The sequence below is a fragment of the Scyliorhinus torazame genome, chromosome 14 (assembly GCF_047496885.1).
Source record: "Scyliorhinus torazame isolate Kashiwa2021f chromosome 14, sScyTor2.1, whole genome shotgun sequence".
NCBI lineage: Eukaryota > Metazoa > Chordata > Chondrichthyes > Carcharhiniformes > Scyliorhinidae > Scyliorhinus > Scyliorhinus torazame.
The window spans coordinates 120,781,637-120,886,338 of record NC_092720.1 but is presented as its reverse complement, the minus strand read 5'-3'; the positions used below and the strand labels follow the sequence as shown (position 1 = coordinate 120,886,338).

Here is a 104,702-nt window from a genome sequence, read left to right as displayed (position 1 = left end):
TTGGTCCATATAGGTACCAATGAGATAGGTAGAACGAGGAAAGAGGATCTGCATTGAGAGTTTGAGAAGCTAGGCGCTAAATTAAACAACAGAACCTCCAAGGTTTCAATCTCTGGATTATTACCTGAGCCGCGTGCAAATTGGCATTGCGTACTTAAAATTAGAGAGATGAATACGTGGCTCAAGGACTGGTGTAGGAGAAGTAGCTTTTGGTTTGTGAGTCACTGGCATCAGTACTGGGGAAAGTGGGGCTGTACCTTAAGATGGCACCCATCTTAATTGTGCTGGGACCAGTGTTCTTGCAAACCACATAACTAGGAAAGTAGAGAGGGCTTTAAACAAAATAAAGGGGGGATCGTTCTGGAGAGGGAATGTCTAGACTTACAAAGCACAAGGGTGTGGCAGCATTACAAGGCAGCTATTTAGGTAATGGTACCCAGAGTGAAAGAGGAAGGGACAGAGTGCACAAACATTTTTTTTAAAAGCAGCAAATTGGATCAAAAGGGGAAAAATTGGTAAAAATGCAAAATTAATGGCTCTTTACTTAAGTGCATGTAGTATTTGGCACAAAAGAAATGAATTTACGGCATGAATTCAGGTTAATAGGTATGATCTCATAACCATTACAGAGACGTGGTTACAAGGAGATCAAAACTGTAAACTAAATATTCTGGGGTATGTGACTTTTCGTAAGGACAGGCAGGAAGAAAAGGTGGTGGGGTAGCTTTGTTGGTGTGAGTTGGATTAAGTGCGATAGCAAGAAACGACCTTGGATTGGAAAATGCAGAATCCATATGGGCGGAGATGAGAAATAGCAAATGAAAGACTCTGGTGGGAGTGGTCTATAGGCCCCCTAACAGTAGCTGTATTGCAGAATAGATAATAAATCAGCAGATAATGAGGACATGTAAAAAAGGCAGTACATTATTCATGGGTGACTTTAATCTTCATGTGGATTGGAAAAATCAAAAGGTGGCCATGAGGAAGAATTCATGGAGCATTTGGGACAGTTTCCTGGAACAATATGTTGTGGATCCAACCAGGGATGAGGCTATTTTATATCTGTTTAATGAGGCAGATTTAGTAAACAATCTCAGAGTAAAAGATCACCTAGGAAATTGTGACCATAACATGGTAGAATTTAGCATTCAGTTTGAGTATGTGAAACTTGGGTCAGAAGCAACTGTGCTAAACTTAAATAAGGGCAATTACAAAGGAACGAGGGCAGAGCTGGCTGGTGTGGACTAGGAAAGGAGTTTAACAGAAACGGCAGTTGGTTAGCAATGGCAGACATTTATGAAAATAATGAATGACTTACAACAAGCCATATTCCAGTGAGGAAGAAGGATTCTAGAAAGGGCATGAATCATCCATGGTTAACCAAGATAGTTAAAGATATTATTAACTGAAAGAAACAAATACAATGTGGCAAAGATTAGTGGTGAGCTAGAAGATTGGGGAAGTTTTAAAAAACAACAAAACATGACCGAAAAAAGAGGGAGAAGATAAACCATGAGGGTAAACTAGCAGGTAATATAAAATTGGACAGTAAGAACTTCTTTAAATATATAAACAGAAGAGAGATACCAAGGTGAACATAGGCCCGATAGAGAATGAGACTGGGAAAATAATAACGGGGAACCAAGAAATGGAAGAGGCATTAAAAATATACTTTGTATCAATCTCCACGTTTGAAGACATTAATGTCATTCCAAAAATACCAAACAATCAGGGAACAAGAGGAGGGAGGAGGAAATAAATACAATAACTATCATTAGCAAAAACCTACTCAGGGAAACAAATGGGGCTAAAGGTTGAACCTGATTGTTTGCATCCTAGGATATTAAAGGAAGTAGCTACAGAGAAAGCAGATGCACTGGCGGTAGTTTTCCAAGAATCCTTCCAAGAATTCCAAGAGTATTGGAAAACTGCCAATGCATCACCTTTATTCAAAAAGGGAGGGAGACAAAAAAAACCAGTTAGCTATATGTTAACATCTGTCATTGGGAAATGTTAGGTCCATTATAAAGTATCTAATAGCAGAGAATTTAGCAATACATAATATAATCAAGCAGAGTCAGCAGGCCTCATGAAGGGAAAATCATGCCTAACACATTTATTAGAATTCTTTATCAGCCTTTAGCTCCATTAGTTTCCTTAGTACATTTTCACTAATAATGGTTATTGTATTTATCGGATTGGACATGCTTAATGGGCCCCTTAGTGTCCAAAGAGGTGCAGGTTAGCTAGGGTTACAGGGTTAGGGCGGGAGAGTGGGCCTCAGTAGAGTGCTTTTTCGGAATGTCGATACATTGTAGGAATTCTGTGGATTCTATGGTAGCGGTCGTGGGTTTAGCAGGTGAATATTCTATTGCCAGTGTATTATGGCACCACAATATCAAGTGCTAAGTGCAATCATGTGAAGAATTATACATTTTAATGTTTCAATCAGAATACATTGCTTTCAACATACATCAATTTTGCCATGTAGAGGAGAAACCCTATTTGTAGTATGGGAGAGTACATTTATAATGTTAAGACGACAACCAGGTGAAAATGGATATGACAGGGTCTGACTGCCTGTTTTTTAAGGAAAGAATGAGTTCCAGATCATAGTAATCAATTACCATAAGAAATAATACACGTGATGCATTTCAGTATAAGTCACCTTGTTTTTCAGCATGGTACATTGTCACCTAATTAATGTAATTTATACAGATCTCACATTTACAGAGCTTGATCTCCAAATCAATTTAATGCAATTTTAGGCACATTAGAATGATCACTTTCTGCTTCAGATCAATTAGCTTAGCAGAGAGTCCATTTGGACACATAATCAATTAATCGATGAATGTATCCAGTCTAGGTAATTGGTCACTTTTGTATAAACACCAAATGTTTGGAAGCGACCACAACCTTCCCCCCAACTGACCAGCCCTAGCAGAAACCATGTGCCGTTGATTAAAGTAACCATAGGTCCACCACTGTCTCCTTTACAGGCATCTTTTCCAGAACTTGGGTTTCCTGCGCAGATCATGTTGCTTGTGATTTTACCTCCTAGAGTGTCCTTGCACAGCTTGTAGGGGGTCAATTTGATCTGGATGAACAATAGGGTGCTAGGTCGGATGCGATCATCGTTTTCATCCATAGCACCCCATCCTGTGACCAACACATTTTTACCTGGAACAAGCAGCTTTACCTCTGCCATCGCTTTGGTGGGCAGACACACTGGTAGAATGTAGTCACTGAACCTGGCAGCTGCTGATAGCCGGAGGAGAGCAATATCGCTGTCCATCTTTTCTCGACTGAAGTTAGGGTGGATATACTTATTTTCTATAAGAATAATGTCCTCAGTTTCTTCATCTATTGTTCGGTTATGCTCACCTGAAAAGCAGATAAGCATCAGGTCAAATACCTTGTACTAGACGAGCAATGTATATCAGTGATGGACTGCTGTCTTCTTTAGGGATTGTAGCAGCACATAGAAAAGAACAAGTACTTTACTGATGGGACAAAGTTTCTCTCCAGTCCCGCTTTTGGTGCAGTGCTCCGAGCAGAACTGTGTGGTCTGATTTGTATAACCTGGGTGCATCCTGTCACCAACAACCAAGCAGCAGGATCCATTGTTCCAAGTGGAGGCGAGCAAATAGCAAGCTACAAGGCCAGAAAGTCTTCTGAGGTCGGGAGTGGAGGTTTGGGATAGGGTGGTGGTAAATACCTGTGTGGTAAACCATGTTATTGTGTTTATTGCATTATATTCACTGTGCTGTATTGTACATGCCTGGGCTTGTCTAGGCTGGCTCTGCCTGTGGCTCCTCTCCTCGTGGCTTCTGTATAAAAGTGGCAAGTCTCCGCCTCCAGACCCAGTTCGGGTCCAGAGGCAGGAGGCTTGCTGTTGAGTGTATTAAAGCCTCAGTTACGTTTATCACTTGTCGTCTATTATTAGTGGTGTATCAACCTGGATTGATCATGTGCATCTTTGCTTCTCTGGAATGCTCCGAGGACACACACAGACCACAGACCACACTAACCCACTGACAGTTTTCATGGAGCCTCCCTTCCATTAAACACCCAGTGAAGTCAGAAGAAAGTAGGAGGTCAGGAATGTACTACTCTAAACTCATTGCACTTTTTTAATGCTAGGCACAGATTCAGTGACATCGATCCAGGGATATGAGGGAATCCCAGGGCAGCATTGAGGGGTGGCAGCCGAACTCAAAAGGTCTCTGCCCCAATTTCCTCTTTACTGCACCAAGAAACTGAATGTTGCCAGATCATAATGGCAAGGAAAATGAACTTAGACCCCCTACCAGGCCAGCCAGGAAATCCCAGAGCAATGTTGTGAGGTTACGGACTATGGCCACCTCTGCACTCAGTCAGGAGAGGCAAATAACTCCAGGATATAGGAATTGTGAGCTTTACCCAATGAGAACCGCAATCAAATATGCATTTAAAGGCCATATTTAAAATTCAGGAAATTCCCATGTGATCAGGCAAAATTTGGAAACTGAATCAAAGAAAGAAATATCAAGAGGGGTGACCAAAAAGGTAAGTTTTTAAAAATATAATTTTAGAGTATCCAATTCATTGTTTCCAATTGAGGGACAATTTAGCGAGGCCAATCCACCTACCCTGCACATTTTTGGGTTGTGGGGGTGAAACCCACACAAACAAGGGGAGAATGTGCAAACCCCACGATGCCGCCCGACGCTGGTCCGCCAATTTTCCGGCGACTGGAGAATCGGTGCCAATGGCGCCGACGTGGTCACCATGGCGCCGGTTGGGGGTCGCTCAACACGGGCACCCCGGCGATTCTCCCCGCACGGTGGGCCGAGTGCCTGCCGATTTCAGCCGAGTCCCGCCGGCGTCGTTCTCATGTGGGTCCTACCCGGCAGGACCTCGGCGTTCTGGCTACGGAGGGCGGCCTGGTGGGGGGGGGAGGGGGGATCCAACTCCGGGGGGGGGGGGGGGGGGGGGCTCCACGGTGGCTTGGCCCGCGATCAGGGCCTACAGATTGGCGGGCAGGCTGGTTCCATGGGGGGCCTATGTTTTTCTGCGCCGGACCCCTGTAGGCCTCCGCCATGTTGCGTCGGGGTCAGCGTAGAGAAGGCCACTTGCATGCGCAGTCTTGCACTGCCCATGGCCTCATGCGTGGCTCCGGCATTTACGATGGCATCAACACTCTGCCGCTAGATTGGCGAATCCCGCCCATGATCATCAATAATGGGATGGGGGAAAAGTGAGTAATGTCTAAGACGCCAGCATGTGTGGGTGGATAAACTTTGGATGAGTTGTGGGGCTGGAGGAGGCTACATCTACAGGGAGTTGTGGTGATGTGCATCAATGCAAATACATGTCGGCTAGCTAGACACTAGAGGGAGCACCAGAGACATCACACACACACACACAACCAATAGATCAGTTAGATAGGACACGACCAATGGACATTCACGATACACACAAAGGTGAAACAACCACAGGAGGGCATTACACCAACCCATACATAAAGGACACCACACACACGATCTGCCTCTTTCCAGTGGAGACAGTCAGTGAGTAGAGACACAGGGTTGATTCAATATTACACCCACCACGTGGATTGCAGCAGCTGGTTAGTCAGTCTGGGTAGCTATAGTAGGATTAGCAGTAGTGTCGAACTCGAGTAATAGAAGTGTAAATAGTTTAATAAACGTGTTGAAGTTATCTCCACGTCTGAACCTTCTTTTGTCAAGTGCACCACAAGGAAGCTGCTTATGTTACACCTAGAACATAACAAATCAGGAGTCACCATGAGGGACATAAAACAAGAGGATGATAATTTTATGAGGGATTAGAAACCTGAAGTAAAGCTAAATCATCAAGGGCAAGGCTGTTGGGTGCATGGGATTTGGTACCTGAAAAACAACAGGCCACTGAGTTTCGGATGAGCTGAAGTTTATAAAGCGCAGAGAGCTGCAGGCTGGGTATGAGGATATTCAAGACTGGAGGCAGCAAAGGTTTAGATAAGGATTTCATCATCAGATGGGTTTAGGCCGGGGCGGAGATGATTGATGTTAAAGATAGAGGTTGCCTCTGAGACGGAGAGAGAAAACTATGAGAAGCTCAACACAGGGTCAAAAAAGGACACTGTATTCTCCCCGTGTCTGCGTGGGTTTTACCCCAACAACCCAAAGATGTGCTGGTGAGGTGAATTGGCCATGCTAAATTGCCCCTTAACTGGAAAAATTAAAAAAATAAGAAATAATTGGATACACTGAATTTATTGTAAAAAAGGACACCGAGGTTGCTAACATCCAGGTTCAATTTGAGGTATAGTCAGGGAGGACAGGGAATCAGGAAGGATGGAATGAAGAGTGTAACTGTTGGCTTTAATCTTCCCAATGTTTAACCAAAAGAAATTGCTATTTATCCAAGACAAGCATTCTGCAGCCCAGAGGCAGCAGAGCAGATGGAAAGGTAGACTGGCGGCGTGATTGAACAGTGGTTAGCAGTGTTGCTTCACAGCGCCAGGGTCCCAAGTTTGATTTCTGGCTTGGGTCACTGTCTGTGCGGAGTCTGCATGTTCTCCCTGTGTCTGCGTGGGTTTCCTCCGGGTGCTCCGGTTTCCTCCCACAAGTCCCGAAAGACTTGCTGTTATGTGAATCGGACATTGTGAATTCCCCCTCTGTGTACCCAAACAGGCGCCGGAATGTAGCGACTAGGGGCTTTTCACAGTAACTTCATTGCAGTGTTAATGTAGCCTACTTGTGACAATAAAGATTATTATATATTATATAGAACTGGGTGTCACAAGGGTATGTGGGGAATCTTCATATCCTGTCCTTCGATGATGTTGCCAAAGGTAAATGTGCAGTTGAGGAAGAGGAGCTGGGGCACCATCCGTGTGGAAGAACAGCAAGGGCAATTCCACAATACTGGACAACTGAAAGATGTTGAACATCTCGAAGTGTGAGTTTCACCGAGTGAGCAGTGCATCGTATTTCAGAGCGTTGGCAATTGGAGGAGCTAGATCCAATATAATGGACAATTTTACGTACCAAGTTTAACTTTAAATCGTTCTCCTTCAAGTACACAATGGGCAGCAGTCAGCACCCAAAACCGATGAATGAGTACTCCTCCGCAGATGAAGATTCCCTCTGCATTCATAAGAAGGACCTGTTGGCAACAGGCACAGTGGCCTTATGAATATTAAACACAACCCCCAAACACAATTAAGGATCATTCAAGAAATTCAACAACTGAAAAGTTCTTCCTCTGGCGTCTAATAAAAGCAGCTCCCTCTGCCCCTGACACTCCCACTAAAAAGCAGTCCCCGCCCCTCCCCAACCCCCCCTGTCTACCCCAGAGCCAAGTAAAAGCACCACCCTACCTTGAGCCCAGCAGTTACAAGATTGAAGATGCACTCATCATCGAGTTCCATTGTCCTGAGGAACATAGCTTGTATCAGAGGTTGACTTTTGCTCTGTTGCTGACTGATTATTGATTGGAAAAGGAGGGAGATGGTGTTGCTGGTTGTATTGTCACATATGTCCCATTTGCACCCATTTTCAGACACAGAAAGAGCATCAGTGAATTATGATTTTCCTAATTTGGTCTGTGGGAGCATCCTTGCCTCGCAATCAAAATATTGTGGATTCAAGCCCCTCTCCAAACACTGATATTCCCATTGCACTTCCGAGGGAGTGCTGTACCATCAGAGGTGCAGTCTTTTGGATGTTAAACCGAGGCCTCACCTGCTTTCTCAGAATCACAGAAGTGAGAGTGGCTGAAGACAAAGAAGACTGAAAATGAGTACCGAAGACAAAAAGATATGAAATTATTTTGTGACACGGAATCCTATAATTTGTTTAAATAGAAATTTAGAGTACCCAATTATTTTTTTCCAATTAAGGGGCAATTTAGCATGGCCAGTCCACCTACCCTGCACATCTTTGGTTTGTGGGGGTGAGACCCATGCAGACACGAGGAGAATGTGCAAACTCCAAATGGGTGGAAATCCTGTAATTATAGCACAATTTATGATCTGTAGCAAATGCTTCCAGGCCACTACAAATGGGTGGAATTTTGAGGCCTCAAGTTTTCCCTTCTATCACTGTCAAGACTGTGGACCAAGTTACCCTCAGCATTTTAGCATTCAATGCAGTTCGTGCATCTAATACAGAATGAAGTTCACTCAGAATGTGGCTTTGCTGGGTTGTGTACATGTGAAATGAAGTAAAGGACGATGGCAGTGCTTTGCAGACTGTTTTCCAATTTTAACTCAGCACCACCTTCTTGAGGACAATTAGGGGTGGGTAACAACGGAATCAGTTCCAGCTTTTTAAAAAGCAGGCTGGAAACTCAAAAAACTGCCCAAAGGTCGGAATCAACGCGGAGAAACTAATAGCTCAATTTCTTTTTAAAAGCCAGTCTTAAGAATCAAATGGTGGATTGCCAAAACCCCAATGTCAGAAAATTGACATTTGACAGTATTGTACTGAAAACAGGCTGAGACGATACACATAGGCCAGGAACAGAAACTGTCGCATGAGGCGAAAGAGAAAATGCTGGAAAATCTCAGCAGGTCTGGCAGCATCTGTAGGGAGAGAAAAGAGCTAACGTTTCGAGTCCAATGACTCTTTGTCAAAGCTAACAGAAAGTGGGAAATATTTATACTGTGGAGTGAGAATGAAAGATGAGCCATAGCCACAGAAACCCAGGGAAACCGGGTGCTAATAGCCACAGAAACCACGGGGAAAGAGTGCTAATGGCAGTCCCCAGAGAGAACAAATGGTGTGAAAGGCTCATGAGGCACTGGCTGGAATTGATACTGGCCATCTGTAAGAGCACTCAAGTCAACGCATAAACTTGTTATCGCTATATGGACTTTGTGATTACCCACTCACATTTACACAAAAGAACAAGACCATCACATGAGTATGTTACAAACTTCCAGGCACAGGTGATCAACTTTGCAGCAGGGTGAAGAACAGACAAAAGAAGCCATCCGCCTCTATAATGAGCTGATGGCTGGTCAGACGAGGGTATTTCAGAGGACAATGGGTCTTAATTGAATCACCGTGGATAAACAGGAGTTTCCTGTTCGGGTCTGGATGGGGGCAGTTGTGGGTGAATACCTTTGACTCAATGCTAGTAAACCAGCATAAAGAAAGGAACAACAGAACAGATCTTCAGTGATAACCTGCGAGCCCCCCAGGCACAACCATCGCAAGAAAGGACCCTGGATTTCGAACCCAGAGACGGCATACACATCAAGTGATCGTAGCCTGCCAGCCCCCTTTACTAAGTGTGGGTAAAATCCAAAACTCAGCTGTGAGTCTGAGTCATATTTTGTTGAGTAATAGAATTGTGAATAAAACAGATTGTCAGACATGACCTCCCCTTGACGAAGCCGTGCTGACTCAGTCCTATTTTATCACGCACTTCCAAGTACTCCACGATTTCATCTTTAATAATGGACTCTAAAATCTTACCAATGACCGAAGTCAGGCTTACTGGCCTATAATTTCCCTTCTTCTGCCTCCCTCCCTTCGTAAACACCGGTGTTACATTAGCCACTTTCCAGTCCTCTGGGACCCTTCCTGCCTCCAGTGATTCCTGAAAGATCATGACCAATGCCTCCACAATCTCCTCAGCTACCTCTTTTAGAACCCTAGGGTGTAGTCCATCCAGTCAAGGTGATTTATCCACCTTCAGACCTTTCAGTTTCCCCAGAACCTTCTCCTTTGTGATGGTCACTACACTCACCTCCGCCCCCTGGTTCTCTTGGAGCTCTGGCATCCCACTGGTGTCTTCCACTGTGAAGACTGATGTAAAGTAACTCTTGAGTTCCTCTGCCATTTCTTTGTTTCCTATTATTACTTTTCCAGCCACATTTTCCAGTGGTCCAATGTCTTTTTTTGCCTCTCTCTTACCTTTTATATATTGAAAAAAACTCTTCTGATCTTCCTTTATATTACTAGCTAGCTTGCACTCATATTTCATCTTCTCCCCCATTATTGCTTTTTTAGTTGTCCTCTGCTCGCTTTTAAAAAAAATGTATTTTATTACAAACATGTATCCAAGCAGGTTACAGCAAATAAACACCCTGGGAAACATACTTCCCAACAATCAACTATACAGTCTGTACAAATTTTCCCCCTTTCTCCAACTGCAGGAAGTCGTACAGGTCAGCCAACCATGCCGCTACCCCCGGTGGCGATGCCGAACGCCACTCCAGCAAAATTCATCGCCGTGCAATCAGAGAGGTGAAGACCACAAGATCGGCCTTCCTCCTACCCATGAGCTCCGGCTTCTCTGAAACCCCAAATATTGCCACCAAAGGGTCCGGGTTCACCTCCTCCTCCACTACCCTGGCAAGACCGGAACACTCCCGCCCAGAATCCTCCCAATTTTTCACAACCCCAAAACATGTTCGCGTGATTCACTGGCCCCCACCCACACCTCTCACACTCACCAGCTACCCCCTGAAAGAACCCACTCATTCTCGCCTGAGTCATATGCACCCTGTGCACCACCTTAAACTGTATCAGGCTCATCCTTGCACAAGAGGAGGTGCCGTTTACCCTTCGCAGTGCCTCACTCCATACGCCCCAATTGATCTCCCCTCCCCACTCCGCTTCCCATTTCTCCTTGATCTTCACCACCCGCTTACCTCCCTACTCCCCCAGCCACTTGTATATAACCCCAATTCTTCCCTCCGCTTCCACATCTGGAAGCAGCAGTCACTCCAGCAGGGTGTATCCCAGCAACCTAGGGAACCCCGTCGAGACCTTTCGCTCAAAGTCAGCAACGTGCAGATACCTGAACCCACTCCCCCTCGGCAGCTCTACCCTCTCCCTTAGCTCCTCCAGACTGGCGAACCCTTCCTCCAAATACAAATCCCTCACCTTGACCAGCCCCACTTCCCTCCACCTCCTGTATACACTATCCATCCCCCCGGCTCAAACCCATGATTCTTGGACAGCGGCATTAGCACCGATATTGCTTGCATCCTAAAATGCCTACTCAGCTGATTCCATATCTTCACCGTGGACTGCACCACTGGGCTCCCTGAATACCTACTCGGAGCCATTGGCAACGCTCTCGTCACCATAGCCCTCAAACTAGACCCCTTACAAGATTCCTCCTCCATCCTAACCCACTCCACCGGCGCAACTTGTCTACATTCGCCACCCAATAATAATGAAGCAAGTTCGGCTATGCCAAACCCCCTGCTGCCTCTGTAGCAGGGTCCTCCCCACCCTCGGCACCTTCCCTGCCCATACAAAGTCCGAGATGATCGTGTCCACTTTCCGAAAAAAGGCCTTTGGTATAAAGATCGGGAGAGCTTGAAAGGATAACAAGAACCTCGCAGAATATTCATTTTCACCAGTTGGACCCTCCTGCCAATGTTAAGTGCAGTGTATCCCACCTCCTAAGATCCTCCCTGGCCTCCTCCACCAGCTTTGTTAAGCTCCATCTATGGAGCCCCGTTCATTCCCTCACTACCTGAATCCCCAAATGCCTAAAACTATGCCTCGTTACCGTAAATGGGATCCCCCCTAAATGAACCCGCTGTCCCAGCTCATTCACCAGGAATACCTCGCTTTTCCCAACATTCAGTTTGTACCCCGAGAATGCTCCAAACCTCTCCAGTCGGTCCATAATCCTTCCCATTATCGCCAATGGATCGGAAACACACAGCAAAGAGGTCATTGGCATACAGCGACACCTGATGCTCCCTCTGTCACCTCATAAACCCCCACCACTCCGCCGACCCCCCGAGAGCCAATGCCAATGGCTCTATGGCCAGCACAAACAGCAACAGTGACAGTGGGCACCCCTGCCTCGTACCCCTGTGCAAGTCAAAGCTTTGTGAACTCAAATCATTTGTCCTCACCCTCGCTCTTGGTGCCACATACAGCAACTGCACCCATGCCACAAATCTTGGCCCAAACCCAAACCTTCCCAAAACTTCAAATGAGTACAGCCACTGCACCCGATCAAATGCCTTCTCCGCGTCCACGGACACCACCACCTCCACTACTAGAGCCCCGGACGGATTCATCACCACATTTAACAGCTGTCTTATATTACTTGCGAGCTGCCTGCCCTTCATGAAGCCTGTTTGATCTTCCGCAACCACTCCCGGGACACAGTCCTCCATCCTCCCCGCCAACAACTTAGTCAATACTTTCACATCCGTGTTCAATAGTGATATGGGCCTATATGACTCACATTCCACCAGACCCTTCCCTTTTTGGGGGATTAGTATGATTACTGCCTGCTTCATCGTCTACGGCAACTCCCCCTTCTCCAGTGCTTCATTAAACGCCCCCAACAGATGGGGTGCCAGGTCCGTCGCAAATTCCTTATAAAGTTCCGCTGGGTACCCATCAGGCCCAGGGGCCTTCCCCGACTTCATACACCTGATACTATCCAGCACCTTCCTCAGCCCCAGGGGCTCCTCGAACGCCTGCCTCTTTGCTTCCTCCACCTTGGGAAATTTCAGCTCATCCAGAAACCGCCCCACGTCCCCCTCCTCTCCCCCCGGGTCCGCCTCGTAAAGTCCCTGGTAGTAATCCCTAAATGCCTCATTTATCTTCCCTGGCTCCAACACCACATCCCCAGCCCCAGTCCGTATCTTCAATATTTCCCTGGTGCGCCAGCATGTGTCTCATCTTCTCCCCATACTCATATTACACTCCTTCTTGCCCTCCGCTCGCTTTTAAAGGCTTCCCAATCCTCTGGCTTCCCATTAATTCTTGTCACTTTGTATACTTTTTCTTTTGCTTTTATGCTGTCCGTGACTTCCCTCATCAGCCATGGATGCCTTGTCCTCCCCTTAGCCTTGTCCTCCCCTTAGCATCCTCCTTGGGATGAATTTCTGTTGTGCCTCCCGAATAACCCCTCAAAACTCCAGCCATTGCTGTTCCACTGTCTTGCCTGCTAGGCTCCTTTTCCAATCACTCTGGCCAGCTCCTCCCTCATGTCTTTGTAGTTACCCTTATTTTATTTATAATACCGTTACATCTGATTGCAGCTTCTCCCTCTCAAACTGCAGGGTAAATTCTATCATATTGTGCTCACTGCTCCCTAAGGGTTCCTTCTCCTTAAGTTTCCTAATCAAGTCTACCTCATTACACATTACCAAATTTAGAATTGCCTGTTCCCTAATAGGCTCTGTCACAAGCTGCTCCAAAAAACATCTCTTAGACATTCCACAAATTCCTTTTCTTGGTATCCACCACCAACCTGATTTTCCCAGTCCACCTGCATATTGTCGTCCCCCGTGATTATTGTAATATTGCCTTTTCTATCTCCTGATTTATTTTCTGCCCCACATCCTGACCACTGCTAGGGGGCCTGTACATAACTCCCCATCAGGGTCTTTGTGATTCCTCATGCCTTCTGATCCTATATCACTCCTTGCTATCAATTTAACTTCATTCCTTACTAACAATTCAACCCCGCCCCCTTTGCCCATCTGCTGTCCTTTCGATAGGACACGTATCCTTGGATATTTAGATCCCAGCCCTGCTCCCCTTGCAGCTACGTCTCTGTGATGTCCACAAAATCGTACTGGCCAGTTTCAATGTGCGCAACAAGCTCATTTACCTTGATCCGTATACTGCGCGCATTTAGGTACAACACCCTCAATCCTGCATTGACCACCTCCCTTCTCACACTTGTCACCTTTTTTGCTCTGCCTGTGGGTGATGTTGTTCTCTTATTTTGGTTCTCTATTTCCCCTTCAGTTATTACACCTTCTAATCTAACATTTTGATTCCCACCCCCCCTGCCATACTAGTTTAAATCCTCCCGAGGGACCAACAACTGACAACTGAGGAACTAAACTGCAAACCTTCCTCCAGCCTGTAAAACATCCATTAACCACTACACTCTGTTACCTGTCACCCAGGCAATTTCATATTCATGTTGCTACTTTCCCTTTTGTTCCCCATGAGTTCTAATTTGGTTTGTTGTTTGGCACCGTATCAAATACCTTTTGGAAGTCCATGTAGTTCACATCGGCATTGCTCTCATTAACCCTCTCCAATACCTCATCAAAAACTTTTATTTAGTTACTTTCACAAGGTATTCCCTCAGTAAATCCAGTCCCCATAAAAGATCTCAAGGCACTATCCTGAAAAAGAGAAGGGAAGTTCTGCACAGAGCCCTGGTCAAAATTTATTCCCCAACGAACATTACTAGAAAAAAGTTATCTGCATTTTCGCATTATTGCTCATGTGACCTTTCTTTGTGCCACTGGGGTGGGTTGTATGATGTGAGGGAAATCTACTTTGACTGATTAGAGTCAGCGACCAGTGAAGTTGAAAAATAACCCATTGTTCCACAGGGTACTGGAAGAGAGAAGGAAGGAAATAAAGTATGAAGAGATGAGTGAGCAGTCTGCAATCTTCAGGCAGTTCGGGTATGATGAGAAACAACTACTCCTATGGCAACGGCATGCCATGCTCATCAACTCCAGCTTCCTGTCACAATACTCTTGATCCAGGTGTCTCCAACTGCAGTGGCATCAGTTCCTTTACAATACTGACTGCCTCCCTCTAGCTCAGCTGAGTCACTGAGAGAAAAAGTCTGCCTGGGTTGCTGTCAGCGCCTTGTATATCCTCGACACTTCCCAAAGTGCTTCACAGTTCATTATTTTGGATGTGAATAACTGCTGAAATCTAATTAGATTGCACACAGAAAGGTCGGGCGAACAGCAATAAGGTGGATGACCCATCAATCTGCATTTGGTGATACTGGATGAGGGACAAAGGTAGGCCAGGGGGAAATGATTTGCTTTTCTATAAAGAAAAACATCAGGAATCTTTACGTCCACCTGAACCGACGGATGGAGCCTCAGATTGACATCACATCCAAAAATCGGTTCCTCCCCCCCTAGTACTAAGTTAAAGCACCAGCTCAAATACTGGAATTGCCTGATCCTTTGCAACTCCAGAGGTGATAGAACAAAACACTGAGCCAACACTGAAGAGGAATGCAATTTGAAAATGAATGTCAGATCACCGACGAGGCAAAATCAATGTTTTGTACTAAGTGCTTTTTCCACAGGAATGGTGACCCATGAAAGCAAATTCAGCTAAAATTTAAATAAAATAGAAGTCATAGCATTTACTCGCTGAGTCTACCAGGGTCACTGCAGGAATTATATCTTACTTGCCATGGGCTGCCTCCTTTTGGCATTACCCTTCCTCTTGTGATTCGAGGGTCCAGCAGAAATTCAAAATCATCTATTGCCACTCCCTTTCCAAGATGGGGTTTAGTGTTCCTTAACTTGCGAATCCCTTTGAGCATCCCACAAGCAAATTCACCTGTAACGTACAAAGCAATACTCAGCAATGTGACACGGATGTGAACAGATATGGCAGACAATGGGTTTAGCCATTCACTGTCCGATTTGGGTGGATCACTGACACAACAACCAGTCACAGCCCTTAATTACGTACGGACAAATTGAACATTTAATAAGACATTTGTTTTTTGAGAAAATTATATACAAGCAAAAGCTGGCTGAGACTGCAAAGTAACCACTTTCTAGAAGTCCTATGTGGATTATATGCAGACCTGGGAGAGACAATGCAATGTCATGCCTATTTTCAGACAGAGACATGTCAAAGGAGAAAATTCAATGCAAACTGACCTGTAATCTCCTGTGGAGATAATAGACGCTGATTACCATCTCAACAGAGACCATCTCTCCTGAATTGTATCCAAAGCTGTGGACATGATGAGAGTTTATAGAAAGTAGTTTCTGGGCAAAAGTCATGTATGTGTTTTTCCCCCTCCAGGAATACACAAGAAAAGTTAAAAAGTAACTGTAACCCTGGTCACCGTGTGATAGTTGGGTGTTCAAGTTCTACTGTGTTAGTGTGTGCTGTGAAGATCACAGCTGAGCAATACTGACAAGGTACCCCTGTACTGGCAAGTAAAGTCTCCCTCTCTGACTGCAGGAAGCAACCAAGTCATGAAAGAAACAGTCGAAAAGGAAGCAGGACAACCTCTTTCAGCTAACCTGCAGAATCAAGAGTCTCCAAACCAGCTGCTTAACTGCTGAAGTCAGTGCTAATGGAATCTCTCAACTTAACGGCCGCAACAGTTACTATCTACTTTCCAGGGGCAAGCCAAAGATTAAATTGTATATAATTTTTAAACCTTTATTTTGGAATTGCTTCTCCTTTCTAATCTATGTGTATGTGTGTTGCATTTTATTACTTTCTTCTTGTGTTTCAGTAACTAATCAACTTATTCTTTAATTCAAGACAACCTGGGCAAATTGGCTCCTTTTAAAACATAAATACATTTGGACTGGGAAAGTATATCTGCAAGGGGGAAGATCATTTTTAAATTAACCTTGTTGTGACCAGCTGAGTGATTGAATAAAGGGGAGGCAGTTCATTTCTCCTCACCCAGAATCATAACAAAATGAGGGACCTGGCCCAGGCAAAGATCGCAACACCAGGTAAAGCACTGCTGTGTCCTATTCTCATTGTTAAAAATGCTCACTATTCTTCATTGTCATTATGACGGAGACCAGAGTGATGCATCAGGGAGGGAGAAAGGTTCCTTGATACTTTTGACCCAGAAGGCAGAATCTAACCTTTTAGGTTAGATACTTCAAAGTTGGTCCAGGGACAGGAGAGTGTGACCTTGAGTGAGGCAGGTACAGGGATCCAGAAGGTAACACTGGAACAGCCTCAGTCCTTTCAAGTGTCCAACGGTATAATGAAGTTATTGTAGCCTATGTAGATGGGATAGCAGAAAGAATGAGAAAATTGACCATAGCAGTGTTCAATCGATTTGGGTGGGGGCAGGGGGTTGTGGGGGGGGGGGGGGGGAGAGAACAACTTTCAATTAGGGGGGGAAATGGAATATAGAATTAGGAGACAGTATAGTTAGAGGGATAGACACTGCACTCTGCAGCCAATAGTATGAGTCATGAAAGCTGTATTGCCTGCCAGGGTAAAGGATTTCTCCAGGGAGCTGGAGAGGAACATGAAATGGGAGGGGAAAGGTCCAGTTGTTGTGGTCCATGTAGGTGCCAGCATGATAGTTAGGACTAAGAAATAGCTTCTGCTTGGTGATAATGAACAGCTAGGGGCTAAATGACAAAAAATAAAAAACATGAGGAATGTATTTTGAGTTACTACATGTGTTTTGATCCCTGTTAATGTTATAACTGGATGGGATGATCCCAGAATGGAACCCTGGCTCAAAAGACTAACTTTAAAAAAATAAAATGTGGAGGAAAAGAGTCACGGGGCCACTTAATTAGTTTTAACAACGAAAAAACATTTATTGAACATGAAACAATTGGATTATAATACTATATTCCTTCACCCCCGCCCCTTAGCTCAACAAATACACACAGATTTAAAGATTGACATGGATTAAAAAGTACTCCATAAGCTGTAATAGTCTCATTGACACAAAAAGTCCCTTTTAAGCACACAAGAATGACTGTGGTCAAATACGCACTATGTTCCGAATTCAAATTAATGTCTGTGATTCCTCCTCAGAATCCTACCATATGATTGTTACATGAGAGTTTCCAAACTCCACTGCCAAAACCCTTTTAAAATCTTCGCTTATAAGAGCACTTTCCCTTGGCAGTTTGCATTATGAAATCCAGTCCAGGTTTTACAAATGGCACTTTCAAATAAAGTTTCTACTTCCCTTTTAAAAGCAAATCCAATCTAGGATTTTAAACCTTTGGAATTTATCTGTCTTAACTGCTGTGCAAACTGCTCACAATTGCTTTCACTCTCGATTCCCAGGCTGTATTAAAATGGTATCAGATGTTTGATTTAACTTTAAAGGCTGCTGGTTACTGCAATTGGTTCTTTAACTCAGAATACTTTGCTTACACTTCCTTGAATTCACCTGAACAATATCTTGTTCTCTGTTAACTTCATTCATCTTAACCATTCTTTCTGCTCCAACTTCTGGTTATCTGGACTGTGACCTGTACTTTAGGAAGCTTGTCTCTTTGCAGCTCCTGTCCTGTCCAGTTTTTCTTCTGACATAGTTGAGAGATAGTCACTCCGAGGTCCTGCCTCCAATTACAAACAAATTAACTGAACTAAAACTTAAATTTTCTCCATTTTACAAGGCCCCAATTGCCAAGCAACACCCACATGCTTATGCCTTTTATTTATTCTTGACACCATGGTACCGTCATATGAGGAGAGATTGCTTAGGTTAGGATTGCTCTCGCTGGAGTTCAGAAGAACGAAGCTGGATCTCATAGAGACTTATTAAATTCTAACATTACTAGACAGGGTAGATGCAGGGAAGATTTTCCCGATGGTGTGTGTGTCCAGAACCAGAGGTCACAGTTCGAGGATTCAGGGTAAACCATTTTGGACGGAGATGAGGAGACATTTCTTCACCCAAAGAGCGGTGAGCCTGTGGAATTCATTACCACGGGAAGTAGTTGATGCTAAAACATTGAATATATTCAAGAGGCGGCTAGATATAGCACTTGGGGTGAATGGGATCAAAGGTTATGTGGAGAAAGCGGGATTAGGCTATTGAGTTGGATGATCAGCCATGATCGTGATAAATGGCGGAGCAAGCTCGAAGAGCCAAAAGGCCTCCTCCTGCTCCTAGCTTCTATGTATGTATGGGAGCCATGGCAGATCAACTCCCTGACCATATTCTGCTGTTAGAGAATTTTACCGATGGTGAGAAGGATTGGCTTCTGACTATAAAGAGGCAGGATGCCAATTTGATTATGCAGAGAGGACCATTTTAACCATCTGATTTTCCGACAGTGGATCAATCCCTCGCTGCAAGGTGAGGCCACCAACTACATGTTTTCTAGATGATGACATAGGCCAGGATGGGAGCTCCCGCTACCCCACCGATTTCCTCAGAGGGAGTTTACCTCCATCACTTGAGCATTTATATTTCATTTTCTTCCCCCCGCCCACCCTGAAGCCTCCTGAAAGTAACAGTACTGACAGTGGCCACTGCTGCTGGTGGTGCTGCTGAGTTGCCAGCGCTGTGAGTGGGCCAGTAGCTCTCAGCGGTGGGCTGTCATCCAGATCAGGACAGGAGCCTTGTCAGCAGAAACTTGATCGCCTACCGCCTTTAAAATCAGGAGCAAGAGATCGCGCTGACCACCCACGTGTATTGCTGACACGCATTTCTGGCCAATGTTGCGACCCCGGAGGATTTACAAAGAGACGTAGATGGGTTATGTAGCCATCTGGGATGGCCACGTCCCGGTTACAAAATGGACACCCGCAAAGAATGCAGGGAAAATTGGACAATAATAAGAAACAAGCAGGTGCAAGCTCTGTCTGTTGATTAGAACCCTAAACTCTCAGACAGGACAGAAACTGCCAAGCAATCTACATACTAATAAGCCATCTCCGGGGACAAAAGGGAAACATTTAGATACACAATGTTAAGGCAGACTCCCAGGCGCCAGAGGAGACTAAGACAAAGCAGACCAACGGTCAGCTAGGACACGCCCAGCGATCAGGGAACCACCCCCTATTGGAGGAAGATCGATACGACTGATTGGGAAAGACCCAATTAGTTGAGGCCAAGTTCAAGGCCCGCCCAAAAGCGCGCAAAGCCCTTTTTAGTATAAAAGGTATTCACCAAGGGAGAATCTTCCTTCTTTGGCTTTGGCTCTCAGCAAAGAGAGAGACCAGCCTAGCAGCTGCATCAGACCAAGTAAGTTCCAAGTCAACGCACGTTACAAGATAGATTCTCCTAGTTGCTATCCTGTAAACAGCTCAACCCAGCAGCCTCAGAACCGAGCAACGGCCATTGTTCCTCTGACTGAGTGGGCACCCGAAGCTAAGTATAGGCTTTAGTAATAGTGGTAGTTTAGTTTGTAGAGTTTATGCATGAGTAAGCTTTGACTGTGTGTAAATAAATGAGCATTGCTTTTGAACTTACTAACTGGTGTATCGAGTCATTGATCAGTATTCGGTTCTGAACCTTGCGGCAGTGTCAAAAGATACCTGGCGACTCTTGAGCAAACGTAATTAAACAGAGTCAAATTAAGAGCCAACCAAAGAGAGCAACATTTACTGGCGACTCTGGTGGGACTCGACTTAGAAGTGGCATAACCACTCCGAGAGAACCCAAATTTGAATTGAGAATCCAATTGGAAACAGAAAAACCACAAGCATAAGAACAGTACTGATCAAGCCTCTGAGATTCGGAAATGTGTTAATGCATGCGTACTAACAGGGATATAAGGTAAACCTGAGAGATTTTGTTGCGAAAAACAGTCGGGAGTTTTGTCGGCCGGAAATTAGCGTAAGCCGTACCCGTGTTTACATCACCACTTTATACCCCTGTTCCAAATTCAGTAGAGAACCAAGACAGAGACAATGGCAATGAAGGCAATGGAACGCCTTATGAACCCCCAGGAATTCGAGGTCGCAGCGACCAGTGGAGTCGGACAGTGTCCCGTTTGGGAAGATGAGATCAGAAAATATCTCAAAGGGAAAGGATGGCCCCTATGGAGTGAATTCTGCAATAATGAGGAAACAGGACCCGGGAGTATAGGACATACTTGGTCGGTGAACCTGTCAGAGATCCACAAGAAGAGCTTAGGGAAAGCTCGCAAGCCGATGGCAATCCTGTTTGGCACAATTGCGAGGCACACAGAAGGTCGTTAGGACGCTCCGTAGAGAGATAGAGGAGAGAGACAGAACCAGTGAGGTAGACGTGAGTGAGGTAGAGAAGGCGAATCGAGATTTAAAAGAGCAGTTAGCAGCGAGGGACAGAGAAGTGGATGATGCCAAGCGGGCACATCAGTCTTGTTTCGTGCATTTGAACAGTTTTCAGACGCAATATTATAAGGCCGACCAGGACACGCAACGTGCGGTCTTGGTAAGACAAGAGACAGAACAGCAAGTCGAGAAATTACAGAAACAGTGAGGACGCTCCGTAGAGAGATTGAGGAGAGAGACAAGAATAGTGAAGGAGATGTGAGTGGATATGAGAACGAGAACAAGGAACTGAGAGAGCAGTTAGCGGCGAGGGACAAGGAGATGGCTGATGCCAAGCGAGCACACCAATCTTGTCTCGCCCATTTGAGCAGCTTTCAGTCCCAATATGACAAAGCCTACCAAAACACGCAACGCGCGTGTTGGTAAGAGAGGAAATGGAACAACAAGTTGAGCAGTTACAGAAACAGTGTAATGATTTAAAAGCAGCCCTACGAGCACTCCATACTTCCACGACAGAACAAAGGCAGAGCTCCGTAGATCATGCAAAGTGCCGGAAGCAAATTGCAGAATTGCAATCCCTGCTTTCCGTTCAAAACGGATTTCAAAGTACATTTGGACCCCAATTAGATCAAGAAAATGGCCCCGATTGGCAGGAATTGAACGAGACTGCCCATAGACACGTACATGGAACATGTACGCAGGCGGAACCCCAGAAAAGGAGAGCGCCCCAACCCCCAACCGAACAGGCAGAACACACCCCCATGAACCCTGTAACCACACACCGCAGGGCCGCAGGAGAAGGAGAAGCAGATTTCCTTTACACAACCCCGTTAACCATAACCCAATTACGGGACGCATGTGGAAAAATTACACCGTTCCTTCCCACTTCAGACCCCCACCAATTTTTCGCGAAAGTCAAATAACAGGCAACCATGTACAGCCTGGACAAAAAGGAACAAATGAAGCTCACAGTTTTAAGCCTCGACCCTTCAGTCGTAGCAGCGCTTCCCGACCCACAGATTGTAGGAGGAGGCACACTCCAAGAGATGCACACAGCGATCCTTGACGCGATCGGCTTTAACCGAGGAGACCCCGTAGAAGGCCTAAATAAGTGTAGGCAAAAGAAGACAGAGCACCCCACAGCGTTGGCTGGACGTTTGTGGATTCACTTCCCCGCAGTTTTCGGAGAGTTAGCCCGCGCCCATTTGTCTCCCGATAATATGGCCAAATGGACCTGAATTCTAGTCTCCCATGCCACAGAAGCAGGACGAAAAGCTTGTGCAAATTATGACCCCCTCAGAAGGGGCCCACAATGAAAAATGGGTTTTGAAGAGACCGGAAGTGGCAGGCAAAGTTCGGGGACATCCCGTAGAATTTCTTTGGGACACAGGAGCGTCCCGCACCACACTCAATTCATCCACGATGTTTCAGCGAGACACGTGGCCCACAACAGACACCATCACACTCAGTCGTTTTACAGGCCATTTACAACAGGGACACATCACAGCCCCTGTAGCGATTCAGACAGGGAACATCGCAACCAAGCACCCCGTAGTTTTAGTTGATCTGCCCCACACAGCAGAACATATCCTTGGGATCGATTTCATGAGCTCCCATAACCTTTCTTTTGACCCAGTTAACAAGTGTGTCTGGAAAATGGCAAAGGCAGCACGAGCCCCCGCCAAGCTCACGTGGGACAGTACATAAACAGGATTAGCTCAGTAGGAGACTTCTGGTTCGACCCTTGAGCCTTTGTGCAGACAAACAGTTTAGGGCAGTCCTGCAGGAACAAAAAGCAGCATTTGAACAGCACAAGCATGACTGTGGCAATTTGACTGGCTTTGTGAACATTACAGGTCCCAACCCTAAACCCCAGAAGCAGTACGGATTTCCCCAGGAAGCAGAGGGAGAAATCTCCAAAGTGATAGAGAGTGTGTTGAATCAAGGCATACTCAGATCAGTAGCCTTCACAAACAACGCACCAATTTGGCCCTTCAGGAAACCGGATGGATTATGGCGACTGACCATTGATTACCAGGAACTGAACAAAGTAACCCCAGCAGCAGCCCCCACTGTAGCCACAGGTCCCGCGACCATGCTCAAACAGGGACTCCAGTCAAACTTTTTTTTCGGTTTTGAACATTAGTAATGGCTTTTGGTCCATTCCAATGGCTAAAGCGTGCCAGTACAAATTCGCCTTTACATTCCAAGGGCAACAATACACTTGGACGTGCCTTCCACAAGGCTTCCACAACTCCCCCTCCATTTTCCACCGACAGCTGGCAAATGGTTTAGCAAAATTTTACCACCCCGATTGTCTGGTCCAGTACGTAGATGACTTGTTACTACAGACAGACACAAAGGGAGAGCACATTATGCTTCTTGCCGAACTCCTAGCACTCCTAAAAGAAATTGGTGAAAAAGTCAACCCCAAGAAGGCCCAGGTTCTGAAAGAAAAAGTGATTTACTTGGGAACAGTGATCACTCATGGTAAACGCGAGATCGAGCACAAGAGAATTGACTCGATCGTCAAATTGCCCCTTCCCAACAATGTCTCAGCTCTCCGGTCATTTTTAGGATGGTTTGCTACTGCCAAAACCATATTGACAGTTTCGCCACTAAAGCAGCGCCCCTATCCAAACTTCTCAAGAAGTAGGCACCTTGGGAATGGCTTCCACAGCATACAGATGCCGTGGACGCTTTAAAAAGAGCACTCAGCACATTCCCCGTATGCTCTCGAAGTAGCAAGCATGGACCGACCCCTTTCGGCCGTACTCCTCCAGGAACGCCATGACCAATTACGTCCCGTAGCATACGCCTCACGCGTGTTAGACCCTGTGGAGCAAGGATTTTCTGCCTGTAAAAGGCACCTGTTCGCAGTTTTGTGGGCAGTACAATACTTCGCCTACATTACAGGACTCAACCCCATCACCACCCTCACAGAACACACCCCGATGCAGCTATTGTTAGACGGTCGACTTAAAGATGACACAGTCAGCCAAATCTGCGCAGCCCGTTGGACCCTTCTTTTACAGGGACGGGACATCACAGTAAAGAGAACCAAAACCCACACCTTCCTTGCCGATAATTTCTAGTATGCAGGCACCACTCATGAATGTGAGATCATCACCACGAAACAGAACACAGGCCTATTTATTCCCAAAACACCCCCCAGGAAAACAGGTAGTACACCCCAGAGACCCCAGCCCACAGACACGTGCACACCCCTGAGGATTTATGTGGATGGCTCCGCCACAGTGTTAAATGGAGAGAGAATTACCGGTTGTAGAGGACGCGCAGGTACGCGCCCGAGATGACATTTCCTTAAAGTTGCCAGGACGCTTTGGCAGCGGAGCTGGCAGCGATTGCATACATTGTAGACCACCCAGACTCGTTTCCGACCCCAGCAGACATCTACTCAGACAGCTTGTATGTCTGTAATAGCTTGAGAGTTCCTACCATTTTGGGAAACAAGAGGATTTGTTTCCGCGGACGGTAAACCCCTACCCTCAGCCCCATTACTCCGCCATATCTTAGAGACAGCGAAGGATAGGAAATACGGAATAATTAAGGTTCGCAATCATCACCGTTCTTCCCCCTGGTAACGCTAAAGCAGACGCCCTAGCGAAGGCAGGCTCCAGGCATGGTTATTTTTGGAACCCCCCCGAAAGCACTGCAGTTCAGGTCTCACAGACCAACATTCAGGATCTAGCGAAGGCACAGAACGAAGACGAGAAACTCAGGGAAGTTTTAAAGGGAACCGTCCCAGCCCCGTACGACAAGTTTAAAAACTCAATAACCACACACGACGGTGTGATTTTAAAGGGTGGCATTTATATAGTTCCGCCAGGACAGGCCCAGATCATTTGTCAGTTCCATGACAATCATGGACACCAAGGTATTGAACCCACCCTAGACCGCTCTGCTGGTGGCCTGATTTAAAAATCGATGTCACACACTACGTAGAGAATTGCTTAATCTGTGCCCAGAACAATCCGGACAGATATGCTAAAAAGGCTCAACTTTGTCATACCCGCCCCGTTAATGGACCGGACAAATCTCCAGATAGATTATATAGGACCCCTACCCCCATGCAGAAATGGTTACATGTATGTGTTGGTGGTCATCGACACCTTCACAAAATGGGTGGGAGCATTTCCATCACGAACTAATACGGCCAAGACAACGGCTAAAATATTAACACACCACACCTTTACAAGATGGGGCCTCCCACGCAGTATAGAGTCCGATCAAGGCTCCCATTTCACAGGACGTGTAATGAAAAACGTCCTCACGATTTTCGGCATTAGACAAAAGTTCCATATCACATACCATCCCCAGTCAAGTGGTATTGTAGAACGAATGAATAGGACGTAAAAAGCCACCCTCAAGGAAATAAAAATGAAATGAAATGAAAATCGCTGATTGTCACAAGTAGGCTTCAATAAAGTTACTGTGAAAAGCCCCTAGCCGCCACATTCCAGCGCTTGTTCGGGGAGGCTGGTACGGGAATTGAAACGTGCTGCTGGCCTGCCTTGGTCTGCTTTAAAAGCCAGCGATTTAGCCCAGTGTGCTAAACCAGCCCCTGCTAAACCAACCCTCCTCATCAAGTACATCCATGGTACCTTTTCTTGAAAATGGTACAGCAAAATAACAGCACTTGGGTTTCAGTTCTCCCATTTGCTTTAATGTTTTTAAGAAACACGGTATCCACATCCACAGGTTACACCCCCCACACCCTCATGACCGGACGCCCCATGAAAGGCACTGAGTATTTATTAGAACTGGATTTGGCCAGCTCCGCAGTTACAGCCCTCACGCATGAAAATGCGGTTACTCAACTGGTACAGAACATAAAGGCAGCCCAACCCGCCGCAGCTGTGAGACTTGAAACCAGGAAGAAACAGAGCAAGGCTTGTTTCAACAAAACAGTACACGCCACTGAGTTTACAGTAGGGCAACAAGTTATGCTTTCCCTTTACAACCCCAGTTCATTCCTCTCCTCAAAATTTTCCGGACCATACTCCATTTCGGACAAAGTCAGCCCCTCAGTATACAAAATAACCTATCCCAATGGTAAGTCTGCGTGGTTTCATATAAACCAGTTCAAGGCTTACGGCTCGCAGAATAACCACACACACCACATCCTGCTCACCGCAGCAGACGATCACGCCCCGCCCACAGATGACGTATTCCTACCCTCCAACAACCACTCCAGCCCGCCCTCAGACACAACTTCAACTCTGCCCCCAGAGGCAAGACTCCGCCTCTCCCTCCCATCAACTGACAGCGACAGTGATAGTGATCACGTTGACGATAGCCACAGCACACAACGTTACGACTATACCCCTGTACCAGGCCCCACTCCCAGTGAATTTGAGCATGATTCTACTGACCCATTTGAGATCACTTATATCAAAGCCCCTGCCCCAGACCCACCGCCCAACGATTACGGATTGAAGCATAGTAGCTCCAAACTCGACACACGATTCTGGCACCGAGGCAATTCGTTCAGGCTCATCCGGAATGATGAGATGGACCCCAATTTGCCCAAAGCAGCTTTAGGACGGTTACTACAGTCAAGAGTTTGGCAGCCGGGAGACGATGATGACTTAGAGTCTGACTCCCACCAAATGAATCCCTTTGCGACCCTGTTCGCTATTGAGCAGTGAGGTGTCCAGATGATGGAAAAAAAAAGGAACCGATGGAGAGATACGGTGTCCTTTCTGATGGAACCTGCACCATGTTTGTTGAATGTTTGTTCATTAGTGTTAACGTTAAGTGTTGTTCGTAAAGTCAAAAGTTTTCACGGCCCCACCTCACAACTAGTTTTCCCCCAGAAACTTGTTAATGCAACAAGTTTGTCCCCAGACAATAGTTCAGAGGAACTAGTTTGTCGACAGAACACGACTCATGGTTGCTCTCCTAATTCGAGAGGCAGCCCCCCACGACGACCACATTCTTACCCATTCTTGCTGGTTGCTCAGGCAGTGGAGAAACGGCATTGGGCCCCGCCCTGCCTGAGGACGCCCCCTCTGGTCAGCTTCGCTCGGGTAGAGCACATACGGCATTGATCACCGTCCTACCCGGGGATTCCACCCATTTCTTACCCGCCGCGGCCCATACGCACCCCATTTTGGCTCGTTACTTTTGAAATTCTTTTGTTTGGTTTTGGCAACCCTTAAGTTGCTTCCCTCTGCTACTTACATACTCAAACACTGGGATGGTAAATCACACAGGCTGCGAGACGGCTCGCAGTATGGCAGTATTTTTCTTAGATGTCTTGTCCAAATATTTGGTTAAAAGCAAAATGAGGGAGTCACAGATGATGACCAATTATAAAGGGAAATTGGCAATAAAGGACAGACAGACAGACATACGAGATCTTAAGCAAGATAATAACAGAAATTATGCTTGTGCTCACAGAACTCCGGAACCTCAGGAACCCCAAAGAAAGACAACGAAGAAGACCGACAAAGATGAAGACAGCCTTCGTGTTCACATGGATCTTAGCGGATCCCTTCAGTTGTGTGCGGACGCTACCCCCCTGACCCCTACTACACAAACTGTAAATTATTCCCACCCCTGCAATACATGGAACCCCGAGATAACTAGCCCAGTGACAGCTAGCAATACCCCGACCTGGTGTGATAAGATTATCACCTGGTACTCACTCTCATATGTAGTCGAAGCACTCTTAGTGCCGGTGATACTTTGCAGTGTCGTGCAAACGTTTAGAGTTAGGAAATGGCGAAAGAGAGCATATTGCTCTCGCACCCTGGTATACAGATTTAGGTTCCCCATTTTCGGATTTCACCAGACCCCCGAACCCATTGGGACGGATTAAAGAGCATCCATTCTTCTTGATGAATTCTGTGGAATAAAGAGATGTAAACCTCGGTGTCTGACTGCCAGGCCAGAGAAATTTGTGTGCTGCTGCTTTGTACAGTTTAAGATGTATAGATTATTTTTGGATTGTTTGTATTTTTGGATTGTTTGAATGAGGATAGCTTATTGAGAATAGTTAGAGGTTCCAGTTTTTTATTTTTCTATAACGCATGTATTAATGTTATAGTGCCCCGTAGAGTTTTATGATAATGAATGTATTTAAAATGGTTTAGGTAAAATTGTGTTGCATAGGATAGGACAGTGTAGAGCCTAAGTCTGGGTGCCCCGGTGGTCAGAGGATGAGGCCGATGAAGTAGTGTGATCCTTCACGCTTCGCGTTGAGGATCACAAGGAGCGAGTGTAGCCATCTGGGATGGCCACGTCCCAGTTACAAAATGGACACCCGCAAAGAATACAGGGAAAATTGGACAATAATAAGAAACAAGCAGGTGCAAGCTCTGTCTGTTGATTAGAACCTTAAACTCTCAGATAGGACAGAAACTGCCAAGCAATCTACATACTAATGAGCCATCTCTAGGGACAAAAGGGAAACATTTAGATGCACAATGTTAAGGCAGACTCCCCGGCGCCAGAGGAGACTAAGACAAAGCAGACCAACAGTCACCTAGGACACGCCCAGCGATCAGAGAACCACCCCTCTATTGGAGGAAGATCGATACGACTGATTGGGAAAGACCCAATTAGTTGAGGCCAAGTTCAAGGCCCGCCCAAAAGCGCGCAAAGCCCTTTTTAGTATAAAAGGTATCCCCCAAGGGAGAATCTTCCTTCTTTGGCTTTGGCTCTCAGTGAAGAGAGAGACCAGCCTCGCAGCTGCATCAGGCCAAGTAAGTTCCAAGTCAACGCACGTTACGAGATAGACGCTCCTAGTTGCTATCCTGTAAACAGCTCAACCCAGTAGCCTCAGAACCGAGCAACGGCCATTGTTCCTCTGACTGACTGGGCACCCGAAGCAAAGTATAGGCTTTAGTAATAGTGGTAGTTTAGTTTGTAGAGTTAATGCATGAGTAAGATTTGACTGTGTGTAAATAAATGAGCATTGCTTTTGAACTTACTAACTGGTCTATCGAGTCATTGATCAGTATTCAGTTCTGAACCTTGTGGCAGTGTCAAAAGATACCTGGCGACTCTTGAGCAAACGTAAGCGATATTGGTGGGCAAACGAGTGAGTTTCCAGATGGAAAATGTGGTGGCAGACCAGGGGGGTTGGTGCACTGGAAGGGAGGCTGTTGGTGCTAGTTAGCATATATAACTGTGACGATGCTGGGTTTGTGAAGAAAATGGTCGCTGCCATTACGGATTTGGATACCGGGGATGGACTGGCATACAGTGTTGGACCCAAAGGTGGATAGGTCCCGACCACACTCACTGCCCCATTCTATCTATGGGAAGGGTGATACGGCAGCTGAGGCAAGTGAGGGGGGACGTTTATGAGTTTGGAGATAAGGCCAGCCATTTGCTGGTGGGCCAGCTCCATTGGCAGGCGACAGTGAGGGAGATTGTACGGATTAGAGATGGGACGGGCAGACTGGTAATGGCATTGGAGCAGGTGTTTAAGGCGTTTGAAGACTTTTATAGGGATTTGTATAAGTGGAGCGGCAGGAGCATTTGTCAGATATGAGGGACTTGTAGAGACTGGAGTGTCCAGAGGTAGGGAGGAGGAGCGGGCGGGACTGGAGGAATCAATGGGGGGTGAAAGAAGTGCAGGCAGGATAGGGATGATGCGGTCGGGTAAGGCAACAGGGCCGGATGGGGTCCCGGTTGAATTTTATTAAAACATTTAAGTATCTGTTGGCACCGCTGATGGTAGAAATATTTGAGGTTGCGACGGTTAGGGGTGTATTGCCGGAGACAATGTGGCAGGTATCCATCACACAATTATTAAAAAAGAGAAGGATCCGATAGTGTGGGGGTCATACAGGCCAATTTCTTTACTGAATGTGGATGCTAAGATATTGGCGAAGGTGCTGCCGCTTAGGTTGGAGGAGTGCCTCCCGAAGGTGATTGGGGAGGATCAGACGGAGTTCATTAAGCGCAGGCAGCTGTCGTTGAATATGCGGTGGCTGCTAAATGTAGTACTTTCTCCAGCAGAAGGAAGAGAGTTGGAGGAGGTGATGGTATTAGAGGAGGAGGTGATGGTATTAGAGGCGGAGAAGGCATTTGACAGGGTGGAGTGGAGCTATCTGTTTGCTGTGCTGGAGAAATTTGGGATTGTGCCTAAGTTTGTGGCATGGGTGAAATTGGATTGGATTGGATTTGTTTATTGTCATGTGTACCGAGGGACAGTGAAAAGTATTTTCTGCGAGCAGCTCAACAGATCATTAAGTACGTGGGAAGAAAAGGGAATAAAAGGGAAGTATCTGGAGAGTCCTGTGGTGATAACCACGCTGAAGATTTGGAGGCAATTCTGGCAGCACTTTAAGTTGAAGGGAGGCTCAAAATGAAAATGAAAATGAAAATCACTTATTGTCTTAAGTAGGCTTCAAATGAAGTTAGTGTGAAAAGCCCCTAGTCACCACATTCCGGCGCCTGTTCGGGGGGGCTGGTACGGGAATTGAACCACGCTGCTGGCCTGCCTTGGTCTGCTTTAAAAGCCAGCTATTTAGCCCTGTGCTAAACCAGCCCCTGGATGGGTGATGCCGATAAGAGGGATCATGAGTTTGAGCTAGGGAGGATGGATGCAAGGTTCTGGGGATGGGAGGAGAGAGTGGTGAAGGAGATGAAGGATTTGTTGTTGGAGGGGTGGTTCGCAGGCTTGCAGGAGTTGGGATGAAGTTTGGGCTCCAGCGTGAGGAGGGCTTCAGATACATGCAGGTGTGGAACTTCGCGAGAAAGGTCTTCCTGAACTTTCCAGTGGCACTGTTCTTTGTTGCTGGAGGACGTACTGTCGGTGATGGGGCTGGAGGGTGGAGTCATTTTGGAGATTTATGGTAGGATCATGGAGGAGGATAAGATGTCCATGGAAGAGATTAAGGCTAAGTGGGAAGAGGAGCTGAGGATGGCATTAGAGGGATTATGGTGTGAGGTGCTGCGGAGGGTTAATGCCTCAATCTCATGTGTGAAGCTGAGGTTGATTCAATTAAAAGTGGTGCACAGGCCACATTAACAAAGGCAAGGATGAGCCAACTGTTTGAGGGGTGGAGGATAGCTGCGAGTGGTGCAGGAGGGGCCCAGCTAATCATGTTCATATGTTCTGGTCCTGCCCGAAGTTGGGAAAATTTGGGGGGTCATTTTTTAGCACCATGTCAAACGTCCTACACATAGATTTGGAGCCTGGTCCTGTGGAAGCCATATTCGGGGTGTCAGACCTGCCAGAGTTGCAGACAGGTGCGGGGGCGGATGTCTTAGCCTCTGCCTTGCTGATCACTCGCAGGCGGGTCCGGTTGGGGTTGAGATCAGCTTCTCCCCCCTGTGGCTCGGCATGGCTGGGGGATCTAATGGAATTCCCATATGTGGAGAAGGTGAAATTTGCTCTGAGAGGGGCAGATGAGGCCTTCCACCAGAGATGGGGTTTATTTATCCTACACTTTGGGGATCTGGTTGCAGTCAAGCGGTAGCGGGTTTGTGTTGGGTTTGTGTTTTGTCTTTGTGTAAAAATACTAAAATATTGAAGATTTGAATAAAAATATATGGAAAAAGGTGAGTGGGTAGAAATCTGGCAGTTGAATTTGGGAAAATGTGAGCTTCTCCATTCTGGTGAGAAGGACAGAAAAGCAGAATATTATTTAAATGGAGAGACATGACGGAATGAGGTACAGAGGGATTTGGGTGTCCTTGTACATGAATCACAGTAGATTAACCTGCAGGTACAGCAGGTAATTAGGAGAGGGAATTGAAAGTGGGCCTTTCTTGCAAGGGGGATGGGATATAAATGTAGGGTGGACTTGTTACAACTGTACAGAGCATTGGTGATATGGCACCAGGAGCACTGTGTGGCCTTGGTTTTCTTATTTATGGTAAGATATACCTGCACGGGAGGCAGGTCAGAGAGACTTCACTAGGCTGATTCCTGGGATGAAGTGGTTCTACTAACCAGTCTGCTACAATCCATGTGGTGGGAGTGGTGTTCAATCAACCCGGTGTCTGTACTCACTGAGAGTCTCCATTGGAAATAGGAAGATCATGTGTGCAGTGTCCTTATATATGGGTTGGTGTAATGCCCTCCTGTGGTAGTGTCACCTCTGTGTGTATCGTGACTGCCCATTGGTTGTGTCCTGTCTTACTGACCTATTGGTTGACTGTCTGTGTGTCATGTCTCTGGTGTTCCCTCTAGTGTCTAGCTAGGTGTACTGTATGTACATTAACCCTTTGTGTACTTACAGTGATGTATATCACCACAGGGTCCTCCATGAAGAGGAATTTCTTCTCTCAGAAGGCTGTAAATCTTTGAAGTTCTCTTCCACAAAGACGAGTAGAGGTTGAGTCATTGAATACATTCAAGGCATGGTTTGCTCTACAAGAAAATGTTTGTTGAACAAAGCTCATGGTAGCAGCAGTGCTCAAGTAGTCTCTGTCCATTTTTATATATCTTTCCCAAGCCATGATGTCTGAGCCATGCATCATAATCCACATCTATTCTTGCATTGGAATCCCTCAATAGGGAAAGACTTTCTGACGTATGGATTCCATTTCTAACAGTGTAAAGTTCCTCACAAAACTGGTCTTTCACCTCGGCAGCAGCAGTCTGCAGCACAGGGTTGGAGCACAGATTCACTGAGGTTAACTGGCACTGTTTGAGTTGAGAGGTGCATAGAGATAAATAATCCAGGAAATGCAGATACTCTAGAAAGACTGGGTTTCTCAGTGACCCAAAATGCTCCAAGAATCTCAATACTCCAAGTAACACCAGATATTCCTGCAAACTCTAATCATTTAACCAGCAAAATAATATTTTTTTATTCTTGGTTTGTTAACACAATCTGGTGCCACTTCTACGTCAAGCACCAGAAACTAAATTACCATAAATTTACATTTACATTGGCAGCTCCTCACCTGTTGCATTGCAGAGGAGTCCATCATCACTCAGGGTATAACCACTTGCACATGAGCATTCTCGTCTATTTATCGCTGGAATTTCTTGGCAGAAATGGGCACAATATCCATAATTGTCAGAGCAGTTTGTTGCCACCAATACTGAAATATATAGAGGTGAGATGAATGCTTTTTTAAAGTTCTGCTGCAAGCAAATGGTATTAAACAAAATGCAAAACCCCCTGCACATGGCAGGCAGTGCCACCACTGTTTTTGACAGCATTAAACCATACAATGTACATTGTATGACTTTGCATCGTATTAAGGACCACAAGGGAAATTAATTGCATCTTGCTTAGTTAGAAGCTATCCGGCCTCAGTTGAATCTCAGATCAGAGGAGGACCAGGTGGCACGGTGGCGCAGTGGTTCGCATTGTTGTCTACAGCGCTGAGGACCCGGTTTCAATCCCGGCCCTGGGACACTGTCCGTGTGGAGTTTGCACATTCTCCCCGTGTCTGCGTGGGTTTCACCCCCACAACCCAAAGATGTGCACGTTAGGTCAATTGGCTAATAAGGGGCACGCTAAATTGCCCCTTAATTGGAAAAAAAATAATTGGTTACTCTAAATTTATTTATTTTTTTTAAATCAGAGGAGGACTGCTATATTTTTAAAAATACGCAAGTATATTTTGTTGAAGTAATGCACAGAAATTTGCATGAGAGGAACACAATTATAATCTAACCACGAACGTCTCTACATTGTATTATTAGTATATTGTATAGACCATGGTGTATCAAGGGAAATCCTGCGATACCGTAAGAGCCTTTGTATCATGAAAGGGATAACATTAGGGGCAGTGTTTTACAATGAATGGCCAGATCAAATTAACTCTCTAAGAATTCCTGCCATTCTATGTTATATGTATGTAAGATACACATACATGGAAGGTGAATAGGGTAAAATATAGTCCTCATAATGCTGTATATCCAACAGCAGTCAATCCAGATGAAATTGTCTGCCACTGGCTTCAGACGCCCACTGGAGTGGGAGAAATTTTAACCACTTCATAGCTTTGGCCAGATCTCTTGTGCCCTCACCGGAAACATCGGTGAATCTATGGGGAAGCATTGCAGAAGAGCAGGTTTACATTGAAATAACCTCAGGATTTGGATGGTTGGAGTAGCAGATTGAAATCCTGTCTTGTCCAATGTTATAATGGTACTGCTGCCATTTTCAGGCTCTGATATTTAGCAGCCCTGGGTGGAGAGAATGGGGTTGAATGGGTCAGTCATGTGCTTGGTAGTACAGGTGAATCATGCTTGGCTTTGGCACATCTGAGAAAGGGAACATGAGGTTTTGCTTTCGAATGAGTTTAAAGCAATCTCACTCTAGGCTTCCAATGACTGGCATTGAATTTAGGGCAGTCTCATTCTAGATCAATAATTATTGATGAGTTTAGGACCGTAGTTTCTTTGGCAGCACAGTGGCGCAGTATTTAGCACTGTTGCATCACGGCGCTGAGGTCCCAGGTTCGATCCCGGCTCTAGGTCACTGTCCGTGTGGAGCTTGCACACTCTCCCTGTGTTTGCATGGCTTTTGCCCCCACAACCCAAAGATGTGCAGGCTCGGTGGATTGGCCACGCTAAATTGCCCCTTAATTGGAAAAATGAATTGGGTACTCTAAATTTTATTTTTATAAAAAGGACAGTAGTTTTGCTATAGGCCTTAATGGGTGATAATCAAAGGAATTTTAACCACCTCCGCGCACCCCCCCCCCCCCCCCCCTCCACCCCAGGATAGGCAGGAGAGGGACAGGTTAAAAATTCCAAAATCTGGGCAGCACGGTGACACAGTGGTTAGCACTGCTGCCTGACGGTGCCGAGGTCCCAGGTTCGATCCCGGCTCTGAGTCACTGTCCATGTGGAGTTTACACATTCTCCCTGTGTTTGCGTGGGTTTAGCGCCCATAACCCAACGATGTGCAGGGTAGGCGGATTGGCCATGCTAAATTGCCCCTTAATTTGAAAAAAATTAATTGGGTACTCTAAGTTTATTTTCAATAAATTCCAAAATCTGAAACTTGATTTAACTGAGACAACCTGGGAGGGAAGGCAATCTTGGGAGGTTTATTCATCATTTAAATATTTTACTGAAGCTGTGTGCCTCACATTTAACAACAGCTTTACTTTTAACATATGCGAGCGGGCTTGGGAAATCTGGTAGCTGAAGGGAGATGAGAAGGGCCAGGTTCTTCAAGCATCTGCCTTTGCAGCAGGGGTGTTCTTCCCAGTGACCTGATGTTATACCAACACCACACCTCAAGTTCTCACAAAGCCTGTCATCCTCTCGCCACCCTGTTCTGCCGACCACCTCAATCCTTGATCCAGTGATGAGCAACCTCGGCTAGTAACTGAGCTGCATGATTGGCTCGCCTTCATTTCAGTGGCTGGTAAGATTGAAATCAGGCTTGTTCGCCAACCATGACCCCATGAATAAGATTAAATACATCTAATACGTCCTGAAAGAGCAGCAAGTTGGCACAGTGGTTCACACTGTTGCCTCATGGAGCAGCACAGTGGTTAGCACTGCTGCCTCACGGGTCAGCATGGTGGCGCAGTGGTTACCACTGTTGCCTCATGGCACCGAGGACCTGGATTAGATCTTGGCCCCGGGTCACTGTCCCGTGTGGAGTTTGCATATTCTCCCCATGTCTGCGTGGGTCTCATCCCCACAACTCAAAGATGTGCAGGGTAGGTGGATTGACCAAGTTAAATTGCCTGTTAATTTGAGAAAAAAAAAGCATTGGGTACCTTAAATTTATGAAAAAAAGCCCTGTTGCTTCACAGCGGCAGGACCTGGGGCGGGATTCTCCCCTACCCGGCGGGGCGGGGGGGTTCCGGCGTAATGGAGTGGCGGGAACCACCCCGGCGTCGGGCCGCCCCAAAGGTGCGGAAGTCTCCTCACCTTTAGGTGCCAAGCCCTCACCTTGAGGGGCTAGGCCCGCGCCAGAATGGCTTTCGCTCCGCCGGCTGGCGGGAAAGGCCTTTGGCGCCACACCAGCCGGCGCCGAAATGTCTTCGCCGGGCGACGCATGCGCGGGAGCATCAGTGGCCGCTCACGGCAACCCGCGCATGCGCAGGGTAGGGGGTCTCTTCCGCCTCTGCCATAGTGAAGACCATGGCGAAGGCGGAAGAAAAAGAGTGCCCCAACGGCACAGGCCCGCCCGCGGATCGGTGGGCTCCGATCGCGGGCCAGGCCACCGTGGGGGCATCTCCCGGGGCCAGATCGTCCCGCGCCCCCCCCCCCAGGACCCCGGAGCCTGCCCTCGCCGCCTTGTCCCGCCGTTCAAAAGGAGGTTTAATCCACGCCGGCGGGCAAGGGTTGACAGCAGCGGGACTCGTTAGGCTGAATGGTCTCCGTCTGCTCTGTAGGGATTCTATAATTCTAGGAATATTTCATAACAGGTTATAGAAAGTGCGTAATTTTTTTATTATAAATTTAGAGTACCCAATTATTTTTTTTCCAATTAAGGGGCATTTTACTGTGGTCAATGCACCTAACTTGTACATCTTTGGGTTGTAGGGGTGAAACCAACGCAAGCAAGGGGAGAATGTGCAAACTCCACACAGGCAGTGACCCGGGGCCGGGATCGAATCTGGGTCCTCAACGCGTAGGCAGCAGTGCTAACCACTGCGTCACCGTGCCGCCCCAAGAAAATGCGTTTAGACTTAGATATTAATAGAACCGTGATAACTTCAAATAGTTAAAATAAAATGAATATTTGCACTTTGGACACAGGGAGTACACGGTTCTCACAGTCAATGTTGTGAGCAATCAGCATGCACCTCATTTCACTTGCCCTTATTTTGTATGTGTATCACTTCATTCATACCGGTAGGAAAAAACTATGTGGATGGAAATCAGCGGAATGTGGCAACCCTGCACATGGGCCATGGTTAACAACATGTCTCATAGGCCACACACAGAACCCAGATAGGCTGCATGTGGTCCCTGGGCCACAGATTGCCCACCGCTCGCGCTTTCTATTCCACATCTGCAGACTGGTGAAGCAAGCCTTCCCACTCGAAACCAAGCCAGCTCAAACCGGCTGGCCGGCGGCCAGAAAAAGGGGATGAAAACTTTGATTTAATTAAGATTCTGCCATTAAATTTGGCAGGGCTTCTGTGGCACCCACATTTCCAGGTTCCCCAACCCACCACCTTACCCACGCCTCATAAATAACAGGGTCACATTTTCGTGGACCACTATCTTCTGATTGATATTCATCATCTAAAACAACACAAACTGAAATTGTGAAGTGGCTGCGTTGCATTGCAGACTACCGTTCAATGCAAGGTGAACTGGGAGAGCATTGATGGGAGCGCTATACAGTAGCTGGTCTTGCATTCTTTGATGCTCTCATGAGATACAGAAAGATCACCCTTGTTTTACGGAGAGCAAATACTGTTTCTGATATTACCTGAAAACATCGAAGAATAGCTATAATTCAAGTAAAAAAAGAAATAACCTTTACCATACTGGCATCGGTGTCCATCAAATCCTTCAGCACAGTGGCAGCGGTAGCCACCAATCAAATCCTGGCAGGTTGCATTATTGGTACATGGATCAGGCGCACACTGATCACCATCTATGACAGATACATTTAATGAAAGACTGAACTCCTTGACGTCTAATAGTCGGCATTAATCAGTTCTCAGGAACTTGTACACACACACAATTCGTGATCACAAGGTTCTGGTGTTAATATTGGAGCCATGTCTTTCAGAGATTGTGGGTGAGGACCAGGCGGGCTTTGTAAAGGGCAGGAAGTTGTCATCAAGTGAGAGGCGGCTAATTTACGTGGTTCTTGCACCGGCGGTGGGGCCACAGCCAGAGATAATTGTGTCGTTGGACCCAGGAAAGGTCTTCGATAGGGTTGAATAGGGTGACTTGTTTAGGGTTCTGGGAACGTTTGGGTTTGTGTCATAGGTGAGGCTGCTGTAAGAGGCACAGTTGGCTAGTGTGCAAACTAACACCATGAGTTCAGGGTCCTTTAGGTTGTATAGAGGGACGAAGCAAGGTAGTCTTATGTCTCCATTGCTGTTTGCGTTGGTGATTAAGACATTGGCAACTGCCGTGAACACCTCGAACAAGTGGAGTGGGATTGTGTGTGTGTGGGATTGTGGGTGTGGGTTAGAGCACATGGTGACCTTTATGCTGAAAATCTCTTGTTGTAAGGAAGCCAGGGACAGTGATGAGTGATACTATGGGGGTATTGGAGAGATTCTGTTCATTTTTGGGTTGTAAGTTGAATGTTGGGAAGAGTATTTTGTGGCCGGTCCCTCAAGGGGGGAGCTGAGGTGAGGGGGCGAGCTTGTTGATGTGCTGGGACTAGCTTTCACTATCTGGGAGTCAGGTGGCACAGGACTGGGAGTAGCTTCGCAAGCTGAACTTCACTAGTTTGACTAAGTGGTGAAGGCAGGCTTGCAGAGGTGGGACAGCTTTCCTCGTCTCTGGTGGGCTAGGTGCAGGAAATTAGGATGAATATCTTGCCAAGGTTCGTGTTCTTGTTTCACTGCCTTCCGGTCTTCCTGGCTAAAGCTTTTATCCGGAGGCTGGACCGGCTTATAACGGGGTTATATAGGCAAGGTGACTGTCTCGGACTTGGAGGGAGGTCTTACAGAGGGAGAGGCAGGCGGGTGGGGGGGCATGGAGGGGTGGGGGGAGGGGGGGGGGGTTGGTACCAGGATGTTGCCTGGGTAAAGATAGAGCTGAGATCATGTAAGGGGTCATGTCTGGAGGCATTGACGATGGCTATTCTGCTGTTTGTTCCGGCGAAGTATTCATCAAATCTCCATGTTATCTCCACGTTAAAGATATAGTGCCAGCTCCGCCAGCATTTCAGGCTGGGGGTGGGGGGGGGGGGGGGGGGGGTGTCAAGGTGGTCCCTTATCTGTGGGAATTATTTGTTTCAGCCGGGAAAACTTGATGCCGCTTTTGGGAGTTGGAAAGGTAAAGGGCTGGGACGGGTAAGGGATATATTTTTGGTGGGACGGTTTGCTGACTGGGAGGAGCTGAGGGAGAATGCAGGCCTTGGTGAGGGGGATATGTTCAGGTGCTTTTAGGTGCGTGATTGGGTACGGCAAGGCTGCTCGACATACCTGGTGGCGCCCCTGTCCACTTTGCTGGAAAGGATTGTTTCTTGGAGGGGCCGGACGGTGGTGCAGTGGTTAGCACTGCTGCCTCACGCCGCCAAAGACCCAGGTTCAATCCCAACCCTGGGTCACTGTCCGTGTGGAGTTTGCACATTCTCCCCGCGTCTGCGTGGGTCTCACCCCCAGAACCCAAAAGATGTGCAGAGTGGTAGATTGGCCATGCTAAATTGTCCCTTAATTGGAAAAATAATTAACTGGGTACTCTACAATTTTTTTTATAAAGAAGAAAAATAAAAGGATTGTTTTCTTTGCAGGGTTGGAGGCGAACAGCACATCCGGAATATACGGATGGATCATGGGGGAGGAGCAGGTCTCCGTGGAGGAGGTGAAAGCTAAGTGGGAGGAGGAGCTGGGTCCCATTTTGGAGGAGGAGGTGTGGAGTGAGGCTCTCTGTAGGGTGAATTCTACATTTATAATTTTAAAAATTACGCATTTTTTATAACCAGTTAACAAGATCTAACTACGGTAACTATACGTAACTCCATTTGTCATCTGAACTAGTCTGCTATTGCCCTGGTCACAGTGCACCCAAGAGAGAGAGAGAGAGAGAGATCCAATGCGGTTGCCTTTTGTACCCCAGTTGGTCCGGCCCTCTAGTGATCATGTGGTGCTACTGATTACACATTAACCCCTTGTATACATGCACATCTAGAGATCACTACATCCCCCTTTTTCTCGTGATACATATTTTCTGTATGTTGTAAAGAAAATTGAACAAACATAATGTATGCAGTTTGCTAATGCATTACATAAAATCAATGAGTTAGTCCGTCAAATGTTAATACATTTAACCTATTAGGTTTTTTCGCTTGCATGAAATAGGTAGACAAATGATGTTATGTACAATTTGTGATGATCTTGATGATTATACAAAGCCAATTAATATTTATGAGTCCAATCTTAATAAAAACATTTTGTGAGTCCATACTTTATGAGTTTGTTCGGTCAAGTTGCTTTCTTCTTCTGTTGTTGAAGTGGTGGTGTTGATGTTGTTATTTCTTTGTGAATGTCGTCAGTGGTCTTGTGTGTTAAGTAACCAACAAGTCATCCACAGGTTTTTGAATGGTCGAACCATTTTGTTGTCTGATTTATGCTTTTTCTTGTGTTTGTGATATTGATTCTGTATGTCATCTTTGTTGTTTGACCTGGACTTTTTCCTGTGTTTGTGGTATTGTCCTTCATGTGCAGAGTTGTACCATGTTGTACCGGTCGTTGTTTCATTGTTGTCGTTTCTGTCTTGGTCGTTTTTGTTGTCGTTCTTGTTGTTGTTTTTGCCGTGCTTGCTGTTTCCCTTTTTGTTGTTTTCGCCATCGTTCTTGTTATTTTTCTTGTCGTACTTGTTTCTGTTATTGTTATGTGTTGTGTTGTTTTTGTTGTTCTTATAGTTTTTGTTGTTGTGCTTATAGTTTTTGATGTTGCTGTTGTTGTTCTTGTTTCTGCAGCACATCTTGTTGTTTTTGTTGCTCTTGTTGCACTGCATGTTGTTTTCATTGTTTCTGCTGTGCTTCTTGCGGTTTTTGTTGTTCTTGTTGTGCTCAATGAGTGTTCCGTGTGGATGATGAGAGTCAGTGTCACAGTTATTGGCGTCAGTGTCCTTTGTGGTATCTGTTACATTGAGCGTTTCTTCTTGAGAATTGTGAGAATTATCTGATGTTGCATTGATGTTGGTGACATCAGTCATTTGTGGTGGATTTGATTCCTCTTCTTTGCTTCCTTGGTACTCCTCTTCTAGAGTCATTTCTGGTTCACTTGAATCATCTGTGATCTCTTTGTGCTCCTCTTCTGGAGTTATTACTGGCTCATTTGAATCACCTTTGGTTTCTTGGTGCCCCTCTTCTAGAGTCAAAATCTTCAAGATTTCTATTGACGTGGTCTCTGGACTCTTGGTGCTCCTCTTCTGGAGCCAAAATCTTCAGGATTTCTATTGACGTGGTCTCCCTTGGACTCTTGGTGCTCCTCTTCTGGAGCCAAAATCTTCAGGATTTCTATTGACGTGGTCTCTCTGGACTCTTGGTGCTCCTCTTCTGGAGCCAAAATCTTCAGGATTTCTATTGACGTGGTCTCTCTGGACTCTTGGTGCTCCTCTTCTGGAGCCAAAATCTTCAGGATTTCTATTGACGTGGTCTCCCTTGGACTCTTGGTGCTCCTCTTCTGGAGTCAAAATCTTCAAGACTTCAATTGGCATGGTCTCTCTGGACTCATGGGTAGCCCTCCTCTGATTGTTGAGTGCTTCTGTGCAGACGGGCTGAGATCTGTCAGTCTCGCTGTGATCCTACACATCCTTTATGGGAATTGTGATTTCTTCGTCACTTGTCTCACATACAGTGGGTCGACATTCAGTGTCTTCCTGTTGGTTAAATGAGCTGGGTAGACTTTCATAGTCTTCTTCTGGTGGCTCAAAAAAGCTGGGTAGACTGTCGTAGTCTTCTTCTGGTGGCTCAACTGTCATAGTCTTCTTCTGGTGGCTCAAATAAGCTTGACAGACCTTCATGGTCTTGTTCATGCATGGTGTTCGCTATGGAGTGTTTGCTTGCTTCCATTTTTGAGTCTGTCACCGAGCTGTCTGTGGAGGCTTGCGTCACTCTCTTTGTGGAGGCTTGCGTCGTTCTCTTTGTGGAGGCTTGCGTCGCTCTCTCTGTGGAGTCTCTCATTGCTCTCTCTGTGGAGTCTTTCATTACTCTCTCTGTGAAGTCATGCAGTGTTCTCGCTGTAGAGTCGATCTGTGCATCTTCTTCTTGGGTATTGCTGTCATCCAATGTATCGACGATCTGCCATGGCATCATGGTATTGGATTCATCTACCATGAGTAAAGTTATGTTGAGCTTTGCAACCGTGTTGCTGATGCTGTGATCAGCATATCCGAATAACTCAGCCATCTATGTCTGAGTAGTATTGTATGTATTGTTCAGTAGGCAAATCATCTCTTTTTGTTTCGGAGTTGTTATTGTTCTCTTCATGTTCAATGAACAAATCATCTTGGGTTTCGAATTTGTCATTGTGCTCTTCACTTTGGGTGGTGCAGACTGCTTGTTCCAGGGTGTTGTGAAAGTTATTTTCAACTGCTGGTGTAAGTTCAGGCATTATTCTGTCTTTTGAGATAAGAAAATTGGGTTTTGCAGCTTTAAATGTCTTTTTGTTCATTTTCGTGCATTCCCCTTTTAAGTGGGCATGGTCCGGGTCCTCTGACGTTATAACGCTCGTGACGCACGCGCAATTCGAGTTTCCTTTACTGTGCGCTCTTTTTGCAACGCATGCGCGGCTTCTCGAGTGTATTTTGCCGTTTTCCTTCTTTTTTGAGAAGTGCGCATGTGCGTACTGGCCGATCGCTCTCGCTCAAGATGGCTGCCAATCAAAATGTGCTGTTGCATCGAGTGAGACCCTGCCTCTGCCTCGTGGTGAATGTTCGTGCCATTTTTATCGATTTTGTTTTCCAGATACGGATTCTGTGTTTGTAAAGACTCACAGAATCGATTTTGTTTTTGTTCATAAGCAAGGCATTTTTGTATAGCAGTGTAGCCATCTGGGATGGCCACTTACAGCAAGAAACATGGACGTTCGCAATGCCTAAAGGGAAATGTGGACAATGTAAGATTCAGGCAGGCACAGAGTCTGAATAGATATTTGTGAGCAAAGAACCCAGACAGCATTGAAACCCCCAACCGGTAAGCATTTTAATGTCCCATCTCCGTAAGACAAAGGATTGATACTCAGGTAACCGATACAAGTCCAGACATTTCGGCGCCACTCCCTTTACTCAGGAAGCATAAACAACAGGGTCAACGACCGCTTAGGACATGCCCAGCCATCAAGGCACCTTTATTGGCTCAGATCGAAGGCAGTGATCGAGAACTGCCCACTTAATTGGGTCTAAATTAAGGACCGCCCAAAAGAGCACAAAACTCCCCAATGATAAAGAGAGACACTGCCATGTGTTCGATCTCTTTTGGACCTGGCACTCTGGTAACGTCCATCTCCAATCATAGCACTGCCAGAAGCAAGTTCAAGTTCAACGCTCGCTACCAGACGGATGAGCCCAGCTGAACAGCAGTTACTTCTCCAGACCCAGTAGATCCAGATTCGAACAAAGGCCACTGTTCTTCTGACCTAAGCCGGGTACCTGAAGTTAAGTACAGGTTGTCATAGTTGTTAGGTGTAGTTAACTAGTAGTGCTTAGTTGCATATGTAAGTTAATCTTGTGTGTAAATAAAGTACCATTGATCTTGAACTAACTAACTGGTTGTTTGGCTCTTTGATCGATATCCGGTTGAACCTTGTGGTGGTATCATTTGATACCTGGCGACTCTGAAAGCAATATATCAATATCTAAAGAAAGGGCAGCCTTATTGACTGCCATATTTATAGCAGGTGAAAAAAGGCAAAAGCAGTTTCTAGTGTTAGATACTTACCTTGTGAAAGTTCTTCCTTCAAATTTTTGTTAGATAGTCCATAAATTAATTGATCCATTATCATAGTGTCTCTGAAATCAGCATAATCACAGCCTTGTGGTATTAACTTGAAACTTGTAATAAAATCAGTGATGGGGCCTCCGTTTCTCTGGCATTTATGACAAGAGTTAAATCTTTCCAGCATCTCATCAGATTGACTCTTAGTGTTCATCACATTTTTTGAGTATTACTTCAAATTTGGTGTTGTCTTCACCTTCTAAGTAATTAAAGCAATTATAGATTTCTCTAGCTTCATGCCCTCCTATTGAGAGTAGTAGTGCTATTTTCGTTGCATCAGAGACCGTGCTTAAATCATTACCTGCGATAAATATTTGGAATATCTGTTCAAATCTTTTCCAGTCATAACTGAAATTACCGGTTGTTTCCAGCTCCCCTAGAGGTCCAATGAGTCCCACAGTTAGTCGTCGAGGATCCATTTGCTGCGAAGTCTTCCACAGTCGAATATCCAGTTTGAATTTTGTACTCTTTTTGTCTAACCTAATCTAGCTAGTTCTGTTAAAGCCAACATACCTGGTACCATGTTTTGTTATCTGTGTGGTAGGTAACATGTGCTACTCAATCCTTGGTTAGTGATGAGGTATTCTGAATCTCGATGAAGAAGATTTGAAATCGTCCAGTAGTAATAAAAGGTTTATTGAGTAACTACAGCAATAATTGCATGAGTTCTTTACTTTAACTTTGATACTAGTGATAAGGTTAACAAGATCTAACTACGGTAATGATACGTAACTCCACTAGCCATCTGAACTAGTCTGCTATTGCCCTGGTCACAGTGCACCCAAGAGAGCAAGAGAGAGAGAGACCCAATGTGGCTGCCTTTTATACCCCTGTTGGTCCAGCCCTCTAGTGATCATGTGGTGCTACTGATTACACATTAACCCCTTGTGTACATGCACATATAGAGATCACTATAACGACTGCATCTTCATCTCCCCTCCAAGCACTGTGGTGGGGCCTTTCAACACTTCTCTGTCATTTGTCAGGCTGGCTGCTTTAGTTCTTTTTCCCTTACTTCAGCACAAGTATGGCAACTAGCTTTTATTTATTGTCTCATCAGAAGTGGGCATCAATGCAGTGACATTTGTGGCGTATCCGTAACTGTCCTCGAACTGAGTGACTTCCTACACAAAGTAAAATCAGAAGCAAGTAACCTCTCAGTTCAATAGTGATGACGACTTTGACTATATAAGGAAATTCCTGTATGGAGTCTACAAGAAGGATGACCAGTCAAACACCTATGAGGCCTAGTCAGAATTTGGTAGATTTTGGAAGATGGACATGGAATAATACGCCATGGACTTCAGTAATCTGTACAGAAGGTTGACCAGGTTCAATGTGGGGACTACTGGATTGGCGGTAATGTTAAAATTACTAGGTTGTTCCGAGGTGTCTCATAAGGACAGGCAGCTAGTTCTAACAGGCACCCAGTTCTTGGAGGAGACTGCTGGATCAAATGTATGCTGTCCTAAGTTTGCCGGGGAAACTGTCATTCCCTGCAGCCTTCTGCTGTGACACAAAAAAATGGAAAATTTGTTGACTGCCAGATTTCGAAATAGTGCAGAAACCTGACACAGTTGTCAACGAAAGGATTAAAGACAGACAGGTGATGCAAAATTTGGTTATATCAGAAGAGAATCCCAAGAATACCCAAGCGCAAATAAATAGATGCTTCAAGTGTGACTTGAAATATCATTACGTGGAGAACTGCCCAGAGCAAAGAGGTAGGGCCTTTGATATGACACATGAAGACAATTGCTCTGAGGAACATGGTAAATATGAACAAATTATATTGGTCACAAATTCAAACTCTGTTATAACCAACCCAGGAGTGGGATGAAGAGTGGAGCCTGTTCAACTCTCCTAACCCATTTGGAACAATGCATTACTGACAGCTTGCGGAATATGGGATGATGAGGGGAAGAACATCTGTGGTGACAAAGCCAGCCGCAAATCTTCTTTTGCCTGCTTTTCTTCTGAGATCAGAGTTCTCGGGTGCACATATATTGAGGCGTTCTTTTTGCTATCATTTGTTCTTCCCTCCTTATTCTTTCTCATCCAATTTGACGAAGAATAGTTTACTTACCAACATGCAGGTTCCAAAATATTAACTGTAAAAAAAAATGTACACAGTTGATTAGATGCATCGACAGTAAGAGACTGGAATCTCAGGTGTGATAATCATACAATGAAATTGAATAGCTTCTATTGTGCACTCCTTACAAAAGAATAGGAAAAGAGTTAGATTCAGAAAAATTGCCTATCAGACGCAAGAAGCTATAATAGAGGATAATGTAGAGGATAGCTATAATCTCCAAAATGATGTAGATGGGTTGGTGGAGTGGGTGATAAAGTGGCAGATGAAATTCAACACAGAAGTGCGAGGTCATGCATTTAGGGAGGTCAAACAGTTATAGGGAGTGCACAATAAATGGGAATACACGAAGAGGGGTAGATGAATAATAATAATAATAATAATCGCTTATTGTCACAAGGAGGCCTCAATGAAGTTACTGTGAAAAGCCCCTAGTCACCACATTCCGGCGCCGTTCGGGGAGGCCGGTACGGGAAGTAAGAGAATTCTAGAACCAGGGGACATAGATTAAAGATAAATGGCAGAAGGTTAGACAGGACAGGAAGAACCTTTTTAGGCTGTGGGTAGTGGGAGTCTGGAATTCACTGCCCCAGTTGGTGGTGGAGGCACTCTTTTAAAAAGTTACCTGGATCTGAATGGTAAGTGCTGTAAGCTACAGGGTGATGGACCGGGTGCAAGAAGCTGGGATTAGAAGGGGCTGGCCTTGGGCTGGCATGGACAAGATGGGCCAAATGGCCTCCTTCTGTATTGTAACTTTTCTGTGGTTTCTAAGCCGGCCCATTTTATGGTGGATTATGTCCACCACATCACCATTTCACTACATCCCACGCTTTTTCTCCATATCCATCAATATCACCTGTCCAGCATATCCCTCGATCATACCTAGAAATCTTCTTTTTGAATTTTTTTTCCAATTAAGGGGCAATTTAGCATGGCCAATCCACCTACCCTGCACATTTTTGGGTTGTGGGGGTGAGACCCATGCAGACACGAGGAGAATGTGCAAATTCCACCACATGGACAGTAACCTGGGGCCGGGATCGAACCCAGGTCCTTAGTGTCGTGAGGCAGCAGTGCTAACCACTGCGCCACCGCACCGCCCATCCTATATATCTTCTGACCATATCTATCAAGCTATGTTCCATAGCGGGCAGCACAGTGGCACAGTGGTTAGCACTGCTTCCTCATGGCGCTGGGGTCCCAGGTTCGATCCCGGCTCTGGGTCACTTTCCGTGAGGCGTTTGAACATTCCCTCCGTGTTTGCGTGGGTTTCACCCCCCACAACCCAAAGATGTGCTGGGTAGGTGGATTGGCCACCCTAAATTGCTCCTTAATTGTAAAAAAGGAATTAGGTACTCCAAATGTAAAAAAAAAAGATGCAGCACAGTGGCGCAGTGGGTTAGCACTGCGGCCTCATGGCACCGATGTCCCGGGTTCAATCCCAGCTCTGGGTCACTGTCCGTGTGGAGTTTGCACATTTTCCCCATGTTTGTGTGAGTTTCACCCCCACAACCCAAAAGATGTGCAAGCTCGGTGGATTGGCCACGCTAAATTGCCCCTCAATTGGAAAGAAAATGAATTGGGTACTCTAAATGTCTAAACAATAAAAAAAACCATAAAATTTTAAAAAAAGTTATGTTCCTACGGCTTGGAGCCTTCACTATAGTGAATGTTTTTTTTAGCTCCTCTCATAATTTTCAATGTGCCAATTAAATCACCCTGAAGTCCCTCACCCATATTTCACAAACTCCACAAAGAATCCCTACAGAGTACAAGGAAGTCATTCGGACCATCGAGTCTGCACCGACCCTCCGAAAGAGCACCCTATCTAGGCTCATGCCACCGCCCTAACCCCACCTACCTGTTGGAAACTAATGGGCAATATAGCATGGCCAATCCCTCTATCTCACACATCTTTGAACTGTGGAAAGAAACTGGAGAACCCGGAGGAAACTGACGCAGACACGGGGAGAAAACGCAAACTCCATACGGACAGTCACCCAATGTTGGAATCAAAACCGGGTTCCTGGTGCTGTGTGGCAGCAGTGCCATCCACTGTGCCACCTCATCGATCATTATCTAATCTGTGCTTTATACATTAATTAAACTATTGTCAAGTAAGTGAGCAGTCATAATTCACTCTTTGCATGTCTGTAAAAAAAATTCACCTGACTAGGTTCTTGTCATAAGCAGCTAATTTACATCAACTAAACACATGTCTATTATATGCATGACTTGAAATGTAAAAAAAAGGATACATAATTGATAAAAGGACGAGCTTGAAATATACTCTGAACAGACTTTCCTGGCTCAAATTAAAGTAAAATACTGCTGGTGTTAGAAATCTAAAATGTTACTAAATTATATGCTTCCTGTTCTCATTAAAGATGCACTATCTCCACTTTCTTGCTCTGGCATTTCGTTGCAAAGCACCATTTTCTTGTGTTCTCTGCAGCACCTGAAGGTAACTGGAGTTTGCAGCTTTGCCGAATGCAGCGATCTCAACTCAGCACCTGAGACACTTCACAGATGTCCAGTTCTTTTCTTTGAACAAAACTTGCATTCTCACTGGCAATCATATTGTTACGGTTTGAAGGAAAAATGAAGTTGTGGATCATAAATAGCAGTGGCTCACCAGAACAACTTCTCCCAGTGGGAGAGTGTAGTGAAGCCCAGTCCATTCTGTTTAACCCACTGTATGAGTCAGGCACCCTCGTATGCACCCAAACCCCAAGGTACCTGCTCACTGGAGCCACAAATACTAAGATTTGGGCATTCTCAACATAAACAATGTGCCTGAAGTAAACCCAAGGTAACAGCATCTGACCCCCGCAGTCTAGCCATATTCAACTAGTAACAGAGGCCACTGGATAGCACAAACCAAGTCACTCCATCCTTTACCCTGTTGGCTTGTATTTCAAAGGGAATGGAATATAAAATAGGGAAGTCTTGCTAAAACTATACAAGGGACTAGTTAGAACACACCTGGAATACTGTGAACAGTTTTGGTCCCCTTATGCAAGATGTACAGGCATTGGAGACAGTATAGAGAAGGTTTACTGGGATGATCCCAGGTATGGAGGGATTTTCTAATGAGGAGAGATTGAATAGGTTGATCCTGTACTCACTGGAGTTTAGAAGAATGAGAGGTAGCCTTATAGATCCTGTACTCACTGGAGTTTAGAAGAATGAGAGGTAGCCTTGTAGATAAATATAAGATTATCAGCGGGCTTGACAGGGTAGACGCTGAGAGGTGGTTTCCCTTTGTGGGAGAGTCTAGGACCAGAGGACATAATGTCAGAATAAGAGGTCGCCCATTTAAGAGAGAGATGAGGAGGATTTTCTTCTCTCAGAGGGTAGTGAATCTGTGGAGTTCTTTACCGCAGAGAGCTGTAGAGACTGGGTTGTGTTCATGGTTGAGATAGACAGATTTTTAATCAGTAAGGGAAAGTGGAGATGAGGCTTATCATATCAGATCAGTCATAATCCTAGTGAATGGAGGAGCAGATTCAATGGGCCAAATGGCCTACTTCTGCTCCTATTTCTCATGATTTAACCTGAAGCTAATTGTAGCAGACGGATTGTTGCCTGATGAAGATCATGTAATTCAGTACAGAGCTGTTGAGACAGGAGTGGTGTGGTGGGAGCGAGCAACAGAAGGAACATCTGACTACCCTGTTACTTATCATTTTAAGCAGTTTTAGCCATGAACTACATTTCACTTATAGACATTACTATTAATGGAAAGTGCAGTTTGCGATGCTGGTCTTATCCTCTCTCACGAAAAGGAAACAATTTGTCAAACCCATTCTCAGGAAAGCACTGTGACATTGACAACACTGCCAACTTTGCCAATGCTTTGATTTTACACAATTGTTTTGCTGTATATTAAATCAGGATTGAAAAGAGAGATGCATCTTTCCCTCAGTCTTCTGTGGCCATCAAATTTCAAGATTAAAGCAATAGTATAATATCAGAAAATTGTTAAAAAAATTAAGAGTGTTGGTGATGTATTAATCTGGATGCTGAGGTGATTGACTGCAGGATACTCACAGCTTCATCTAACGAATTGTGGATCTCTTTAACTTCTTCGAAATCACACTTTTCTTCGTAACACTCCCTTTCCAAATTTCCAGGTCTAAGCTCTTCAAAGAGGTAATTAGCTCGTTTCCTAATTCTTAAGACATCACTGGCATCTCTTTCTGGTAAAAATACTGGAAAGTAAAATGAACAGTCTTCAAAACTGTTGTCTGTTGGACAGTGCACCATCACCCCAGGGAGTGTTGAATTTGTACCAGAATGGAGCTTAGGGTCCAGGCAGATGAATGAATGATTGCCAATGGTAAAGTGATTAAAACTGTCAATGCACAAGAGGCCAGGGTGGATTACAGAGATAGGGGAAAATGGAAGTAAAATTGTAGGTCAGCAAACATAGATGCGGTGGGTGAACAGGACTTTTTGTGAGTTAAGATACGGGCAGCAGAGTTTTGGACGTATTAAAGTTTATGTAGGATGTAAGATGGGAGGCCAGCCAGGAGAATATTGGAATAGTCAAGTTTAGAGATATCAAAGGCATGGATATGGGCTTTCAGCAGCAGATGAGGGAAAGGGTCGGGTAATGTTACAGAGGTGGGAGTAAGTGGTCTAGGTCATGGAACAGACATATGTTGGAAGCTTATCTCGGATATGGTAACATGATTGTGAATGGTACCAAGACAGTACACCATCTGCACCAGTGTGTTACTTGTCCAAGGAGTGTGCCATTTACCCAAGAAAATACTCCAATGTTTCAACCGTACAAGGAAATGTGCTATTTCTTCAGGCATTTAATATTCTCAAAAAAAGAGGAAGGCCATTTAGGACCGAGATGAGGAGAAATTCCTTCACTCTGAGGGTAGTGAAATTCTTCTTTAAAAATGAATTTAAGAGATGGAGGAGTTGCTAGCTGAACCCTACCCAAGAGAGTTGGGGAGGCTCAATCATTGAGCATGTTCAAGACAGAAGTGGTTGGATTTCTAGTCAATAAAATTGTTTAGGGAATAGTATGGGAAAATTATGTTGAGGTCAAAGATCTCATTATGTTGAATGGCGGACCAGGCTGAAGGGGCCAATGTTCCGATGCACTATTTGTACGAGGACAGTGTGCCATCCATGCTAGGGACTGCTCCATCGGTACCAGGACAATTTGCCATCTATGTCAAGGGTATGTGCTATGTCTACAATACAATAGGTATTTAGATCTCATACTGACCTGAGTAGCTGGAGACATCTAAAGAAAACATCGCCAGGAGAAACATTAAACAACCGTGAGTCTTCATCATTGTACAATCTGGATCTTCAAACCCGAGCCTGCAATGGGAAATAAATCTGTAAAATGTTACGATGTTACGGGATACCAACTAATCAGGTAAAAGCTTTGCAGATTTCTATCTATTTTCTTCAACATTTCAGCAGACGCCCGAATGTGGCGACTAGGGGCTTTTCACAGTAATTTCATTGAAGCCTACTTGTGACAATAAGCGATTATTATTATTAGATGTATCCATCTCTTTCGATCGCCTGCAAGAATAATATGCTGAGAGGGGGCATGGAGCCAAGGCCACTGCCCTGAGCGACGCCTCAGAACCAAGTGTTGGAATGATACGTCACTGCTGAATTCCCTTTCGAAAGTGGCTGCGAAGGACAAGATGGCAGCCATGAACTGAGCTCCCATGGCAGCAGCTTGCGATAATATTGAATTAATGAGGACTCAGGTACATGACACAATATATTCCAATATGTATACGAGTCTTTATTGAGCTCATGATTCGCTATGAGAACTCAGGTCCAACACAGTCCACCACTCAGCATGATGGTGACATAATCACACCTCCGATATCAATTCAATTTTTGATCTGTATAGTTTGTGTATAAAATCACAATACACCAAAATAAGAAATGTGTCATTGAGAGTAACAAAATAGAACCAAGAACATCTCAAACTCAATTCTGGGGTAATGTCACCAGACTAGTAATTCCAAGGCCCAGGCTAGTGCTCTGGGGACACGCTCTGTGTTTGAATCCCACCATGGCAGTTAGAATCATAGAATACCTACAGTACAGGAGGCAACCATCGAGTCTGCACCGACCCTCTGAAAGAGCAGCCTACCTAGGCCCATGCCCTCACCCTATCCCCGTAACCCAGTAACCCCACCTACCTTTCGGACACTAAGGGGCAATTTAGCATTGCCAATCCACCTAACCTGCCCATCTTTGGACTGTGGGAGGAAACCGGAGTAGCCTTTGGAAACCCACGCAGACACGGGGAGAAAGTGCAAACTCCACACAGGCAGTGGCCCAAGGCTGGAATAGAATCCGAGACCCACTGTTCTACCCTGCCGCTAGTGGAATTTAAATTCAGTTAATAAATCTGAAATTAAACTGCTGGTTTCGGTAAGTTGAGCATGAAACCATTGCTGATTCCCGTAAAAACCCATATGGTTCAGTAAAGTATTTTATGGACAGGAAATCTTGTTTGGCTGACATGTGACTCCAGACCCACACTAATCTGGTTGACTTTTAAATGCCCTCTGTAATGGCCTAGCAAGCCACTTGTATCAAAACCGCTATGAAATCCATAAGAAGGAATGAAACTGGACAGACCACCTGGCATCGACCTAGGCACCAGATACCACAATGGCAAACTCAGCTCTGTCAACCCTTCAAAGTCCTCCTTACTAACATCTGGGGGTTTATGCCAAAATTGGGAGAGCTGCCTCGAAGACTGGTCAAGCAACAGCTTGACATAGTCATACTCACAGAATCATATCTTTATAGACAATGTTCCAGACACCACCGACATCACCAACACCATCCCTCGGTATGCATTGACCCACTGGCACTAAATACCCAGAAGAGATGGCAGAACAGTGATATACAGTCAGGAGGGAGTTGCCCTGGGAGTCCTCAACATCGACTCTGTACCCATCAAGTCACATGGCATCAGGCCAAACATGGGCAAGGTAACCTCCTGCTGATTACCACACACCACTGCCCCTTCAGTGAATGAATCCGCACTCCACCATGTTGAACACCAATTGGAGGAAGCACTGGGGGAGGCAAGAGCACAGAATGTACTCTGGGTGGGGGACCTCAATGTTCATCACTAACCCAACAGTGGCTCTGTAGCACCACTACGGACCCAGCTGGCTGAGTCCGAAAGAAGATAACTGCTAGACTAGGTCTCTGTAGATGCTGAGGGAACTAACAAGAGGAAACCACCTTCTGGACCTTGTCCACATCATAGATCATAGAATATCCAGTGCAGAAGGAGGCCATTTGGCCCATCGAGTCTGCACAGGCTCTTGGAAAGAGCACCCTACCCAAGGTCAACACCTCCACCCTATCCCCATAACCCAGTAACCCCACCCAACACTAAGGGCAATTTTGGACACTAAGGGCAATTTGTCATGGCCAATCCACCTAACCTGCACATCTTTGGACTGTGGGAGGAAACCGGAGCACCCGGAGGAAACCCACGCACACACGGAGAGGATGTGCAGACTCCGCACAGACAGTGACCCAAGCCGGATTCGAACCTGGGACCCTGGAGCTGTGAAGCAATTGTGCTATCCACAATGCTACCATGCTGCCCTTCTATCTACCCGTCAGAATACATCTCCCCATGACAGTATTGTTGGGAATAACCACTGCACAGTTCATGTTGAGACAAAATCCTGTCTTCAAATTGTGGATACTATCGATCCTGTTGGCACTATCACTGTCTTAATTGGATAGATTTCAAACAGATCTAACAACTCAAAACTGGATATCCATGAGACGCTAAATTGTCCCCGAAATGGAAAAAAGAATTGGGCGCTTTAAATTTAAAAAATATATCGTGTTTTAGAAAGGTTAAAGAGAATTCCACACTCAGGGTAAAGACATCACCCAGCAACAAGCTGATGTGGCAAAGGACACCGACACCAGCAAGGTCCATATCAGTAACTTGTTTTTTACCGTCTGCAACTTGTTAAGGTAGTAGGCACTGCTAATGGTGCCGAGCCGGTTAGAAACAAGGGAAAGGGATTAGAGAGGAGCCATCGAAGGATAAAGGTGAAATATACTTAACTCTGCCTTGTGAACATCTGCAACTTATTTCATGCAAAAGTCTGAACCCTACAAATATAAATAATGCCTTGCCTATATGACCTCCAATATATAAGCATTGCTTGATTTCTCAACCGGACAGAGTCAGCTGTGAGGTTGTGCTCTCCCAACCTCCCAACGTGTTGGCGAATAACTGGCCATTCTGTACCTGGGTCTCCCAAGATTATTTTGTATATTTGGCTGCTCCACAACACTGCCATGGTGCTCAATTTTATGCCCCCTCCCTGCCAACCCATCAGTGGTGACTTTGAGGAAAGAGGTAAAATTCTGCCCATTGATTTTGTTGCTTTCCGAACATCTCAGTTGATTTATTGTCCTTTTGTTTCGATAGTTTTCCTGTGTTCAAGGTACTTCATAAATCAGAGTTATGTTGTTATTGGTAATCCATCCAATATTTTCATTTTCTTGGCTTCTCACAGCACTCGTCGCTGAAACATGGGAACTCTGGGCATCCCTGCTCGCATCCTTCATGGTTAACATGGTGTTGTATGTGGTAGTATGCATTAGGGGTCATATGGGACTGTGAAGCCGTGATGTCATTGGCTGACAGATCCCGGGTCCTGGTTGGCTGTTGACCTCTAGCTCCGCCCTGAAGGCGGAGTATAAGAACCAGGAGTTCTCCCCCGCAGGCCAGTCTGTTACTGAACTGCGGGGAACAAGTCACGCTTAATAAAGCCTCATCGACTTCATCTCTATTCGTCTCTCGTGAGTCTTTGTGCGCTACAATTTATTAAGCGTGCTTAAAGGATTATGGAGCTCAGGATCATCCCGGAATGCCTGAGGATCAGCCCCCACGCAGTGAACTCAGCAGCAGTTTTCAAACACTGGCAGACTTGTTTCGAGGCCTACCTCAGAACGGCCCCCGGCCGGGTCACAGAAGACCAGAAACTACAGGTCCTGCACTCGAGGGTAAGCCCGGAAATTTTCCCTCTCATCGAAGACGCAGAGGATTTCCAGACGGCGTTCGCAGCACTAAAGAGCATCTATATTCGCCCAGTGAACCAGATCTACGCACGTTACCAACTCGCAATGAGACGGCAAAGTCCCGGAGAATCGCTGGACGAATTCTACGCCGCGCTGCTAATTTTGGGATGGGCCTGCAGCTGCCCGCCGGTAAACGCGATTGAACACATGGACATGTTGATGCGCGATGCTTTTGTCGCAGGTATGAACTCTCCCCAAATCCATCAAAGACTTTTGGAAAAAGAGTCGCTGGGACTCTCAGAGGCACGGGCCCTTGCAGCCTCCCTGGATGTAGCCGCGCGAAACACCCGCGCGTACGGCCCCGACCGCGCGGCAGCCCCTTGGGCTCCGTGGACCCCCGTCGCGACAAACCCCCCCCCCCCCCCACAGGCTTGCGCGGTTCATATTTCAAGTCGTCCCGGGGGAGCCCGCTGCTATTTCTGCGGCCAGGCGAAACACCCCCGGCAGCGCTGCCCGGCCCGCGCAGCGATTTGCAAGAGCTGCGGGAAAAAGGGCCATTTCGCGGCTGTGTGCCGGTCCCGGGAGGTCGCCGCTGTCCCAGGAGAAGAAGCAGTCCTGCGCGTTTCTAACGCTCCCCAACCCCCCCCCCAGTGCCCTGTGTACGACCCGCAAGCGCAGCAATTTTGGGGCGCGGCCACCGCTGTCCCCGGAGAACAAGGAGTCCTGCGCGTTTCAAACGCTCACCAACCCCCCCCCCAGCGCCCCATGTGCGACCCGCAGGCGCCGCCATTTTGGGTCCCGGCCACCACGAGGGGAGGAGGGGCGCCGCCATCTTGGGACCCCCCAGCCCTGTGCGATGCATGGGGGCAGCCATTTTGTCCACCCCACCGCCATCTTGTGACCCCCCCAGCCATGTGCGATGCATGGGGGCGGCCATTTTGTTCACCCCCGCCGCCATCTTGGACGGCAACAACGGACCCCAGTGTCGACGGCTCCACGGGGTTCGAGGAAGACGCTCAAGCACTACGATCACGTCTGGCCTCAATGACGCTGGACCAAGCACGGCCCCGGACGCTCCAGACGACGACAACAATGGTGCTGATAAACGGGCACGAGACACCATGCCTGCTCGACTCCGGGAGCACAGAAAGCTTCATCCACCCCGACACGGTAAGACGCTGTTTTTTGACCATCCGTCCCAGTGCGCAAAAGATTTCCCTAGCTGCAGGATCCCACTCCGTACAGATTAAAGGCTTCTGCATAGTAACCCTAATGGTGCAAGGGAGGGAGTTTAAAAACTACAGGCTCTACGTCCTTCCCCAACTCTGCGCGCCCACATTACTGGGATTAGACTTCCAGTGCAATCTGCAGGGCCTAACCTTCCAATTCGGCGGCCCAACACCCCCACTCACTATCTGCGGCCTCGCAACCCTCAAGGTTGAGCCCCCATCCTTGTTTGCAAACCTCACCCCGGATTGCAAACCCGTTGCCACTAGGAGCAGACAGTACAGCGCCCAGGACCGGACATTCATTCGGTCCGAAGTCCAGCGGCTACTGAACGAAGGCATAATCCAGGCCAGCAAAAGTCCCTGGAGAGCACAGGTGGTAGTAGTAAAGACAGGGGAGAAGCAAAGGATGGTCATAGACTATAGCCAGACCATCAACAGGTACACACAACTAGATGCGTACCCTCTCCCCCGCATATCCGACTGTGAAGCCGTGATGTAATTGGCTGACAGATCCCGGGTCCTGGTTGGCTGTTGACCTCTAGCTCCGTCCTGAAGGCGGAGTATAAGAACCAGGAGTTCTCCCCCGCAGGCCAGTCTGTTACTGAACTGCGGGGAACATGTCACGCTTAATAAAGCCTCATCGACTTCATCTCTATTCGTCTCTCGTGAGTCTTTGTGCGCTACAGTGTAGAAATGGCAGGAACATTTGACTGACGTGCAGTGACTTACTCAGCAATACTATCCATTTGCCCTCAATCACTTATCACTGTTCCCTGAACGTTCTTGGTTTCTTCCCTAAAATCACAAATCTTGGGTTTCCATTTATTGGTCATTGAGAATTTTCACGTATCTTAACTCACTGATTAAACCTGCCATTTTCTTTCAGGATAATCTCATTGTAAGCAGACCACATGATCTCCAATTCACTTGTTCTTTTTTAGAAATAAATTTAGAGTACCCAATTCATTTTTTCCAATTAAGGGCCAATTTAGTGTGGCCAATCCACCTACCCTACATCTTTGGGTTGTGGGGGCGAAACCCACGCAAACATGGGGAGAATGTGACCCAGCGCCGGGATTGAACCTGGGACATCGGCACCGTTAGGCAGCAGTGCTAACCACTGCGCCACCATGTTCCCTCAATTCACTTTTTCATCTCTTCTGCTCACCTTTAAATCCATCATCCATCTGTTTTTGGCTGGATTCATAAACATATGCCTCCTTGTTTTCTCAAGTCTTCCGCTAAATCCCTTTTTCTAGTCAACCCCCTATACAAAGGGTTTGGGGCCTCTACTCAGAAGGCTATAAGAGGAGATGACTTCAGACATCAATACCAGGATCATTGCTCCAAAAACTTGGCTGCAAAGCATGGGGGGGGGGAAGAAAAAAAAATAAAAAAATAAAAATAAAAAAAATCGATGATATACCTAGAGTTCCTATTGTAAGAAGATCACTGAAATACTTTCTAATTTCAACTGCATTACTCAAGGCCTCATTAATTATAACACATCCCTGCCCCATTACTCTGCACTGTCCTTCCATTTTGGCACCACATTTTACGAAGCCATCTCCTGCTTGTTATGCATATGAATGTATTTTGTTCTCTTTGATTGCTAAACAGTTGTGACACCTATTTGCCGAGATTTGGATGTCTGGTGATTTGCCTTTGATTTTGCTTCAGCCCATGTTGCACTGAGACCTCCTTTCAATTCCCCCCGTCTCCTTTTCCAATTTACCTCGTCCACTAAGAGTTTGCATCATTTCAAAGACTTAAGACAGCAATGATTGTCCCTCATTTTGTTTCTCGAATTCTGATTTGGATAGCTCCTCATTCAGTCACTCTTTTACTGTCCCCAATATGCAGAACAAGACCAGCAGCATGGGTTCAATTCCCGTACTGGCCCCCCCGAACAGGCGCCGGAATGTGGCGACTAGGAGCTTTTCACAGTAACTTCATTAAAGCCTACTTGTGACAATAAGCGATTACTATTATTATTATTATTCCAATATATTGCTGCTAAGTGATCCTTGCCATTCATGGATCCTTGATTATTTCCAAATTAGAAAGCAGGCAGTGGAGCAGTCTTCACCAGAGGACCCATAAAAGGGGCCAATGGTGGAGTAGAATTCCCTACAGGTTGCACTTTGGCCCAACATTATGTGTGGTTTTGTATCAAAGTTTTCTTTCCAGATAGGCCTTATAATAAACCAAGTATTCTGCATAATCTTATTTATAGCTTGATTATAGCGTGATACCCTGTCATGTACTGCTTAACAGCCTGTTACAACATTACACCTATGGGCAGCATAAATACCGGCACAACTTGTTTCTGTGCTGGACATTCTATCGAATACAACACAAATAACATTTATATATTAAAAGAAAAAAACAAAGGAGATATACCATTATGCTTTACAAAGCAAAAATGAGGGAACTGGATGCAAACCCCGCAGTGTTTAGAGGAGGAGACTGAAGATGGGTTGAAGGATGTTTGATGCACTATCAATTATGACGGGACGAGAGTACAGAGTAATCGAGGCTTTATTAAGCAGAGATGTGAAGCCTCCTGCAGCTGCTGTCGAAATGGCTGCAGCTCGGTGAGCACACACATTTATACTCCGCCTACTGGGTGGAGCCAGCAGGCAGGGATTTACCCCCGTACCTGTAGTACAGGAGCCTTACGGGATTACATCTCGTATGTGATATATACATCAGTGGTGACTACCACATTCACCCCCTGTTAAAAAAGTCCAGCGGGGGTGGTGGAAAACTATTTACATGCATTTTAAGGTAAACATTTTGGGGAAAGTTCACAAATTCAGCCGATCGGGTGCCTTGATCCTCCGTTGTGAGCGCCGCGGTCCCAGTGGCAATGCAGGAGTCGGCTCGGTTGCCGGTGACTCCGGGAGCGTGTGGACCTCATCTTCATCCCTGGGGGGGGACCAAGGGGAGGACGGATCATCCTGGAGTGGGAGCTGTGGTGAGGTGCGCTGGGGGGGGGGGGGGGGGGGGAGGGGGGGAGGAAGGGTGGCGCCGGGCCAGGTCCCTGAGGGAGACTGAGTCTTGGCGGCCGTCAGGGTATGCCACGTGGGCGTACTGCGGGTTTGCATGGAGTAGCTGTACCCTCTCGACCAACGGGTCCACCTTGTGGAGCTGCACGTGCTTGCAGAGGGGAAAGGGTCCTGGAGCCACGTTGGGAGTGAAACCCCGGAGGTGGACTTCCTGGGGAAGGCAAGGAGACATTCATGGGGGGTTGCATTAGTAGCCGTGCAAAGTAGCGATCGGATGGAGTGAAGGGCATCGGGGAGGACCTCCTGCCAGCGGGAGACCGGGAGAATTTTGGACCTTGGGCCAGCTGGACGGCCTTCCAGACCATCCCATTCTCCCGCTCCACCTGCCCATTTTCCCGGGGGTTGTAGCTGGTCGTCCTGCTCGAGGCGATGCCCTTGCTGAGCAGGCACTGAAGTAGCTCATCACTCATAAAGGAGGATCCCCGGTCGCTGTGGATGTAGACGGGGAAACCGAACAGGGCGAAGGTGGTGTTGAGTGCTTTGATGACGGTGGCAGACGTCATATCGGGGCATGGAACGGCGAAGGGGAATCTGGAGTATTCGTCGACCACGTTAAGGAAGTACGTGTTTCGGTCGGTGGAGAAGAGGGGCCCTTTGAAATCCACGCTGAGGCGTTCAAAGGGGATTTCAAAGGGCCCCTCTTCTCCACCGACCGAAACACTTACTTCCTTAACGTGGTAGACGAATACTCCAGATTCCCCTTCGCCGTTCCATGCGAATGGGGAGCGAGTGGTAGGTAGACTTCAGGTCCACTATCGAGAAGACCCAGTACAGTGCAAATTGATTGACCATATCAGATATGCGTGGGAGAGGGTACGCATCGAGCTGCGTGTACCTATTGATGGTCTGACTGTAGTCAACGACCATCCTGTTTTTCTCCCCAGTTTTCACAACTACCACTTGGGCTCTCCAGGGGCTGTTGCTGGCCTTGGACCTGATGAAGGTCCTGTCCTGGGCACTGTACCATCTGCTCCTGGTGGCGACAGGTTTGCAATCTGGGGTGAGGTTTGCAAACAGAGAAGGCGGGTCAACCTTAAGGGTCGTGAGACCGTATACAGTATACTATCAATTACGAGACGAGAGTAGAGAGTAATCGAGGCTTCATTAAGCAGAGATGTGTAGCCTCCTGCAGCTGCTGCCGAAATGGCTGCAGCTCGGTGAGCACACACATTTATACTCTGCCTACTGGGCGGAGCCAGCAGGCAGGAATCTACCCCCGTACCTGTAGTACAGGAGCCTTACCGTATTACATCTCGTATGTGATATATACAACAGTGGTGACTACTACAATGTTTATGAAGGATGATGAAGTAAAGAGGGGGAAGGGTTGAGGAAGTTCTGGAGAGTAATGCTAAGGCAACAGAAAGTTCTGCCTCTAATAGTGGCAAAGGAAGGCCCAAATTTAAATGGCTGGAGAGTGTTGTAGAAGTATGATGTTGCAGAATTGTGAGGCAATTTAAAGTTCATGGAATCATTGAATCCTTACAGCACCGAGAAAGCCACTAAGCCTCTTGTGTCCATGCCAGCACTCTGTAACAGCAACTCCGCTACGGCTACACCTCCACCTATTTCCTGTCGCCTGAAAATGTTTTCTCTTCAGGTGCATATCCAATTCCTGCTTGAAAGCCCCAATTAGATCTGCCTTTACCATACTCTCAGGCAGTGGATTCTACATCCTAAACACTCGCTGCATAATGAAATTTTTCCTAATTTCAGTGTTGTTTAGTCAATTCCCTTAAATATGTCTTCTCCAGCATTGGTATCTAAAAGATTCTTTTGATGGTTGTTAAATACCTAGTAGCTTCAGATAATAAAGTGAACAGATCATAGAATCACAAAATCATAGAATCCCTTCAGTGCAAAAGGAGGTCATTCAGCTCATCGAGTCTGCACCGACCTTCTGAAAGAACACCCTGAAGTGTTGGGTGCTCTGAGGTAAAGACAAACCAACACGGTTGCGATTGGTACAACGCAGTTTTATTCCATTAAACTATTTATACATCAGACTTGGTACTCAGCATGTTGTGACTGTGTGAGTGTCTTGCTATGAGGTCCTGGCCCTGTGCCGTCTCCAGATGGACTGCCTAGGAAGTGTTGTGTTTCTTGTTTTATACTGTGTCTGCTCTTGTCTGTGATTGGCTGTCGTGTTATGTGTGCTATATGTCCGTTGGTCTGTCTATCATTATGTATGTGTTATGATGTACGTTTGAATATCATGACACACCCTACCTAGGCACACTCCCCTGCCTTATCCCCTTAACCCCACCTAACCTTCACATCCCTGGACCCTAAGGGGCAATTATAGCATGGCCAATCCACCTAACCTGCACATCTTTGGACTATGGGAGTAAACCGGAGCACCCGGAAGAAACCCATGCAGGCATGGGGAGAATGTGCAGACTCCACTGCTGCACAGCATTCTCAGAACTAAACACTCATGAACTGGACAAAAAAGATGGTTTGGACATTCTCTTGTGATTGAAAGAAAACATTTATATAAAAGATGACTTACTGAATGATTATGAAGCTTAGTCAGACTTTGATAATTTTTTTTAAAAAGGATGATTCTCCCATAGAAGAATGCATCCTGGAGTTTAACTGACTATATGCGAGATTGCAGCAATTCCACCTGAAAATTCCTTTAAACTTTTGGATGTGCTATGATATCAAATGTGGACAGGCTTTTGGTTTTACCTGGAGTTAGATTCAAGGAGGGAGATACATTTTAGGATCAAATGTCCAAAGCCTTAGCAATCTTTTTGGAAAGTATTCATTTCTGACAGCAAGTGGGTTCTTCAACAGTGAAACCAAAGATGGAGGATAGAATGCTAGCAGCATTTCAAGACCATTTGAATATAGGGTCCAAACATTTGCACAAAAGAACAATTATGAACAGAAGTATGAGGACAGAGACCCTTTAGGGAGCTTTAACAGGCGGCAGGACTTGGGTAATTATGGAAGGAGGAATAACAAAGGGGTGGTCAACAAATGCTTCAAATGTGACTCTGAGTATTATTGTGTTGAATTGAGGGGCTGTTTAGCACAGGGCTAAATTGCTGGCTTTGAAAGCAGACCGAGGCAGGCCAGCAGCATGGTTCAATTCCCGTAACAGCCCCCCTGAACAGGCGCCGGAAATGTGGTGACTAGGGGCTTTTCACAGTAACTTCATTTGAAGCCTACTTGTGACAATAAGCGATTTTAATTTCATTTCATTTTTTATTTCCAAAAAATAAAAAACAGGATTTATGATATAACACATGGCATGGAAAGTATGGAAGGCAAGGAGGACGATACTGACAAATCCGAAAGAAACATATTGGTCACCAGATGCTTCGGACCGGTAATGGTATCCTAGCTGCAGATCTGTTCAATTGCGCAGTCCAAGATAGTAGGTGTCAGCCACAGTATGTAGAGTGGACCAACTAGAATGTTATGTGGATTCTTTATGCAAGGAAGACTGAAGTAAAGTCAAAGATTAAGACACTCATTTCAGGTTTGGTGATGGAAACATGCTGAAATCACTAAAATGAATATTAATTCCGTGTAAAATAGCAGTACTGATATGGTATCAAGTGATATACCTTTACTGTTAAGTAAGCCTTCAATGAAAAAGGCTCAAATGAAGTCAAACATGGAGCGTGTTAAAGTGATTGGTAGATCTGTAAAAGACAAGGGGAAGACTACCAGATCTATACATTGACAGGAGGAAGTAAAAATGTGGAAAGTCAGGAAACATAATGTGAGTTCAGGCACTGTGCCTAATGGTGATCACAGCCCAAGAAAAAGATCAAGAACTTGTGGAGGAAGTCGAGTCGCAGGCTGGAAAGGTTAAGTATTATAGTCCAGATAGGGACGGGAGATCTAGTAGGGGTCATGGTTTAACAAGAGAAAGGACAAAGAAGAGGCAAGGAATGACAGAAGTAGGAGTCCCTACGATTGAGCAGCTCTAGCAGCCACTAACAAGTTAGATCGTAAGATTGGTGAAGACAAAACAAAAAGAACTTAACAGTTGGAGAGAGTTTGGCATTTACATGCAGGTGCCAGACAAAGGGCAGCTAGCATTGTCCCAGAGATGAATATTGTACAGAGAAAGTGCTTCACAAACGGTTTGTATAAAGCGAAGACCAGGCTTGTAGCTTGGGGATTTGGGCAACCAGGAAGATTGAGTTGACTCCTCAACAGCAGAAAAAGTAGGTTTGAGGATTTTAACGAGCATTTTTCGCACCATACTCATGGGAATGTAAATCCATTGACATCAAAGCAACATTTCAAAGAGAAGTATTTTTAAAACCTCCAAAAGAAGCTGGAGATGCAGAGGGGAGATTATAGAGGTTGAATAAGTGTGTCTCCGGGCTAAACCAGGGTCTGGTATTTTTAAGCACTGAAAGCTGGTTTCATTGATACGATGAAGGAAAGCCAACAGTTTTTTTCTTAATGTTCCGAGGTGATTTCTTGTGGGGGGGTGGGGAGGGTCTGCGACATTTGAGAAATTTGTGATTGATAAAACAAAAGGAATTCAAAAGTGGAAGTTGGGCTTCTGGAGCTTTACAGTTCATAGGGTTGGATATTAAGCAGACTACAATGGGAACAACCCTGACTCAACATCTTACCTCGAGAATGTTAATAGGATCCCAATAAATTAAGCCAGATCCTCACAGACTTTACAACCAAGGGAGTAGATCAATCGAGATGCTCAATTAGGCAATTAAACGGGTTTTGCATACAAACTAGACCAGTTGTGTGCTATGCTGAATTAGGGGTGGAGCAGTGGTTAGCACTGCTGCCTTACAGCGCCAGGGACCCAAGTTCAATTCTGGCCTTGGGTGACTGCCGGTGTGGAGTTTGCGTGCTCTCCCCATGTCTGCGTGGATTTCCTCCGGGTGCTCCGGTTTCCTCCCACACTCCAAAGATGTATAGGTTAGGTGTATTAACATAGAACATAGAACAGTACAGCAAAGAATAGGCCCTTCGGCCCTCGATGTTGTGCCGCGCTTTGTCCCAAACCAAGATCAAGCTATCCCACTCCCTGTCATTGTGGTGTGCTCCATGTGTCTATCCAATAACCGCTTGAAAGTTCCTAAAGTGTTCGATTCCACTATCACAGCAGGCAGTCCATTCCACACCCTAACCACTCTCTGAGTAAAGAGCCTACCTCAGACATCCCTCCTATATCTCCCACCCTGAACCTTACACTTATGCCCCCTTGTAACAGCTACATCCATCCGAGGAAATAGTCTCTGAACGTCCACTCTATCTATCCCCCTCATCATCTTATAAACCTCTATTAAGTTGCCCCTCATCCTCCGCTCCAAAGAGAAAAGCCCTAGCTCCCTCAATCTTTCCTCATAAGACCTACCCTCCAAACCAGGCAGCATCCTGGTAAATCTCCTTTGCACCCTTTCCAATGCTTCCACATCCTTCCTATAGTGAGGTGACCAGAACTGCACACAATACTCCAATTGTGGTCTCACCAGGATCATGTACAGTTGCAGCATAACCCCACGGCTCTTAAACTCAAGCCCCCTGTTAATAAACGCTAACACACTATAGGCCTTCTTCACGGCTCTATCCACTTGAGTGGCAACCTTCAGAGATCTGTGGACATGAACCCCAAGATCTCTCTGTTCCTCCACATTCCTCAGAACCCTGCCGTTGACCCTGTAATCTGCATTCAAATTTTTCCTACCAAAATGAATCACCTCGCACTTATCAGGGTTAAACTCCATCTGCCATTTTTCGGCCCAGCTCTGCATCCTATCAATGTCTCATTGGCAATGCTAAATATCCCCTGAGTGTACTGGGGGATATGTGGGTTAGATGGAGTTGCAGGGGATAAGTGGGGACCTGGGTAGGGTGCTCCTTCAGAGAATCTATGTAGATGCTGCGTGCCGAATGGCCTCCTCCTGCACTGGATTCTAAGATTTATAGAACATACAGTGCAGAAGGAGGCCATTCGGCCCATCGAGTCTGCACCGACCCACTTTAAGCCCTCACTTCCACCCTAACCCCGTAACCCAATAACCCCTCCTAACCTTTTTGGACACTAAGGGCAATTTTAGCATGTCCAATCCACCTAACCTGCACGTCTTTGGACTGTGGGAGGAAACCGGAGGAAACCCACGCAGACACGGGGAGAAAGTGCAGACTCCACACAGCCAGTGACCCAGCGGGGAATCAAACCTGGGACCCAGACGCTCTGAAGCTCCAGTGCTAACCACTGTGCTACCGTGCCGCCCGTGCTGCAAGGGATTCTGTGATTTCTGTGATATCATCATGAGCCATTTGTTCAAAAGAATTGAGCACTGAAACATACTGAAGCAAATAAAACATTAAAGAAAGTAATTTAGAAGAAAGTACACAGATTTGCAGACCTGGGTGACCCAGAAGGGATGGAAATCACCATTTTTTGTTGTAATGCTTTACATGTTAACTTCTCGGTGGCTATTAGAAAGTTTGGTTCCTTCTCCACCAACTTCTCCAGTCCAGCAAACATAGCTCCACAAACAAGTCTCTCAACCTCTTAGCCCCCTCATTCGCCCAGATCTTATACGATGAATCCATCCCAGCTGGTATAAACCTATGGTTCCCACAGGTTGGCGCCAGTAGCATAGGCCCTAATTTAAAGTGCTGTCTGGTTGGTTCCATACTCTCAGAGAGGCTATTGCCACTGGATTCAAAGGGAACCTGGTCAGAGAGAGCAGAAGAGGAGCAGTAACAAGTGCCCTCAAACTCATACAAGAAGCCTCCTCCATCTGCTCCCAAACTGACCCCAGATCCTTAACCCACCCTGCACATTCTCATCGTTTTCAACCCTGTAATAATATATCAAATTAGGTAATGGCAACCCTCCCACTGCCTATCCCTCCACTAGAAAGCCCTTCGAACCCGGAGGATCTTACCTTCCCAAACAAAAATCTAAATCAACTTGTTGACCCTACTAAAAAGAAGATTTAGGAAGAAAGTTGGAGACACCGAAACGCAAACAATAACCTTGGAAGAATGTTCATCTTAACCGTCTGAACCCTTCCCTCCAAGGATATCCCATCTCTTCAAGTCTGCCTTCACCCCCCACCCCCTCTTCCAGACTGGTCAGGATCAACTTATGTAACGAGGGCCAGTCATGAGCCACCTGTGCTCCCAAGTACCTAAAACTAGCCCTGGCCAGCCAAAACAGATCCTCTCCAGATCAGCTCCTTTCCCCAGAGGATTCACCAGAAAAACGTCATTCTTGTCCACGTTCAATCTAAATCCTGAGAAGGAACCAACTTTCTAGGTGATGTGTTGGGTACTCTGCTACACAGACGAACCAACACGGTTGCGAATGGTACAACTCAGTTTTATTACTATCATCTATTTACAGTGGTAAACTGGTTACTGAGGTTCGATCATAACCCTAAAATCTGTGGACCTATTCCTAATACTATCTTGTAGTGGCACTCAGCACATGGTGGATGTCTGAGTGGCTTGCTATGAGCTCTTCTGTGCCCTGAGCTGTCTCCTGCTGGAATGGTCAGGAAGTGTCGTGTTCCCTGTTTTGTACTGTGTATGCTCTTGCCTGTGATTGGCTGTGGTGTTGCGTGTGTTGATTGGTCCGTTGATCTGTCCATCAGTATGTATGTATGTTTGTGCTATGATGTTTACCTGAATATCATGACATACCCCCTTTTTTACAAGAACATGTGCCTATGTGATTATAAATAGAGATGTGTACTGAGTGCAGCTAAATGTGTGTGTGCATGCAATATTTACAGCATGTACATGGGGCTAAACTACATACAAGGGGCGATGTCGGGTGCGACATAACAACGAGGTTGTACCATAAACAAAGAACGGGGAAGTGTTGAACGACAAAACAAACTCCTGTAACGACAAGGAAGAACAGAAACATATTAACACAGTGGTATTATGAGTTCAATGTACAAACAGGCTCATAAATCCAGTCTAGTAGGTGGGCGACGAATTTGGGTTGACCGTTAGGGTGGCACACCATTCATCACCCGGATTGACAGTGTTCACTTGCAACGGCTGGTGGGTCCTGGCAGGAGACATCCGGTTCCCATCAATGACCACAACACGGAAGGCGTCCCAGTCGTCTGTGTCACTGGTCTGGATATCGTCTGGGCACGACTCGTAGTAAGGAGGCTGAATGGTCCGCATGTCCCTGCGAGGTTGTCGGAATTGGGGAACATTGGCAGGTTGAGCTGCTCGACAGCAGGCAGCGTAGTGGCCCACCTTGCCACAGCAGAGGCATTTTCGGTTTCTTGCGGGATATTGCCGCTTTAAATGTGCGGCTCCGCAGTTGCCGCACGCCGTGACGTCTTGGCGTTCGTTGCGCCACCGCGCATGTGCAGTTCGGTCTTGCATCGAGCGCGCCTGCGCACCACGTCCCTCTGTGTCGACGTCGCTTTTGGCACGCACAAACATGGGAGGCCTCGAAAAGCGCGCAAAATGGCCGCCCTCGTCCGGGCCAGGAGGAACTCGATCGCCTGGACTCATTCGGCCTTGTCGGACCCCTGCCGCGCCGATTTGACCGCCTGAAATTGGGAGTAGCGGCTAGTCGCGTTTTCATGCAGGACACAGGCTTCGATTGCGGAGGTTAGGGTGAGGCCTTTTATTTTTAAGAGCTGCTGGCGTAGGGTGCCCGAGGTGACCCCAAAAATGATCTGGGCCCGAATCATGGAATCGGAGGTGGTGTCGTAACCGCAGGACTGCGCGAGGATACGGAGATGCGTAAGGAAGGATTGAAAGGGCTCATCCTTACCCTGCAGGCACTGCTGGAAGAGATACCTCTCGAAACTCTCGTTGACCTCGACGTTGAAGTGTTGGTCGAGTTTGAGAAGGACCGTCTTGTACTTGGTCTTGTCCTCACCTTCCGCGAACACCAGGGAGTTGTAGACATGGATGGCGTGTTGACCTGCCGTGGAGAGGAGGATGACGATCTTTCTGGTGTCCGAAGCGCTCTCCTTTTCGTTGGCTTCCAGGAAGAGCTGGCAGCGCTGTTTGAACAGCTTCCAATTAACGCCGAGGTTTCCAGCGACTTGTAGCGGCTGCGGTGTGCTGACGGTGTCCATGGCGCAGGATGGCAGATTCCGGAGGATCCGAAGGTAGGTCCCACAGTTACTCCGGTTACTATGATGTGTTGGGTACTCTGCTAGACAGACGAACCAACACGGTTGCGAATGGTACAACTCAGTTTTATTACTATCATCTATTTACAGTGGTAAACTGGTTACTGAGGTTCGATCATAACCCTAGAATCTGTGGACCTATTCCTAATACTATCTTGTAGTGGCACTCAGCACATGGTGGATGTCTGAGTGGCTTCCTATGAGCTCTGTGCCCTGAGCTGTCTCCTGCTGGAATGCTCAGGAAGTGTCGTGTTCCCTGTTTTGTACTGTGTATGCTCTTGCCTGTGATTGGCTGTGGTGTTGGGTGTGTTGATTGGTCCGTTGATCTGTCCATCAGTATGTATGTATGTTTGTGCTATGATGTTTACCTGAATATCATGACATTAAGCACCTCCATTATCTTCCGCACAATAGAGAGAGAGGGTCCATGATATGCAGCGATAAATCATCCACATACAGGGACAACCATGCTCCCTTTCACTCTGCCGACGAGCAAAATGCGATGGCCAACGGCTCAATCGTCAAAGCAAACAGTAACGGGAAAGTGGACACCCCTATCTTGCACCCCTATATAACTGAAAGTACCCCAAACTCAATGCATTGGTACAAACTCTCAAAGTGAAGGTCCTGTACAAAAGCCTAAACAAATTTAGGCCCAAAGCCACATTCAGAAGTTTCCTAATTTGCCTGACAACATCCGGCCCTTAACAAAACCTGTTTGAGCCTCTGAAATTACTCCTGGCAGGCACCACTCCTAATGGATTGCCAACACCTTATCCAACATCTTTGCATCGGCATTCAACAGAGAGATGGGTCTGTACGACCCATACCCGATAGGATCTTCATCCTTTTTCAAGATCAAAGACACCAAAACCTGTGCCATGTGGCTGGCAGCACCTTCTGGGACAGAGAATCATTAAACATGTCCAAAATATGTGACCCAATACAGTCAACCTATCCGGGCCTGGCATCTTCCTCGGCTGCAGTGAACATATGGGCGCCTCCAGTTCCCATCCCTCTTTCCCTTCCCACCACTGGGAAGACCGATCCATCTAGAAACTGTACCATAGTTGAGTCCTCCTCCTGACTTGTCTAGCCCCCAATAAATGGTCTCAAATACCTAATTGATCTTCTTTGCAGCAGACCCCCCCCCCCCCCCCCCCCCGTGTCCTTAACTTGTGCTATCGTCCGAGATGCCACCTGCTGCCTCAGCTGGTGAGCCAATAAACGTCTGGTCTTCTCCCCGTACTTGTAAAACGTCCCTCTTGCATGTTGAAGCTGGTTCACCACCTTCCCCGTCGACATCAACTCAAACTCTATCTCAAGCTTCTTCCCCTTAGCTAACAGCTCTGCCATTGGTGCAGCAGAGTATTGATGGTCCTGTCTGTTTCACCCGATGCCGGTGTCAATGAATTTACATTGTGTACCTTGTGTTGCCCTATAATGTATTTGCTTTTCGTTTCATGTACTTAATGACCTGCTTGAGCTGCTTGCAGAAAAATACTTTTCACTGTACCTTGGTACATGTGACAATAAACAAATCCAATCCACCTCAAGGATGGAATCCACCAACCACTGCCTCTCCGCTCTTATCCAGACCTATCTCTATGAACTTTAAACAAAATGATGGCTCCCCTGATGACCGCCTTTACTGCTTCCCAGAATATTGAAGGCTACAGCTCCTCATTCTTATTAAAACCCACATCATTTCAAATAGCAGAAGCTATCCACAGGGCGGGAGGGGTTGTTGAGCGCAGCCCATCTCCAACCACATATTCACATAGTGCGGGGCATGATCTGATATTACAATCATCGAGCAACGACTTCCCCACTACAAAGAGGTCAATACGGGAATAGATCACCATCCACCCCCACCCCTATTTCTGTTCCATGAATACTAGCAGTACCTTTGTCTCCCCCAATGTTCTAAAGAATTTGGGGCTTGACCTGTCTGGCCTCGGGTCCATCAACAATTAAAGAACCCCCTCCCAAATCAACTGATGCGAGTCAAGCTTGGGGATGGCCACCATGTCATCCCAATTTGCCGCATATACATTCACTAAAACCACTGGAGCAGCTGCCAACTCCCCACTCACTATCACATATCTCCCCCCCTGAGTCCACCAGAATATTAGCCACCACAATGGTAATTCTCCTATTGTTCAGCACTGCAGCCCCTCGTCCTCGCATCCAAGTTCGAGTGGCCTTGCCCCACCTCCCCAATCCACAGTCTTGTCTGGTCTCCAACCCTAAGGTGTGACTCCTGCAAGAAAACAATACCCGCCTTCAAACTCTTTAGATGGGCAAACACCCGGGACCTTTTTAGTGGCCAATTTAATCCCCTCATGTTCCATGTAGCCAACCTGATTGGGCGTCTCTGCCCCCCCACTCCTAAGATCTGCCATATCCCACCTGCAAGGAAGTCCACGAGAGTCCCAGCTCCAGGTCCACCAAGCCATAGTTCTCTGCCACACCTCGCTCCCATTAACTAGCATAGCAGCTAGCAGGGTGACAACAAACTGGGGAAACATCAAAGTTGTACACACAATGGATAAGCAAACGGACCCCTACCTGAACCCATCTTTAGTATCAAACATTTTAGGAAAGGAAAACAATATATCCACACCTAACCCCTCCCCTCAAACGTTTCCACCAATACAGCAAAAGAAAAAAGAAAAGAACCACCAATCCAGAAAAAAAGGCAAAGAAATAGCAAAACACATCATTCAAATCTCTCCCAGTCCATGCTTCTTTACAAAGTCATTTTCCTCCTCCGATGTGTCGAAATACCAGTCTCGATCTTTGAACATGATCTGAAGGCGAGCCAGGTACACCACTCCAAAACGCACCTTGCCCCTGTAAAGAGCTGTCGTGGCCTTGTTGAACCCTGCACACCTTTTTGCCAGTTCTGCCCCAACGTCTTAATACATTCTGATGGGATGACCATCCTAACTACATTCTCGAATGTTCTTCACCCACCCCTGGATCCTCTCCTTATCCAGGTATCCATTGTGTTGGACTATAACTGCCCATGGCATTTACTTCTTGTAGCACCGTCAATATGACGCGAGGCATGTTGAGGCAATGTCAATTGAAGGCTTTATTAAGCAGAACTTTATCCCCAGCAGCGTGGTTACAGAATGCAGCTGCTGAGGGAAATGGAGGGAAAAACTGGGTTCTTATACCGGCATTTCTGGGTGGAGTCCAGTAGGTGGCAGATCCTATTTTTTAAAAAAATAATGCATTGTTAGTTGGTTAAATTTCCCTTTGAAGCCCAAGCATCATTCTAATAAATTTACGTTGCCATCCCTTCCAGGGCAGCACAGTACTTAGCACAGTTTCTTCACAGCTCCAGTGTCCCAGGTTTGATTCCCGGCTTGGGTCATGGTCTGTGCGGAGTTTGCACGTTCTCCCCGTGTCTGCATGGGTTTCCTCCGGGTGCTCCGGTTTCCTCCCATAGTCCAAAGATGTACAGGTTAGGTGGATTGGCCATGTTAAATTGCCTTTGGTGTCCAAAAAGGTTAGGTGGAGTTACTGGGTTACAGGGATAGGGTGGCGATGTGGGCTTAAGTAGGATGCTCTTTCCAAGGGCCGATGCAGACTCGATGGGCCGAATGGCCTCCTTCTGCATTGTAAATTCTGTGATTCTATAATTCTATCCCTCCACCAATAGCCTGTTGATACGTGGTGTAGCGTATTACCCCTAATACATACCACCACATTCACCCCCTTGTTGAAAAAAAACCCGGCGGGATGGTGGTTCGCATGGTGGTAGGGGTTTACAGAGTTGGTACTGTGCCGTAACTTTGAACAAAACACAAAATTATCGCTTCAACTGGGCCAACGGGCCAAACAGGGTCGGCATGATGCCATAACTATAACAAGACACAATAACTGAAAACATTGAGAGTTAAAGTGATTCTATGAGCCGGATGGGCGCCCTGGTCGTCCTTTCCGATCGTCTCGGGCGTGGTGGTGATGGCGCTGGCTCGAGTCCCGTCGACTCTGGGAGTGTAGCGCTGTCCCCTGTGTCCTGACTCCTGGGCGGGTCTGTGAGGAGAACCGAACCCACCGGGAAGGGGGTGGCTGCGGGATGAACCGGCGGGAGTGAGGAGGTGGTGATTGGCATTGGGGGGTGTGGGTAGCTCCGGCGGGCGCCAGATCTCGCAGGGAGACCGTGTCCTGTCGGCCATCGGTGTACTCCACATAGGCGTATTGCGGGTTGGCGTGAAAGAGATGCACCCGTTCCACCAACGGATCTGACTTGTGCGCCCGCACATGTTTCCGGAGCAGAATGGGTCCCGGAGCTGCTAGCCAGGTCGGAAGTTCCAGAGGAGGACTTCCTAGGAAAGTGGAGGAGGCGCTCGTGAGGCGTTTGATTTGTGGTGGTGCACAGCAGGGACCGGATAGAATGAAGGGCATCCGGGAGGACTTCCTGCCAGTGGGAAATTGGGAGGCTCCTAGGCCGGAGGGCCAGCAGGACGGCCTTCCAGACTGTTCCATTCTCCCCTTCTACCTGCCCGTTCCCCCGGGGGTTGTAACTGGTCGTCCTGCTCGAGGCTAGGCCCCTGCTGAGCAGGAATTGACGCAGTTCGTCACTCATAAAGGAGGACCCCCTGTCGCTATGGATATAGTCGGGGAAACCGAACAGTGTAAAAATGGTACCGAGGGCTTTAATGACCGTGGACGCGGTCATGTCGGGGCAGGGGATGGCGAAAGGGAAACGGGAGTATTCGTCAACGACGTTCAGGAAGTACGCATTGCGATCGGTGGAGGGGAGGGGGCCTTTGAAATCCAAATTGAGGCGTTCAAAGGGTCGAGAGGCCTTAACCAGGTGCGCTCTATCTGGCCTGAAAAAGTGCGGTTTGCACTCAGCGCAGATCTGGCAGTTTCTGGTGACTGTTCGGACGTCCTCGACGGAGTAAGGGAGGTTGCGGGCCTTAAGGAAGTGATAGAAACGAGTGACCCCCGGGTGGCAGAGGTCCTCGTGGAGGGCTTGTAGGCGGTCCACTTGTACATTGGCACATGTGCCGCGAGATAGGGCATCGGATGGCTTGTTCAGCTTTCCGGGACGATACAGGATCTCATAATTGAAGGTGGAGAGTTCGATCCTCCACCGCAAGATCTTGTTGTTCTTGATCTTGCCCCGCTGTGCATTATCTAACATGAAGGAAACCGACCGTTGGTCAGTGAGGAGAGTGAATCTCCTGCCGGCCAGGTAATGCCTCCAGTGTCGCACAGCTTCCACTATTGCTTGTGCCTCCTTTTCCACTGAGGAGTGGCGGATTTCTGAAGCGTGGAGGGTTCGGGAGAAGGCAGCCACGGGTCTGCCTGCTTGGTTGAGGGTGGCCGCCAGAGCTACATCCGATGCGTCGCTCTCGACCTGGAAGGGGAGGGACTCTTCATTGGCGCACATCGTGGCCTTTGCAATATCCGTTTTGATGCGGCTAAAGGCCTGGCATGCCTCTGTCGTAAGGGGAAAAGTAGTGGACTGGATTAGTGCACGGGCCTTGTCTGCGTACTGGGGGACCCACTGTACGTAATAAGAAAAGAAGCCCAGGCAACGTTTCAGGGCTTTGGCACAGTGGGGGAGAGGGAACTCCATGAGGGGGCGCATTCGTTCAGGGTCGGGGCCTATCACTCCATTACGCACTACGTAGCCCAGGATGGCTAGACGATCGGTGCGGAACACGCATTTTTCTTTGTTGTACGTGAGGTTCAGGGCGTGAGCGGTCTGGAGGAATTTTTGGAGATTGGCGTCGTGGTCCTGCTGGTCGTGGCCGCAGATGGTGACGTTGTCGAGATACGGGAACGTGGCTCGTAAACCGTGCTGGTCAACCATTCGGTCCATCTCTCGTTGGAAGACCGAGACTCCGTTCGTGACGCCGAATGGAACTCTTAAAATGTGGTATAACCGCCCGTCTGCTTCGAAGGCAGCATAGTTGCGGTCACCGGGACGGATGGGGAGCTGGTGGTAGGCGGACGTGAGGTCCATGGTGGAAAAGACCTTGTACTGTGCAATCCGATTGACCATGTCGGATATGCGGGGGAGAGGGTACGTATCTAGCTGAGTGTACCTGTTGATGGTCTGACTATAGTCGATGACCATCCTCTGTTTCTCTCCGGTCTTAACAACTACCACCTGGGCTCTCCAGGGACTGTTGCTAGCCTGGATGATGCCTTCCTTTATCTGGCCTTCGGACCGGATAAATGCTCGGTCCTGGGCGCTGTACCGTCTGCTCCTTGTGGCGACGGGTTTGCAATCCGGGGTGAGGTTCGCAAACAAGGAAGGCGGTTCAACCTTGAGGGTTGCGAGGCCGCAGACAGTCAGTGGGGGTATAGGGCCGCCAAATTTAAATGTTAAACTCTGGAGGTTGCATTGGAAGTCCAACCCTAGGAGTGTGGGCGCACAGAGATGGGGGAGGACATACAGCCGGTAATTTCGGAACTCCCTCCCCTGCACCGTTAGGTTAGCGATGCAGAACCCCGTGATCTGAACGGAGTGAGATCCCGCCGCCAGGAAAATTTTCTGGGTGCTTGGCCGAATTACGAGGGAACAGCGCCTTACCGTGTCCGGATGAATGAAGCTCTCCGTGCTCCCAGAGTCGATAAGACACAGCGTCTCGTAGCCATTCACTAGGACTGTAGTGGTTGCAGTCTGGAGCGTCCGGGGTCGCGACTGGTCGAGGGTCGTCGAAGCCAGACGTGGTTGTTGAAGTTGAGCATCGTAATCAGGCAGTATGTGGCCGTCTGTGTCGGGGTCCTTCAGCCAAGATGGCGGCGTCCACGGATCGAGCGCGGTCGGGGGTGGACAAAATGGCGGCGCCCATCTCTCCCTCGTGGCGTCCGGGGTCCAAAGTGGCGGCGTCCGTTGGTCACACGTGGATCGCTGGGGGGGCTGGGTCTGTGGTCTCGTTTCTTCCCTGGAGATAGCGGCGACCCCGCGGGACTTGCACACCGTCGCGTAGTGGCCCTTCTTCCCGCAGCTTTTGCAGGTAGCCGCGCGGGCCGGGCAGCGCTGCCGAGGGTGTTTCGGCTGGCCGCAAAAATAGCAGCGGGGCTCCCCCGGTTGGTCTGGTGTTTTGGCCGCGCAGGTTTGCGGGGGTGGGGGGGGTGTCGGAGAGTCGACCGCAGTGGGTGTTCACGGAGCCCAAGGAGTTGTAGTGTGGTCAGGGGGCGTAGGCGCCGGCGTTACGCGAGGCCACATCGAGGGATGCCGCCAGGGCCCAAGCTTCTGTAAGTCCCAGAGATTCTTTCTCCAGAAGCCTCTGGCGGATCTGGGAAGAGGCCAAACCTGCCACATACGCATCGCGGACCAGGAGCTCTGTGTGTTCACCCGCTGTTACCGCCGGGCAGTTGCAGTTTTGACCCAGGATCTGCAGGGCGTTATAAAACTCGTCCAGCGATTCCCCCGAAATTGCCGTCGTGTGGCGAGCTGGTAGCGAGCAAAAACCTGGTTGACGGGCCGGATGCAGATATCCTTCAGCGCGGCGATGGCACCGGTGAAACCGTCCTCGTCCTCGATAAGGGAGTAGACGTCAGGACTCACCCTGGAATAGAGGACCTGCATCTTTTGTTCGTCAGTCGGTGTGCCGGGGGCTGTTCGGAGGTAGCCCTCAAAGCATGCCATCCAGTGTTTGAAGATAGAGGCCGAGTTAGCTGCTTGGGGTGCGATGCGCAGGCACTCCGGGGTGATTCGGAGCTCTATGTTCCCACGTCGTTTCTTCAATTTAAATTCTGCTTAATAAATTGTAGCACCGTCAATATGACGCGAGGCAGGTTGAGGCAATGTCAATTGGAGGCTTTATTAAGCAGAACTTTATCCCCAGCAGCGTGGTTACAGAATGCAGCTGCTGAGGGAAATGGAGGGAAAAACTGGGTTCTTATACCGGCATTTCTGGGTGGAGTCCAGTAGTTGGCAGATCCTATCAGGACCTGGCATCCCTCCACCAATAGCCTGTCGACACGTGGTGTACCGTATTACCCCAAATACATACCACCACAATCACTGACCCACCGTACAGGCCGGGATACATTACTGACCAACCACACAGGCTCAGACACATCACTGACCCACCGCACAGGCTGGGATATATCACTGACCCACCGCACAGGCTGGGATACATCACTGACCCACCGCACAGGCCGGGGTACATCACTGACCCACCGCACAGGCCGTGACACATCACTGACCAACCGCACAGGCACTGATACATCACAGACGCACCGCACAGGCTGTGACACATCACTGACCCACCGCACAGGCTGTGACACATCACTGACCCACCGCACAGGCTGGGATACATCACTGACCCATTGCACAGGCCGTGATACATCACTGACCCACCGCAAAGGCTTGGATACATCACTGACCCACCGTACAGGCTGGGATACATCACTGACCCACCGCACAGGCTTGGATACATCACTGATCCACCGTACAGGCTGGGATACATCACTGACCCACCGCACAGGCTGGGATACATTCCTGACCCACCGTACAGGCTGGGATACATCACTGACCCACCGTACAGGCTGGGATACATCACTGACCCACCGCACAGGCTGTGGTACATCACTGACCCACCGCACAGGCTGGGATACATCACTAACCCACCGCACAGGCTTGGATACATCACTGACACACCAGTTGGGCGCAGATACATCACAGACCCACCGCACAGGATGGGATACATCACTGACCCACCGTACAGGCTCAGATACATTACAGACCCACCGCACAGGCTGGGATACATGACTGACCTACCGCACAGGCTAGGATACATCATTGACCCACCGCAAAGGCCGGGGTACATCACTGACCCACCGCACAGGCCGTGATACATCACTGACCAACCGCACAGGCACTGATACATCACAGACGCACCGCACAGGCTGGGATACATCACTGACCCACTGCATAGGCTGGGATACATCACTGACCCATCGCACAGGCTGTGGTACATCACTGACCCACCGCACAGGCTGGGATACATCACTGACCCACCGCACAGGCCGGGATACATCACTGAACAAAGAACAGGCCGTGATACATCACTGACCCACCGCTCAGGCGGGGATACATCACAGACCCACCGCACAGGCTGGGATACATCACTGACCCACCGCACAGGCTTGGATACATCACTGACCCACCGCACAGGCTGGGATACATCACTGACCCACCGTACAGGCCGGGATACATCACTGACCCACCGCACAGGCTGGGATACATCACTGACCCACCACACAGGCTCAGATACATCACAGACCCACTGTACAGACTCAGATACATCACAGACCCATTGCACGGGCTGGGATACATCACTGACCCACCGCACAGGCTGGGATACATCACTGACCCACCGCACAGGCCGAGGTACATCATTAACCCACCGCACAGGCCGTGATACATCACTGACCACCGTACAGGCCGGGATACATCACTGACCCACCGCACAGGCTGGGATACATCACTGACCCACCGCACAGGCTCAGATACATCACAGACCCACTGTACAGACTCAGATACATCACAGACCCATTGCACAGGCTGGGATACATCACTGACCCACCGCACAGGCTGGGATACATCACTGACCCACCGCACAGGCCGAGGTACATCATTAACCCACCGCACAGGCCGTGATACATCACTGACCACCGTACAGGCCGGGATACATCACTGACCCACCGCACAGGCCGAGGTACATCATTAACCCACCGCACAGGCCGTGATACATCACTGACCACCGCACAGGCCGTGATACATCACTGACCCACCGCACAGGCTGGGATACATCACTGACCCACCGTACAGGCCGGGATACATCACTGACCCAGCGCACAGGCTGGGATACATCACTGACCCACCGCACAGGCTGGGATACATCACTGACCCACCGTACAGGCTGGGATACATCACTGACCTACCGCACAGGCTGGGATACATCACTGACCCACCGTACAGGCTGGGATACATCACTGACCCACCGCACAGGCTGGGATACATCACTGACCCACCGTACAGGCTGGGATACATCACTGACCTACCATACAGGCTGGGATACATCACTGACCCACCGTACAGGCCGGTGTACATCATTTACCCACCATACAGGCTGGGATACATCACTGATCCACCGCACAGGCCGTGATACATCACTGACCCACCGCACAAGCCGTGATACATTACTGACCCACCGTACAGGGTGGGATACATCACTGCCTCACCGAACAGGCTGTGGTACATCACTGACCCACCGTACAGACTGGGATACATCACTGACCCACCGCACAGGCTGGGATACATCACTGCCTCACCGAACAGGCTGTGGTACATCATTGACCCATCGCACAGGCTGTGGTACATCACTGACCCACCGTACAGGCTGGGATACATCACTGACCTACCGCACAGGCTGGGATACATCACTGACCCACCGTACAGGCTGGGATACATCACTGACCCACCGCACAGGCTGGGATACATCACTGACCCACCGTACAGGCTGGGATACATCACTGACCTACCATACAGGCTGGGATACATCACTGACCCACCGTACAGGCCGGTGTACACCATTTACCCACCATACAGGCTGGGATACATCACTGACCCACCGCACAGGCCGTGATACATCACTGACCCACCGCACAAGCCGTGATACATTACTGACCCACCGTACAGGGTGGGATACATCACTGCCTCACCGAACAGGCTGTGGTACATCACTGACCCACCGTACAGGCTGGGATACATCACTGACCCACCGCACAGGCTGGGATACATCACTGCCTCACCGAACAGGCTGTGGTACATCATTGACCCATCGCACAGGCTGGGATACATCACTGACCCACCGTACAGTCTGGGATTTATCACTGACCCACCGCACAGGCTCGGATATATCACTGCCTCACCGAACAGGCTGTGGTACATCACTGACCCATCATACAGGCTGGGATACATCACTGTAGCGCACAATAACTTACGCGAAACGAGAAGTGATGAAGTCGATCTAGGCTTTATTAAGCGAGGCTTGTCCCCAGCAGCTCAGCAACAGAATAAGGCGGCGGGGAGAAGCTCGGGCTCTTATACTCTGCCTTCAGGGCGGAGCCAGAAGTTGGCAGATCCAACCAGGACCCGGGACCTGACAGCCAATAGCCTCTCGGCTTCACAGGTACCACATTACTCCTAATACATACCACCACATTCACCCCTTGTTAAAAAAGAACCCGGCGGGGTGGTGGTTCGCATGGTGGTAAGGGTTTACAAGGCTGGCCCTGGAATAAATTTCGGACTGTTAATACAGCTTTAGCCCTACACTGGGCTATGTACAAGTTTGTGAGAACTATTTACAATATGAGTAAAAAAACTTTTTTTGTTACAACTACATTCTTGCTTTTCTTGGTGTCACGCGGATTCCACGAGTCGAGCGGGCGGTCTGGTCTTCCTCGTCGATCGCCTCAGCCCCGGTGGTGGTGCAGGTGCTTGCTCGGGCGTTGTCGTCACCGGGAGCGTTTCGCTGTTTGTTCCTGTTTTACTCCTGGGCGGGCACGGGAGGAGGACCAATTCCCCCCGGGAAGGGGGCGGTCGCGGGGTGCGCCGGTGGCAGGGAGGGGGTGATCGGTGTCGGGTGTGTGTGTGTTGCCGGCGGGCACCAGGTCCCGCAGGGAGACCGTGTCCTGTCGGCCGTCGGGGTACACGTAGGCGTACTGCGGGTTCGCGTGGAGAAGGTGAACCCTCTCGACCAACGGGTCCGATTTGTGCGCCCGCACATGTTTCCGGAGCAAGATGGGTCCTGGGGCCGCCAGACAGGTCTGCAGCGATGTTCCGGAGGAGGACTTCCTTGGGAAGACAAGGAGGCGCTCATGAGGCGTTTGGTTCGTGGTGGTACACAGCAGCGACCGGATGGAGTGGAGAGCATCCGGGAGGACCTCCTGCCACCGGGAAACTGGGAGATTCCTGGACCGTAGGGCCAGTAGGACGGTCTTCCAGACCGTGCCGTTCTCCCTCTCTACTTGCCCGTTCCCCCGGGGGTTGTAGCTGGTCGTCCTGCTCGAGGCTATGCCCTTGCTGAGCAGGAACTGGCGCAGCTCGTCACTCATGAAGGAGGACCCCCTATCACTATGGATATACGCGGGGCAACCGAACAGTGTGAATATGGTGCCAAGGGCTTTAATGACTGTGGCCGCTGTCATGTCGGGGCAGTGGATGGCGAAGGGGAATCGGGAGTATTCGTCCACCACGTTCAGGAAGTATGCATTGCGGTCGGTGGAGGGGAGGAGCCCTTTGAAATCCAAACTGAGGCGTTCAAAGGGGCGGGAAGCCTTGATCAGTTGCGCTCTATCCGGCCTGAAAAAGTGCGGTTTGCACTCTGCGCAGATGTGGCAGTTCCTGGTGACTGTACGGACCTCCTCCACAGAGTAGGGGAGGTTGCGGGACTTTATGAAATGGTAGAATCGAGTGACCCCCGGGTGGCAGAGGTCCTCGTGGAGGGCTTGGAGGCGGTCTATTTGTGCGTTGGCACATGTGCTGCGGGATAGGGCATCGGACGGCTCGTTCAGCTTTCCGGGACGATACAAGATCTCATAATTGAAGGTGGAGAGCTCGATCCTCCACCTTAAGATCTTGTCATTCTTAATTTTGCCCCGCTGTGCATTATCGAACATGAAGGCTACCGACCGTTGGTCAGTGAGGAGAGTGAATCTCCTGCCGGCCAGGTAATGCCTCCAATGTTGCACAGCTTCCACTATGGCTTGGGCTTCCTTTTCCACTGAGGAGTGGCGGATTTCTGAGGCGTGGAGGGTCCGGGAGAAAAAGGCCACGGGTCTGCCCGCTTGGTTAAGGGTGGCCGCCAGAGCTACATCGGATGCGTCGCTCTCGACCTGGAAGGGGAGGGACTCATCGATGGCGCGCATCGTGGCCTTTGCGATATCCGCTTTGATGCGGCTGAAGGCCTGGCAAGCCTCTGTCGACAGGGGGAAGGTAGTGGACTGTATTAGCGGGCGGGCCTTGTCTGCGTACTGGGGGACCCACTGGGCGCAATATGAAAAGAAGCCCAGGCAGCGTTTTAGGGCTTTGGAGCAGTGGGGGAGGGGAAATTCCATAAGGGGGCGCATGCGTTCGGGGTCGGGGCCTATTATTCCATTGCGCACTCCGGTATCCCAGGATTGCCAAACGGTTTGTGCTAAAAACGCATTTTTCCTCGTTATATGAGAGGTTCAGGGCGTTAGTGGTCTGGATGAACTTTTGGAGGTTGGCGTCGTGGTCCTGCTGATCGTGGCCGCAGATGGTTACGTTGTCGACATACAGGAACGTGGCCTGCAACCCGTGGTCAACCATTCGGTCCATCTCCCGTTGGAAGATCGAGATCCTGTTCGTGATGCCAAATGCGACCCTTAGGAAGTGGTATAGACGCCCGTCTGCCTCGAAGGCGGTGTACTTGCGGTCACCTGGGCGGATGGGGAGCTGGTGGTAGGCAGACTTGAGGTCCACGGTGGAAAAAACCTTATACTGGGCAATCCGATTTACCATGTCGGATATGCGGGGGAAGAGGGTACGCATCTCGCTGCGTGTACCTGTTGATGGTCTGACGATAGTCTACGACCATCCTTTGCTTCTCCCCGGTCTTTACGACTACCACCTGGGCTCTCCAGGGACTATTGCTGGCCTGAATTATGCCTTCCTTCAGCAACCGCTGGACTTCAGACCGAATAAATATCCGGTCCTGGGCGCTGTACCGTCTGCTCCTAGTGGCGACGGGTTTGCAATCCGGGGTTTGGTTTGCAAACAAGGACGACGGTTCAACCTTGAGAGTTGCGAGGCCGCAGATAGTGAGTGGGGGTATTGGGCCGCCGAATTGGAATGTTAGGCTCTGAAGGTTACATTGGAAATCTAATCCCAGTAATGTGGGCGCGCAGAGTTGGGGCAGGACGTAGAGCCTGTAGTTTTTAAACTCCCTCCCTTGCACCGTTAGGTTTGCGATGCAGAACCCTTTGATCTGTACGGAATGGGATCCTGCAGCTAGGGAAATCTTTTGCGTGCTTGGATGGATGGTCAGAAAACAGCGTCTTACCGTGTCTGGGTGAATAAAACTTTCCGTGCTCCCCGAGCCGATCAGGCATGGCGACTCGTATCTGTTGACCAGCACCGTTGTTGTCGTAGTCTGGAGCGTCCGGGGCCGCGATTGATCCAGTGTCACCGAAGCCAGTCGTGGTAGTAGTGTCGCGGCGTCTTCTTCGGACCCCGTGGAGCCGTTGATGCTGGGGTCCTTTGTTGTCAACCAAGATGGTGGCGTCCATGAATCGCACGCGGCCGGGGGTGGACAAAATGACCGCCCCCATGAATCGCACGTGGCTGGGGGGTCACAAGATGGCAGCACCCATCCTCCCCTCGTGGTGCCCGGCACCCAAACTGGCGGCGCCCGCGGGTCGCACATGGGGCACGGGGGGGGGGGTTGGGGGGTGTTTGGGATGTGCTGGCCCCGTTCTTCTCCGGGGATTGCGGTGACCCCCCGGGACCGGCACACTGCCGCGTAATGGGCCTTTTGGCAGCAGCTTTTACAAATAGCTGCGTGGGCCGGGCAGCGCTGCTGGGGGTGTTTCGCTTGTCCGCAGAAATAGCAGCGGGCCCCCCCGGGATGGTCTGGCGCTTCAACCGCGCAAGGGGGGGGTGCCGGGGAGTTGGTCGCGATGGGGGTCCACGGAGCCCAAGGGGCTGCCGCGCGGTCGGGGCCGTAGGCGCGGGCGTTTTGTGAGGCCACATCAAGAGAGGCTGCAAGGGCCCGTGTCTCTGAGAGTCCTAGCGACTCTCTTTCTAAAAGTCTTTGGCGAATTTGGGGAGAGTTCATACCTGCCACAAATGCATCACGAATTAGCAGGTCCGTGTGTTCGATCGCGTTCACCGGCGGGCAGCTGCAGCCTCGTCCCAAAATTAGCAGCGCGGCGTAGAATTCCTCGAGCGATTCTCTGGGACTTTGTCGTCTCGTCGCGAGTTGGTGGCGCGCATAGACCTGGTTCACGGGCCGAACGTCAATTCCCTTCAATAATGTGAACGTGTCGGGAAATCCTCTGCGTCTTCTATTAGAGAGTAAATTTCCGGGCTTACCCTCGAATGCAGGACCTGCATTTTCTGCTCTTCTGTGATCCGGCCGGGGGCCGTTCGGAGGTAGCCTTCAAAGCATGCTTGCCAGTGTTTGAATACTGCTGCCGAGTTCGCTGCGTGGGGGCTGATCCGCAGGCACTCCGGGGCGATCCGGAGTTCCATAGTCTTTTAAGCTCGCTTAATAAATTGTAGCGCACAATGACTTAAGCGAAAGGAGAAGTGATGAAGTCGATCTAGGCTTTATTAAGCGAGACTTGTCCCCAGCAGCTCAGCAACAGAATAAGGCTGCGGGGAGAAGCTCGGGCTCTTATACTCCGCCTTCAGAGCGGAGCCAGAAGTCGGCAGATCCAACCAGGACCCGGGACCTGACAGCCAATAGCTTCTCGGCTTCACAGGTACCACATTACCCCTAATACATACCACCACAATCACTGACCCAGCGCACAGGCTGGGATACGTCACTGACCCAGCGCACAGGACGGGATACATCACTGACCCACCACACAGGCTGGGATACATCACTGACCCACCGCACAGGAGGGGATACATCACTGACCCACCGCACAGGCTGGGATACATCACTGACCCACCGCACAGGCCGTGATACATCACTGACCAACCGCACAGGCCGTGATACATCACTGACCCACCGCACAGGCCGTGATACATCACTGACCAACCGCACAGGCTGGGATACACCACTGACCCACCGCACAGGACGTGATACATCACTGACCCACCGCACAGGCCGTGATACATCACTGACCAACCGCACAGGCCGAGATTCATCACTGACACAATGCACAAGCCGATGTCCATCACTGACCAACACATAGCATGAGGTACATCACTGACCCACCGCGCAGGCCGAGGTACATCACCGACCCATCGCACAGGCCGAAGTACATCACTGACCCACCACACAGGCCGAGGTACATCACTGACCCACCACGCAGGCCGAGGTACATCACTGACCCGCCGCACAGGCCGAGGTTATTCACTGACCCACTGCACAGGCCGAAGTACATCAGTGACCCACTGCACAGGCTGGGACATATCACTGACCCACCGCACAGGCTCGGATACATCACTGACCCACTGCACAGGCGGGGATACATCACTGACCCACCACACAGTCTGGGATACATCACTGACCCACCGCACAGGCTGTGATACATCACTGACCCACCGCACAGGCCGTGATACATCACTAATCAACCGCACAGGCCGGGATACATCACTGACCCACCATACAGTCTCTGATACATCTCAGACCCACCGCACAGGCTGGGATACATCACTGAGCCACCATACAGGCCGGGATACATCACTGACCGGCCTCACAGGATGGTATACAGCACTGACCCACCGCACAGGCTCTGATACATCACTGAGCCACCGCACAGGCTGGGATACATCACTGACCGACATCACAGGATGGTATACAGCACTGACCCACCGCACAGGCTCTGATACATCACTGACCCACCGCACAGGCCGGGATAAATCACTGACCTACCGCACAGGCCGGAGTACATCACTGACCCACAGTACAGGCTCTGAGACATCACTGACCCAGCGCACAGACCGAGATCCATTATTGATCCAGCGCACAGGCCGAGATTCATCACTGACCCAATGCACAAGCTGATGTCCATCACTGACCAACACATAGCATGAGGTACATCACTGACCCACTGCACAGGCCGAGGTACATCACTGACCCGCCGCACAGGCCGAGGTACATCCCTGACCCACTGCACAGGCCGAAGTACATCACTGATCCACCGCACAGGCTGGGATACATCACTGACCCACCGCACAGGCTCTGATACATCACTGACTCACCGCACTGGCCGGGGTACATCACTGACCCACCATACAGGCTGGGATACATCACTGAGCAACCGCACAGGGTTGGATACATCACTGACCCACCATATAGACTGGGATACATCACTGACCCACCGCACAGGCCGTGATACATCACTGATCCACCGCACAGGCTGGGATACATCACTGACCCACCGCAAAGGCCGTGGTACATCACTGACCCACCGCACAGGTCGAGGTACATCACTGACCCACCGCACAGGCTGGGATACATCACTGACCCACCGCAGAGGTGGGGATACATCACTGACCCAGCGCACAGGACGGGATACATCACTGACCCATCGTACAGGCTGGGATACATCACTGACCCACCGCAGAGGTGGGGATACATCACTGACCCACCACAGAGGCGGGGATACATCGCTGACCCACCACACCGGCTGGGATATATCACTGACCCATCGCACAGGCTGTGATACATCGCTGACCAACCGCACAGGCACTGATACATCACAGACGTACCGCACAGGCTGGGATACATCACTGACCCAGTGCACAGGCCGTGATACATCACTGACCAACCGCACAGGTTCTGATACATCACTGACCCACCACACAGGCTGGGATACATCACTGACCCACCGTACAGGCTCTGATACATCACAGACCCACCGCACAGGCTGTGATACATCACTGACCCACCGCACTGGCTGGGAAACATCACTGACCCATTGCACAGGCCGGGATACATCACTGACCCATCGCACAGGCCGTGATCCATCACTGACCCACCGCACAGGCCGGGATACATCACTGACCCACCGCACGGGCTGTGATACATCACTGACCCACCGCACAGGCTGGGATACATCACTGACCAATCGCACAGGCCGGGATACATCACTGACCCACCGCACAGGCCGTGATACATCACTGACCCACCGCACAGGCTGAGATACATCACTGACCCACCATACAGGCTCTGATACATCTCAGACCCACCGCACAGGCTGGGATACATCATTGACCCACCGCACAGGCCGGGATACATCACTGACCCACCGCACATGCCGGAATAAATCACTGACCTACCGCACAGGCCGGAGTACATCACTGACCCACAGTACAGGCTCTGAGACATCACTGACAAACGGCACAGGCCGAGGTACATCATTGACACACAGCATAAGCCGTGATCCATCACTGACCAAGCGCACAGACCGAGATCCATTATTGACCCAGCGCACAGGCCGAGATTCATCACTGACCCAATGCACAAGCCGATGTCCATCACTGACCAACACATAGCATGAGGTACATCACTGACCCACCGCGCAGGCTCGGATACATCACTGACCCACCGCACAGGCCGAGGTACATCACTGACCCACCGCACAGGCCGAGGTGCATCACTGACCCGCCGCACAGGCCGAGGTACATCCTTGACCCACTGCACAGGCCGAAGTACATCACTGATCCACCGCACAGGCTGGGATATATCACTGACCCACCGCACAGGCTGTGATACATCGCTGACCAACCGCACAGGCACTGATACATCACAGACGCACCGCACAGGCTGGGATACATCACTGACCCAGTGCACAGGCCGTGATACATCACTAACCAACCGCACAGGTGCTGATACATCACTGACCCACCACACAGGCCGTGATACATCACTGACCCACCGCACAGGCTGGGAAACATCACTGACCCATTGCACAGGCCGGGATACATCACTGACCCACCGCACAGGCTAGGATACATCACTGACCCATCGCACAGGCCGGGATACATCACTGACCCACCGTACAGGCTGGGATACAGCACTGACCCACCGCACAGGCTGGGATACATCACTGACCCACCGTACAGGCTGGGATACATCACTGACCCACCGCACAGGCTGTGATACATCACTGACCCACCGCACAGGCTAGGATACATCACTGACCCATCGCACAGGCCGGGATACATCATTGACCCATGGCACAGGCCGGGATACATCATTGACCCATCGCACAGGCCGGGATACATCACTGACCCACCATACAAGCTGGTGTGGTAGTATGCATTAGGGGTCATGTGGGACTGTGAAGCCGTGATGCCATTGGCTGACAGATCCCGGGTCCTGGTTGGCTGTTGATCTTTAGCTCCGCCCTGAAGGCGGAGTATAAGAACCAGGAGTTCTCCCCGCAGCTCCAGTCTGTTGCTGAACTGCGGGGAACAAGTCACGCTTAATAAAGCCTCATCGACTTCATGAGTCCCAAGAGTCCAGCGCATCCCAAACGCTCCCCAACCCCCCCAGCGCCCCATGTGCGACCCGCAGGCGCCGCCATTTTGGGTCCCGGCCACCACGAGGGGAGGATGGCCGCCGCCATCTTGTAACCCCCCAGCCATGTGCGATGCATGGGGGCGGCCATTTTGACCACCCCCGCCGCCATCTTGGGACCCCCCAGCCATGTGCGATGCATGGGGGCGGCCATTTTGTCCACCCCCGCCGCCATCTTGGACGACAACAAAGGACCCCAGCATCGACGGCTCCACGGGGTTCGAAGAAGACGCTGAGACACTGCGACCACATCTGGCCTCGGTGACGCTGGACCAAGCACGGCCCCGGACGCTCCAGACGGCGACAACAACGGTGCTGATCAACGGACACGAGACACCATGCCTGATCGACTCCGGGAGCACAGAAAGCTTCATCCACCCCGACACGGTAAGACGCTGTTTTTGACCATCCGTCCCAGTACGCAAAAGATTTCCCTAGCTGCAGGATCCCACTCCGTACAGATCAAAGGGTTCAGCATAGTGACCCTAACGGTGCAAGGGAGGGAGTTTAAAAACTACAGGCTCTACGTCCTTCCCCAACTCTGCGCGCCCACATTACTGGGATTAGACTTCCAGTGCAACCTGCAGACCCTAACATTCCAATTCGGCGGCCCAATACCCCCACTCACTATCTGCGGCCTCGCAACCCTCAAGGTTGAGCCCCCATCCTTGTTTGCAAACCTCACCCCGGATTGCAAACCCGTCGCCACTCGGAGCAGACGGTACAGCGCCCAGGACCGGACATTTATTCGGTCCGAAGTCCAGCGGTTGCTGAAGGAAGGCATAATCCAGGCCAGCAATAGTCCCTGGAGAGCACAGGTGGTAGTAGTAAAGACAGGGGAGAAGCAAAGGATGGTCATAGACTATAGCCAGACCATCAACAGGTACACACAGCTAGATGCGTACCCTCTCCCCCGCATATCCGACATGGTCAATCGGATTGCCCAATATAAGGTCTTCTCCACCGTGGACCGCAAGTCCACCTACCACCAGCTCCCCATCCGCCCAAGTGACCGCAAGTACACAGCCTTCGAGGCAGACGGGCGACTATACCACTTCCTAAGGGTCCCATTTGGCGTCACAAACGGGATCTCGGTCTTCCAACGGGAGATGGACCGAATGGTTGATCAACACGGGTTGCAGGCCACGTTCCCGTATCGCGACAACGTAACCATCTGCGGCCACGATCAGCAGGACCACGACGCCAACCTCCAAAAATTCCTCCAGACCGCTAAAGCCTTGAACCTCACATACAACGAGGACAAGTGCGTGTTTAGCACAATCCGGGTAGCCATCTTGGGATATGTAGTGCGCAATGGGATAATAGGCCCCGACCCCGAACGCATGCGCCCCCTCATGGAATTTCCCCTCCCCCACTGCTCCAAAGCCCTGAAATGCTGCCTGGGCTTCTTTTCATAGTACGCCCAGTGGGTCCCCCAGTACGCAGACAAGGCCCGCCCCCTAATACAGACCACTACCTTCCCCCTGTCGACAGAGGCTCGCCAGGCCTTCAGCCGCATCAAAGCGGATATCGCAAAGGCCACGATGCGCGCCATCGACGAGTCCCTCCCCTTCCAAGTCGAGAGCGACGCCTCTGACGTAGCTCTGGCAGCCACCCTTAACCAAGCGGGCAGACACGTGGCCTTTTTCTCCCGAACCCTCCACGCCTCAGAAATCCGCCACTCCTCAGTGGAAAAGGAAGCCCAAGCCATAGTGGAAGCTGTGCGACATTGGAGGCATTACCTGGCCGGCAGGAGATTCACTCTCCTCACTGACCAACGGTCGGTAGCTTTCATGTTCGATAATGCACAGTGGGGCAAAATTAAAAATGACAAGATCTTAAGGTGGAGGATCGAGCTCTCCACCTTCAACCACAAGATCTTGTACCGTCCCGGAAAGCTGAACGAGCCGTCCGATGCCCTATCCCGCGGCACATGTGCCAACGCACAAATAAACCGTCTCCAAACCCTCCACGAGGACCTCTGCCACCCGGGGGTCACTCGGTTCCACCATTTTATAAAGTCCCGCAACCTCCCCTACTCCGTGGAGGAGGTCCCTACAGTCACCAGGAACTGCCACATCTGCACAGAGTGCAAACCGCACTTTTTCAGGCCGGATAGAGCGCACCTGATCAAGGCTTCCCGTCCCTTTGAACGCCTCAGTCTGGATTTCAAAGGGCCCCTTCCTCCACCGACCGCAACGCATACTTCCTGAACGTGGTGGACGAGCACTCTCGTTTCCCCTTCGCCATCCCCTGCCCCGACATGACAGCGGCCACAGTTATTAAAGCCCTTAGCACCATATTCACACTGTTCGGTTGCCCCGCATATATCCACAGCGACAGGGGGTCCTCCTTCATGAGTGACGAGCTGCGCCAGTTCCTGCTCAGCAAGGGTATAGCCTCGAGCAGGACGACCAGCTACAACCCCCGGGGGAACGGGCAAGTAGAGAGGGAGAACGGCACGGTCTGGAAGACCGTCCTACTGGCCCTACGGTCCAGGGATCTCCCAGTTTCACGGTGGCAGGAGGTCCTCCCGGACGCTCTCCACGCCATCCGGTCGCTGCTGTGTACTAGCACTAACCAAACGCCTCATGAGCACCTCCTTGTCTTCCCCAGGAAATCCTCCTCTGGAACGTCGCTGCCGACCTGGCTGGCGGCCCCAGGACCCAACTTGCTCCGGAAACATGTGCGGGCGCACAAGTCGGACCCGTTGGTCGAGAGGGTTCACCTCCACCACGCGAACCCGCAGTACGCCTACCCCGACGGCCGACAGGACACGGTCTCACTGCGAGACCTGGCGCCCGCCGGCAACACGCACACCCCCCCGACACCAATCACACCCTCCCTGCCACCGGCGCACCCCGCGACCGCCCCCTTCCCGGGAGGATCGTCCTCCTCCCATGTCCGACCAGGGGTGAAGCAGAAGCAGACACCGTAAAGCTCCCGGAGACGACAACGCTGGAACAAGCACCTGCACCACCACCGGGGCTGTGGCGATCGACAAGGAAGACCAGACCGCCCGCTCGACTCGTGGCATCGGTGTAACACAAGAATGTTGTGGGACTACAACGAGAAGGTTCTGTTCCTCTTACGAATGTTGTAAATAGTTCACAAACCCTGTACATAGCCCAGTGTAGGGCAAAGTGTAGGGCACAGTAATGACATGCAAAAAGTTTTTTTCCTCCCAGGACCAGCCTTGTAAACCCCTACCACCATGCGAAGCACCACCCCGCCGGGTTCATTTTTAACAAGGGGTGAATGTGGTAGTATGCATTAGGGGTCATGTGGGATTGTGAAGCCGTGATGCCATTGGCTGACAGATCCCGGGTCCGAGTTGGCTGTTGATCTCTAGCTCCGCCCTGAAGGCGGAGTATAGGAACCAGGAGTTCTCCCCGCAGCTCCAGTCTGTTGCTGAACTGCGGGGAACAAGTCACGCTTAATAAAGCCTCATCGACTTCATCTCTATTCGTCTCTCGTAAGTCATTGTGGGATACATCACTGACCCAGCGCACAGGCTGGGATACATCACTGACCCACGCACAGGCCGGGATACATCATTGACCCACCGCACAGGCTGTGGTACATCACTGACCCACCGTACAGGCCGGGATACATCACTGACCCACCATACAGGCTGGGAAAGATCACTGACCCACGCACAGGCTGGGATACATCACTGACCCACCGCACAGGCTGGGATACATCACTGACCCACCGCACAGGCGGGGATACATCACTGACCCAGCGCACAGGACGGGATACATCACTGACCCATCGTACAGGCTGGGATACATCACTGACCCACCGCACAGGCTGGGATACATCACTGACGCATCGTACAGGCTGGGATACATCACTGACCCACCGCACAGGCTGGGATACATCGCTGACCCACCGCACAGGCTGGGATACATCACTGACCCACCGCACAGGCTGGGATACATCACTGACCCACCGCAGAGGTGGGGATACATCACTGACCCACCACACAGGCTGGGATACATCACTGACCCACCGCAGAGGTGGGGATACATCACTGACCCACCACACAGGCTGGGATACATCACTGACTCACCAGAGATGTGGGGATACATTGCTGACCCACCACACAGGCTGGGATATATCATTGACCCACCGCACAGGCTGTGATACATCACTGAACCATCGCACAGGCCGTGATACATCATTGAGCCACCATACAGGCTCTGATACATCACAGACCCACCGCACAGGCTGGGATACATCACTGAGCCACTGTACAGGGCGGGATACATCACTGACCCACTGCACAGGCTGTGATACATCGCTGACCAACCGCACAGGCACTGATACATCACAGACACACTGCACAGGCTGGGATACATCACTGACCCAGTGCACAGGACGTGATACATCACTGACCAACCGCACAGGTGCTGATACATCACTGACCCACCACACAGGCTGGGATACATCACTGACCCACCGTACAGGCTCTGATACATCACAGACCCACCGCACAGGCTGGGATACATCACTGACCCATTGCACAGGCCGGGATACATCACTGACCCACCACACAGGCTGGGATACATCACTGACCCACCGTACAGGCTCTGATACATCACAGACCCACCACACAGGCCGGGATACATCACTGATCCACCGCACAGGCTGTGATACATCACTGACCCACCATGCAGCCTGGGATAGATCACTGACCCACCATACAGGCTGTGATACATCACTGACCCATCGCACAGGCCGGGATACATCACAGACCCACCGCACAGGCTGTGATACATCACTGACCCACCGCACAGGCTGGGATACATCACTGACACACCGCACAGGCTGGGATACATCACTGACACACCGCACAGGCTCGGATACATCACTGACCAACCGCACAGGCTGTGATACATCACTGACCCACCGCACAGGCTGTGATACATCACTGACCCACCGCACAGGCTGGGATACATCACTGACCCATCGCACAGGCTGGGATACATCACTGACCCATTGCACAGGCCGGGATACATCACTGACCCACCGCACAGGCTGTGATACTACACTGGCAGACTTGCTTCGAGGCCTACATCAGATCGACCACAGGCCGAGTCTCAGACGAACAAAAACTGCAGGTCCTGCACTTGAGGGTGAGCACGGAGATTTTCACCCTCATTGAAGACACCGACGATTTCCAGACGGCGTTCACAGCACTGAGAAACCTCTACGTTCGCCCAGTTAACCAAATCTACGCTCGCTACCAGCTCGCGACAAGACGGCAAGCTCCCGGAGAATCGATGGACGAGTTCTACGCCGCGCTGCTGATTTTGGGACGAGCCTGCAGCTGCCCGTCGGTGAATGCAAACGAACATACCGCATAGTGGCCCGCGCAGCTATCTGCAAAAGCTGCGGGAAAAAGGGCCACTATGCGGTGGTGTGCCGATCCCGCGAGGTCGCCGCCGTCCCGGGGCCACAGGGAGCCCTACAAGCAGTCTATGCCTCCCAACCCCCCCAGCCTCATCGACTTCACTCTATTCGTCTCACGGAGTCTTTGTGCGCTACAATTTATTAGTAGAATGGCTAGCCAATCGGTGCTAAAAACGCACTTGTCCTCGTTGTACGTGAGGTTCAAGGCTTTGGCGGTCTGGAGGAATTTTTGGAGGCTGGCGTCGTGGTCCTGCTGATCGTGGCCGCAGATGGTTACATTGTCGAGGTACGGGAACGTGGCCTGCAACCTGTGTTGATCAACCATTCGGTCCATCTCCCGTTGGAAGACCGAGACCCCGTTTGTGACACCAAAAGGGACCCGTAGGAAATGGTATAATCGCCCGTCTGCCTCGAAGGCTGTGTTGGGCAATCCGATTGACCATGTCGGATATGCGGGGGAGAGGGTACGCGTCTAGTTGTGTGTACCTGTTGATGGTCTGGCTATAGTCAATGACCATCCTTTGTTTCTCCCCTGTCTTCACTACTACCACCTGCGCTCTCCAGGGACTATTGCTGGCCTGGATTATGCCCTCCTTTAGTAGTCGCTGGACTTCGGACCGAATGAAGGTCCGGTCCTGGGCGCTGTACCGTCTGCTCCTAGTGGCGACGGGTTTGCAATCCGGGGTGAGGTTCGCAAACAAGGACGGGGGTTGCACCTTGAGGGTAGCGAGGCCGCAGATAGTGAGTGGGGGTATGGGGCCGCCAAATTTAAACGTAAGGCTCTGTAGGTTACATTGGAAATCCAATCCCAACAAGGTGGGGGCACAGAGTTGGGGAAGGACGTTAAGTTTGTAGTTTTTGAATTCCCTCCCCTGTACCGTTAGGGTAACTATGCAGAATCCCTGGATCTGTATGGAGTGGGATCCTGCAGCTAGGCAAATCTTTTGTGCGCTGAGGTAGGTAGTTAAGGAACAGCGTCTTACCGTGTCGGGGTGTATAAAAATTTCCGTGCTCCCGGAGTCGACTAGGCATGGCGTCTCGTGGCCGTTAATTAGGACCGTTGTCGTCGTCGTCTGGAGAGTCCGGGGCCGAGCCTGATCGAGCGTAACCGAAGCGAGCCATGGTTGTAGTAGTGGGGTGGGGTCCGTTGTTGCCGTCCAAGATGGCGCCGGGGATGGACAAAATGGCCGCCCCCATGCGTCGTACAGGTCGGGGGCGGTCTAAGATGGCGGCGCCCCTCCTCCCCTCGTGGTGGTCGGGACCCAAAATGGCGGCGTCTGCGGGTCGCACAACGGCGCCCCTCCTCCCCTCGTGTTGGTCGGGACCCAAAATGGCGGCGTCTGCGGGTCGCACATGGTGTGCTGGGGGGTCTGGGGAGCGCTAGGACCGCGCGGAGTTCCTTCACTGCGAGCGCCAGGGCCGCGAGCGCTAGGACCGCGCGGAGCTCCCTCGCCGGGGACAGCGGTGGTCGGGGCCCAAGTTGGCGGCGCCGGCGGGTCAGGCGTGGGGCCGCGAGCGCAAGGAGCACGAGGAGCTCCCTCACCGGGGACAGCAGTGGTCGGCGTCCAAGTAGGTGGCGCCGGCGGGTCAGGCGTGGGGCGCGGGACGGGGGTGAGGGTGGCGTTCGGGACGCGAAAGACCCCTTTCTCTCCGTGGAGAGTGTTGGCCGGGACCCAAAGCGGGAGCGCCGGCGGCGGGTCGTACATGGACTGCGGGGAGGGGGGTTGGGGAGCGTAGGCGGCGTGCAGGGCTCCCAGTTCTCCCGGGGCCGCGGTGGTCGGGACCCAGAGCGGCTGCGCCTGCGGGTTGTACAAGGCGTGCTGGGGGGGTTGGGAGGCATAGACTGCTTGTAGGGCTCCCTGTGGCCCCGGGACGGCAGCTTTTGCAGATGGCTGCGCGGGCCGGACAGCGTTGTCGGGGGTGCTTCGCCTGGCCGCAGAAATAACAGCGGGCGCCCCCGGTGCGACTCGGCGTTTGGACTGCGCAAGCCTGTGGGGTGTCCGGGGGGGGGGGGTAGGGGGTTTGCCGCGACGGGTACGTACGGGGCCCAATGGCCTGCCGCGCGGTCGGGGCCGTAGGCGCGGGTATTACTCGCGGCCACGTCTAGGGAGGCTGCTAGGGCCCGGGCCTCTGAGAGTCCTAGCGACTCTTTTTCTAGAAGTCTTTGGCGGATTTGGGAGGATTGCATACCTGCCACAAAAGCGTCGCGCATTAACATGTCCGTATGTTCGTTTGCATTCACCGACGGGCAGCTGCAGGATCGTCCCAAAATCAGCAGCGCGGCGTAGAACTCGTCCATCGATTCTCCGGGAGCTTGCCGTCTCGTCGCGAGCTGGTAGCGAGCGTAGATTTGGTTAACTGGGCGAACGTAGAGATTTCTCAGTGCTGTGAACGCCGTCTGGAAATCGTCGGTGTCTTCAATGAGGGTGAAAATCTCTGTGCTCACCCTCGAGTGCAGGACCTGCAGTTTTTGTTCGTCTGAGACTCGGCCTGTGGTCGATCTGATGTAGGCCTCGAAGCAAGTCTGCCAGTGTTTGAAGGCTGCTGCCGCATTCACTGCGTGGGGGCTGATCCTCAGGCATTCTGGAATGATCCTGAGCTCCATAGTCCTTTTTAGGCACGCTTAATAAATTGTAGCGCACAAAGACTCCGTGAGACGAATAGAGTGAAGTCGATGAGGCTTTATTAAGCGTGTCTGTTCCCCAGCAGCCCGATAGTAAACTGGCCTGCGGGGGAAGACACCGGCTTCTTATACTTCGCCTTCAGGGCGGAGCTTGAGGTCAACGGCCAACCAGGACCCGGGATCTGTCAGCCAATGACATTAGGGCTTCCAGTCCCACATGACCCCCAATACAAACTACCACACTGAGCCTCCATACAGGCTCTGATACATCACAGACCCACCGCACAGGCTGGGATACATCACTGAGCCACCGTACAGGCCGGGATACATCACTGACCCACCGCACAGGATGGGATACATCACTGACCCATCTCACAGGCTGTGATACATCACTGACCCAGCGCACAGGCCGTGATACATCACTGACCCACCGCACAGGCTAGGATACATCACAGACCCATCGCACAGGCCGGGATACATCACTGACCCACCGTAGAGGCTGGGATACATCACTGACCCACTGCACAAGCTGGGATATATCACTGACTCACCGCACAGGCTCGGATACATCACTGATCCACCGCACAGGCTGTGGTACATCACTGACCCACTGCACAGGCTCTGATACATCACTGACCCACCGCACAGGCCGTGATACATCACTGACCCACCGCACAGGCCGGGATAAATCACTGACCTACCGCACAGGCTCTGATACATCACTGACCAACCGCACAGGCCGAGGTACATCACTGACACACAGCATAAGGGGTGATCCATCACTGACCCAGCGCACAGACCGAGATCCATTATTGACCCAGCGCACAGGCCGAAATTCATCACTGACCCAATGCACAAGCCGATATCCATCACTGACCAACACATAGCATGAGGTACATCACTGACCCACCGCGCAGGCCGAGGTACATCACTGACCCACCGCACAGGCCGAGGTACATCACTGACCCACCGCACAGGCCGGGGTACATCACTGACCCACCGCACAGGCCGAGGTACATCACCGACTCATCGCACAGGCTGGGATACATCACTGACCCATCGCACAGGCTGTGGTACATCACTGACCCACCGCACTGGCCGGGGTACATCATTGACCCACCGCACAGGCCGAGGTACAGCACTGACCCACCGCGCAGGCCGAGGTACATCACTGACCCGCCGCACAGGCCGAGGTACATCACTGACCCACCGCACTGGCCGGGGTACATCACTGACCCACCGCACAGGCCGGGATACATCACTGACCCACCGCACAGGCTGGGCTACATCACTGACCCACCGCACAGGCTGGGATACATCACTGACCCATCGCACAGGCTGTGGTACATCACTGACCCACCGCACTGGCCGGGGTACATCACTGACCCACCGCACAGGTTGGGATACATCACTGACCCACCGCACAGGCTGGGATACATCACTGACCCACCGCACAGGTTGGGATACATCACTGACCCACCGCACAGGCCGTGATACTTCACTGATCCACCGCACAGGCCGTGATACTTCACTGATCCACCGCACAGGCTAGGATACATCACTGACCCAGTGCACAGGCTAGGATACATCACTGACCCACCGTACAGGCCAGGATTCATCACTGACCCACCGTACAGGCTGGGAGACATTACTGACCCACCGCACAGGCTGAGATACATCACTGACCAACCACACAGGCTCGAATACATCACTGACCAACCGCACAGGCTAGGATACATCACTGACCCACCGTACAGGCCGGGATTCATCACTGACCAACCGCACAGGCCGTGATACATCACTGACCCACCGCACAGGCTCTGATACATCATTGACCAACCGCACAGACCGAGGTAAATCACTGACACACATCACAGGCCGTGATCCATGTGGTAGTATGCATTAGGGGTCATGTGGGACTCTGCAGCCATGATGTCATTGGCTGACAGATCCCGGGTCCTGGTTGGACGTTGACCTCTAGCTCCGCCCTGAAGGTGGAGTACAAGTACCTGGAGTCCTCCTCCGCAGGCAGTCTACTACCGAATTGCGGGGGAAACAGTCACGCTTAATAAAGCCTCATCGACTTCACTCTATTCGTCTCTCGGAGTCTTTGTGCGCTACAATTTATTAAGCGTGCCTAAAAAGGACTATGGAGCTCAGGATCATCCCGGAATGCCTGAGGATCAGCCCCCACGCAGTGAACGCGGCAGCAGCTTTCAAGCATTGGCAGACTTGTTTCGAGGCCTACCTCAGAACGGCCACCGGCCGGGTCACAGAAGACCAAAAACTACAGGTCCTGCACTCGAGGTTAAGCACGGATATTTTCTCTTTCATCGAAGACGCAGAGGATTTCCAGACGGCGTTCGCAGCACTGAAAAGTCTCTATGTCCGCCCAGTAAACCAGATCTACGCTCGCTAGCAACTCGCAACGAAACGGCAAAGTCCCGGAGAATCGATAGATGAATTCTACGCCGCGCTACTAATTTTGGGACAAGCCTGCAGCTGCCCGTCGGCGAACGCAATTGAACACACGGACATGTTAATGCGCGATGCTTTTGTGGCAGGTATGAACTCCTCCCAAATCCGCCAAAGACTTCTAGAAAAAGAGTCGCTAGGACTCTCAGAGGCACGGGCCCGAGCAGCCTCCCTAGACGTGGCCGCGCGAAATACCCGCGCCTCCGGCCCCGACCGCGCGGTAGCCCATTGGGCTCCATACGTACCCGTCGCGACAAACCCACACCCCCCCCCCGGACACCCCACAGGCTTGCGCAGTCCAAACGCCAAGTCGCACCGGGGGCGCCTGCTGCTATTTCTGCGGCCAGGCGAAACACCCCCGGCAGCGCTGCCCGGCCCGCGCAGCGATCTGCAAGAGCTGCGGGAAAATGGGCCATTTCGCGGTTGTGTGCCGGTCCCGCGAGGTCGCCGCTGTCCCGGGAGAACAGGGAGCCCTGCACGCCGCTTACGCTCCCCAACCCCCCCAGCGCCCCATGTACGACCCGCAGGCGCAGCCACTCTGGGTCCCGACCACCGCGGTCCCGGGAGAACAGGGAGCCCTGCACGCCGCTTACGCTTCCCAAACCCCCATGTATGACCCGCCGGCGCTACCACTTTGGGTCCCGACCACCGCTCTCCATGGAGAAGAGGGAGTTCTGCGCGTCTGTAACGCCCCCCAAACCCCCCCCCCCCGCGCCCCACGTATGACCCGCCGGCGCAACCAATTTGGGTCCCGACCACCGCTGTCCCCAGAGATGAGGGAGCCCCGCGCATTCCGAACGCTCCCCAACTCCCCCAGCGCCCCATGTGCGACCCGCATTTTGGGTCCCGGCCACCACGAGGGGAGGAAGGGCGCCGCCATCTTGGACCACCCCAGACCTGTACGACGCAGGGGGCGGCCATTTTGTCCACCCCGCCGCCAACTTGTGACCCCCCAGCCATGTGCGATGCATGGGGGCAGCCATTTTGTTCATCCCCGACGCCATCTTGGACGGCAACAACGGACCCCAGTGTTGACGGCTCCACGGGGTTCGAAGAAGACGCTCAACTACTACAACCACGTCTCGCTTCAATAACGCTGGACCAAGCTCGGCCCCGGACACTCCAGACGACGACGACAACAGTGCTGATAAACGGGCACGAGACACCATGCCTAGTTGACTCCGGGAGCACGGAGAGCTTTATCCACCCCGACACGGTAAGACGCTGTTCTTTGACCACCCATCCCAGCGCACAAAAGATTTCCCTAGCTGCAGGATCCCACTCCGTACAGATCAAAGGTTTCTGCATAGTTACCCTAACGGTGCAGGGGAGGGAGTTCAAAAACTACAGGCTCCACGTCCTTCCCCAACTCTGTGCCCCCACATTACTGGGATTAGACTTCCAGTGCAATCTACAGAGCCTTACCTTCAAATTCGGCGGCCCAATACCCCCACTCACTATCTGCGGCCTCGCAACCCTCAAGGTGCAACCCCCATCCTTGTTTGCGAACCTCACCCCGGATTGCAAACCCGTCTCCACTAGGAGCAGACGGTGCAGCGCCCAGGACCGGACCTTCATTCGGTCCGAAGTCCAGCGGCTACTCAAGGAAGGCATAATCCAGGCCAGCAATAGTCCCTGGAGAGCACAGGTGGTAGTAGTGAAGACAGGGGAGAAGCAAAGGATGGTCATAGACTATAGCCAGACCATCAATAGGTACACACAACTAGACGCGTACCCTCTCCCCCGCATATCCGACATGGTCAATCGGATTGCCCAATATAAAGTCTTCTCCACCGTGGACCTCAAGTCCGCCTACCATCAGCTCCCCATCCGCCCAAGTGACCGCAAGTACACAGCATTCGAGGCAGACGGGCGATTATACCATTTCCTAAGGGTCCCATTTGGCGTCACAAACGGGGTCTCCGTCTTCCAACGAGAGATGGACCGAATGGTTGATCAACACGGGTTGCGGGCCACGTTCCCGTATCTCGACAATGTAACCATCTGTGGCCACGACCAGCAGGACCACGACGCCAACCTCCAAAAATTCCTCCAGACCGCTAAAGCCTTGAACCTCACGTACAACGAGGACAAGTGCGTTTTTAGCACCAACCGGCTAGCCATCCTGGGCTACATAGTGCGCAATGGGATAATAGGCCCCGATCCCGAACGTATGCGCGCCCTCATGGAATTTCCCCTCCCGCACTGCTCAAAAGCCCTGTAACGCTGCCTGGGGTTCTTTTCATACTACGCCCAGTGGGTCCCCCAGTACGCAGACAAGGCCCGCCCTCTAATACAGACCACGACCTTCCCTCTGTCGACAGAGGCTTGCCAGGCCTTCAGCCGCATCAAAGCGGATATCGCAAAGGCCACGATGCGCGCCATCGACGAGTCCCTCCCCTTCCAGGTCGAGAGCGACGCCTCCGACGTAGCTCTAGCGGCCACCCTTAACCAAGCGGGCAGACCCGTGGCCTTTTTCTCCCGAACCCTCCACGCTTCAGAAATCCGCCACTCCTCAGTGGAAAAGGAAGCCCAAGCCATAGTGGAAGCTGTGCGACATTGGAGGCATTACCTGGCCGGCAAGAGATTCACTCTCCTCACCGACCAACGGTCGGTAGCCTTCATGTTCGATAATGCACAGCGGGGCAAAATCAAAAACGACAAGATCTTAAGGTGGAGGATCGAGCTCTCCACCTTCAACTACGAGATCTTGTATCATCCCGGAAAGCTGAACGAGCCGTCCGATGCCCTATCCCGCGGCACATGTGCCAACGCACAAATAAACTGTCTCCAAACCCTCCACGAGGACCTCTGCCACCCGGGGGTCACTCGGTTTTTCCACTTTATCAAGTCCCGCAATCTCCCATACTCCTTAGAGGAGGTCCGTACAGTCACAAGGAACTGCCACATCTGCGCAGAATGCAAACCGCATTTTTTCAGGCCGGATAGTGCGCACCTGATTAAGGCTTCCCGCCCCTTTGAACGCCTTAGTCTGGATTTCAAAGGACCCCTCCCCTCCACCGACCGCAACACATACTTCCTTAATGTGGTGGACGAGTACTCCCGCTTCCCATTCGCCATCCCCTGTTCTGACATGACCGCAGCCACAGTCATTAAAGCCCTGAACACCATATTCACACTGTTCGGTTGCCCCGCATACGTCCACAGCGACAGGGGGTCCTCTTTCATGAGTGACGAGCTGCGCCAGTTCCTGCTCAGCAAGGGTATAGCCTCGAGCAGGACGACCAGCTACAACCCCCGGGGGAACGGGCAAGTAGAGAGGGAGAACGGCACGGTCTGGAAGACCGTCCTACTGGCCCTACGGTCCAGGGACCTCCCAGTTTCCCGGTGGCAGGAGGTCCTTCCGGATGCCCTCCACTCCATCCGGTCACTACTGTGTACTAGCACTAACCAAACGCCTCATGAGCGCCTCCTTGTCTTCCCCAGGAAGTCCTCCTCTGGAACGTCGCTGCCGACCTGGCTGGCGGCCCCAGGACCCATCTTGCTCCGAAAGCACGTGCGGGCGCACAAGTCGGAACCGTTGGTCGAAAGGGTTCACCTCCTTCACGCGAACCCGCAGTACGCCTACGTGGAGTACCCCAACGGCCGACAGGACACGGTCTCTCTGCGAGATCTGGCGCCCGCCGGCAACACACACGCCCCCCCGACACCAATCACCCAACCCCCTCCCTTCCTGCCACCGCCGCACCCCGCGACCACCCCCTTCCCAGAAGGATCAGTCCTCCTCCCAGGCCCGACCAGGAATAAAGCCCACGCTGAAACCGTAAGGCTCCCGGAGAAGACAACACCGGAACAAGCACCACCACCACCGGGGCCGAGGCGATCGACACGGACGACCAGACCGCCCGACCGCCTCGTGGCGTCGATCTAACAGTACAATGTGGACTTTTAACGAGAACTTTTTGTCTTTTCCTGACGATTACTGTAAATAGTTTGAAACAAAAAAAAAAACCTTGTACATACTGTTATAACATGTGAACGTTTTCCTCGCAGGACCAGCCTTGTAAACCCTTAACACCATGCGAAGCATCACCCCGCCGGGTTCATTTTTAACAAAGGGTGAATGTGGTAGTATGCATTAGGGTTCATGTGGGACTGTGCAGCCATGATGTCATTGGCTGACAGATCCCGGGTCCTGGTTGGACGTTGACCTCTAGCTCCGCCCTGAAGGCGGAGTATAAGTACCTGGAGTCTTCCCCCGCAGGCAGTCTACTACCGAACTGCGGGGGAAACAGTCACGCTTAATAAAGCCTCATCGACTTCACTCTATTCGTCTCTCGGAGTCTTTGTGCGCTACAATCCATCACTGACCCAATGCACAAGCCGATGTCCATCACTGACCAACACATAGCATGAGGTACATCACTGACCCACCGCGCAGGCCGAGGTACATCACAGACCCACCGCGCAGGCAGAGGTACATCAATGACCCATCACACAGGCCAAGGTACATCACGGACCCACTGCACAGGCCGAGGTACATCACCGACCCATCGCACAGGCCGAAGTACATCACTGACTCACCGCACAGGCCGAGGTACATCACTGACCCACTGCGCAGGCAGAGGTACATCACTGACCCAGCACACAGGCCGAAGTACATCACTGACCCACCGCGCAGGCAGAGGTACATCACTGACCCACTGCACAGCCCGATGTACCTCACCGACCCATCGCACAGGCCGAAGTACATCACTGACCCACTGCACAGGCAGAGGTACATCACTGACCCACTGCACAGGCAGAGGTACATCACTGACCCATCACAAAGGCCGAAGTACATCACTGACCCACTGCACAGGCAGAGTTACATCACTGACCTACCGCACAGGCCGAGGTACATCACTGACCCATCGCACAGGCCGAAGTACATCACTGACCCACCGCACAGGCCGAGGTACATCACTGATCCACTGCACAGGCCGAGGTACATCACTGACCCACCGCACAGGCCGAGGTACATCACTGACCCACCGCACAGGCCGAGATACATCACTGACCCACCGCACAAGCCGAGGTACATCACTGACCTATCGCACAGACCGAGGCACATCACTGACCCACCGCACTGGCCGAGGTACATCACTGACCCAGTGCACAGCCGAGGTACATCACTGACCCACCGCACATGCCGCGGTACATCACTGACCCAGTGCACAGCCGAGGTACCTCACTGACCCACCGCACTTGCCGAGGTACATCACTGACCCACCGCGCTGGCCGAGGTACATCACTGACCCACCGCACAGGCCGAGGTACATCACTGACCCAGTGCACAGCCGAGGTACATCACTGACCCACCGCACTTGCCGAGGTACATCACTGACTCACCGCACAGGCCGAGGTACATCACTGACCCACCGCACAGGCCGAGGTACATCACTGACCCAGTGCACAGCCGAGGTACATCACTGACCCACCACACAGGCCGAGGTACATCACTGACCCACCGCACGTGGCGAGGTCATAGTCCAGATTTTTTTCTAATCCCGAATTTGAATCGGACTCTGGAATTATCTATGGTGTTGCACCTTTAAAAATAATTTATCCACACATAAACAGAGGTAACATTTTACATCACACAGGCATTACCTATTTACATTGGCGAAGACTGCCAATGCCTGAAAAATCTCAGTTAATGACTAACTTCAAATATTTACTCAGAGCATCCGTACCAGAACGGGTTGCATCCATGGGTAAATATCTGATGGCTGACATATCCCCATTGCAGTTCGAGGACATTTTGTTCGACCAGTATCTCATTCAGATTTAACAGTGAGCAGCTCGGGCAGCAGTGTGGCGAAAGTGCTGGGGGAAACAGTCTAAACCTAAGAGCAGTGACAGCAGCATTTTCTCACAGCGCGTACCTCAAAGTGCACCACAGCCGACCACGATCTTGTGTCCACTGCTTACTACGCAATCTCTGATTCCCGACACCGCCCCCTGCACCCCCCTCCCCCCAACCTCTTGCCTCACACCGAATGAGTGTCGGGAGGATTTAGCAAAGGCATTATCCATAATAATTCTCCAAATATCAATTGAACAGAGAATGGGAAGGTGCAGGTATCACATAGTTGTTCAAGAGAGGAAAGGGAGAAGCTGGGAAGCTAAAGATCACTTCAGTTTGACCTCATTTGTGAACTCTAGGTTGTATAATATGGGACAGGACACGGAGGAAGGTTTGGATTTATCGGAGAGTTAGCATGAATTTGTAAGTGTCAGGTCGTTTGATTCATTGAATTGTTCAAAGAAAATTGATATATCACTGACAATGTAAAACGCATTTCCCTATGCTCCGTGAAATAGTGACTGAATTATACTATTTTCGGCGTAGTTTCATTATTTTTCTATCTCTCAACCAACATCTTTTGTTTGTAAGTGCAAATGCAAATAAGTTTGCTCACAAAACTTTGAGAAATGCCCGGAACCAGATCTCAGAAGGACGCTGCGATAGTATGCCATGAAGCCTCAGGCTGTGCTGATGCTAGTCTGCTGGCTGAGAAATAAATAAATCACACATATAACAGGGCCTGTTTACAGATGCATTGGAGTCGCTCAAGTGTTATATGTGGGAAAATCGACATGCTAGCCGCAAGCCTCCATTCCAAGGTTGGCTCTGTAGGAAAGAATTGGAGTTCCCCATAACAACACTGCAAGCAGCCTCTAAATCTCAGGAAAACCATTTGAGAAACTTGAGCGCTCAGCAGTGTTCTGTGGCAATACCATTGTGGACCTTCAGACTGCAGTAACTCAGCTCTCAGTTGAATTCAAATCATTGTAGGTGAAACGTGACGATTTGTCAGGGCGTCAGAGACTCAACATGATTTGCCAATTTGGTGTGGATGAGGGGGCAGACGGCCCTCATTCTACGGAGTTTGGCACACAGTTATTGCAGGACGTAGTAAAACTGGAGTACAGGCTCCTATTGGACCGTGCCCACAGGTCACTGCGAGACCTAAGAATGGCAGGAATCAACACCCCTTCGCTTTACGGATTACCACTACTATGTTCACGACCAGATCC

At 49.7% G+C, this 104,702-nt stretch overlaps 1 protein-coding gene across 10 annotated transcripts; it reads right to left on the bottom strand.

The window, feature by feature from the left end:
• Positions 1-2,420: 2,420 nt before the first annotated feature.
• Positions 2,421-103,606, bottom strand: LOC140389980 (vitamin K-dependent protein C-like). 10 transcript variants are annotated; one of them, XM_072474720.1, is made up of 9 exons: positions 103,547-103,606; positions 50,614-50,711; positions 49,416-49,576; positions 45,354-45,378; positions 37,118-37,237; positions 32,610-32,750; positions 15,169-15,323; positions 7,038-7,155; positions 2,421-3,384 (listed from the first exon to the last, which is right to left on the bottom strand). In XM_072474720.1, exons 2-9 carry the CDS (start codon positions 50,681-50,683, stop codon positions 2,837-2,839), a joined length of 1,338 nt encoding a protein of 445 aa, XP_072330821.1. In that variant the 5' UTR covers positions 50,684-50,711; positions 103,547-103,606; the 3' UTR covers positions 2,421-2,836. The 10 variants fall into 10 exon arrangements, with proteins under 10 accessions (XP_072330821.1, XP_072330824.1, XP_072330822.1 ...); XM_072474723.1 differs by lacking the exon at positions 103,547-103,606 and adding an exon at positions 103,355-103,496; XM_072474721.1 differs by lacking the exon at positions 103,547-103,606 and adding an exon at positions 103,067-103,209.
• Between the last annotated feature and the right edge of the window lie 1,096 nt (positions 103,607-104,702).

Excerpts from the sequence above, each read along its gene's own strand:
- LOC140389980 (XM_072474717.1), bottom strand. The coding sequence starts at position 70,321 with ATGGCTTGGTGGACCTGGAGCTGGGACTCTCGTGGACTTCCTTGCAG. Across the intron at positions 37,238-45,353 it reads ATTTTGGAACCTGCATGTTG|ATGGTGATCAGTGTGCGCCT; the intron begins GTAAGTAAACTA and ends TATCTGTCATAG. Across the intron at positions 32,751-37,117 it reads CCGATGCCAGTATGGTAAAG|TATTGGTGGCAACAAACTGC; the intron begins GTTATTTCTTTT and ends TATATATTTCAG.